The following is a 140778-nucleotide window of genomic DNA, read 5'->3' on the forward strand; positions in this document are numbered from 1 at the left end:
AGGAATGGATACATGCCCCATGGAAGAAGGCAGCACAGCGTAACCCTCGGCAGCGCTGCGCCCCCCTCGCCAGCCCAATCCCTAGCTTGCACTTTCAGCTCCAGTGGGAATGGGGTTGCGTGGAGCTGATGGGGCCCAGCGGATGGGGTGGCGAGCACTTTGAGGTGTGCAAAGTAGATGTCTGCCCGCAGTCTGCGTCCTCTTGCCCCATCCCTGCCTGGCACCACTTAATCCCAGTGTAGGTCTCGGTCCCCCTTCTCTCGTCCGCGTTCCTCCGCCCCCTCCAAGGTCTCTACCCCAGGCTTAGCCCCCACACGCCCCGGGACGCAGGCCCGAGGGCCTGGAAGAAGCCAAGTGGGGTCCGGTTTTCACACTTTTATTGTAAAGCTCGGGAATAATTACACGGGTCTTTCATTGACAGCTCAGCAAACAAACCGGAAACGAACCGAACCGGAGGGATAGGGGCGGTGCCTGCGCATGCTCGCGGCGGGGTTGGTGGTGGGGGGAGATCAGAGAAAGAGAAAGACAGAAAGAGACAGAAATCATTACAAATCAACGGGATTGTGCTCGCAGCGCCAGGGAGGGGGGGTGGAGTGGGAGCGGGACGGGGGCCCTTCCCGGAAGGAGCGAGGCGGTGGGAAGTGGCACGAACCAAGAGAAACACGACCCCAGTGTGGGCACCCGACTCGCCCAAAACCCCCCTCCCCAACCCCACCCCTCCCCAACACACGAGAGAGACACTGCCCCCCTCCCCACTAAGATAACCCGAGGAGACACAGTCTCCCCCTCCCCACGGGCAGACACACCGCCCGGGAACCTCAGGGCGAGACACAGTCCCCCCTCCCAGAGAAGTCCCGCGTGGAGACGCCCCCTAAGAGACTTTCTCTTGGCCAACACAAGCCAACCCAACACCAGGAGACAGCCCCCACCCAGGGAAGAAATGGCTCCAGGGGCCGGGGCCCTCAGGAAGGAGAGGTATCCCAGAGCCCCTAGAAGAAAAGACAACTCAGAGCTGCCTAGTCTCATCCCAAGTGCTGCAGGTCAGAGACGCGCCGGGAAGAGAGGTGCGGGGAGGACCAGAAACATCACTTCCCAGACATGCTTCAGAGATAGCCCCCCTTCCCTGGGAAGAGAGATGGCCCAAGACTGACATGCCTTAAGTACTCCCAGGAACCCTGGGAGGAAAACAGGCTCCCCAGAGAGCCTGGGTAGGGGGGAGACATGCTCCCATGGTCCCCAGAGGGAATACATGTCCCCCCAGAGACTCCCAAGGGGAGAGATAGGGCCTAGGGAACCCCCAGAGGTGAGGGATGCCCCAGAGACCCTCCCCCCGGGGATGTGAGACACGCTTCAGGGACCCTAGGAGAAAAATATGTCCCCAAATACCCTCCCCCTACCAAGAGACAGGCTCTGAAGTAGGGGGGTGGGGACAGACTACGTCCCCTCTAGGAAGACACTGACTGGGTCAGGCTGGGTTTGAGCGGGGTCTCCTCTGGCCAAATGTCGCCTATTTGTACATAAAACTGTACGCGACACAAGGCATTGGGGAAGGGCTTCACAGACCTAGGACCAAGAGGGGTGGTCCCCAGTGCTGTCACCCATCCCCTGCCCACCTTTGGTTTCACCTCTCGAGTGCCCAGGTGGTGACAGACTCAGCGCCCCAACCCCAACCAGGGGGCCAGGGGCTCTGCCTTTGCCTGTTGGAAGGGCTCCTCCTCTGTGCTTCTCAGCCCTCCCAGCCACCTGGGCCACCCCCTTCCTTCTGGCTTCTCCATTGTGCAAAATGCTCCTCTGCCCTTCCACTCAGTGCTCGGGAATTCTCCAAGACCAGGGCAGGGTGCCCAGGCCATCAGGGGCTTCCGAGGGGAGTCCACTGACTCCAGGAATGCCTCCTGTCTGGACCACCCTCTCCACCAAGCAAATGGGCCTCATACAATCTTCTTGCCAGAATTCTGACCTCCAGGACCCAGGACAGCCCTTGAGGCCACTGACCCACCCACCAGCTGGGCACCTCACATTACCAGCTCCACCACTATTGCACCTGCCCCGTTTGTGCAGGGGGAAGGGGCTATCTCTTTAACAAGCCCCAGCCCACTTCTGGGCCTCCCCCAGGGAAAGGAGCCTTTGGCCAATCCCTAGACCTGGTTTGCTGCCACCCCAGCCCACATCTACCTCCTGCGCTCCATAGAAGGGCTGTGTATGCTGGGGCCACCAGCCTAACAATGCTCTCCTTCCCAGCACTGTTACCCCAAGCCAAGTTAGGGGCAAGGAGCAGAGAATACGGTGATTCTTCAGCCCCCCGGCTTTCAAGGGTGGTGGTGGGGTCTCTGGGGTTACAGGAGTCAAGATCCCAGCAGCACAGCTCCCAAAGGCACCAGACGACCCAGCAGCCTGTACCCACCCCTCCCACCCTTGGGCCGCCCCCCCAAGCTTAGACCAAGTCAAGCAAGGGCCATACCCTGAGTCTCCAGCCTCCCAGCCTGGGCCCCTGGGGAGCTGGAGAGGTATGGGCCAAGGCAGTGGGGGTTTCTGGAAGGAAGAGGGACTGAGGCTTTGAGATGGCCACAGTGGGAGATGGGGGCTCTGAGGATGCCCCTCACACCCTGGCCCCCTGAGGTGAAGAACAGAATCCCACCTCATCATGGCTGACTGGGCTTCTCTGCCCCCCAGTCTCCCCACCCCCTCCCCCACGGGACCCCTGACCCTGGCAAAGGGAAGCCCAACTGGAAGAAGGGGGCCTGGAGCCCAGGGTGTCCTGAGGCAGCCCTTCCCACCCCCTGAGATCAAGGCAATGGTGGTTTTACAGGCTGACGGGTCAGTCATGGCAGGGGCTGGGGGGTGGGGGGCAGGGAGGGGGCAGGGTGCAGGTCCCCCTTCTTGGGGGCAGCAACCAGCCACCCCCTGAGCAAACCTTCCTGCTCCCAACTCACCCAACCAGGCCAGAGGCACAGTCATCCCACCCCTGTCCAGCTGCCCCCCCACAGCCTCAGGGCCCCTCTGTGATGCTTATCTGGATGTGGGGGGCCAGCCTGAGCGGGGACTCCCCACCAGGGCACAGCGCAACAGTTCCAAAAAAATAGAGATTTGTATTCTTAAAAAAAATTAAATAAAAGCCCAGCTCTGCTGATAGGCGAATGTTACCCACATCCCCACCCCCACCCACCATTTGTTTCCCTGGCCTGCACCCCCATCCCGCCACGGCCCCAGGGATATTTACAACATGGAACAGTAGAGGCCTGGGGTGGGGGGCACTGCGGCAGGGAGGAGGGGGCACAGGGCAGGTCCCCCCCAGAGGGGTCCCCCAAGACAACACAACATCAACAAGAAAAGTTGCAAATCAGGCAGAAATGGGGACATCATTCCAAGGTCCTTATATACAGACACTGCATGACCAGCGGGAAGGGAGGCCCAGATAGGACCGGGCGTGGGCATGTAGCAGGCAGGTGGGCCAGCCCAGGAGCAGTACAGGAAGACAAGGCCTCCACTCCACTCCCACCCCCATCCCCACCCCACCTTTGGTAACAAAAGCCCTTCAGGGAGCCCCTGGCAGTCAAGAGTTTCTTCTGGGAGTTCCCAGGGAGAGGGTCTCCTCAGTTCAGCCCTGCTTCAGGGCTGGAACAGGGGCATCCTATCCCCGCCCTGGTCGGCCATGTGGGAAACAATGAATTAAAAGTGTGCTGCCCACCCTTGACTCCACCATCTGCCCAAAGTGAGGGGGTGCTCCCTGGAAGTCGAGGGAAGGGAGCCTAGTTGTTGTAGAGGAGCCCTCTTGGGCATCGGCTGGGAGGAGCCCCATAAAGGGGAAGAAAGGGCTCCCTAGGGTCTGGGGGATGAAGTGAGGGGAGAGGACCTGGACCCTGCATGGGGGAAGGGCCAGCGTGGTCATGAGGCCAGTACCCACCCCCCACTTAGGGCCCTGGCCAGGAAGTCCACGCTGGAGGGGTCAGGAGCGGGGGCCCTGGAGTGGGCCCACCTGGGAGCTGGCCGGCGGCTGGGGAAGGGCTGGCCACCAGCCAGAAGGGAGCTCACAGGTAGATCTCGCGCTTGGCCGTCTGGGCAGATGCCGGTGTGGCTGCAGGTGGGAAGTCCGAGGTCTGGGTCAGGGGGATTTCCTCCAAGGTGGCCGAGTCCTTGCAGGAATCATGGCTACTGTGGGAGAAGGCACTGTAGGAGGGCAGGAGGCGCACGGGGGCCGTTTTGGTGTTCCGGTCTTCCGGGGGGCTGGGGCTGCCGGCGCCCGCAGGCTCCTGCCCTCCTCGGTCCTGGTAAGGCACGAAGGTGGAGAGTTTGAGGGCGCTGCTCTTGGTCCGGCGGCTGGGAGACGACTGGCCAGGCATCCAGCACGTGTCGGAGTGGCCAAACTCACTGCACTCCCGGGTACATGTGCCTGTCATGGCGACGTCGGGCAAAGGGCGCAGGTCTGCCAGAGAGAGAGGGGGAGGGCCGTCGTCAGGCAGGACAGCCTTGCCAAACTCTGCTCTGTGGCCTCCCACCGGTGCCTCCACACTGCTGCAGAACAGGGGTGCACGCCCCTTCCTGCCACCCAGCTCCGCAGGCACACACACTCTCAAATAGACACACAGCCTCCCACCATCCACCTCATGCTCCCTCTCTCTCTCACACACAATCTATCCTTAAATAGACACGTTCCTTCCACCCTCACCCACCTTCCAGACCTCCTCTCGCACACCCATCACATCTGCCCTCAGACAGGTGCACAAACAAACTCATCTACACACTCTGTCATCTAGTTCCAGACAAGCTGAAACGTGCACATCTACCTTCAGGTTGGAGTGAGGAAACCCCCACCCTCATTTAAAGACGCAATCACTTTATCTTGTGTGCACACGCACATACACATTTACACTCAGAGAGATGTGGACACACATATCTACACTGGGCATCTCCAGCCTCAGACAAAGGTGAGCACATAACTTCCTTCTGAGCCCCCTGAAGCCTCACCATGCTCCCAGGTGTCCTGGGACCCCACCCTAGCGCAGCCCAGCAAGGCCTGGCTACAAAGCCAGGGGTTCGCGTAGAAGCACACACTCACATACCCACAAGTGCGCTCATGCAGCCCCTCCCCGCCTCACTCCGGCCCCTACACCAACCACCACCCCTGGCCTTGCCCCGGCTCCCTGCCCAGAACACCCATGGGAATGGGAGTTGGCCGTCTGACATCAGCAGTAGCCGGCATGGTTGCTGGGCAGCAGGGGAGGGGGGTGTCTCCACGGAACGGCTGGGCCATGAGCACTTCCTGTCACAGTTGCCCCTGTCCCACCCTCGCTTGGGGACAGTACCAGGCGGTGACCCCTCCCCTCAGGGATGTAACTGAGCAACACCACCTGAGGTGGGGGCTCCCCTGGCACCACCCAACCTGGCTTGGCCTCCTGCCAGTGCGAAGTGAAGAGGGGACAGCTCTGTGTTAACCCTCAAAGCTCCTGGGCTCTTCAGCTCAGGGCACAGTGGGGGACCCAACATGGCACGGAGCACTGGGTGGGCGGGGCTGGGTGCTGGGCCGAGTCCCACAGACCCCAGACCCCAGAGCAGCTCCCACATACCTGGCAGTTCAACTCAGGGCCTGCTCCGGCCAGCCGGCTCTGCGCGGGCACAAAAAGGACGAGACGGGCGTGAGATCGCGCATGGAGGGGCAGGGTGGGGGCGGAGGGCACTCTGAGACCTAGGGCCTGGGAGGCTAGACAAGGGCCCTGTGCCCGATGGGTGGGGTGTGGAACTTTTCATCTTTTGGGGGAGTGGGAGAGTTTGGTCTGAGGGAGGGGGTGAGACCTGAGGACAGATCCAAGATGGAGAGTCTTTCCATCCCAAGGGGAAGCTTGTTGTCTCCCCCACCATGGATGACTTCACACACGCACACGAGCTACACACACACATCCTGACAGCATGCCCTGTTGTCCATGCCCGCGCTGACCTCTGCTCCCACCCAGACCCCTCTTCTGCCATCACCCTCCAAACCCCTCCCAGATAAGCCTTTCTCCCCACCAGGTCTCCCCACTCCCTCTCCTCAGCCAAATCCTCTCTGGCTCCTCCCCACAGGGGGTCATCATACCCTTTTCTGAGCTCCTCATAGCATCTAGAGTCCCCTCCTTTTTCTCAAGGCCTTCTGGCCCCGTTAAGGGACCCTCATTACCCCAAGGGTCCCTCAAGCTGCCCTCACCACTCTCTGAGCCCTCTGGCCCCCATTCTCGGGGTCCCTGTTCCCTGGAAGCATTGTAATGGAAGGCTGAATCCAAAGTCTCCAGAATCAGAGAAGCCTGGGTTTGAATCCCTCCCCACTCTCTCACTGACTGCGTATGGCTTTGGGTAACTGACTCAACCTCTCTGAGCCTCAGTTTCCTCCACTGTAAAGTGGGCACAAGAAAGGTCTCAGATCAGAGAGTGGTTGTGAAGATTAAATGACTATATACCTGAAAGCGCTCAGCACGGTGACGACTGAACACACAAGAGCTCAACTAAGAGAGGCCATTTCTAAGGTCTCGTCACCATTCTCAGGCTCCTACTCATTCCCGGGGTGCCCCGACCACACAGACGCCCCTCACCGTTCTCGGGGTGCTCCATCTCTCCTATGCTGCCATCGGGGGTGGTGCGCTCATAGTGATCCTCAGGCAGAGCCAGGGGACCGAGTCGGGGCCCCGAGGATGACTTGCTGGACGGCGTCTCAGACTCCTCCAGGCCACTGTCATAGTAACTGTGCTGGGACGGATCCTGCAGCTCCTGCGCCTGGCTGGTGGCGGAGAAGGTGACGCGGCGGTGAGGTAACTGCAGGGAGAAGGAGTGTCACTGCTGGCCAGCCGGCCTGCCCCACGGGACCCACCACCAGCCCAGGCTGCGGCCCCAGCCAGGCCCACCCTCACAGCTGCCAGCCCCCACCCCGGCCTCAGCGGCGACTAGGACGAGGCCCAGCCCTCTAGCACAGCATAGCCCCCCAGAAAGCCAGAAAGCAAGGACCTTAATAGAGGACTGCCCCTTAATTCTAGGACAGCTCCCAGGACAGCCAAGACCACACAGTGAAATTCCCAACACAGCACAGGCCCCAGTGTTATTATAGCCCCCAGGCCACCACAATAAGCCTAACTCATTACAACCACTTGTTACAGCAGCTTCCCAGTACTGGCACAGCCTCCTTTTAATTCCAGACAGCCAAAACCAAATAGCACAATACCAGCCAACTCCCCTAATTCCAGCATAGCCTCTGAAATCCAGCAAGCCTCCAACTTCTAGAGCAGCTCCTTTCTAAAAGCAGGACAGACTCTTAATTCCAAAACAGTTCACCGATACTAGAACAGTTCCCTATTTCCAAAGAAACCCCCGCCCCCCCCCCCCGCCCCGCCGAAAACTCCAGCTCCTCACCTGTCTCATTGCTCTGTAACTTCCCATTGCCTCCATCCAGGTGAGGTGCCAACCTCTCTTTGATCCTCCCTTCCTCAGCCCTGGTCTGCAATGCTGTAGGCTGCCTCAAGACTCCCTGCTGAGTCCCCTCCCACTCAGCCCCCATGTCCCTGCTTCTCTCCCCTCCAGAGAGATCTGGGAGTGGAAAAAGGTTGGGGGCAAGATGGAGAGGGAGCCTGGTAACAAACCAGGGCACCCTGGGGGTGGGGAAGCAGAACAATGGAAACTCCCCAGTCCTCCAGATCAGGAAACAGTATAAACTGGAGAGAGTAGGGCCCAGGAGGACCTGGGCATAGGGGGAGCAGCCCGGCATCCATCAGGGATTCGGAAGACTGGCCTTGAATGGAGACTTCTTCTAGGAAGTAGGAAGGAGCCTCTGGGAGGGGCCGCTGGCTTGTGGAGCTAGGATTTAGAGGCTTAGACTGGGGGCTGGGGGTGGGGGTGGGGGGTGGGATGGGACAGTGACAGGCTGTTCCCAGCCTGCAGCCCTGTCTGCCTGCCAGGGGTTAACGATCATCCCAGGAACCTGGCAACCTCAGCTTGGCACTTGGCACAACCAACCAGTCACCCAAACACCCACCTGGGACCGCCACTGTTTCTCCTGCCAACCAGAAATTAGGAGTTGTGGAGGGCGCAGACCCAGGGCCCCTGGAGGCCAGGGGTGGGAGAAGCCCAGGCCCAGATCCTGCTGATGAGGCTCCAGGCTCCCTCTAATCCTCTAAGACTTCGTGGTGCTTTGTCTTTACTCTAAATCTCCCAACAGGAGGTTATCGAGATAGCCAGAAGAGGATGCTGCGGGTCTGCAGACCCACCCTCCTGATACCCTTACACAACTTCCCTCTCATTCAGGGGAGGGGGATGTTGTCAGGACAGGGAGTTTCAGAGCTGCCTTCCCACCTTGGTTCCCACTCCATCTTCAGGAATGGGCAGCCCTTCTTGGGATCCATGTTGTGATCCAAAACACTGAAGGGTCTGGGTGATGACAGATAAGATCCCCTGAATTGACCTGACATTTGGGGCTGGGAGGATGCAAAGGAGCATGTCTACCCGGTGATGGAGTGAACAAGCTCCAGAAGGGTCGGGGAGGCACAGGACATGGTTTTCTTTTAAGATATTAGCCAGCAGCCCTTCCTCCCTGCAGACCTGCACCTGGTAATCCAAGGCACAGCCCTGCCTACTAGGTTTGCGTCACTTGGTCTCTTTTTCCTATGATTCTTTTCTGTAAAATGGAGGGTGGAGTCATACTCAACACTAAATGCTCCCTATAATTCTATGACTCAAATCTTAAAAAGCCTAGATTCAAAATCAGTCTCAAACCCTAGTCCAGAAGTTCTAGACATTTGCTGGATATATCCAATTGGCTGTCTCTATGGGCCCTTCAAATTCAACATACCTGAAACCAAAATCTTTTTCTTCAGTCAGCTTCTGCATGGGCAACGATCTCATCACTGTCCCATCACCCAGACTCAGAAGGTTGACGTCTCCCTGGGAATCCTGGTAGCTCTCCCCTCACACCCCATCACGACCCCATATCCAATTATCCCTTGAGTCGTGCGGGTCTTTTCACTAGAAGGTCCGCCTGATCCATCCATCCATCATCCTCCTTGCCGCCGTCTCAGTCCAGACCTGAGAGAGTCAATCCTCTACCTTCACCTCTACCCACTTTAAGGCCACCATACACGCCAGTGAACTTTCTGAAACTCAGTTCATCCAAAACTCATGAGCTTTCAGGGGGTCCCATTTCCTTTTAAGGAGCTTTTGGCAAGGCATCTGTGTCCTCTACAACATACAGTTCTTTCAGTCTCACGTCTCAGGTGGTCACACTCACTCCCGCATCTGGATTTGGCTCAGCCTCCCGCCCACCTCCTGCTCCTCACTGAAGAGCTGGCTCAGTGTCACATTCCCCTCCCAGGAGCTCACCCCCATGTCCTACGCAGCTTTTCTCATACTATGTATCTCAGGGAGGGGGCACCCTGGTCAAACACATTTGGAAAACCCAGAGTGATCCCAAGTTTATCAGGCTCCTCCTCTTTGCAGGCTTTGCCAAGCCTTTTATAGGCTAATGTGATGGTGCGTCCTCTCCTACCAAAACTTAGTCATGGAACCCCTTTTTTTATAGCAGAATGGAAAACAACACACTCTGGCAATCCAATTTCCTGATGATTTGTGCTTGAAATCTGACTCCATCGCTAACTAGTTTTCATTTTTGTAATATGAGCATTACAATGACCTGCATCACAAAAGGTTATGGGCAGCTGAATGTGCTTAGCATGATACGACGCACTTGTTGAGGACTCAGAAAAAGGAAGTGAGCAGTAGAGGTGGTTGGTAGAACAAGTTGGGAAAAGCTTTTCTCTGTGGCTCTTCCCCTCAACACCGAGATTCTCAACTGCCTCATCTTGTCAATTGTGGGTCTTGTAGGAATACCACCATTTTTAACTCAGGGTCTAGGACTGTGCTGAACACACAGCAGAGATGCAGCCCATGTGTTTTGAGGATGACAACAGTGTTGTTGTTTGGTCGTGTTCGAATGTTTAGTGTGGCTCCATGGATGGGCTGGATTGGAGCCAAGTAAAGGATGTTCTCTCAGACCCAGGAAAAGAGAGATGAAGGAGCTAAAGGAACAGAAGAAAGAAAGAGGCGGTGGCAGTAGGGAGAAGAACGAAAGAGAAAGCAGGATTGGTCAGGAGCTGCTGGGTCAGCCTAGAGATGCTTATTTGTCCAGGAGAAAGGAAATGAAACCAGATTTCACTTTTTCCTGCCCTACTCCTCCAAAGCCCCCAGGAGTTTTTACTTTGGGGGTACCCTGGGGAATTGGGGAGTTTGTGGACGGAATCAGAGTAGAGGGCTGGTGCCTGGGACCTCCTGGGAGTGTCTCAAGCCTCTTCAGTCGCCATGGAGACAGGTTGCCTCTGGCCTCAGAGGCTCCCCCAGGACTTGAGGCCCCTCACCCAGACTTTAGCCTCCTCCTCAGGCACAGCCAGAGACAGGGCAGACCCAGGAAAGCAAGAAATGAGAGACGGAGAGAGAGAGAGTGAGTGAGAGCCAGCAGCCGCTCAGGGTGGCCAGAGTGAGGGAGGGGAGGGAGGGGGCAGGATAGGCCCCTCAGCCCCAGTCAGCAGGGAGCACCCTGAGATCGGAACAGGTCAGTCCAAAGCACTGGAGAGCCCCCTCCCGTCTCCCTGGGCCCTCCTTCCCAGCAGCCCAGGCTGGTGACCAGGGTGGGGAGACACAGGGCAGAGCAGGCTAACTGCTGGGTGTGGAGTGGTGTTGAGAAGAAGAGGCTGGGAAGGGGACTTGGGAAGATATGGCCCCAAGGGAAAGTGGCTGGTGTAATTATAGAGGTTCTTTACCTTCACCTGAGGCAGCCAGGCTGCCCTCCACCCCCACCAGCTACTCCAGTTTGAGGTCTTTCGGGAGCCACTCAGTGTGGGCTGGTGGGAGAGGTCAGGCTGGTGGAGAAAGGGCAGGACTTGGGTGCATCGCCACCTGCTCTCTCTTGGTGAAGGGTGTCATTGTCAGGGAGAAGGCCCCACAAACATGCGGTGAGGGTTCACACTGCCAGACACCTCCATGTGAAGGTTGCTCAGAAGGGCAGTTTCCCCAGATACAGACATGGTCATGGAGAGGGGGAGGACAGTCAATTAAGATAGGCTTGAGGGGAGGGGCAGGTCTGGGACGGTGGGAGGGGCGAAGAGCAGGGATGGGAAAGTGGGGCAGGACCTAGGGACAGAGGGCCGTTTCCAGTCTCTCTCACTCCTTCTCTCAGTTCCCGGAAAATAAGAAACCAAAACTCCAAAAATAGAGAACTTTATTATCAGAGGTAAGTGTTTGGGACTGGGGCCTAGCCCCAGGAGTCTGGGGTGGGGAAGAGGGTGACAACGTACACAGAGAAGGCACAAATGGGGAGGCCCCCTTTCCTGTCAGGATCCCCACGCAGTCACCTACCAGGACCACAGACTCCCTGTTTCCGCTCTAGAGAAGCACCCATGGCTGGTCTCAGACAGAGACCCGGATTCGGAGAAAACTTCCCCACTTCCCTCCCCCTGCTGCCTCCAAACCCTTCTACTCATCAGCCCCCACCCGCAGGACCCAGCAGCTGGTCTAGCATCCCAGGATGTGACAAGTCACAGGCTTCTCCCAGCGGGGAGGGGGCAGGGAGGGGAGACACAGAGCATACCCTCAGGGTTCACTCCGCCCAGCTATCCAAGCCTGGTGAGGCAGTGGAGTCATTCCCGAGGTCCCAGCACCCCCCCGATCTTTAGTTCCACCTCCCACCACTGGCTTGGGCTGGTGGGCACGGCAGGCCTGAGATGCGGGCTCTGTCACTCCCACACCTCGGTCCAGATGGCCCCGTGGTATGGGTGGGGTGGGGGCCGGGGCGTGCTGAGCCACAAGGGCTGGCCTACCTGCTTGCTGGGGTATTTGGGGGGGTTGGTGCGGTAGCTGTAGTCGGAGTACTGCTCAGACCCCGTGGACGTGGTGTCCCCGGTGCCCACGAATGTGTTTGCCGGCGGCAGGTCCTGCACCACCTGGTGCTTCTTGGAGGCCGAGGGTGACTGCGGCTGCAGCTGGATGGAAGGCAGTGGGGAGTTAGAGCGATAGTGACGGCCCAGGTCAGGGCTGCCTGGTGGGTAGTTGAGGGGCAGGTGGATGCGGGGGCTGTCCCCAGGGGTGTCGCTCATCAGGTTGAACTTGAGGGACTTCTGTAGCCCGGACTCGTCCTCGTCCTCCACTGGCTTCATGGGCTTGGGAGACTTGCTCTTCTTGCCCTTGCTTTTGTTTCCCTTGGAAACTTTGCTGCTGGGTTTGGGGGCGTACAGGTCCTTGGTCTCCTTCTTGCCAGCCTGGTAGCCACTCTTGGCCTCCCGTTGCCGGCAGTAGCGCACGAGCACGGCCAGGGCGATGAGCAAGGCCACGGCCACAACACCAGCCACCACGCCAAAGAGGATGTTGCCACGCTGCTTGGAGCGCTCGTATTCTGGATCCCCGGCAATGTCGATGTCCAGTGGCGTGTCCAGGCTGTGGCCCAGCAGGGTCTCCAGCAGCGTGCGGTTGGCCAGGGTCTCGTTGACATACAGGTGGACCAAGGCTGTCCCATAGCGTGGGGGCTTGCCGCGGTCACTGACCTTCACCACCAAGCGGTGCAGCCCGTGGTGGCGCCGCTCAATCTCCTTCTCCAGGGTGATGGCGCCTGAATGTGACCCAATCTGGAAGAGTCCATAAGGGTTGCCACCGGCGATGCTGTAGGTCAGCTCAGCATTGACACCAGAGTCTATGTCCTCAGCCATCACTTGGCTGACTGTCTCACCCAGACGTGTCTGAGGGGTCAGCAGCCGGTGGGAGGTGTTGGAAGGGGCGGTGATAAAGGGTGCATTGTCATTCTCATCCAGCACGTTGATGGTGACACCAACGTAAGCTGAGCGAGGTGGAACACCACCATCCACCGCCTTTAGCTGGAAGGTATAGGTGCTTTGCTGCTCCCGATCAAAGCTTAGGCTAGAGAGGATGGTGCCCGTGCCATTCTGGATAACAAAGTCACCGTTGTCCTGCTCCACTGTGAGCTGCACTCGGGCGTTCTCCCCCTTGTCCCCATCAATGACAGTCACCATGCCCACTGGACTCAGTGCCGGCATGTTCTCCATCACTGAGAAATTGTAGCCACTCAGCATAAACTTGGGGTCATTGTCATTGCAGTCCAGCACATTGACGAGGACGGTGGCTGTGCCCTGGAGGCTGGGGCTGCCCCGGTCGGCTGCCACCACCTTCAACTCATAGCTGTCCCGCTGTTCCCGATCAAGGGATGTCTTCACCCGGATCTCTCCAGTCTCAGGGGAGATGGTGAAAAGACCCTTGGCGGCCGGCTCAGGCTCCAGAGAGTAAACCAGCTCAGCATTGGAGCCCGAGTCAGCATCACTGGCAGTGACCTCAGCCACCACTTCACCTGGCTTATTGTTTTCTGGGAAGGCGACCTCAGTAACACTCTGAGTGAAGACAGGGGCATTGTCATTGACATCCACCACCTGCACCTTGAGGGAGTTGGTGCTTGAGAGTGGGGGGTTGCCGGAGTCCACGGCCACAATCTCAATGGTGTAGTCTTTGACCTTCTCATAGTCGAGGGGGGTGGTGGTCTGCAAGAAGTACTTCTTCTTGCTGTCACTTCCAGTCTCACTGGCCTGGCGTAGCTGGAAGGGCACGTCACCTGCCACCACACAGGTGACAGCTGCATTCTCTCCCTCATCTCGGTCAGATACCTGCACCAGGGCCACAGCTGTCTCCTCTGCCACATCCTCTGAGATGTTAGCCATGCCGTCTTGGTGGGTCACCAGCCCGATGCCCCGGATCTCGATGGTGGGGGCATTGTCGTTCATGTCCTTCACAGTCACCACCACCTGGGCTCGGGCACTCTTGGGGTTGGTGCCGCGGTCCTTGGCGAGCACCGAGAAGCGCAGGGTACTTAGGTCCTCACGGTCCACGGGGCCCTGCACAGTGATAAGTCCGGTGTTCCTGTCCAGTCGCAGAAGACGCCTCACAACTTCGGGTGCCTGGTGGAACGTGTAGTCGATCTCTGCATTGGCACCTTGGTCTGAGTCATTGGCCTTCACCTATAGGGCAGGGGGTGAAAAACAAGGAAAACAGGGCTGGGTTACTTCGGGGATAACAGATGAAGGGATGCACGTGCTGCCTTCCAATGAGCGTGGCAGACACGACTAATCTAATGCAGCACCTTTTCCAAAAGCAGCACATGCATACACCACCCTTTTCCCGATCCTGACACTGTGGAAGATATTACTGATCCGTTTCCCTGAAGAATACAGATGCAGCCCACAAATCCTCAGCGGTGATACAAGCAACTACTAGAGATACGATATCATTATAACTCTCCTTATCATTCCTAGACTAGTCCACCCAAATACAGGGATGAGGATCCAGTTAGCAACTAGGGCGGCCCTTCCACCCAGTTAAACTGGCCCTCACCCTTTCTGAAGAGCTGGAAAGGTGTGAATAGTAGAGATAGAGTATGCATGACATATGTGTAAATATTCATGCATGCAAATACATGAGTTGTGATTATGTGAGAAGGTATGTGTTTATGCACGTGTGTTTGCACACAAATGGAGACCCACATGACCACCTGGAGGCCACAGGTGCGGGGATTTCTTTTTTGAGAGCGGCCAGGTAGGGATGTGGGTCAGGAGGAGCCTGCCAGGCCAGGCCAGGCCACTACTCTGTCAAACCAGGGGAAACCTGTTTCTTCTCTCTTCCCCTCCCGGGGCTGGCGCTGGCGCTGGCTGGGCACCAACTTGAGGAATCTGGCCGAGCCTGCAGCTGGGAGGGAGGGATTGGTGCAGGCTACAGAGCCTGCTGGCAGCGGGCTGGGCTCTCAGCACTAGACAATGAACTGTCTGTCCCTTTGCAGTGGGCACGCCCTCCCACGCCAACGCCACTCGGCCTGTCTGTACAAACACGGGTGGTGATGGGGCAACAGGAGCCAGGTGGGAATGGCCGTGGGGTAGCACTGGTCAGGGAGAAACAGGAGGGTTGGAGTTATGTCACAGCCAGATAGAATGTGATGGCAGCACGGGTGGGGGAATGAGGGGGAAGGACAGGATAGGCACAACTTGGCAGAGTCTCTGGGGAGCAGAACAAGAGTCCTGGGTTCAAATCTCAGCTCCACCACTTCCCAGCTTTGTAACCTCGGGCCAATTATTTAACCTCCTTAAGCCTCAGTCTACAAATGTATAAAATGGGGATAACAAAACCTATTTCACGAGGTCGTGGTGAGAATTAAATGGGATGATATGTGTAAAAATGCCTAACACTGCCTGGCACATGGCAAGTGTTCCCTAAATAGCATTTATCCCTCTTTTTGTCCATCCATCCATTCATCCATCCATCTGTCCATCCTCCAACTGTCCATCTCTGAAAATCAGTGCTGACACAGCATTGGGCTTCACACCCAGCGGGCCCTCAAGCCACTGCTGGTCTCCCCTCCTTCCCATCAGGACTTTTTCAATCGTGGAGAAACACGTGGGCAGGGTTTCCCAGCTACCTGGTCTCTGCTCACTCCTCTAATGGTTTCTCCTTGCCCTACTCCCCTAGTCTGTCACTGACTTTTTCATTATAATTCCCACTGTCTCTGTGTCTTGACATTGGTCACCCACCTCCTTATCTGCCTCTCTGACCATCTTACCTCCCTTTGTGTCTGTCTGTGACTCCTGACTTTCATCTCTGCCTCCCTCCTATCTCGCTCATTTCTCCTTTGGCCTCTTTCCCACTGCGGGTTCTCCCCTATCCTTTTTTTTCTGCTACCTGTAGCCTTGTCTCTGCCTCATGCTCCTGCTTCATCTCATTTCCCAGCTCTTACACACATGGGCTCTGAAGCCAAACTGCTGGATATGGCCAAGGTGGGATCTAAACACATCAGCTGGGTGATACCAGGCAGGTTCCCTAATCTCTACGGGCTCAGTTCCCCATCTGTAAAATGGGGATAATGCTTACCTTGTACGGTGGGAATTAAATGATATAATACACATATTGTATTCAGAACAGTGCCTGGCACCTAGGCTATTATTATTTGCCGTCCCCGACTGTCTATCTCCCTTTTCTTTCTCAGTCTCTCTTCTACAGGTTCCAGTCCACTAGCCTCTAAAAAAAACTCCTCCCTATGCCCTTCTTCAGTTCGAGGACATGGGACGAAGGGTTTCCAAGGATGGGTAATGGTGTACAGGGCAGGCCGAGCCCTTCTCAGCTCCCTTACATCAAAGATAGATAGCTGCAGCCCATGGGGAAGGAGAAAGGAGCCGGGGCTGGCAGGAGGCCAGGGCAGAGATGACAGCGGGAGATACGCCCACCTGTCTGCGAGGATGCTTTCTTTGCTCCCTCCTAGGACCTGGCCCCACCGAGCTGCCCAGTGCCTGTGGCAGTTCCCATGGAGAAGGGTGCTGAGAACTTCAGCAGAGGCCACTGACCCCCCACTGGGCCCAGCCCCCCACACCCATGGGTGCCCCGTGCCTAGGGAAGGAGGCAGGTGCACAGACATCTGAGTATGGTTTTCTAGCACTTGGAGGACTCATCTAGCTAAGATGATCTCATCTGACTGTCAGGGACGGGCAAAGTAAGGCTCTGTCCTCCAGCTTCAGGAAACTCTCATCTGGCCAAAAGGCCCGTGGTTGGGAAGATAATCTCTTCTTGGGAGAGATTCTACTTGGACGAAGGGCGATTCATTTGTTCCAACTTAGCTGGCTTGGCCTGGGAGGAGAGTATCATTTGACTTGGGAGGGGGTTTCGCTTTGCAGGTTTCTCCAACTTGAGTCTGCCCTGGGGATGGGGGATTACTGTTCACGTGCTATGCCGCTGTCACCTAAGTAGCGTGACAGAGCAAAGTGAAATCACCTGCTGGGGTGTGGTGGGCTTGTCTCACAGGCTGGGGGCTGGGGAGACGAGATCTCTCCACAGTATTTTGGTCGATTTTTTTTCCTAAGTGAAGGGAACTCTCATGAGGTTGGGGTGGGCTCCCATTTCTAAAGGTGGGTCACCCTGACAGTTAGATGGACGGGCCTCTCACCTGGATGACTGAGTGGCCTATGGGGCTGTTCTCAGACAGCTCGGCCTCGTAGGAGGGGCGCTCGAACTTGGGGGCGTTGTCATTGGTGTCGAGCACGGTGACTCGCAGCAGGGCACTGCTGGCCCGTGGGGGGTTGCCACCATCCTGCACCTTGATGGTGAGGTCATAGGAGTCCCAGCGCTCCCGGTCCAGGTTGCCCATCACTATGAGCTGCGGCTGCTTCCCCTCCTGGTCTTCCGCCACCTGCAGCCCAAATAGTTCCTGGGCCTCGGGCCCGGCCTGCAGCTCATAGGATGCCACGCCATTGGGGCCAGCGTCACGGTCCGAAGCCACTGGGATGGGGAAGAGTGAGCCGATGTTGGTGTTCTCGGGGATGGGCAGTGTGATGACTGGCGAGGCGAAGTTGGGCGTGTTGTCGTTGATGTCCTGGACCTCTATCTGGCCCTCTAGCAGCCGGGGGCTGCCATTCTGCACCAGGTCCGTGATAGACACCTCAAACTCCAGGATGCAGGGCTCACCAGGGAGCTGGTTCTGGCATTCCCGGAGCCCCTCACGGTCGATAGAGGTCTCAGTGGTGAAGATGTCGCCCGTCTTGCCATCTACCCGCAGGTACGGGGCGCCTACCTCTAGTTTGTACAGGTGGCCCACGTCTGGAAAACCATAGTCAGCTGCGAGGCTCCCAATAAGAGTGTTGGGTGGCTGTTCCTCTGGCACCTTGTACACCACCCGGGTGGCGTGGCCTGGGGATGGAGCCAGCAGGAGCAGTAGTGCCAGCAGCCTGGTGGGCAGCAGCACCCGTTGCCCCCCAGGGCCTGGGCTGCGCCTCAGGGGCCCCATCTGGGCAGGCTCCAGAGTCAGGAGAGCTGTAAGGTGGGGAGGCAGAACAGAGAGTCAGCTGGGAGGAGAGCCCTGGCCCTAAGGGCTGCCCAGATCCAGTCCCCCACTCTCCTTCCCTCACCTCCACACTACTCTCCCAAGAGAGAGCTGTGCCCCAGCACAGAACCCCGAGTCTCACCCGCGGCTGGGTGTAGCAGCGGTGTCTGCCTGAGCTTGAGAAGCCGGTAGGGGCCCTGAACAGGTCTAGAGCAGTTCCCGCCCATGGAAAGCCCTGACCCTCCTGACACTCCCTCCTTCCCTCCCTGCTCTCTACTCTCTGCTTTGCCCAACACCTCCTTCTCACCAGCATCCAGCCTTAGTCACCCATGCTAATTACCCTGATACTGAGATAGGGAGAGACAGCAAGTGGAACGGTGAGACCTGGAGCACCCCCCTCCCCCAAACACGGTAGGAGAGAGACACAGGTATGCTTATACTCCCCAGACCCCAGACCCCAGATCATTGCTGCCCACACTGAAGGCCACTTTCACTGGCTGGAGGGAGAAGGGATGATGTCTTGTTCCTCTCCCTTCTGAGATGCCAAGTCAGTGCATGCATGTGAAGTATAACATCTCAAATCCCTCTCTTTTGACGATAATCACTGCTAGTGCTCAATGTCCCCACACCCACGAAGGGCCAGCTTGAACTGGGCACCAATCAAGGTTTGAAAATGGTTAGGGTTGAGGAGTAGGTGTTAGCCCTCCCCCAGCTCCTTCCAAACACACTTGCCCCTGAGCACGCACACCTGTGTGCACACACACGGTTCCTGGGGCTCCTTCACCCTCCCTCTCCAGCTTCTGGAGGTCAGGACTAGGGTCAGGGCTGACTAGCCCTGGAATTGGCACTGGGAGCTGCCCTGGCCTGTCCTTAGCAACTGGGAGCCCAGCAGGTCTAACTGGGACAGAGCTGCCAGTGGCAGCACCAGCCCTTCCCTGACCATTCCTGCCACCCCTGCTCAGTCTCAGTGAACATCCTCTCCCCAACCACCCCCAAATCTTTCCAATTAGAGCCCTGTATGCCCCAGCCAGCCACAAGCTGCACTCCCATCACAATAGCCCACTTCTGCCCATCTCCCCCAGCTCTGAGCTATGCATCAGCAGACCCCAGGCAGACCCTCCAGCTACAGTCCCAGTTGACTCCCTCCTTTATTCAAATCCAGTCTTTGGCCCAGCATTTTCAGCAGAGCCTCAGGCTCAATCTCCTTTTCCTAGCTCCCCTCTTGCACCTGGAATACCTGCCCCACACCTGGAAATTCCACCCCAGGCCCTGTCACAGGTCACAGCCACCCCACCGAAGGCAGGCTCTGGTCCCCCATGGAGCCTTTCCAGGCCTCTTCAGCCCACGGTGACCTTTCCTTCCTCCAACTCACAGCCACTTATTGTGTGTCCCAATCCCGCAGCGATGAATCACCTTGTGGCCTGGGATACCACCGCCCATGTTGTTCAATTCCTGTATTGTGTGCCTGTTTCTGTGTTGTCTGCCTCTCCAAGGGACAGGAGAGGGACAGGGCTCCCTACACTCATCCCCCAGCCCCCACCTATGCACCGTCACAGAGCTGGGCACACTGTAGGTGCTTGTTCATGCATTCACTGAATGTTTATTAGTCACTTACAATGTGCCAGGCTCTGTCCTGGGCAGTGGGACACAGCAGTGAACAAGACTGAGGTGATCTGCCATTGTGGAGCTGACAGTGGTCCTAACTCAATGACGATTTGTCACTTTTGTTGGGTGGTACCCATTTGACACATGTAAGGCAGCAGGGTAGAAAAGAGCAGGGACTGTGACATCAGACAGTCTGAGGCAAACCCCAGCTGCTCACTTACTGGCTGCCTGAGCTGGAGCAAGTGATTTAGAGCCTCAGTTTCCTTATCTGTAAAATGGGGATAATACTACCTTTTTCCCAGGGAGCTTGACCTTATATGGGCTAAATGCCTAGCACAGTGAGTCCTCAACAAATGTTCCCTCAACACACTTATCATTGTAGTTAGGGAGCTGTCTGGGAAATAATTTGTGAATTGTCTGTCTGTCCTACGAGACTGTGGGCAGAGAGCGGGAGAACCTCTGCTTTGTTTACTCCTATATCCTCAGGGTCTCGCCCTGGACCCCGCACAAAGTAGGTGCTCAGTAATAGCTCCTGAATGACTATGATTATTTTAGCTCCCAGGCTTAGCCTCTTCTGGAACTTTCTGTGTGGCGGCTACTGGTTTCCTTGCCCAACTTCCCTACTCCACTGAGAACTCCCTGGGGTCCAATTTAATCCTTCTCTGCTTAGGTCCATAGTAGACTCTCAGCAAATGGTCACTGAATGCAGATTCCTTACACACGGCCTCGCCCTGGTCATGGGCACTCCTCACACTAATGGGCTCAATGTGTGTGAGGCTCTTATCAGATTAGAGCGCGTTTGTTCCCAGCTTCAATCTTAATCTCTTTAAAGGAAGGAGGAATTTATCTGATGCTCTGTTTGGATCCACCCTCCATCTACTTCCCCTCTGTCTGCGTGGACCTGGCACTGGGCTCATCTTACTGTCAAGCCCCAACTCAAACACACCTGTCTCCAAAGAACCTCATTCCCTTCTGGGCACCTTATCCTGCCCTCCTCGCCATAGCACACACACAATATGGGATCACTGTGAGCACCACCTCTGTGCATAATCTCGGCAGGGTGGGGGTTACTTCGGAATCGCCCTAAACCTGACAAAGAGGAGAAATAAAGCAGTGATGGTTTGCCTCCACTCACTCCCTCCGGATCAAGAATTTGTAACATTTTGCGGTCACATCCCCCCTTTAAGAATTTTATGAAACTCCGCTGCCGATTTTTCCCAGAAAAATGAATGCTTACAAATTTTTGCTACAAATTCAGAGGTCCACGGTCTGGCAGCATCAGGGTGATTTTGATTTGTAGCTGCTCTAAGAGCTACCGATTAAGTACCGACCTCGGGGCTTTCTTCCCCAGCTTGAAGCCTTCAGGCCTCCCAGGCAGCACAAACACAGCAAGAGTGTGACACGTTCTCCCCTCCCCCCACCCACTTCCCCCCCACCCCAACACACATACATCTTCTCTCACTCATCCTGTCACCCTTAGGAGTCAAGAAATGATTGCGGTATGTAACTTCTGAGCTGGAAAGAAAACCGAAGAGGAATATCCAAGGCAATAACCAACCTGGTGGTTGGTTAAGAGGGGATGGTTTCCCTGGAGGAAGGAGGAATTTGGGGGGAAATGAGGTTGGGGGAGGGTTGCCCAAAGTAAGAGCAAGAATTGAAGAGGGTTTAGCTCCTTAAGCACCTGGAGAGTTCTTTAACATGACCATTATCTGGCCCCACCCTTAGGAATTTTGATACTGGAGGAGGGACCTGGAGAAACCCCCAGGCTGAAGGGTGAAGGCAGCAATGGTCTGGGACCTTCTGGGACAAACTTTGAGATATACTAAGTCTTTGGAGTTAAGAAATAAGTACAAATTCCATTATCATCACTTTTACCATCATCATCACTGTCTTCACTATCACCATCGTCCCAGCTCACACTCCCTGGGATTTTACTACATTTACATCCATTATCCCATGGAATCCTGCTAACCCTCTGCAATGGCTACTATTTAGTATTACAGTGCATCCCATAGTACAGATGAGAAAACTGAGGCTCAAAAAGAATAACTGTCTTGGGTCAGAGAAGTAGTAAGTGGAAGGGTTGGGATTTGAGAAGAGTGCCTCTTCACATGTGTTGGGGAAAGGCTGGACGGGGGAGGGAAATCAACAGAAATCCCTGAGGCCAGATTCTGTTTGTTATATACCACCTCCCCTCCAACACACACACACACACACACACACACACACACACACACACACACACACTCTCTCTCTCTTCTCTCTCTCTCTCTCTCTCCTCTCTCCTCTCTCTCTCCTCTCTCCCTCTCTCTCTCTCCTCTCCCTCTCTCCCTCTCTCCCTCTCTCTCACTCCCCGGGCTGCCAAACCTGCCGGGCAAGGAGGGAAAGAGAAAGAGAGGGCTTAGGGTTCAAGGAACGAAGGACCCCATGCCTCCCAGGCTGCTGCTCCACATCCCCACCAACACCCCAGCCCTGAGGCCTGTAAAGATGCAGGGAGAGAGAGCAGCCAGGAGTGGCTGTGAGGCGGCCCTTCCTCTCTCTGCTCCCACCATCACCGAACTTTGTCCTGGTGGTTGGTTGTTGGGAGTCATTAGTCCCAGGCTGCAGCCTTTGAAGTGATTAGTGCCTTATCAGCCCCTCCCCCGGCACTGGCTGCCTTCCTGGCAGGGGTGTCCTAACCTCCACCTAGTGACATGGGCAACCTGGACCCTGAGAAGCCAGAGCCTGAGCAGGGACAGTGACTCATTTTTCTCAGGCCCATGGAGCACAGTGAGGTATGAGGGGGCAGAGTCCAGGCAAGGCCAAGGAAAACGCCATCTGTGTCAGTATCTGGGGAGGAAGGAGGGCAGCGGTGAGGGTTCGCCTGGAATCTTCGTTGCCAGCCCACCTCAGGGACCGGGGCCACTTCCTGCTGAATACTGTGGCCAGAGAGGAAACACATAGGGGCAGCCATCACTGTTCCAGTAGCTAAGTCAGCCCTGACACCCTCCACCCCACCATTACCCCTGCACTGTTACACAACCAACAGCCACCGCCACTATGGGCACAGAACACTGAGGGGAAAAGCAAACATCTGGGAGAGGAGGGTAAGCAAGCTGGGCTGTGTAGGGTGGGGCTGTTCAGAGGCTTCCCACAGTGACTAAGTGTGCAGTCCTCAGCTCCTCTCCCTTCTCTTTCACAACCCTTTATTAGCCTCTGCAGGGTTTCCAGGCACCTGCATTCTTCTGTCAGATTATCGTTGTGGGGGGGGGAGGGTCAAACCCTTGTTCCACCACTTCCCAGCTGTGTGACGTTGACCAGGTGACTTCACCTCTCTGAACATATTTTTCATATTGTGAAATGGAAATAATCTTGCCTCTTGAACTTATTTGTAAGGATTAAATGAGATCTGATGCATTAAGGTCTATTACGTTGTATAGGACAGATAGCTTTCCATCACTGAACAGAGCATTTTATTTCCAGTGTCAGGCACACAGTAGGTGCTCATTGGTTCAATAAATAAACAAACCAATCCCCTGCCAGTTGGGAAGACCTATGAAGGTAAAGATGGTGTGTATCTTACTACAGTACTGCATCCTCATCACCCACCATGGGCCCTGGCAGACTGTAGGTGCTCAATACATGGTTGAAAGACTCTCTCTGCAGCACCAGCTATCCTCCCTCATGGTAGGGGCAGCCCTCTGCCCGTATCAGAAGGCTTTCTCCTTCCCCCACTCTCCCATCCCCCCAGTCTTGACTTCCCCCACGCTCCCGGGCCCTCTCCTGGCCCTTCCACCCAACTCTTCACGACAGTTAGCTTACTGTCTCAATCTAGCCCAGCTCTTCTGAGCAAGTAGCCACAGCAGGAGCCCCTCTGCCAGGAAGACGCCACACCAGCAAGATGCCCCTTTCCAGCTGGAATCCCTTTTAGAATTGGGGCTGGATGGGGGGAAAGGGGAGAAACTAGATGCTGCCAGAATTGAAACCAGGCCTGCGCCCCTACCGCCCTGTCCCTGGCCATCTTTGGAGGCCCTTCTCATCCCTTTCTCCTCGATTTCACCCTACGCCCTTATCTAGTTATAATTACAGATTCCAATCCTCCCAGACCCCCAAGTCAAGAAAGCACGCGCGCGCGCACACACACACACACCCGCCCCGTGGCACACACTCAGACCTCTGGGCTGTCACAAACACCTTCCGGGCGCCCTCTTTCCTGGCAGCTACCGAGGGTTGGCCCAGAGCAGGTAATGGAAGGCTCCCTGCGTCTTCCGGCAGGACGTCCTGGACTCTGCCGGCCGGGGGCAGCCCCCTGCCTACACCGCCGTGGTCAGGGCGCTCCCCCGACACAGCCTGCGCGTGGGGCGTCTCCTCCCAGCGGACGCGGGAGTGTGAGTCGGGGGAGGGGGGACGGCGGCTGTTCCTTAGCCATCCTCCAGCTCGGCCGGCCCAACCCCCACCCCGGCGACGCCGGGCCTCCCCGAGCTCGGGGCGAGGCGGGAGCGCGGCGCGGGGAGAAAGCGCGTCGCCAGCGGGCCCCTTGCGCCTCCAGCCCCGGGGGCCGCGGCGGGGAATCCCTCCTCCTCCGCATCTCGGGCCTCAGCCTAGGGTCCCCCGCAAGCCGGCGCCGGCAGGAGCCGCGCAGCGGGCGCCGGGAGGGGGCGGGGAGGGAGCCGGCGCCGGAATCACAAAGCGGCGAGCCTGGCCGTGGGGAGAAATTCTCATAAAACGGACCCTCTCGCCGAGGGCGGATAAGAGGTCGTTGCCCCACGCTAAATCCTCAAAGCCCTCCAAGCCGCCCCGAAAATTCCCTGCTAGAAGGAATCGTCGCCGACCACTGCTGGGAAACTGAGGCCAAAAGTCTGGGCTCCCGAGGGTAGCTAGGCGGAAGGGGTGCGGGTCCTTCTGGCCGGCTAATTTTGCTTCTGTGCGTGCAGTGATCTCCCTCCTGATCTCAGGGTCTTGTGGGCGCACACGACTCTGGCCTGCAGCTGGGACCCGCGGAGGGGACGCCCAGGTGTGAGAGGGACACAGGTGCGTAGGACCCAGATGTGCTGGGGACCCAGGTGGCTTGGAGAATGCAGCTAAAAGGTCCGAAGAGGGTCGCGAACACTGCCCAAGCCTTTACCCTCTGCAAAGGGACCTAGAGCCCTAGAGCTCCGGGGAGGCGGGATGGCGCGGCCTGCCAGGTCCAGCTCGTTCCGGGAATACCCGGCCGGCCGGCCCGGCCCCGGAGTGGGGGTGGGGGAGGCGCTGGCAGGGAAGCAGATCCGGCCAGCCGGCCAGCCCCAAGGGTTACCGCTGGGCCGATATTTACACTAACAGTGTCGCGATAAGGGGAAAGGGGCGCTAGGGACTCTCTGGGCGGCCCGGCGCCTTCCCCTGATGGTATCTTGCCTCCGAGGGAGAGGCACAGAGCGTCTGTTTGTGTGTATACGCTGCAAGGTGTAATGTGACACTGTTGGTGTAAGGTGTGTGTGACAGCCAGTGTTAAGATGTGTGAAGCAGTAGATTCTGTGTTTGTGACCGTGAGGCGCTGCTGTGGGTGCCACTTGCTGTGTTAGGGTGTGTGCCGTCAAGGCGTGTGCTGAGACATAGGGTTCTGTGGTTATAGATGCAGTCAAGAAGTATAAGCGAGGCGTATGTTGTGTACCTATGTTCTGGCCAAGGAGTGTAACATAATTTATGTTAGGGTGTGTTCCTTAAAGGAATATGTGTGTGCGAGGCTGGATTTTGAGTGTTCACATGGCGAACCGTGGCCGTGACACTCGTACATGAGGGCACGAGTTTGTGTTTGTGTGTACATGTCGCGGAATGTCACACCCGGTTGTGTTCTGCTGCTCTGAATGGCCACGGGTTGTATGTCCGTGCTGCTGAGCGTTCAAATGTTGAAGCGGATTCTGAGCTAGTGACGGTGCCCCAGTGGGCGCTGGTGTGCGGGAGGTATGCCTGTGTGCACATATGTATGTATGCGTGTACATATGTCCGTGGTCTGGCCCTCCAGGTACCCGCGGGGAGCTGGAAGCACCTGAGTGATCCGAGCTGATCGCCCAACAAGTGTGTGTGTGGATGAGGGTCCTTGCTTGCTTCGTCCTCAGGGAACACCCCCCCCCCCCAACTGAAGGCTGTGCGCTTCCTCCAAACCATCTCCGTCCCTCGCGCTTCTGGAGCCCCCTTATACCGCGCGGCTCCAAGCGCGCCGGGGTGCGGGACGCCTAAACTGGGGTCCGATCCAGCACCCCTTTCCTCGTTCGAGCTTCTCGCCGCGGACCTTGGAGGCCAGAGTGCCCCAGCCGCAACCCCCATTCCGAGCCCCCAACGGTTCCCACCTCAGCCCCGGCGCGCTGAGTACCGACTGGGCCCCCGTGGCCTCGGTCGGCTGAGCGCCCCTCCCTTGGCTCCCTCCGGCCATGGCCGCTCCCCGCCGGGAGTCACCGCCGCCTCCACCGCCACCGATCCTTACCCGCCTCGGGGCAGCGCCGGCCGCGGGCCCTGCTCTCCAAGAGCCGCCACTGGCCCCGGCCCGGGCTAAGGCTCTGCACGGCTCGGGCTGGCGCTACGGTTCAGGGTCCGGCTCCGGCTGGCTCTGGGCGCAGCAGCCCCGGCGGCTTCGTGTCCTCGCCGCGCTCCCGCTCCCGGAGTGTGTGAGGCTGAGGCGGCGGCGGCGGCGGCGGCGGCGGCGGAGCCAGCAGCGAGCGGAGCGCACAGCCGGGCCCGCCCCCTCCCTCCCCCTCCCTCCTGGCCCGCCCGCCCGCCTCCCGCCCGCCTCCCTGCCCCCCCCCCAACCACTGCCGCCGCGGCCGGGAGGTGGAGCTCCGGACAGCTCTGGTCCTGCTGAGAGGGACCCCGAACACCGCTCCCCAAGGCCAGAACCCCCTTTGCTATCTCCCCACTATTGGGGACCCTGACGCAGGCCTTCACCTTCCCTGGCACTTCACCTTACACTTATCCCTTCCGAGCCCCCATCTGGGACCCCTCTCGAATTCCTTTCCTGACCTCACTCAAACACCTGTCCCCTACCTTGCCTCCTGGGAAGTCCAGGCAGGGGAAGTGTCTCCCCCAGTGCCTTCTTCTCTGGGCATCTGCTCCTTCAGATCTACCTTTTCCCTACTCAGACCCCCAGATCACCCCGAGTGGCCCTCCCTTCCCACTGCGCTCCGCTCAGGGGAAGTCCACCCCTCCCCCTCTGGCCGAAGCCGCAGAGCGGTCAGCCTCGGTGGCCGCAGCAAGCCATGGGGGTGGGGCTATGGAGGGGACCGTGGGAGGGGGAGGGTAATGGAATCCAGAGGCACCTTTAGAATAAGCAATGGGGAAGATATCAAATGTGAGGATGAGGTGACGCGCCTGAGCTTGGGCTATTAGAGGGTCCCCCAGTCACCTGCCCTCTGGGAGGCATGAATCTGTGGCCCCAACACATTTACCAGTGACATACACACATTCACACAGAGTCACACGAGTCCCTACCCTGCGAAACCGCGCAGTGTCACGGCCTGTGTCACACGCCCTCGCACTGCCACACGCTCCTTGTCACACTCACACCGAGTCACACACGGTGTCACACGCAGTGTCTCACACACTTAATACTCAGTTTCTCTCGCTCAGCTCTGGCTTTCTGGCGCCATCTAGAGGTGTCTGAGCAGCCTGGAACTCCTTTTCCTTCTTCAGGATTTGGTACCCCAGACTCTCAAATACCCCAGTCCAATAAGACCTCCAGCCTTTGGCTACTTCCGGGCAAAGCGCAGAGTGTTCTAGGCCAGAAGACTGAGAAAGGCTGTCCCCGGCAAGGCCTGGCACTGAGTGTGGAAAGGCCTATTATGAGATGACTGGTTGCTGGGCCTCTATTTACCACAGCCTTTGACTCCTCCCCCTTCTCCATCCTTATTTTCCCATCACTTCCACTTGTCTATCCATTGTCTCTTTCCTCTGCTTCCTCCCTTTCTGACGCCTCCCTTTCTGTGAACACTCTTCACAGTAAAGGCGAGATCTCTGGCGGGCTAAGGGCTTCTAAGATCTCTCCAAGAGCATCCCTTCTCAACTGGACTCTTTCTGGCCTGGGCGGCCCTGCTCTAGTCCCCAGGCCCAGCCCTCAGCCCCAGAAGGCCAGATTAAGGGCTCTGGATGGGAGATGGGGTGAGCCAGTGAAAGCAGGATCTGTCTTATGAGTGGCTTCTCTTTGTCCCTTGCAAAACTCATATGCTTCCCATCACTGAGCACAGCTCCAGCGGAGGAATCAGTGGCCCAGAGAGGAGAAATCTTCCACAGAGGAGCTGCCCCAGCATCCCTGCCCCCAGCCTGTGCCTGCTGCCCACTGCAGCAAACCCTCCCCAGTCTGCTTGCTGGGAGCCACTCAAAGGCTCCTCTGTTCTCCTCCCTTGCTCAGTGCTGAGCAATATAGGCAGCCGCAGAGCTGGGCAGGAAATGCTAATCTCCCAGATGTTCTCCTCTGTCCTCCCTGCTCCACCACCATCAAACCCAAATCCTGCACCTAGTAATAGGAGCAGAACTGGGCCAGGGCAACACCGGGGTGTGTCTACTCTTTTCCCTGTTCCCCATCCCCTCCTACCCTAGCTGCCAGGCTGGGCTCTGTGGGACACCTGACTCTGGGACAATGTAGATATGAGGATGGGACTATCATCCCTAAGAAGAAGGGCAGGCAAAGGACAGAGACTGGGAGGTAGCATTTGAGAGGACAGAAGCCAGGCTCCTGGCCCCATACCAGACTAGGAGGAGGACCTGGCTGGCAAGTAGAGAATTGAGGGACTTCTAAACTGATGGTACCTGAGATTCCAGCTGAGACTGCGGCCAGGGATTGGCCCCTGGGGGATGCTTTTTTGGGAGTAGTTGGGATGCTTGTGGCTTAAGTCTCTTGCTGTGATATTTATATACCTGGGATGGGCTGTGCCTAAGAGAGTTAGGATGCTGTAGAGCCTGGCACTGTAACAGAAAAATTGTTGCCTCTGATTGCAGCTGGGACACTGTTATGATGCTATGATGCTGGTGTGCCTAGGCTATAGCCAGAACAGATTATTGAAGAGGCTGTTGCCAAGCCGTGTGTGTGTGTGTGTTCATGTTGAGAGGAGGGCTGTAACTGAAATGCTGTTAGACTTGAAGCTATAGGTGTAGCCTGGCATACCTGAGACTGGCTATATAGCTGAGAAACTGTTCTCTGTTACTATGACGTAAGTAGAACTGTAGCTGGATCTATTGCTTAGGTCCTAGGAGATGAGAGGCTGTTGCTAGGAGCCTGTACCTGGGAGGAAGGCTGTTACCTGGGATAAGAGCAGAGCTACTGTTGTGTATAGGACTGTAGCTCGGATGCTATTGGTCCTGAAACTATAGCTGTGATGACAGCATTCTGGGGATTGGCTATAGCTAAGATGCTGTTGCCCAGGCTTGTGGCTGGGCTGTTATCATGTGCAGAACTCTAGCTGGGATGCTGTTATGCCTGCAGCCATAGCTCTGAAGCTCAAGTGTAGCTGGGAGGCCATTTCCTGGTGATATAGCTGGACCACTGTTGTGTGGGGGCCCGTAGCCCAGACTCCGTTGTCTAGGCGATGAGAAGCTATTCCCTGGGAAGCAGTTCTAGGAGGCATGCTACCTGAGATGGGAGCTGATCTGCTGTAGGAGCTGATCTACTGTTGTACTTGGGACGGTTCCCGAGTGGCTGCTGCTGCGTCTGGCTGGCTGGGTGGGGGAAGGCAAGTGAGTTCTGCCTTGAGGTCTGGGAGATGCCAGGAACCTGAGGCTGGGCGGGGGTTGCTGCTCTGGGGAGGCTTCAGCAGCTGCTTTGCTGTGGAGCTGGGAAGCCTGTTTTCATTACTGTTTTAACTCTTTTTTTAACCTTGTTTTTCTCTCGGCTGCACTTTCGCTCACTCATTAATTTTGGTATTTTTCTCACGGTGCCTCAGCCCCTGTCACGGCTGCCATGGCAACAGGAGGCAGTGTGCACAGCGCCAAAATATCTGATCAAAAAATAACCAAAATAAGCAAACACCAAAACGGCTGTACTGGGGGCTCTGGCCAAAGGAGAGTGATGGCTCAGGTCCAGGAATGTCTAGGCTCCCAAGGGACCCTTTTTACTCCCCTATCTTCCCCAGGGAAGCTTTGCTGAACCTTCTAATAACCTGAGAGGCCCCTTCCTAAGGGAACCCCCACCCAATACATTCTCCTAGGACTCTGAGGTTTCCAATGGTCACTGCTCAAGAAGCAACTTTGTTTGAGGTGGGACCATTGGGATGTTGTGAAGGCTGGGCTCACTCCCAGGACCTGACAGTCCAGCCTCTCAGAAGCTCCCTACCTGACCTCACCATGAACATCTGCACCACCCCACCTACCCCTCTCCTGACCCCTCTTTCCATAGTCTTCTTTTACTTTCCCTCCTCCCAACCCCTACTTGGCCACCTCCAATCTCTTCTTTTCATACCCCAACATACTGACAGAGTGGATAGAGGGGAGGAAGCTGAAGCCTCCAGACCCACCCCACTACCGGAGGTGGGTGCTAGGAGAGATGCTACAGAAGCACCTGACACTGCTAGGCCTCTGGCCACCTCTAGCTCCAGCTGCCTATGGGAAATTCCTGCACAGCCCTGAACACCTACACCCACCCCAATTTCCCCTCCAGTAGCCTTCTAGTGCCTCCTTCTCTCAAATGGGCATGTCCCCAGGAGGGGTAAAACTATAGAGCCTCGGGGGGAGGGTATAACTCAAGGGCTAGAGCACATGCTTAGCATGCATGAGGTCCTGGGTTCAATCCCCATTACCTCCTCTAAAAATAAATAAGCCTAATTACCTACCCACCCTGCTCACCCCCCCCAAAAAAAACACAACAATAGAGCCTTATGTGAAAAGGTACTGCCTGTCTCCCTTCCTTCTTCACCCACTGATTTCCCTTCTGTGGGGGCTTGTCTAGATTTCTGAAGCGCTAAGAACTGGAGGAACAAGAAGGAGCTCTTCAACTCTGCCTCGAATACATCATGAAAATATATCCCTGGCTCCTCTTCTTGATGCCTCCCCAACAGTGAAAATCTCACTCCCAACAGTCCCTAGAAGTAGCTAGAACTCACCTTTGGCTCCTTACTTTCAATTCCTCCACCCTTCTCCTCCCCAAGAGCAGTAGTGGCCTTGGCCTCCTGGCAGAGCCTTCCTGGACCTGTTTCCATAGAAACCGGGTAGTCTGTGCAGTGCAAGAAGGGGAGGGGAGACAGGAGGAGTAGGGAGGAGGGACCAGACCTCAGAGGTAGCCCCAGAAGAAGGGACCTGGGCGCTGAGAGAAGAAGGAAGCTGCCCCATCCAAAGGGAGTATGGGACCTTGATTTGGAGAGGGGAGAGAAGACGTAACAAAAGCTTGATAGGTTCTGACCCCACACAGCTTACTCTGCTAACTCCTGAGGAGAGGGCACAAGACTGTCCCCTCCCCTGGCACGGAGAGAAGGGTTCCTCCCTCCCCACCCAGGCCCCTAAAATCCTTCTTTACTGCTTAATCTTGGATGAATCTCTTTCCCAGGAGCCACCGGTCTTAGTCTAAGACAAGGACCATGGAATACCTCCCCTCCCCCAAGAGCTACGCACTCGCCCCAGACCAGTGGCTCCGTGCTCTGGAGGCTGGGCAGCCCCGGGACCCGGTGGCCGCTGCTGACCCCGTGGCGTGCGGCTCTCAAAGGCCCCATTCATCTCTGGGGGCTGAAGGCACCATTGTCCCTGGTGGAGGGTGGTGGGGGCACTGGGGGGTCTCGACTCAGAAGGAAGGAATGCGTCTGGAGAAGTTGCCCCCAGGGCTCCAGTCTCCAGGTCCCCACCAGATCTCCATCTGGACCCCTTCACGACCCTGAGCCCTTTCCCCCGCTAGCTCCCGGCAGCCTTCGCGCTTCTCCTGAGGGTGGGGACTGTCGCGGTGCAGGGGAAGCCTCGCCTCACCCATCCGGCTCACTACGGAGAAACTTTTCTGGGGCTGGGAGCTGTCCAGCACCTCGGGTCCTGACGGACCAGTGATTCACCTAGGTGCCATCAGACAAGAGGGTGCTGAGGGCCAGCCTAAGCTGGCGAGGGGCTCGGGAGCTCTCCTCCACCCAGGAGGAAACATTGCAAACCATACCTGGCTGTGTGGGCATGGTGCAGCTCTGGACATGAGGATCCATGGATGCTGAGAACTGACCCAAGGAGCAACTTGACCCCTGCCCTATCTGAGCAGAATTGAAGGGTCAGGTGCCACCAGGCCACTCCCCGGGAATTCTGTCTCTGACCAGAGTCAAGGAAAAAACTGGGAGAGGTCAAGCCCTGCCTCTCCCTGCCCCCACCTCTTCCCTTCCTGTACCTCTGTTTCTGTTTTCCTCACTCTCTTCTCCCTCCTCCTTTCTTTCTCTCCCTGCTGGGTTGGGGGCTGCTGAATTATTATTTCCCAGCTCTGCTAATGTGCTCCCTGCTGTGGGGAGGGATCATAATTCTGGGAGATGATTAAGTTTCAAATTGTTTTTCTGCACGTTGTTGAAGATGAGGCTTTAATATGGTCCCTCCCCAGATAGGGAGCCTAGCCTGGCCCCAGCTGCTTGCCCCATCCCTCCTCTGCTAGCCCTCTCCTATCTGATAGGCCAGGCCTGGGAACATGTCCCTGAGGGTCCCCCCTAAACTTATGGGAAGGGGGCATGGACTTACCCTCGACACAAAGAAAAATACATACAGTGTGGTGGTGAGAAACACTGGTTTTGAAATTAGATAATTCAATTCAAATCCTAACTCTGCCACTTAACTATCTGTGTGATCTTGGATGAGTTACATAAACTGAGCTTTAGTTTCTTCATCTATTCAATGGGGATAATTTAGCAATTGTCTCATAGAGAGCTTGTGTGGATTTAAAATGATAATGCATATAAAGTGTTTAGCAGAGTACCTAGCTCATGGTAAAATTTGGTAAATGTTAGTGGTCATTAGGACATACAAACCCCATCCTGTGTGATCCTGCCTCCCTGTCCTTCCTAAATTTGTTCTTTAGTTCAGTGAATGTATCTCTAATGCCTACTATTTTCCAGGCACTGTGCAATAGAATTTAAGTTATTCAGGAGTGAGGAGGTTGGTTTTCTTGCTTATCTACCTTCAAACATCCCTTCACTCGCCTCCTTTCAATTTAAATTCACTCCCATTATACCCTCCCACATACTTTCAGCTCTTCCTTCATTATTCCTACTTCATTTTTACTTCTTTCTCTGCAGTCTTATCACTTCACCTTGATTCTTATCCTCCTAACAGACACACATCTTTTACCTTCTATATCATTCTTCATCCCATTTGGGGCCATTATAGTGAATAAAGGGGTTGAGTTCTCCAACCAGGAGAGAAAATCCTGAGTCATACCATGGGTGTGTGTATGTATATATGTGTCTATGGGTCACACACATTAATCTGTATTTAATGGTGGATCTGTAGCAGACTTCTGACTGCCACATTTGAACTGTATACTTATTTGACTGTCTATCCCCTGTGCATTAGCTTTGCAATCCTTGAAATATGTCTCTTTCTTTGCCTACTTACCTACCTGCTCTGCCCCTGCCTCTGTGTCTGTTTTACTCCAAATGAGAAAGCCTACTGATTGTCAGTAAGAGAAGCTGATTTATGATAATATATATTTGTCTCTGCTTAACTGGCTTCCTACCTTTTACTATACTGACTCCCCACCTCCCCTCGTTTCTCCAAGAAGTCATTTCACAGCTGTTTGAGGTCTTAGTTCAGTGAGGAAACAGAAACTACTCTAGGTATTTTAAACTGAAGGGCATTTAACACAGGGAATTGAGAGCTTACAAAAATATTAAAAAGACTTGTGGAATGGACTCCTAAAACAGCTAATACCTGGAGAGGTATGTATGCCGTGATCAGAAAGATGCGACCTGAAGCCACCATTGGAACTACTGAATTAAAGAACACACTGCCAAAGCTTTGCCATCTAGGAATTAGGAAAAAGAGACCAGGAAGCTGGAATGACTGTTACAGGAGAACTCCATGTCTCCAGGATACTGCTTGCCAGCAGAAAACCAAAAAGAGCAGAAAGAAGTCCTCTTTCACTTTTCTGCCTTCCAGTCACACAAGTGCACTTAATTGTAAGGGAGTCGGGGAAATGTATTCTAGCTTTCTAGGCTCTGTAACACAGGAGAAGAAAGTCAGATTAGAGGACGCATGCCAACTGACCATATTCAACACTAATTTGGACCCTGCCCTTTAGGAGTTCACAGACCAGAGGAGCAGAATACCAGGATCAATGAGGGTTGAAAGGATGAGCCAGAAAGTGTCTGCGACAGCCCAAATTTCAGCCACGTGAGGTCTGGGACATTAGCGGTCTTAAACTGACTCCAGACCTAATTTGTAGCTATGGAGCTCAGACCCTGCTAATCACTGGAGGAATAAAGCTGAAGTCCATGTACTAGGGAGAGGTGGGGAAAGAAGAGACCATGACCCAATGTCCACGATAGTTCTCACTTCCTGGAATGGGCTGTACACAATAATCCAGGGCCCTAGGTCCGGCCCCAAAAGAACAGGGTCCATGCCCAGTGGCAGATCCTCCCCCTCACTAACTGGTTTTAGTTTATGTGGCCCTCTGTGGCTCACCTGTCAGCTGCCTCAGACCATCATTCTAAAATGAGCTCTCGGGATCACCACTGGGAGAAGAGAGGTCCAGAGGGGAGGCTAAAATGGGCCTCTCTTCTCAAGCAGGAGGGCCTGAGCCCAGGAGTGTTTTGCTGAGGAACATCCAGAAACTGACACCTTCCAGCGGTCTGTTTTGGCTTCCTCCTGCAATTCCAGATGTTTTGGCATCTCTTCTCTTCTCTGATTCTAGGAATCAGGAGCCAGGTCTAGGTGCTTCTAGGACAAGGAAATCATGGCAGTTTCTGAGATCCCCAATAAATCCCGTGTTCATAAATGGAATCAGTTTATATCTGCGGAGTGAATATGAAAGTCTAGGGATAAAAGGTGGGCTGGCATCTCCTCATGGGCTTAAAATAGAAGGTAGTATATCCCAGTGGGTCAAAGCTTGGCCTCCAGAATCCTGTCCTGATTCAACTGCTGCCTAGTTAGGTGCTAGTGTGACCTTGGTCCAATGACTTAATTTATCTGATCTTGTTCCCCATCTGTAAAATGGGAATAATATCTACTTACCTCATAAGACAGTTGGAGAATTAATTGAAATAATTATGTATAACCACATATAAAGTGCTTGGTTCCATTCTTGGAATATAGTGAGCTTTCAGTAAATGTTCGCTGTTAGTTTCTTATTACTATCAATACCGTATGTTCTCAGCAACAAACATTTTCCATCTTAATTACAGGGAAACATCTAGAAGAGGGGGTTCCTCACACAAGACTTGCACTATGAGCAAGGAGTATGAGCTCTTAGTCACATTTTGGAAAAGTGGGGAGCCAGGCCAGGCCAGGATGCCCCTCAAGCCTGTTTCTTCCAGCTGAGAGGTCTCTGTCCCTTTGAATCATAGTGTTGTCCCTGTGTGGTTCTATTAGGCATCTTAACATACCCCAGGGAAGGAGACATGATGTCCCTCTGGCAGGTGAGGAAAGGTGAGATTAGGGATTTTCAGAGGTCCAAGATCAAAAAAGTTTGGAACCATCTGCTCTGACATTTTGTGCCCCCTTTTCTCCTTCTTTGCTCTCCTTTCCTCAAACTCTCCAACTTCATTTAAATTTTATTGACCATCTACTATGTACCAGGCACTATGTTAGCACTGGGGCTACAGTGAGGAACAGAGGGAAGGGCAGCCCTTAACCAAGTGGAGCTCTCAGTCTACTGCAGCCACAAACTATACAAATATAATGACACCAAGAATCATTTAGTTACAGTTCTAATAGATGCATCTAAGGAAAATGACAGAGAGTAATAAGAGTGGATAATGGCAGAACTTAACCTCCCTTGTTAGTCTAGGGGAAGAGGCTATGGGCAGGAAAGGCCAGATTAGACCTGAAGAATGAGGAAGAGTCAGCCAGCCAAGGACGGGAAGTGCCCTGGGTAGAGTGAGTTCCTGGCAAAGTGTTAGATGATAACTTTATGGGGTGTTGCCTTGACCAGAGGTATTTGATTCTTAACTGGGGACTCCCAAAGGGGTAAATATCTAATGGTGGGATTTTTGAGAGGCATGTGACCAGTTGTGACCCATTGATAGGGTCAGGAGGCCTTCTCACTAGCATTCAAACCAAACCATGTGATCAGGAGGACTATCTCTGGGTATGTGGTGTGTGTGGGTGTGTAGGAATGTAAATGTGTGTTTGTGACTGTGAACACCAGCACAAGTATGTATAGATAAATGCAGAGCTATAACTAATAATTTTGACACTGGGGCCAAGCAGCAGAAACATATCTTTAAATCCAGTGTATGCCAGTTCATGGGGGAGCTACAGGAGAACAGAGAAGGAAAACTGCTCCCCCACATGCACATAGGAGCCCACAGCAGTTGGATTCCCCTATCCTTGACCTTGGACATCCCAGATCATCCCTCTCTGCCAAATGTCAGGGGCGAACTAGGCGGCCATGCTAGTGACGCATTGGTGTTGAAGGTGGGGGAGGAGGAGAGGCTTTAAAATTTGCACAGTCTTTTAGGAAATCCTTATTTGAAACATCAGCATCCTCCATTATTTTGTTCGGGGGCCCTCGGTGAGTGAGTATGCCTTTACAGAAGCTTTGAATATATGTACGCATCTATGTGTGTAGGAATGTTGACTGTAAGTGCTTATGTGTATGTGAATAGGTGTTTGGGGACACAAAAGTGTCAAATGTGATAGCTAAGAGCCCCTGTGAGTTTGGGGCCAGTGGACATGTTTGTGTGTGCCTCCCCTCCCACTATGCCTGTCTTCGCTATCTCGTGAGATGCAGAGACTGGGATTATCTGCTGGTCAGGGCTGAGTCCCTGCATATTAACAACAGACTGAAAATGTACTGACCACAACAAGGCAAACAGAACTAATAGGCTCACATTTACCTCCATTCCATAAAGCAAGTGGAACCTGGGCCCACTGCAGTGAATGAGCTTCAATAATTCAGCCCAGCTGCGGGTGTGGTATTGACATAAAGCTAATTTAACACTGGGAGAGCCAGGGGAGGTGAGGAGCAAATATGCCTTCACTTGCAGCGTGGTCCCTCTGCCACTCTCTGGTGCCATGCTGGAAAGCAGAATCCCACAGTGGGAAAAGGGCCGGAGAGGTCACTTGCCCTCTTCCCTCCGTGCAGACAGTTGACTTTCTGAGGCTGTTAAGACGATGTTCAATTTTCCTCTTGATGATATTCTTGAATAGAGACTCCCCACCCCCATCTTAGGACTTGAACTTCCCAACAGTGAAGGAGATGTTTCTTAGGTCAGACCAAGGTCTCTTCTGTATCTCTTTGAAAAATCAAAACTGCTGGCACTAAAGGGTGTGATGGTTGGAGGAGTGAGGTTGAGGCTTTTGCTGGAGAGAAATGGAACCTGTGGTTAGTATCTTACATGACATCCGACAACCCGTTTGATTTTCTTCTTTCTCAAAAATAAGAATCACTCATTCAACATGCCAACAATGTTTACTGAGTTCCTATTTTCCTTTATTTATTCAATAAATGCTTAGTAAGCACCTACTGGTACTAGGTGAACCAAACAGTCTGGATCCTTGCCTTCACAGGTTGATAGTATAGCAGGAGAGAGAAGCATTAAACAGATAAGCACATGAGTAAGTATCTAAGTGCACCTTGTTGCTAATGCTACTTATTTCTATTCATTCATTCATTCAACCATTAGTTCAACGACAGAATAACAGTGAGGAACAGCTGTGGAATGGAAAGGCCACTCGGAGCCCTGAAGGATGAGTAGCCTGGGGAAGAGAGTGGGAAGAGTAAACCAGGGGGAGGGAAAGGCACATGTTCAATGCCTTCTTGCTGCAAGCCGATGATTAAGCTTTACTGGGGCCTAGTGGGAGAGAAGGAATTGGAAAAGAAAGATCTGAGTTCAGATTCTGCTTTTGCCACTTTACAGCTGGGTGGCCTTGGGCAAGCTGCTTCTTCCCTTCAAGTCTCAGTTGTCTCATCTATAAAATGGAGATGATAACATTTCCCTCTTTATAGGATTGTTGTGAAAAATTAAGTAAAATAATGTTCTAAAGTGCTTACCAGTGCTTGGGATATGGTAAGAGTCAATAAATTACTATTATTGCTGTTATGATTATCCTCAAATGCTCCAAGTTCTTTATTACCCGCAGGCTTTGGCATAATTTGTTCCCTCTGCCTGGATCACACCCCATTCCCTTTACTCACTTATATTCATCTGTCAAGTAACAGCTGAGATGTATTTCCCTGAAAGGACATTCCTGACCCCTAGATCTATGGCTCTTAAACTTTACTGCATGTAAGAGTCACCGTGTATGTCAGTGTGTTCTTATTGCAAAGCAGGTTCCCAGTTTTGACAAAGTACCATGGTAATGTAAGATGAAACGTTATGGGAAACTGAAACTGAATGAGAGATAAAGAGGAACTCTGTACTATCTTTGCAACTTTTCTATAAATCTAAGATTATTCCAAAATATAAAGTTTACTTAAAAAGCAGATTCCTATGCAACTTAAAACCACGAGGCATCACCTGATACTATCCAAAAGCAAAAAACAAAATAGAAAATAACAAGTGTTAGTTAAGACGTGGAGAAATTGGCACGCTTGTGCACTGTTGGTAGGAATGTAAAATGATGTAGACATTTTGGAAAATAGTATGGCAGTTCCTCAAAAAATTGAAAATAGAATTACCATATTCCACCGATTCCATTTCTGGGTGTAATCCCAAAAGAATCAAAAACAGGGTCTCAAAGAGATATTTGTACACCCATGTTCATAGCAGCACTATTCACAATAGACAAAAGGTGGAAGCAACCCAAATGTTCATTGATGGATGAATGACTAAACAAAATGTATTATACGTACAATGGAATATTATTCAGCCTTAAACAGGAAGGAAATTTTGACGCATGCTACAACATGGATGAAACTCAAGGACATTATGCTAAGTGAAATAAGTCAGAGACAAAACAATGCATACTGCGTGATTCCACTTATATGAGGTATTTAGGGTAGGCAGATTTATACAGACAGAAAATAGAATGGGGTTTCTAGGGGCTGGGAGGAGAGGAAACCTGGGAGTTGTGTTTTAATGCGTATAGTTTGTTTTGCAAGATGAAAAAATTCTGGAGATTGATTGCTCAACAATGTGAATATACTAACACTATTGAACTGTACATTTAAGATGGTTAAGACGGTAAAGTTTATGTTATATATACTTTACCACAATTAAAAACATTTTTAAATAGCAGATTCCTGGACCCCACCTTCTGAGTTTTTGACTCAGTAAAGAAATAGAAAAGCTGATCCTAAACTTCATATGGAATTATAAGGGACCCTGAATGGCCAAAACAGTCTTGAAAAAGAAGAACAAAGTTGGAGGATTCACATTTCAAAGCTTACCACAAAGCTATAGTAATCAAAATAGTGTGATACTGATGTAAGTGTAGACATACAGATCAGTGGAGTGGAATTGGGAGTTCAGAAATAAACTCATACATCTGTGGTCAATTGATTTTCAATGAGGGTGCCAAAACTATTCAGTGGCGAAAGATTAATATCTTCAACAATTAGTACAGGGACAACTGGAATCCAGTGCAAGTAGAAGAAGGAAGAGGAGGAGGAAGAGGAAGAGAAGTTGGATTCCTACCTTACACTGTACACAAAAATTAACTCAATATGGATAAAAGGCCTAAATATAAGAGCTAAAACTATCACATTCTTAGCAGAAAACATAACTTCATGACCTGAATTTGGCAATGGTTTCTTAAATGTGACAACAAAAGCACAAGTAACAAAAGAAAAAAATTGATATATTGGGCATCATTAAAATTAAAAAATTTGGTATATCAAAGGACACCAACAAGAAAGTGAAAAGACACCTTGCAAGTTATATATGCAGTAAGGTTCTAGTATCCAGAATATATAAAGAATTCTTACAGCTTAATGACAAAAAGACAAATAACCCAATTTAAAAATGGGCAAAGGACTTGAATAGACATTTCTCTAAAAAAGATTATACAAGAGGCCAATAAGTACATGAAAAGATGCTCAACATCATTAGCATTAGGGAAATGGAATCAAAACCACAATGAGATTTCACTTTAAACCCACTAAGATGACTATAGTCAAACAAACAAAAATTACACAACAAGTGTTGGCAAGGATGTGATGACCTTGGAGCCCTTGCACATTTCCAGTGGGCATGTAAAATGATGGAGCACTGTGGTAAACAGTTTGGTGGTTTCTTAAAAAGCTAAACATAGAATTAGCATACGACCCAGCGATTTCACTCCTAGGTATACACACAAGAGAATTGCAGACAGGTACTCAAACAAATACTTGGACATGAATGTTCATGGCAGCAATATTCACAATAGCCGAAAGGTGGAAACAACCCAAATGTCCATCAATGGATGAATGGATAAACAAAATATGGTATATCCATATAATGGAATATTTTTATTCAGCAGTAAGAAGAGAGGAAGTACTGACATATGCTACAACATAGATGAACCTCAGAAACATAAGCCAAAGAAAGCAGAAACAAAATGTCATACAATGTATCATTTCATTTGTATGAAATATCCAAGACAGGTAAATCCATGGAGACAGAAAGTAGGTTAGTGTTTGCCAAAAGATGAGGGAGGGGAGCACGGGGATTAACTGCTTGATGGGTATGGTTTTTTGGGGGGATGATGAAAATGTTTTAGAACTAGGTAGAGGTTATGATTATACAACTTTGTTAATGTACTAAATGCCACTGGAATATATACTTCTAAATGACTCATTGTATGTTATGTAAATTTTACTCCGATTAAAAAAAAAACAGGGAGGGTATAGCTCGAATGGCAGTGTGTACTTAGCATGCACAAGGTCCTGAGTTCAGTCCCCAGTACCAGGCACAGCAGCTTTGATTCCAAGACCCTTAGACGTGGCATCCAGAGGTACATACCTCTGTTGGCATCTCCTGGCTGGAAGATGCTGCCAGGTTTTCCTGGCCTCCTGGCCGATCCCAGCGCCTTTTGGCTGGGCGACTGCTCTTGCTCTTGGCCGCTTCCACGGTGCCTGAGAACACACAGTCAGCAGGATGGCTTCCCTTCTTGTCACTGAGCTGGGCCTGGGCCATCCTACTGTCGCCTGTGCTGACTTCTGAGGCCTCAACCACACTGCAGGAAGCATGATGCAGCCAAGAGGGTGTAGGTGAGACATCCCGGGAACTGGCTGGAGCCTCACGGCTGGACCTCTCATATAAAGCCGGCAAAATGCAATTTTCTCCTCACTGTTCTTATCCCTCCCATCCAGGCTTCCCTCTGTGTCTTCTCTGAGGGGGAGGGTGAAGTTTTCCAGCTCTGTCGTGCGTCACCCTATTCAGTTCTCACACAACCCTACCGGTATGTGATGCCTTAATTGTGAAATATAACAGATAAACAGAAGATGTCTGAAACATGTAAGCGAACTGTTTAACACGTACTCGTCCCCTATAATGTATTAATATAATTATAATTTACATTATAGTATTAATGTACTATCTACTATTATTACATACATCTGTGATAAACATTTCCTTGCTCTTCTTTTATTACCCATGTATGCATTCCTAAATCATATCATTAGTTTTGTCTATTTTTACACTATAAATGAATGGAATAATACAATGTATATTCTTTTGAGGTTTTTTAAAAATAATGAATTTATGTGGAGTTCACTTACGTTGTTTAGTGTATCTGAAATTACTTGATATTCATTGCTATATATTCCACTGTATGAAATACCACAATTTATATTTCCATTCATTATAGTTGGTCATTGGGTTGTTTTCCCTTTTCGGACATCACAAATATTCTTGTACATGAGTTCTGTTGTCCATGGGTCCATCATTCTCTAGGGTATATAATTAATAATGGAATTTCTGCATCATAGACTATGAATAGCTTCAGTTTTAATGGACAAGCCCAAAGATTGTTTTTCTTTTTTTTTTTTAAAGCTCAAACTTTATTCTTTAATTTTTTTTTCAGTGGAGGGGAGGTAATTAGGTTTATTTATTTATTTGTTCTTTAGAGGAGGTACTGGGGATTGAACCCAGGACCTCATGCATGCTAAGCATGTGCTTTACTACTTGAGCTATATCCTCCCCCACCAAAGACTGTTTTTCAAAGTGGTTGTGTTAAGAATTATATTTACCCCTCTCTTTTTATTGTTGAGGGAACTGAGGCTTGGGGATGTTCATCAGTAGCTCAGGATCACCAGCTCCAAGGGGCTGTAGCTATGATTAATACCAAGTCAATCTGACTTTGCAGCCCAGGCTTTCAACCAACTCACTACCCACCCTCTACTTTAATTAAGGTATGCTCAACTTCTGAAACTAGGAAGCTTAAAAATATAAATGTGTATTTCTCTCTTGTATCACGATCTGAACGGACTGTTTCAGATCAGGAGACGCTTCTGTTCCACACAGCCATTAAGAAATCAAAGTTACTCTGGGACCTTGTCATGGGGTGCGTGGTTGAGGCCAGATTGGTGCCATGTTTGAGTTCCAGCTGGTGAGAGAGTGAAATTATGTGCAAGGTTTTACGTATGTGTAAGTTTTTATGAACTTGGCCTGGAAGTGGTCCATATCCCTTCTTAGTCACCTGGCCATGCCTAGCTGTGATGGACGGTGGAAAATGTAGACCCTGACTGGACAGTCACATCCCAGCTCAATTCTATGATTGTGGACGATGGGGAAGATGGATTTTGGTAGACAATTGGCCATCTCACTGCAGTGTATTGCTTCCCCCCTCTCATTTCTGGAATTGTTTCTTCCCTGCTTACTTTGTTTAGTAACTTTCCCCTTCTTTTCTATCTCATGGCAACCTCAAGGACACATTATGTAATCAATGAGTAGGTTTTAGCTCAGGAAGAAGGCAATAGTTTTGTTCTAGGTAGTTGTTGGGCAAAGGGGATAGAAGTGCCCTCCTATACCATCTGACTCTTTATAATAATCATATTTTGAGGGCTTACTTCCTGTAAGGCATGGAGCACATGCAGAGACATCATGTCTGCTTACCATACATAGGAGTTCCGGAAAACAGCCTGTGTGGATGAAGAGTTAAGGGCACGTGCACCTACGGAGTGAGATTAGAACCAAATCATAAGAGTCCAGATATGTAGCCATGTCCTACCCTGCAGGGAGAGTCCTACGTAGCACATGCAGAGAAGCTTGGACTGGATGGGAAGGAATGTGCGTTCAGTGTGTGCTTCACAAAGGACGTGCTATGGAAGAACCTCACACTTTGAGTAACCCCTCCCTTCCATCTCAGGACTGGACATACAGCCTTGAGCCTTAGCAACGATGGGTCTTAAGGGGCTTGCTCTGTGGAAATCATGGTTTCTTCTATTCAAATGGTCCCCTTCAGTGTTCTGTGGGTCTCCTGATACCTAGGGGCATCCTCAAATAGAGGCGACTGGACTGTCAGGAGGAGCGTTTTCTGTATCTGTTGGGGAAGTCTGCCTGGATTATGTAGGAGACCAGATGAGATGACCTCTAGTTCCTTTCCAAATCTGGGCCTGTGTTCTAAGGTTAAATGGATATTGTTCTAAGGTGTCAGACATCCTGAACCACTAACATCTGGTCTTTTCTTCCGCCTCATGGAAAAGAGGGTGCCGCTTTCTGCCACAGATGGCCTATCCTGGGAAAACTGGAGGAGCTGCTGGACAAGAGTTGGGGGTGAAAAGGGTGAGGATCAGAAAGATGTCACAGTGTGTCCTGGCTCTGCCCTAGCTGGGCAAATCTAACTACCCTCAGCCTCAGTTTCTCATCTGTAAAATGTACTTGTATCTGAGAAGGAAATAATAATTATCCCCATTTTACAGAGGAGGAATCTGGGGCTCAGCGAAGTTACTACTCAAAGTAGAGTCAGGATTCAAACCCAGGCAGTCTGACTCAGAGCTGAAGCTCGAAATTATTAAGAATCACTCCTGGGGTGGGGTGTGCAGGAGGCGTCGGGGGAGGAAGAAGTAATCTAACATGTTTAATGCGGATCTCCACTGTTAGAGCTAGAGTAAGTGTTCCAGCGGGAAGGGAGAGAGCTGTCGTGAGTGGGCAGGAAGGAGAAGGAACACAGACTCACTGTGAGTCTCTCTTGCCGTTTTTCTCGGCTTTACAGCCTCAGGCTGGCACCATGCGGTGGAACAGCCACGTTAACATCGGTCTAGGGCGTCTGCCCCCCCAAAAGAGGCCATGCAGCACCCTCTCTGCAGGGTGCCACTCCGTCCCTGCCCCCAGCAGCCAGGGTTTGGAGGAGGGGGGAGGGGTGCAGCGGTTGCCACAGTTCATGCTCGTCTGGATCTCGGGGGCAAGATTTTCTCAAAAAGCCATATTAAATAAATAAAAGGAAATTCAGCAGATGGAAACATGAATCAATGAAAACTCCCAAATGAGTGCAAAGATTTATGTCAAAAAACAAAACATCAACATCTGGGAGCTGCCGCGGCTCCTCTTGGCTGCTCGTTTGGAATGGATTCTCTGTGTCGCTTTCCGTCTCTTTCTGGCCCTGAGAGAGGACAGAGAGAAAGAATGAAGCCCTTTTAAAAAACAGTCATTTTTAGTCAGAAGTGAACGCTGTTTTCCCCCTCAAGGATGTAGGAACCGTGATCCGGGCTGCGGGGGCCCCGGGATCGCGGGGAGAGGGAGCCCCCTGCCGGACGCAGAGAGGCGCCCCTCCTTCCCCACCCCGCGGCTCTCTGGGGTCCGGAAAGTCAGTATCTCACAGCTGCCGCCGCAGCGCGAGCGGGCACAGCAGCGCCCACCGCACTGCGTCCGCGCTCGGCCGCTCCCCGGCCCGTCACGTGGGTGGAGGCCCGCCCGGGGGCGGTTGGGTGGCCGCCACCGTCCGCAGTCCCGCCAGCCGCCAGGGAGCTCGTCTCGCCAGAGCGAACCTCTGCGTGGGTTCTCCCAATTCCGTGGAGGAGGACTGGGGACGTGCGGCGAAACTGGAACCTAAGACTCGAGGAACACGCAGCACGGATCGAAGACTGCATTTAACTCTTAGGCTGGGCCACGCAGGGATTAAGAGGGTAGGCATTCGGATCCTGATGTCTGAGTTCAAATCCCAGCTCTGCCACAGCCAACTGAGTTCAAATCCCAGCTCGAGCCACAGTGACCTCGAGCAAGTTAACCCCCCTGAGCCGGGGTTTCCTCATCTGTAAAATGGGATTAATAGCACCCGCCTTCTGGGGGATTGTGGGAAGTAAATGAGAAAACAAAGTACTCAGCCCAGTGCAACTCTACATAAAATTGAATAAATGTTAGCTATTATCAGGATAAAGGCTCAAATTCTCATCATAGTCTATAAGGCTCTGCATAACCCATGCTCTGAGTTCTGTGGCCTTGGAGAAGCCACTGACCTCCTCTATCAGTGGGCTTTAGCCTCATTCACCTTGTCTTCCACCAAGCAGCTTAGCTCCCTTCCACCTCAGGTTCCTCACCTGGAAGTATATTTTCCACCTTCCACTTTAACCCAGGCTGCCCTTTCTCCAGGACTCAGTCTACCTGTCACATCATCCAGTAGTCTATCCTTGATTCTCCCCTCACCCAAATGTAGTCTCTGCTCTATGCTCTCATAGCAACCTTGGCTTCTTACTAGCAATGCTCCCAGTTGTATTATCAGATTTGTTATATGTTTAATGTCCACCACTTCTTGGACAGTTCACTCCATGAGGCCAGGAGCCCATCCTGTTGCATTCACTGTGATATCCCCAGTCCCCAGGACAGTGACTGGCCTAGGCCCTCTATTTGTGGTGAAATGGTGGGACTCTGAGACCAGAGAGAATCTTGAATTTTCTATATTGTTTTACCAGTTCCTTCCAACAATAAACATCTTTATTAATCTAATCTATGTGCCAGGTCCCATGTTGGGGACCAAGGACACAGATCAGGGTGAAGACAGCAGACAGGGTATGTGTGGGGAATGGGGATGGCTGTTCCTACAAGGGCAGAGCCCTTGGTTCCAGATGGTATAGGTGGATTAAGTTTCATGCTTTCCCTGCATTATCTTACTAAAACTCACAACTATTTGGTAGACCTGTTATCATCCTTATTGCACAGATGAGCATAAAGAGGTTAAACAACCTGCCTAGGGTCTCAGAGATAGCCATGGCACAAGTGGCATTCAAACAGGGGCACATTCTGCTTCAGAGCCAGTGCTCTTAACTACTTGGGCCCCTCTGCCTCGGAACAAATGACTGTGAGGTTACCCCCCACCCCCACCCTGCCCGCCCACGACCCCCATTCTGCTCTGGGTGAGAAGGGGCCACTGCCCCTCACCACGTTCCTGCCAGTAGGGAGGCCGCCACCCGGCTGAAGAGAGGGAGGTGGGAATGCAGGGCCAAGGGGCAGGCGAAAGCCGTGCACCATGCTCCACACATGAGCTTAGTGAAGAATGTTCACAGGGTGGCAAAGGGGACCTGCATCAGCACAGCTAAAAACAGGAGCACCTCTGGCTTTGTGCTGTCAAACCCTGGCACTGGAGGGAGGCCCCAGCCTAAGCTGGCTCAGCACCCCGAGGGTGCTGCTCTCACCTTTCACACCCATCTCCAAGCTCCACTGATCCTGCTACATCTCCTCTCACCTCCCCCAGGGCTTTTTTTTTTTTTTTTAAAGGTTGGATTCACATCCTTCATTAGCTCTCTTAAGGGCCGCCCGGCTCGCTCTCCCGGATTCTAAGAGTCAGCCAGCAAAGCATTTGGAGGCTGACAGGGGAACTGTTCTTCAGTCTTCCCTGATGAGACCTGACTGAGGTTAGGTCGGGGTTCCTGAAAGGATTTGATGAGACCACCCCTCTTTTTCAGGTCCCCCGACCCTCCAGCTCTCAGAAAGCTGCGTCTTCCAGCAGTATCTGGAACATTCTGACAGGTGGATCTGAGCTCACAGCAGGACATCTAATGGAAAAGAGTAGCAGGTGATGTGAGACTGGAACTCAGGAAAGACAACAAGGGTAAGGCTAATAATTGCTACCGTTTATCAAGTCCTTTCTGTGTGCTGGGAGCTGTGCTAACTCAGCACTTTGTGTGTAGTTGCTCAGTGAATCTTCACATCAGCCCTGTCAGGAAGGGAACAGGATTATCCCCATTTCGCAGATGAGGAATTGAGGCTCAAAAAAATTCAAGTAACTTTCCCAAGTTCACTCAACTAGAAGGTGGTGGGGGATTGAAGCCTGGGCTGTTGGGATCCCAGAATCCAAGCTCTTAACCACTCTACTCCCGTTTAGGGGCCAGCAACCCAGAAGAGAGGTCAAGAGAAGAGCGACAGACAGAGCACTGGGACGCAGGAAAGCTGTACTCAGCGTCAGGAGGAATAAGCATTGGCAGAGACAGAGTGATCAGGAGGTAAACAAACTCGGGAGATGCAATATAAGGGAAACTGGAGAGGAGACAGATTCAAGGGCCTGACGCAAAAGATGGCCATTTTTACAGGACCTGGTGACTAGCTGGCTGTGGGAGTGTCTGACACCTTTGGGGTGCAGATCACGAGAAATCCAGGAAGAAAGCTAGAGAGTGAAGACTCACTTCATTGGCTCCTGAGTCTACAGTCTGTGTCTTTCCTGGGTTTCAGCTACCTCCTGCCTTTCGGGTCTATTAGCTGCCCCCCCCCCCCCGATGCAGGAAAAAGAATATGGGGCGAGAGGATGGCCGTGTCCCAGGTCTCAGTTGAGTCCCTGGGACATGTCCCGCCAAGCATGGGTCCTTGCCTTCTTACAGGAAAGAATTCAAGAGTAAGCCACAGTTGAGTAAAGGTAGATTTATTCAGAGAGATAAATACCCCATAGACAGAGAGCAGGCTACTTCAGAAAGCAAGAGAAAGGCCAAGAGGTGTGGGTGTTAGGTGCTCAGTTTCAAGTAAAAGTAGGTAGACACTCCATAGACAGAGTATGGTCTGTCTCACTCAGAAGGGAGAGCAGTGGTCAAGAGGTGCGGTGTTCCTAGTTTTTATGGGCTTGGTAGCTTCATATGCTAACAAGTGGGAGGATTATTCCAACTACTTTGGGGAAAGGGGTGGGATTCCCAGACATTGGGCCATCACCCACCCTTTGACCTTAAAACTGTCCTGGCACCTGTGGGAGTACCATTTAGCATGCTAGTGTATTTCAGTGAGTGTATATTGAGGCTCAAGTTTTACCGGGAGTTGGATGTACGACCATCTTGGTGCTCACTGCTGTGTCATTCTTTTAATGGCTGTGTCCCCCCTTCCCTCCTGTCTCACCCTGACTCGTCTGTATCCTGATAAAACTTTTCTCAAAAGCTAGCTTCCATGAGTTTCTAATCTTTGCAATAAGAGTCAAAAGTAATATGCTGGTAGGTAGAGAAAGGCAGAGTTGAGCCAACCCGGAGTTCAAGGTTTATTCCTGGACGGCTTGGGGAAATGATACAATTGACAGAAATAAGGAAGGGGAATGATGAGGCAGTTATGTGAAAGTTAAGAAGTGGATGTCCCACTGAGTCAAGAGCTCTGGATCAAGGAGACTGACTGAGCCAAGGCCCACTGGCGGTTAATGAGGTGGTCTTTGTGTCAGAAGAACAGCGATGGAAACTGGGAGACGGCTGAAAAGTGAGGGAGTCGTAAAGGAATGGGAGGCAGAATGTGTTACCTAGAAATCTGGCAGCAGAGAGAACGAAACAGAATGGTTGCTGAAAAGGGCAGGAGGATCAAATAAAGAATTTTTCCCCCAAGATAGGAAAGACCTGTGTATATTTCATGGGAAAAAAAAAAAAAAAACTAGTAGAGAGATATTTGCTCGTCATGAGGGTCAGGATAACTATAGAGACAAGGGTCTAGAAGAGACAGGAAGGGAATGGGACTAAGAGCAAACACACAGCGTTTGGCCTTAGAACAAAGGAAAGAGACAGACCTCTTCAAATGAGTCTGTGTTCTTGTCATTTCCTCTAACTCACATTGATGCCTTGCATTTATTTGTACAGTGTGCAACTAAACATCCACAGCGGGGCTCCCAGCTGCTCACAAGTGCCATCCCTCTTCACATCACTCTTTGCTGACCATGTGCCAGGCAATTTATGTTTTGTCATGGGAAGGGTACAATGCTCATGCCCATCTTATAGATGAGGAAACTAAGGTAAAAGATTAGAATTCCCTTAACCAAGGTCACCCAGCTGGTAAGTGGGAGACCTGGTTGGATGCCACAGTCTCCCTTCCAGAACTTGTACTCTTCTTTGCTGCTTCCTGAAATTTCAAGAGTTGAAAATGGTTGCCTATAGGGAGTAGGACTAGAAGGGAGAGAGCTGTGTGTGGCCAGCACCTCCTGGGTTTTGTTATAAGCCTTTTAGTATTGTTTGACTTTTTACTAGAGTAGAATCTCCTTTCACTGACCCTTTCTTAAGTGGGAGGTCGAATCCACTGAGCCTAGCATGGTCCCTGCTCTTTGCAGGCAGGCTCTTCCTTAACATGGTTCACACATAGGGAAAAACGGTTTGACCACCTGGCCAACCTCAGGTCCAGATCCTACAGGGTATAAAAGGCTTTCTATGACATGCTTTAAAAAAAAATTTTTTTTTTTGCTTTTTTTAAAACTAAAACAAAAACTTGTAAAAAGGAGTTTGCATTTTTAATAATACAAATTCCTACTAACAAAAAGCAAAAAGAACTGATATTGGTGCTGAGGTGATGACTCAGCCTTCTCAGTGACAAGGTGAGGTCACTGGCTAGAAGAGACAGGATGAAAATGGGGGCCTGACCCTCTCCAAACTGTCCCCCACACAGTAGCCAAGAGCCTTTTTAGGATCCCCCTGGCCTGATGATGCCCCTCCTTCCTTCTTTGATGTTTCATGCCCTCAGGACAGAGTCCAGACATGGGGTGTGGTCGCTATGTAAGATTTTATGATCTTGCCCCATTTACCTCTCCACGCCCTCCACTATCACCCGCCCTAGCTACAGCCACACTGATCTTAAATTGTGCTCTCTTTGCCTCCCTGAGTCTTTGCACCAGCCGTTTCCCTGGCCTGAATTGTGTTTTCCCTTCCCTTCTTCATCTGGCAAGTTCCTTGACCTCATCATTCGGGTTCATCAGCTTAGATGTCACTGCCTCCAGAAAGTCTTCCTGACTTCCCTACCTAGGTTTTGGGCCTCCCCTAGGTGTTCCCGTAGCATCCCATACTTCCCCCACATAAAACCACGCTTCCCAGTATTCGGGCCCGTGTGTCCTCCCCTCTCACCCTGATTCTGGACTGACTCTGTGAATGGCTTTAGCCAGGAGTGTAGGAGAAGTGACACTGTGAGGGGCCAGGCCGAAGCCTGAGGAAGCCTGGCGGTTTCCACTTTCATACTTTGAGAAGCTCTGAGCCACTATTTAAGAAATCCAGCTCCCCAGCTGGAGAGGCCCTGGGATTACATGGAGAAAGAAAGAGGCCTAGCTGAGCCTTCACAGGGCCCCAGCCCCAGCTGCCATCTGACTGCCACCTCATGACAGACCCCAAGTGAGACCGGCAGAATTGCCCAGCTGAGCCCAGTCAATTCACAGAACTACGAGAGATAATAAAATGATTGTTTTAAGCCACTAAATTTTAGAGTGTTTGCTATGCTGCAATACATAACTAAAGGACCATTCTGGATTTTAATTGTCTGCTGAGTTTGTTTGCCCTGCTAGACTATTTTCTCTGTGAAGGCAGGAACCATATCCATTTAAATAAAAATTATTATATACTCAGGACATTCTCCAGCGCAGAATAAGATCTTCTACACTTGATTAGTGCAAATTAAGAATGTCTACAAAAACGAAGGCAACAACAAATGTCTGGAATACTCACTGTGTTGAGTTCACACTGTTACCAAGGGAAGGTGATTAACTGGACATCAGGGCAATAAGTTCCCAGTATAAGTTAGTCAGCATACCCTTATAGAGAGATTGAGTCAGACTGACTTTGGGCCACAAGCCAGCAACACAGAACAACCTTGGGAGCAGAAGAGAATGGCTAATGGTTTGGGCCTGGAAGTTCAGGCAAAGCTAAAGTCAAGGAAACAAAGCTGTCATCCCCGATGGTATTCCTCTGGGCAACACTGACCAGGTGACGTGGTGCGTCAGTGGGAACTCCAGCTGCCCTCGCCAAGCACCCCTCACTCAAATGGTTTGTTAGTGTTCCCAGGCTTCCAGGGACAAGAGACATCAGAATGCCATTTGACATATCAGAACAGACAGCTTATCTTCTTCAAAAATTTTCAACTTGCTTTCAACACGGAGGGCACTCAATGTATGTGAAAGGAATATATTTCCACTCACATCAATAAATCTCGTGACTGGGGTCTGTTGGCTGTAATCATTATCAGCACAAGATGTCCAGTCAAGTCAACGGGCATTGTTTGAACATCTTCTGTGGGCTGACAGTTTGTGTCAAGCCTTATGTGGGATGCAGAATGGGAAAATGCCATCCCTGCCCTGAGGGAGAGAGCTGGGGAGACTAGACTTACACAAATGAGATAATTAAATAATGGGACAACATATATAATTACTGCAAAATTGTGTAAGGAATTAAATGCTACAGGAATTGGGAAAAGTGGAGAGCAGCGAGGGCTCCAGCTGTTGGGGAGTTGTCACTGAAGAGCTGGATGTGGCCGAGCCTTGAGGAATGAAACCAAGTGCAGACTAGCTGCAAGGAAGAAGGATGCAAAGTGCCAGGAACGAGAAGGGAGCCACACCAGCATGGTTGTTATTTTATATTGAGGTGATAACACAAGGAATGTGAGAAGTGGCTGCCCCAAATCCCAAAGCAAGGGTACTTCTCACGTTTCCCAATACTCACACTTGTGGGCTTTTATTCAGTTTCTTCCACATGCAATGCCTTTCTCCCTTCTCCACCTGGTGAACTTTTGCTCGTATTTCAAGGTCCAGCTCAAAGGCAACTGCTTTTCTGAATCCTTCCATGGTATTCTACAACCCAGTGCTCACGCTTCTCCTGGAATGTGTCTATGTCTTCTGCCTACTCACCTCTACCACTGTAATTCATAAAAACTTACATTTATTTGGCTTTTATTATGTGCCAGGGACTATGCTAAACATTTTAAATGTGTTATTTAAGCCTCACAACAATTGTATGGGGTATTATTTTTCCTATTTTATAGATAAAGAACCTAAGGCTTAAAGTGGTTAAGTAAACTGCCCGAGAACACACAGCTAGGAAGTAAGACAGCTGGGATTCAAATCATCTTTGAAACTCCAGAGACAACTCTCATCTCTGGACCAGGTCTTCCTGGAGGCTCTAAGTGCTCCTAATTCATTGGTCTTTTCAGATTCTAGGATGGTGGCTGACATATGGCTCAAAAATTGTTGAAAAATTACTTCAGTAGTCATATAGCATACCTGGGTCTAAAAGTTGGTACCTGAAGTACTCTTTTACCCCAGGTAGAGACTTCTACCAACCTAGAAATCATATACCTGGGGGGAAGAAGGAGGGAGTATAAGCAACTTACACTTGAATTTGAGGTCCTTTATTTCATGGATGTAAGTGTGGTGAAAGAGGAGATTCTTTGCCACAAAAGAACACACGGACAACACTGGCTGGGTCTGAAGATAGGAGATCTGATTAACATACGGGAGACCTGGAGGCCAGTCTCCTCTTAGGTATTTTGAAAGCAGCCCTTCAAGTTGTCCTTGTCAAACCAGGAAGGACCAGTCGAGATCACTCCATCTGACTCTATCGTGGCGCAGACTGAGACCCAGACAGGGGAATGGCTCGGCCAGAGGCTAGTACAGTGAGACAGGGGTAGATCCCGGGAATCGGAACCCCGCCCGCAGAGTTTTTCATCGCCTACGCAGTCGGGCCTGGGCCTGCATCTCCAAGCAGAGGGCCTTGGGCAGAAAGCTCGGACTACTGGCTTCCTCTGTCAGACCCTAAGGCTCCTCTCCTCCACGCTCTGGGCCTGATGTCTCCCAACACCTCTAGCCTTGGGGCCTGGGGAAGATTGTCCCTTCGCGTCTCCACGGTGTTGGCAAGGTCGTCTCGCACCACCGAGGCCGCCCTCCCGCGCTTCTCAATGGTCCTACTTCTGAGGAGGTTCAGCTCCGCCACCTACGACCCCCGCCTTTGCGCGATCCCCCCATTCTTGTGCGGGCCAATGACACTTCCTCCACCGGAGCCCGGGCCCACATCCCAGCGCCCTTGTCTCAGTTCACCACCCCGCGGCCCCAAATACGCCTCACCCCCACTTCCTTTCTCTGGGTCCGTCCTTCCGGCTGGGCTCCCTTCTAATTGGCTGGCGGAGAGCTTCCTGGGGGACTCGGCCGCTCGCAAGGCGCCACCGCGGCCACTCTAGCCGCCGTCCCGCGCTTTGGCCTCGCTCTTTCGGCTGCTATCTCCCTATGGTGTTGGCGACGACATGTGGCGGCTCCCGGGTCTCCTGGGCCGGGGTAAGGGCTGCTGGAACCGCGGGTCTGTGGCTGCTGAGACTTGGAACCGACGAGGGGGCGAGCTGGAGGACGGAGACAAAGCACTGATGGGCGGGGTTGGAGCAGAGGAGAGGCGCGGCTCTAAGGGGCGGGGGTAGATGCGGAGTTCTGAGCCGAGGGAATTTGGGGTGTGGGCGTGACCAGTGGGAAAGGGTGGGGCTTAGATCCAAAGAGATGGGTGGGGCTACTGGAAGGGGAGGAGTCAAGTAGAGACGGCGGGCAGAGACAATAACGGGGTTAGTGGAGGCCAATCGAGTATGCAGGGCCAATGAAGAGAGGCAGGATTTAGAGACAAAGAGCTCCAAACCTAGAACGAGTGTTTGTGTATGAATGACTAGTCATTTTAGAACAGTGGTTGTCAGCCCTGGGAGGGCATCGGAATCACCCAGGGGACTTTTTCAAAATATAGATACTCAAATCTGAATAATCCTGGTTTATTGGTTGTGGGGTGGCATGCTGGAATCTGTCCTAGGCCTAAGATTCCCACCTGTAAACTTGTTTAAGAATCTCTGCAGAAGCAGGTACCAGTGATTCCTGGGTTCCTGGCGTGGGGCTCTGTCAGTGGTCATAGGGAGGATTGGTGGGGCCACCACTGCCTCAATCCTGTTCATGTCGAAGTGACTGATCCTTGTTCTGCACAGCTCTTCCCCATCTGTCCAGATCTGGCCTCCGTGGGGTAACCCCTAAGTCCACCAGCCCAGATGGGCCTCAGGCTACGTCCTCCAACCTCCTCGTCCCTGTGCCCAGCGTTGACAGGTGAGATACTGCCATTCCATCACCCATGTTCTCCCCTGGCCTCCCTCTCCCCAACTTGGGACAGAACTCGATAGCCTCTGTTGCATTATCTAGGTCCAGTCCCCATGGCCCAGGCCCAGGCCCAGGCCCAGGCACAAGCAGGGGCCCAAGGTCCCATGGATGGAAAGATGCCTTCCAGTGGACGTCTCCCCGTGTCTCCCAGAACACATTTTGGGATGCCATATCGTGGGTAAGTTTTCCCCAGTCCTGTCCTTGACCTTCAGTGTGAATGACGATGCTCCTGTGTTGAAGTATAGCCTAGAAACAAGAGCTTGGTCATCATTGTGCCCGCACTCAAGATTTGAGTAACCCATGGTGCTGGAGCATATTTGGGGAGATATCACATTCCCCTTCTCCCTGCTCCCCATGTATTTATTCCTCTCATTCAGTAAACATTTATTTAGTATCTTCTCTGAACCAGGCATTTTTGCTAGGCACTTAGGGACATAGCAGAGAACAAGGTCGATATGATTCTTGCCTTCATGAAGCTTACAACTAAATAATAGTAACTAGCTAATATTTTATTTATTAATGTAAAGAATTATATATGCATTGTCTTCTTTAATCTTTACAAAATCTTGCAAAGGAAATACAATCTCCATTTTATAGATAAGGAAACTCTGGCTCTGAAGCTTTAGGTAACACACTTAAGGTCACACAGCTGTTAAGCAGAGGAACCAGATTTAACTCTGGAGCTCCTGCTCTTAGCTCCAATGCTGTACAGCTTGGTTGCTGCACCTCATATGGCTCGTTAAAGTACGTGGTACAAATCCTGGCCCCATAATAGTTGCTCAATAAATATTTGTTCAATCTGATCTATAAAGTCAGATGCTCAGTAGCTAATACTGTGTCTCAACAGGGCAGCATCTTTGCCTTCCAGGTTCTGCTTATAAGGTATTCCAAATGAAGTTGCCACTCACATCACTCTTGTGTCTGTCACATCTCATCCCTCTTACTTTCATGCTGTGTACTTTGGGCAAGTGATCTGACCTTTCTAAGCATCAGTTGTCTTATCTCTGACTTGGTGTCATCAGCAGAGCTGAGCCTGGAATGTCTCCATGCCATAAGCACGTCTTCCTGGGGAGCTGTGGACTAAGGGCATAACACACCTTGGAGAGGGGAGTGTTTTCCCATTTTGTCAAAGATCTGAGCCTATATCCCAGGGGTCCTGATGCCTTCCCTCAGCTCTGTCACTACTGCCCAGGTGAAGGGTCCTGAGCACAAGCTATCTCCAGTGCCACGGATACATGTCCCCGCTGTTGACATTGCTGGAACCTTCTCTTCCTTCTGGCCTCAGCATACACATCACTTCTACAGAGAGACTTTCTCTGACTCGCTGTCCTGTCAGGGCTCCCTCTCATGCTCTGTGTGAACTCCTGATTTGTTTCCTTAGTGGCATTTAGCATAATTTGTAGTTATTTATTTCTCTGTGTACTTGGATTTTGTCTTTTTCCCTCAATGAAGATATAAACTCCATGAGGGCAGAGACTGGGTCTGTCTTGTTTCCCACTGTACACAGTGCCCGTGGCAACAAATAAGTATTTGGGTGTCCCTTCCCGTGCACAACACAGGAAGGGACAGGGAAAACCAGGCAGTCACTGGACTAGGAGCTAGCTCGGGTCTTCTGCAGACCTGTCAGAGAAGAGACACCTACAACAAGCCTGTATCTGTGAATGTGTGTGTGGTGGGCTGGCTGGGTTGGCAGGGAGGGGGGTTGTGCCAGGCTAGAGTAAGAGTGAACCTTATAGGAAATGCTGACCTGTCTGCATCTGGCTGCAGCTGTGGCCAAGCCCAAACTTACCACATCATCTTTTTGCCTACTTCAACTCTGTTTATTCAGTCACTCACTCACGCATTTATTCATTAATACTATATCTTAGTGCTCTGCCAGGCACCGGGGATACCTTGGTGAACAAAACAGACAGGGTTCCTGACCTCATGGTGCTTAGAGACTAACAGGAGAGACAGACCTTGATAACTCACTGTAGAAATGACTATTTAAGTAGCAGCGCACTCAGGGCTCAAGAGGGGAGGTTTGGGTGCTCTGAGAGTGTGTAGTAGGGGAGCAGCCGCAGCCAGGAGTCAGGCAAGGCTTCTCGAGGAAGTGGTGTTGGAGCTGAAGGCTGAGACTGAGGGAGTTGCCTGGCGGAGGGCTGTGTCCCCTGATGTGCTGTCTTCCGCAGGGCACTCTGGCCGTGCTGGCCCTGCAACTGGCAAGGCAGATCCACTTCCAGGCGTCCCTGCCAGCAGGACCTCGGCGAGCGGAGCGCTGCTCTTGGCGCAGCCCCCTGGACCGTTTCCTCTCATCTCCCTTGTGGCCCCTGCACTCCTGTGAGCTCTCAATCCCGGGGACAGGAGGGTTGGGCTGGGAGTTTCCAGGAAGCATCTCTGGACACACCTCAGGAAAAGAGCCATCAGCAGCTCCTCGCCTTTCCTATCTGTAGTCAGAGGAAGGGGAATGTGAGGAAGTTCTGTCTGCCCAGGGTGCAAACCACACCTGCCCTCCAGTGTCCTCCCATGTCGTCCCCTCACCATCTGTGGAGGGAGCCCCAAAGGAGTCCAGGCTGTTTTACATCCTAGGTGTGGCTTCCTGCCTACTCCCCAGCCAGGTTAGGTTAGGTCATTCTCTGGTCAATCATTCATTAATAAGTGAATCTTTACTAAATAGCTGTTATGTGCCATGGTACAGAGTCAAAGGAGCATGATGGTTAAGGCTCTGGAGTTCCACTGTCAGGGTTCAAGCCCAGAACTGCCGGTACTAGTTTTGTTTCCATAGATAAGTCACTTTTAACTTCCCTGTGTCTCAGTTTCTTCATCTATAAAAGGGGGTAATAATAAAACCCACGCCATAGGTTTCTTGCAAGGACTAAATTGAGTTAATACAAGTCAAGGACCTAGGACAGTGCCTGGCACGTAGTAAGTGCTCCGCAGGTATTAGTTTAAGTTCTTGCCCTTATTATGATGATTATAATCATTATCAATATTACCGTCAAAGTGCTAGGTGCTGGCACTAGAACAGAGAATAAGGTAGATGTCTCCCTGCCCCTGGAAGAATTCAAGCAGAGGAGTGACTTACGCTTAAGATGGGGGACCAGCATAAAGGTGGGGCCGTCTCCACCCTTGCAGAGGAAAGCCAACTGAGGAAATGGAGAAGGGGGCACGTGAAGGATGCGTCACAGGAGTTCCCAGATTCTTCCTTTGGCCCCTCCAGACCTCAGGGAGGGCTCAGTCACCCCGAGCAGGCTGAACTGATCCTCTTTGACGTGAGCGCTCTCACTGGCTCTTTCCAGCACTGAGGAGGTACATTCTGCCCAGCCCTGACCACCCGGCTCCTAGGCACTCTGGCCTCAGGAAACTCAGGCTGGGCCACGAAGAACCCGCCACTCAGCCCGAGAGCCTCTCTTCACACAGCTCCTTGGGAGCAGCTGGTCTTCAGGGTCCCTCTGAGGAAGGTACGGTCCCCCCCACCCCAAATCAGCAGCAGGCCAGTGGGGTGGGCGTGGGGAGCTGGGCAGATGGACATTTGTTGCTGCATATGGCAGATAAGGGAACTGTCATTCCTGGAAGCCCCCAGGCTTTCTGGGGCAGTTTGGAATTATTTGGGTTCCTGGCAGTAGTGCTGGATGGAGGGGCTGGGTGGACTGGGAGAGTGGGAAAAAAGGAGAAATAGCACCTTCCCCCTTTGCCCTGGTGGGTGTCAGGCCCTCTCCCTTGCAGACCCCAGTGACACCGGCTTCCTGGAGGCCAGCAATAGCTTCAAGTCAGAGGCAAAGCCAGCCCAGCCTCAGCCCCCTGGCAAAAAGCAGGTATTGTCCCCATTTGGCCACCCAGATCCCCGTAACATTCCCCTGGGCGGGTGAACTGTCCTATGATGAGTCTTTACATTTTTTCCACAGGAACAAGAGAAATCAAAAACTCTTTCCCTCGAGGAGGCCGTGACTTCCATTCAGCAGCTCTTCCAGCTCAGTGTTTCCATCGCTTTCAACCTCCTGGGTAAGGGGGTAGACTCTGCCTCAAGACAGGATGGGAAAATGGAAAGGGTGTGGGGTAGATCAAACAGAGTCGGGGTAGGGAGTGGCTTACACAAGAGAGAGTTTATTTTCTCCCAGATGGGTAGACCATGGTGGCACAGTGGTGTCAGCGACCTATTTTCAGTCAGATGGTTCTGCCATTCTTAAAATGGGTTTCCATCTCAAGGTCCGGTTTGCCTCCTATTGAAATTCTAGCCAGCTAGAAGGGGAGGCGTGGGAAAGCTAAAGGACCCTTCCTTCCCAGCTGAGAAGTTGCACAGATCATTGTCCCGAATGAAGACTTACGGCCATCCTAATCACAGGGAACCTGGGAAGTGTAGTCTTTAGCTGATTGATTACAGTTCCCTGAAAATTCGGTTACTGTGTAAGGAGGAGAAGATAAATCTTGGAGGACACCTTGCATTATCTGCCACACTTAGGCAGGAACAGACTCCTGAGGTGTGAAGCAGGCCATCAAGTACAGGAATAGGAGCACTTCCTTGCCCACATCTGGAGACTCTAGATGCCCCTGCACTATTTGTCCTGTTCTCTGCAGTGACTTGGCTTGTTTCAGGCCTTCTCATATGGAGATCCAGACTCCCAGCAGCATCTGTTGAAGTCTAGTGGGCAGGTGGATAAGAGGCTGGGGTTCATTCAGTACAAATGTATTAAGCATTCACCTTCTGCTAGGCCCAGTTTAGGTATTGAGGATACAGTGATTCATAAGACAAAGTCCTTACTCTCATGCAGCTGACATATATTGAGGGAGAGGAAAACAAAAAATTGGCAAACAAATGAAAAATGAAATTTCAAATGCTGTTAAATGTTATGAGGAAAATTAAACAAGGAGATGTGTTAGTGACTTGCACAAGGAGCAGCTGTGATTTGGAAGGACCTCAAGGTTTGGAAGATCCTTGAGCTGACTGACAAAAACAAGCCAGTCTTGTTTCCATCTGGAGAAAGAGCTTTCCGAGCAGGGGGAACAGCAAGTGCAAACGTCCTGAGGCAGGCAGTTTTGTTTGTTAAAGGAACAAAAGAAAAGTGAATGTGGCTGAAGCTTAGTGATTACCAGAAGAATAGAGAGATGAAGTCAGAGAAGCAAGTGGGGGCCAGATCGGATCAGGCCTCCTGAGCTGCGGTGATGTGTGGATCTTTAAAGTGAGTCAGGAAGCCATTGGAGGGTTTTATGCTGGAGCAGGAAGCAAGTTAGTCACATAATCTGATTTACTTTTTCAAAGATCTCTCTGGCTGTTGTGTAGACAGACGTGGATTGTAGGGAAGCCAGAGGGGAAACAGACTGGATTGGAGCTGGTACTGATAGGTAAGCAAAATGCGATGGTGACTTGGTGTAGGTTAGAGGCAGAGGGGCTGGATCGGGGACCCAGCGTGGGGAATGGGGACAGGGTATCCTTTGTCCTCTCAAGTCTTCTCCTCAAGGACGGAGGGCTCTGTGAACCCTCCACAGCGAGTTTCCAGGCAGCCAGGAGGTGACTAATTCATTGCTAGCTGAATGGTACCCGGCTTCTACCTCGTTAGCTTTTTGTGATTTTGATGGGCAGACAGTCTCTTCTGAGAATTTTCTTGCCCATTCCTTCCTTCATAGACATATTCATTTATTCAGTAAGTGCTAAGCACTGTGGCAGAACACAAAGGGAGCATAAGCCATAATCATATTTTGCATTTGTATAGAGCTTTCACCCTATGCAGAGTTATTTCTTCTACACTCTTTTTCTGCTTCTGCCTCCAGGATTTTACAGTATAATTGAGGGGACAGGGCTTGTACTCCTGAAACAGTTTAGCTCCTAGAAAAATCCTTGTATATTAAGTCAGTGCCAAAAGAGTGTTTAAAGCCTGAGTGTGGTCTGAAGGTTCTAGAACAGAATAGGATGGGAAGGCCTGATGATGGAGGCAGAAAAATATCACGGGCAGGAGAAATAGTCTGAGCAAAGGCTTAGAGATGAGAGTTGGCTATGCCCAGCCCCTTCTCTGTTTTCCTTTTTGTTTGGCTGATAAAAAAGAACATAGGCTTGATTGCTGGACATCCCTGAGTTCAGGTCGAGGCTTTTTTAATCTCTCAGCTTCCTCATAAAACAAGATGAACAACATCAGCTGTATCACTTACATTATGTTGGTTATAAGCAGCCTAAACCCACTCTGGCTCACCTAAGTACAAAAAGAATCTGTTGGAATCTATTAACCAGCAAAGCCTCAGAAAGAACAGGAATCAGGGAAGCTGCAGGGATCCAGGGGGCGGTAACTGAGAGACAGCATCTTCCGAGTGCTGCTGTCACAGTAAACCTGCAGAAGCTGTTTTCTCTCCTGTCCAAACCAGATCAAGATTCAGATTCCTGAAAGAGGGTCTCATTGGTTGGGAAGAGCGCAGGTCGCATTGATTGACAGCACTGGGGGGAGGGCTGTTTCCAAAGGGAAATTGGGACGCTGTCACCTAGAGAAGGATGGTGTACAGGAGGGCAGAACCCACCGTGTCTCTGGCAAACCAGTGAAATACTCAGAGGATAGGAATACAAAATGTCTAGCACAAAAAAGAAAGGAAGGAGCTTTTGGATATCTGGCCGAGGATGTAGGGAAGTTCACAGAGGAAGCTGTGTTTATGTCCTGTGCTTTCTTACAGGGACAGAGAACATGAGGGATGGGGACCACGTGGCTGCCTTTTCTCACTTCCAGAAAGCAGCAGATCGCGGCTACAGCAAAGCTCAGTACAACGTGGGCTTGTGTCACGAGCATGGCAGAGGCACCCCCAGGGACCTTGACAAGGTACTGCACCTCCTCCCTGCCCCAAAGCCCGTCCCCTGTGCTGTGCTACCCAGAGTGACCTCCAGAGATGAGCAGTGGGCAGGGCTTGGGAAAGTCCAGCTTCTCTCTCCCAATTGGGAGGGGAAAATAAGAAAGAAGCTCCCAGCTTCTAGGAATTTAGATTCAAAATTCCGGGAGACCAGGGACCTTGCCTTTCTTCTTTGCAGCTATATCTTCACAACCAAAACATTACCTTGATGAATAGATTAATTAATCCCAAAATGTAGGATGAGTACACAAAGATGTTATATTTGAGAATGTATTTCTTAGAATTGTATATGATGGCCAAAGAAAAAAGAAAGCAACTTGAAGTTCCTTCAGTAGAGGATTGGTTAGTAACATCTATGTGAGCCTTAAAAATGATGGGCTAGATCTATATTTATTTGCAGGGAAAGATATTCATGGTGTATCATTAAGTGAAAAAATTGGTTCTAAAATAGTGAGTGTGGTTCTCTCTCTCCACACACACACACACACACACACATATAATGTATATGTATATATATGTAAATACATATAGTATATATGGGAAGAAATTTGCAAGGCTATACACTAAAACGTGAACAGAGAATGATCTTTAAGAGGCAAGATTTCTTGGAATTTTATGTTTTTCTTTTCGACTTATCTGTATTTTCTGACTTATCTGTAATGATTATGTAGTACTTAATTAAAATAAGTTTCTAACATTTCATTCCCCCAAAAAGTTACCAGTAGACTGGCTGTTTCTCCCTTTGCCCAGGCAGCCCTTTATTACCAGTTGGCTGCCGGCCAGGGCCACAGCCTGGCTCAGTACCGCTATGCCAGGTGCCTGCTGCAAGACCCAGCCTCCTCGTGGGACCCCGAGCGGCAGAGGGCAGTGTCCATGCTGAAGCAGGCTGCAGACTCAGGCTTGAGAGAGGTAACTGCCATTGGTGCAGTGGGTCCTGGGCACCTGGGACGTGGGGCCTCCCAGGGACCATGTGAGGCCTAGCAGTGACCAAGGTACCTTTTTCCTTCCTCCTTGACCACAGGCCCAAGCTTTCCTCGGGGTGCTTTTCACCAAGGAACCGTACCTGGACGAGCAGAGAGCCGTGAAATATCTTTGGCTTGCAGCCAACAATGGGGTATGAGATCTCCAGGCTCCAGGCATGTGGGGGATCAAGTCTGATAAAGGAAGGGGATTTTGGAACTGGTACTGAGTTCTGCTGTGCTTAGGAGACAGTTAATAGGAGCACTGGGCCGGCTTCAAACCTTAGTAACTCTCCCTGACTTACGTGTGCCCCCTGGGTGGCTCTCGTGGTGTGCAGGGGCTGGCTCGCACCAGCCTGCGAGTATTGTCGGTAGCTTGGTATCAGCTATAAGAGGAGCATTTGCACCACAGAGATCGCCAAATGCTACAAAGCAGGGCTTTTTCCCGTGAAGAGCGGGTTGTTAACCATTTACTAGCATACTACTGGGCTGGTCACTTCTTATTTTCCTTGTCTCTAAAATCAGGATAATAATGCCTGCCTTACCTGGCTACTACTTCACAAGGTTGTTGTGAGGATCAAAATCTAACTGAGATAATAAGTGTGAAAGCACTTTGTATACTGTACACCTGAAAGGTACACCCATCACAAGTGACCTTGTCCGGGGAAGTCAAGACGTGAGGTGAAGACAGTGAGCAGTTCGGTGGGGGGAGGATGTCTGCGTGTCCATGAACGGGGGGGGGTTGGCCTCTTCCAGGCAGTGTGACCCAGAGTTTGTTACACAGAACATTAGTTCCATGGGCTGTTTATAAGTAATACAAGGAAAATGGTCAGATGGGCTCAGGAAATAATGAGTTAAAGAGGGACCTTTAATGTAGGGAATCTCAGACCTTTATGTCAGTGAGAATCACTGAAAAGACATCTGTGAGTCTGTTGTATCCTCAAGTGTCTCTGAGCAGTATATGTATCCTTATATTTTTTATTGAAGTGTAGTTGACTTACAATGTTGAATTAGTTTCTGGTGTGACCAGTATATATATATATATATATATATACATTTTTTTTTTTTAGTGAAGTATAATCAGTTTACAATGGGGCAGTTACATGAACACCAGTATATTTTTTGAGTTGTATCTTGAAGGACCAGGAGCCCTGGATTAAAGCCAGCAATGTGCATGTTCTAGACTGTCCCTGCAGTGGGGCTGCAACTTCTCCTTGTTTTCTGGCCAACACAGTGATAGCTTCGTTGAACCCTTGGACATCAGAATACTTCTCCTTTTTCACTCAGTGTTGCCCAAAGTATCTGCAGTAGCCGTCAAAAGGGCTACCAGCCTCTTTGCCTGCCTTTCCTTGAAAGAGCCCCACAGCTTTCCTTGGGCTGAATGGGCCTTGTGACCGTGTCCGGGACAAGCCTGGGGCACCCTGGCCTGCTTTAGTCACCCAGCCTGCCAGGAGGAAACGTGCGCAAAGGGATGTTGTGTAACAGCACCCAGCAGGGTGGGTGTTTGGCCTTACAAATGTCCAGTGCTAGGTTCTAAGCCGGCCTGTAGCCAAGGAGTCCACCATATTTATCATATAGGCTTTGGCCTATATGTTACAGAAACTCTTTCCAGAAATTTGACTATAGAATGTCGAAGAGAAACAGAAGCATGGTTAGAAGATTGAATATAATGAAAATATTTATCACAGAGAGGGAGAGATCAGTGATATGGGCGACTAAAGGTATGAAAATAATAACTAATCTAAGCACTTTCCACATATTGACACACTTAATCCTCACAATGATGTAATAAAGTAGGTGCTATTATTATACCCACTTTACAGGTGAGGAAACTGAGGCACAGAGACATAGAGTAACATGACTGAGGGTACACAGCTGGTAAGTGGTGGAGCCAAGCTTGGAACCCAGGCGGTCTGGCTGTAGAGGTGGGGCTCCTAATCCCTGCCGGATACCGCATCTCCGAGGAGCCCAGTTCTCAGTGAGAGGGGAGAGAGGGTCCAGGGCACTGGACAAAGGGATTAGCCTTTTAACCTTTCAAAGGAGGAGAGCGAGTTCTCTGTAATGTATGTTCTGTAGCCCTCTCGGTAGAGATTCAGGAAGGCATATAAGGTCTTCAGAGGCCGAGCCTCCACCCTTGCTCCTGACTCTTTCAGGATAACGCAGGAGCCTGGCTCCCTGGGCTCCCATAGCAAGGCTGAGTGCTTCCTGCAGCCTTCACCCCTTCAGTGCCATCCTCAGGAAGAGAAGCTCCCTCACTGCTCTGGCCAGAATCTCCCTGGGTGGAAAGATCCCTGTCTCCTTTGCTGGGCAAGCTCTGGGCCTCCGGCTCTTCATAGCTAAGATCCCTTGGTCCAGGGAGGGTCAGGGCTGGGCCTGACCCTGCAGGGATGAAGTGCAGGCATGCCTGACTTCTGCGCCTTTCTCCTGCCTCAGTGGTTCAGTTCTCCAGTCCTGCATGAGTGTGCATCTATGTGTCTGTCCATCTTCTCTTTTAGGACTCACAGAGCAGGTACCACTTGGGAATTTGTTATGAGAAGGGCCTTGGTGTGCAGAGGAATCTGGGAGAGGCCATGAGATGTTACCAGCAGTCAGCAGCTCTGGGGAACGTGCCCGCCCAGGAGAGGCTGCAGACCCTCTTTTCCATGGAGGCAGCAGGTACAGATGAGAGTCAAAGCCAGCAGGTCCCTCCTCGGAGCTCAGCACCCTGTGACACAGAAGGGGGTGGCAGGAGCCCTCGGTCTCCTTGTCATTTCCTGCCCCAGACCAACCCAACCTGAGTTTTCACCCCTGCTCGGTCACTGAACTTGGGCTTCATCTTTGCATCTGCAAAGGCTCTGGTTTGCACCTCTGTTTCTTCACGTCTGAAAATTCATTCATTTGTAGGATTCACTGGGATGACAGCAAAGGGCTTAGCACAGCCTGGCGCACAGTCAGCGTTGAAAAAATGGTAGCTGCTCTGATGATTTGTCAGGAGAGACACTATCCTGAGGCTGCCTCAGTGCCCTGACTTCCCCGTCTAGGGCTCTGGGAGCCCTGCTCACTCCTCAGTCACTCGGGCTGGCCTGGGTTAACAATGCCAGGGAACCAAGTCCTTTAAGGAGGCCCTTCTCCGAAGTCAGAGTCCAGGAACGCAGTGTGAGTAAGAGTTGCTCTCACCTCTCCTCGCAGCCCCGGGGCCCGGCGAGCTGGCAGTTAGAGGATTGAAGTCATTTTCCAGCCCATCCCTCTGCAGCCTGAACACCCTGCTGGCAGGAGCCTCGTGCCTGCCACACGCCTTGAGCACAGGGAACCTTGGCCTCCTCTATAGAAGCGGGCATCTCAGAGCCAGCCCCGGAGCCCCCAGCAGGGCTGTCCCCCACCATGCGTACCCCTTGGAAAGGAGTCTCGTCAGACTGGGTTTTGGCTAAGGTGAGATAAAACACAGTCACTGGTACCTCTCACTGGTGCTGGGGGGCGAGGCGGGCATGGAGGGGGTGGGATGGCAACAAAAATCGGGTGTCGGCGTCCCTTTCCAGGGTGGAAATTCCAATAGGAGATCAGGTTCTCAAGCAATTTCAAGTGCATAGCTAATAAGTGACTTTGACGGTTTCCCCCAGTTGTAGCCTCACAAATGAGCGGTGAATGCATTCAAGGTCATTTCTGGTCTACGTAAAAAGGATTTGTCCCGTGACCTGTGAAGACCTTTACTTAAGGATCCAGAGACCCTGGTCCTTGCCTTCACCTTTGTCTTTGAGCAAATCACTTCCCTTTTACCCTGGCCATGCCTCAGTTTCCTTGGGCTTAGACCACATCATTTTTTGCCAGTATCTGATGTGTGTGCCTCCTGTGGTTCACAAGAGGATTTGGGGTGATACTCGGGGTTTTTATTATTTTCTTTTCTTTTCTCCTTTTTCAGTTTAAAGGTTTTTTATTTTACTAGTTGTATACTTAATATATATCATTAAAAAACATGATTAGCATATTATAGTTTCACAGATATGAAAAATAGTGTATCAAGTTAGAGAAAAACCTTGTGACATTGTGTAAAAGGGGAGCACAGATCCAGAGAGGTGGCAGAAGTCGTCAGGTGGTTCCATGAAGGGCTAAAACCCGGGAAATACAGAATCAGGTGGCTTTTGTTCATCCCCAGTGGATTCGTGATTGTCTCCACTTCCCCTCTGATTTGGAAGGAAGGGGTTTAGGGTGTACATGCCTGATGTAACTGCTTGACTTTTTCAGACCTCCACCCTTCACTCAGCCCTGAAGATGGAGCCTGTGGAGCCTCAGAGAAATACCTCGACTTGAGTTCCAAAGAGGCCAGGTATCCACCCACCTTCCCAAAGAACCTTAAGTCCCTGCCCAGCACTGTAAAGAAGAGGAAAGTATGTGAACGCCCAGGTTCTGGCCACGTCACTTTGAAGCAGTGGCCTGATTCGCTGTGTTGCTTCCTCAGTTGTAGACCAAGGGCAGCAGCCTGCCCCCCCCCCCCCCTGCGGGCAGATGTGGGGCATTTCATTGCAGAAAGGACCTTGGTGCTCACTTAGGCCTGAGGAGGCGGAGTGATGCCCATGGTTACGTGGCTTTATGAGTCACCAGGCCAGGACAAGGACCCCAGCCTCCTGACGCCTGGCCCAGGGCTCTTTTGCAACAGTTCTCACCGTCATTTTATGTGAAGGTGTTATTATTGTCCCGCTGATAGGAGGGGGTAAATGGAGATTGAGCCTCCAGAGTCTTGGAGCAGGAGTATGTAGATTTTGAGACCCTCGTTTGTGAAAGGTGTGCCAGAAATAGATGTGAGCTTAATAAAACAGATCCTGGATTATCTCATCTCTCTTGCCCTTGAGTGTGTTGGGGAAAGCCAGGGAGACAGGCCGCGGAAGCTGAAAGCTGAGGCTCCATCTTCATCTTTAAACTCTCCATTAACCAATTTAAAGGGTCTTAAAAGCTTCTCCAAGAAAGAGACATAGAAAAAAATGATTTCTGAGTCAACGCTAATGACTCCAATTACTGAATTTGTGCAGAGCTGTTCCCTGGCTTCTGGATGTTAGCCCAAGTTCAATAGCAGAGATGTGGTGGAGGTAGCGGGTGGGAGGGACTGAGGACCAACCCCACTGGGGACTGTTCAAATGGGAAAGACCAGTTAGCATGCCCAGCCCAAAGAGGGGAGGATTTGCAGAGGGGAGTTGTCTGCATTTCCTTCTCTGCTGCCCCCAGCCTCTGGTGGTCTCACCCCACTTTTCCCAGCACCTTCCTGTCACTGCTACAGCCCTAAGCTTCCTCTAGCTCCAGGACACCCCCTCCTCCATTTCCAGGGCTGCCCCGCACACTGGCCTCACCCCCACAGACGGCTCCTGAGAAGTATGGACGTTGGACTTCGGTATCCTCAGCGCTTAGCACGATGCCCAGTCGTGCAGGTAGCGGCTCAATACACATTGGTTAAAGCTCAGGTTGTTTTTTTTTTAAGCTAAGCAGTGCACTAATCTCTCTGGGGTTAAAAAAAAGGTTTCTGTGGTCGAATAAGTTTGGGAAACGTTGCACTAGACAACCCCCTTTTATAGATTCACAATGCACATCAACATATTCAAGGTTCCAAGAAGTCCGGCCGTAAAGAACTCGGTTAACCCAGTGCTTCCCTTGAAGAGTCGGGCACAGAGCCCGGCTCCCCGCAGATTGTCGATGAAACTTCCTGGGGCACCCTCTGTGTAAAATGTCACTTCTTGCCCTCCCCACTCGTCAGCTCTTCCCCTCCTGTTGTCACTTGAGGTCCTCCGATGAGCACTTCCTCCTGGCTGTGCCTGGGGCCGAGGGGCAGTTCAGACAGTCCAGGGACACTGGGCCTCCAGTGTTGATGGTCAGATAAGGCTCTCCCTCCCCCTTAGTCGTTAGAAGTGAAGTGCTGAGCCAATTTAGGGTGCCACATGTGGAGGTCGGATATTTTTAAGCTTTCCTTGTGGAGCAGGAAGGATGCAAGAGTTGTGAGAGAGATGCTGTTGAGGGACCAAAACTCCCCGGCTGTTCAGTCCCTGCAGTCTCCATTCAGCCCCAGGGGACAGGCCTCCTCGGCAGACCCTGGAACTGCTGTGCTTGTGCCATTAAAATCCCATCATTAATGACACATTGTCCGTGCCCTTAAAGGAAATGTGAGGGGAGGCCAGGGAGGTGGCCCCATTCAGCAGGGCCAGCCTGGGTCAGGATGACCCCAGGTTCGAGCCCTGGTGTCCTCAACAGTGAGATCTTTGTGTGAGGCTCTGCCACCTCGGTTTCCTCGTTTGGAGATGCTGTTTTCAGGGAGCGCTGACACGATGGTGGGAATGAGGTTCATTATATCTTCAGTGCTGATACAGGGCGGGGTACCTAGTAAATGTTCAGTCAGTATTTATTCAGTGAATGAGTGATTCTCCGCTTTGTCCTCTCTCCACCCAGCCCCCAGCCTACCCAGCACCTTAGAGGTGCTTTAAATATTTGTTGAATGAATGGTTGTGTATGCCCCAATCACCACTGCTATTCCTAGTGCCTCTCCTGCCCTGTAGGAACTGCTCAATAAATACAAAATGTTTGTTGAATGAGCATTGCTGATCAGGCCTCCCCTCCCCCCACCCATTACACTGCGCCCAGTACTCAGTTGGGACTGGAAAACGCTGACCTATTTTCTAGGTACACACCGTGTGCCAGGCTGAGCCTGTGCTAGAACTCCTCCCTCCCCACTCCTGTCTTCTCATTTTGGGGATTTGGTTCCCTCCAGGATCCCAAGGATAGTGGTTGCCATCTCACTCTTGTTTCAGTCAGAGGAGAGGTAGGGTCAGTGAGCCACCAAGCTGAAGCTGGATGACAAACTCAGAGGCTGCCTGTCAATCTCGGAACTGCCCCCGGGCTCCGAGTAAGCACTGCATTGCACTCCTGGTGCTGGAGAACTGCTGACTATTGATTAAAACAAAAAAAAAATGTCCCTCTGCGTTTTCCAAATTAAGACGACATTTAACTGAGTGCTCGCTGGCTCGCCTGCTCCTTCAGTCTCCCAGGGGACAGGGCCCATCTTGGTGGAAACTGTTTTGAACATGTCCAAAGTCTCAGCTCTGACATCTTGGCTGAAGTCAAGAAGTTTCTGTAAGCTTCCTGTTCAGCACACTCAGTTCTGTCACCATATGCACTGTCTCACTCTCAGCTGGTTATTGGGGGAAGGGCTGATATCAGCCAGCTAGGAGGGTTTGCAAGGCGCGGGCCGGAGCACCAACTCTCCCGTCCATACACCCCCGCCCTGATCAAAGGTCGGTTTTCTCAGAACAGGGACAGCTCTATCCATGAGTTCTCTGGGTTCTGCAGGGAATAGAGGATCACAGTGGTCCTTAATCTTATTTAGGTCACAGACCCCTTTGAGAATCAGATGAAAGCACTGACTCCCTCCCAGAGAAAAATGTGCATCCTCCCAATTTTGCATGCAATTCAGCAGGATCCTAAAGCCCAAACAAGGACCCTGGGCTAAGAATCCTTGATACATTAGAAAGAACATCATACTGAATCTCAGATGCAGATCCCAGCCCTGTCACCAGCCTGCCATGTGGCTCTGAGCCAGTCAGCCCTTGTTGTTTTGCCATTTCCTTGGTTATAAAATGTTCAGGCTCCTTGTGACTAAAATTGCCCGTGTCTGTGGAGGTTTAGATAGTGACTTAGAGCAGTGCTGCTTAACTTTTTATAGGTCACATGTTCCTTGGAAAAATCTGATGACTCTGGATCTTCTACCTGGAAGAATGCCTGGACACAAAGTTTTGCCTGGTATTCAGGGGGTCCAAAGACTACAGATTTAGGACTTTTGAACTAGGGTCAGGCAGTGACCTGGTTGCCAGCCCTGATTCAGTTTCCTGCGATTGCGTCCTCTCCCCATCTCTTCCCTCACCTCCCAGCATCAGCTCTGCACTGGAAAGCCACCAGTAATTGGTGAGGGGAGGGTGGTCGGCACTCTCTACTCTAGTGCTATGGTTTTCAGACTTTGCTTTTACAAAATGGAATCTTTTTTTCTTTTTTTTTCTACTGAAGTCTTACCTGGAGCTCCAATATAGAGAAAATTTATTTACCCATTTACTCTGTAAAATTTATTTTACCCATTTATTCATTTGTTCCTCCATTGAACAAGTATTCATCAAGTGTTGCCTTGTGCCAGGTACCTGGCTCGTCAGGCTGGAGACCCCACCTGCTTAGTCTCCCCTGGCCTGTTTCATTGACTTGGGGAACCCAACAGCTTGAAAATCACAGATCTTGTAAAGAGATTCCTCTGACCTGGAGTGACATGATCAGACACCTGGAGACCTCGCTCCTGAAGCACTTAACTTTTGGAGGCCTCATTTTCCTCATCTGTAAAATGGGAAAACAATACTGATGACTCACTGCCTTTCAGGTGTGGAAGGTTTTCATTATCCCTAGTTGGGAGTATGATTGGCCCATTTCTGTGGACAATGAACATGAGTACTGAGCTCCAAAAAAAAGACAAAAGGAGAGGCACAGAAAGGAATTTTTGCCTTCATTGTCCAGGAGAGCCCCCATGCTATAGAGAAGCTGAATTACTGCTTGGAAATTTCCAGGAAAACGATAAGGCCGAGCCTTGGGAAAATACATACTGTTTTTTTTTTTTTTTTTAATCCTTCCCCTGGACAGTTTCCTGCTGTCAGTGTCAATTTCATAGATCCAATTCACACACTGTCCTCTAGGGCCTGAATTCAGTGCTGTGACAGAGGAAAATTTACCCACAAATGGTGGGTCTGGAAAGATGACTTCTGTACCTGAAGGGCTGCTTGCTGGGAAAGGATAGGAGTCTGCAGAGGCTCAGCCTGCATCCGGTCAGATCCAAGCCCTCTCACTCTGAGCTTGGAAGAGCAGAGATGCCGAAGCCTGAACGGCTTTGGAAATGTTCTTTCTACCAGTGTTTCTTGAGGGGATCTCAGGCAAGTACACTCCTGGCAAAAGCTCACCAATGGGGGCTTTTCCTTTCCTTTCATTGGCTGGCAGTCTAGTGTCAAGTCAAGGTCATGGGTTTGGTATTAGATAAGCCTGGTTCCAATTCGTGACTCTCCCTCTACTCTCTGCTTGATCTTGAGCAAGACACTTACCCTCTCCAAGCCTCATGGCCTTGTCTGTGAAATGGGGATAATACACCTCCCCACCAGGGTTGTGGGGAAATTAAATTGAATCCTATTGTAAAGACAGGTGCCTGGCTGCATTAAAGCTCTATAAATACTCATGCTTTTCTTAGCCCCAATTTTCCAGCTGAGAAGCAGATCATTTGATAATGTAGCACTAGAGGAGGGGGATCAAGAGTACACATGTCCATCATTGCCTCCCTAACTGTGCACCCTCCTGTCCAGGCCCAGCATGACCCTGGCCAGGGGCTGGATGACAGAGCCCTCACTCTTGTTCTTCCCTCCTCCCTCTTGACAGGTCCAAATAGGATGTTTTTCTTTTATTAGTAGGTCCGAGAGCTCTGCCTGGTGCCGCAGGATCCAGCCCCCAACTCCAGTGCGCATCAAGGCCATCCTTTCCTGCTTGTGACATTCCTTGGCATCTGTTCTGCAGGAGGACAAACCCTCTGTGCTACATGTGTTTTGCCAGCAAACACTTAATCTCGGCAAACTGTTTCCCTCCTCCAAAAAATTCACAGGCAAAGGCAGCCCCTAATAAGGGGCTGCTTTGGTCATCCAGCTGTTTGTCCTTGGGCCCCTGCCTCCTCTATGGGGCAGCCTCAGCCACCTCTGGTCAGTGAGTTCAAAGATTAGAGAAACCAGCTCATGTCCCAGGATCCTCAGGGCCTGGGCTTCCTAACATCTCCCGGGGCCCCTGGTTCCTGGATCCACAGGCCCCTGCTGCTGCTGCTGGTGCTGCTGCTGCCACCGCTGCTGGTCCTGCCCTCGGCCCCCTTCTTTCCACCTGGGCCCCCGGGCACTTCAGAGCCAGAGGCCCCGCTGGTGGCCAGGTCTAGACTGAGGGTCCTTCCGCAGACGGAGAGCCGCCGCAGCGCCTCGGAGGCGGCCTCCACCGGCACCGCTGAGCGCTGCTCCAGCAGCATCTCCAACAGCGAGCTCATCTCCGACAGGAAGGTGCTGGCCAGCCGCGTGCCCGTCGGGCTCAGCTCGGGCCCCGGAGCCTTGCCGAACGTCTGGAAGGTCCTGGGCTCCTCCGAGGCCGCAGCGTCCGGGGAGGACACGTTGTCACGGTAGTTGGTGGCGAGGGGCAAAGAGAGCCTGGCCATCCAGGCCGGGTCGGGGACGCTCAGCCGGTCCAGGGCCAGGCCTGCAGGGGGAGGAGGGGACACGGTGAGGGCGGGGCCCAGGGCGGGCGAGGGTGGGGCCGTGGGCGGCGCGGGGGCAGCGGACAAAGGAGGGAAGGGAAGTAGGGGGGACAGACGGCGAAGGGAGAGGGGCGGGAAGGAAGGGGCCCTGACAGGGAAGCGCGCTGGGCAGGAAGGCAGCAACTGAAGTCTGCTCATGAGCTGAGTGAGGACTCGGCAGGGGGAGGAGGCAGGCCGGGAATTAGTAATTGGCCTGTTTCTTAAGAATCTCGCGATCCGCTGTGCGTTTCAGGTCTAGGCGTACTTCATCCATTCCTGTGCAGCCTTTTCAGTCCCTCGGGGTACCACTAGCTGAGGATGGGGCTTAAGGAAGGAAATCTCTCTCTCTCTCTCTCTTTTTTTTTTTTTTTTTTTTTTTTGCCAGTTCTGGAGTTCTTGGCTTGGTGCTGCCTTCCTATTCATAGTAATGATGACCACTTATTAAGTACTGCTGTGCCAAGCAATTTACATAGTTACCTCATTTAAGTTCCACATAAACCTTTGAAGTCAACAGTATTTTATGGATGAGGAAACTGAAGTTCCAAGAAGTTAAGTCAGACACCTACTAGGCAGCCAAACCCATATTTGATTCCCAGGTCTGATGACTTCAAAGCCCTCTTTGATTGCATCACCCCACCCACTCTCTGAACAGGTGGCCCTTCTCCCTGGATGCTCCAGATGCCCACCTGTGGTTCTGGAATTTCCCATAAGGCCCCATAAGGTCTGTACTGCCACCACCTGGCCCCATGCTTTCAACTCCTCAGCCTGCACCTCTCAAGCTGCAGGAAACCCTGTGAAGGGGTTGGCTGCCTAAGGGCTGTCCTAGGAAAGGGACAGGAGCAGTGAAAAAATGTCTCCCAGATCCCAGATGCCATCATTACACTTCTCCTTTTCCCATCTCTTCAACAGAAAACTAGTCCCAGGCCCGATGATAGAGGCATACCCAGAGGAAAGAAAGTATAGGCCTTGTGGTTCGGAAACTGTCTTTAAAAAAAAAAAGGTACAACATCTACTTTACCATGTATGTAATGTTTGCTTAAGGTGAGCTGCTCTAAAATCTGTGCATAGAATGAAGGACTGGAAGGGAATACATCAAAGTATTAACTGAAATTACCCCTGGGCGGAATGATTTATTCTCTTTTTGTTTATCTACATTTGTCTACATTAACCAAATATTACTTTTGTAATTTTGAAAAGTTATTCCAAAATACAGCTAAATGCTGTTTCTGCTGATAAATGAGTCTTGGTCTTGCCTTGTCAGGCAGGACTGTGCAGCCTGTGAGGCAGGGTCAGGCCCCTCCTGGGCTGGTCCAGCCCACGCCTGGGACTTAGTGAATGTTTACTGAATGGTTGAATGAACATAAATATTAACCCTGGACATTTGGGAAATGTAAACCTTAGTTCCCTGAGACTCTGGGGTAATAAGGTTGGAACTCTTTTGGTGTTACAGAATCAGGCCTTTCCTTGTACAAGGGTCAGAGAGCTTTGGAAGGAATGAAGCTTGGAATGAGAAAATCAGCGGGTTGTAGAATGGCTGAAAAGCAATGATGGATTCACTTTGCGGTGGGTGGGCACCCGGCAGACCTGGGTTTGATTTCCCAGCTTTGCAGCTTATGAGCAGTGCGACCTTGGAAAACTTGCTCAACCTCTCTGAGCCTCCTTTTTCCTCTCATAAAGTGGTGAAATAGGAGTACTCTTGTCGGGTTGCTGTGAGCATTCATTGAGCTCACGCAACTGGTAAAATATGGTCATCCGCACACACTCAGGTGGGGCTTTTATCTGATGCAGCCAAGACCCCAGTGTCAGGCACCCTCACTAGCAGCCCCATCACTGTCCAGCTGTCTGTGCTGTGCGAAAGCAGGGCTGTGTGGGAACTGAGCCCACAGGATCCAGCACAGAGCTGGCTAATACAGATATAACATGAGCCATTGAAGTCATCTGAAATTTTCTGGTAGCCACATTAAAAAAGGAAAAGGAAAAGAAAAGGTAAAGTGAATTTGTATTTTTTTATACTTAATAGCATCATTTTATCAAGTAATCAATATATTTTTAAAAGTATTAATGATATAGTTTCCATTCTTTTTTCATACTAAGTCTTCAAAATCTGGAGTATATTTTATACTTATAGCACATCTCAATTTGGACTCGTCATTTTCACATGTGGCTAGTGGCTACTGTATTGGACCTTAGAGCTCTACACTCTAGACAATGCTGTCCTATAAAACTTTCTATGTAAGTGTTCTCCAAAGCAATATCCATTAGCCACATGTAGCTATTGAGCACTTGAACTGTGGCTGGTATGACCGAGGAACTGAATTTTTCATTTTACTTAATTTTAATTAGATTTCATTTTACTTAATTTTAATTTAGAGCCACACTGCCAGGGTTAATAACCACTGGCTGCACAACCTTGGGAAAAATATTAAACACCCTGGCCCCTCAGTTTTTTTCCTTTATGAAATGGGGATAATGAATAGTCCCTATCTCATAAGATTTTCTCATGAGGTACTTAGAACAGGATGAGCACATAGAAAGCCTTCAATAAACATTAACTATATTTTTTTAACCAAGGAAAGGGAAGTCCCTGCCATGCCTTCAGCTCACAGGATATGTCCAGATGAGAAACAGATTATTAACTACAGAAACAGAAAACCACATGGGTTGGATGGACCAAGTGTTACCTGAAGGAGGCTGACTGGTATGTGTGTGGGGCGGGGAGCTAGCAGATTCTTGAATTCTCAGGGTAAAAGGATATTTAAACACCCCAACGACATGCAGATGAGTGGTTTAGGAGGTAAAGGGAGGTCCCTTAATGGCAGGTTGGCCCTGGCTGGCTTCCCTTCAGTTACTGATGAGCTAGGTGACTCTGAGTGGACTGTGTTACCTCGCTGAGCCTCAGTTTGCTTATCTCTAAATTGGAGCTCATAATCTCTACCTCAGATAACTGTCTGGAAGCTTAACTGAGATAATGTGTATAAGGTGCTTCCTTGGTACCTGGCACTCACCAAGAGCTCAGTAGTTGTTCACTCTTCTTATGATGATTTTTCAGATGAATAATCAAAGGAAGACCTTCTGAAGCTTCAGGGCAAATAAAATATTACTGATATTCCTCTCTAGAAATAGAATGGCTATGTTTCCCTGTAGTGGATTGGAGCAGAACTCTGAAGCCTGGGCACATGAGGGGACAGTAGGAGCAGAAGCAGGGTCACCTGGTGAGCCCCTACCTGTGTTGGGGTCCAGCAGGCTCGACAGCTCTTCTTCTAGCAGCTGCTTCACAGAGAGGTCCTCTTCGGGGTCCGAGGGCCCTTCCTCCTGATCCAGTTCTGTCTGACCACCAACTCTGGCACCTGGGCTATCTGTGTCTGGGGTGGTGCTCCTGCAGAGGAAGTCCGTGAGTGAGGAAATTGACACATAGATTCGTTCATTCCTTCTCATGAATATTCACACCAGCTTTCTTTCATTCATCCCCATAGGGAACTGGGTCCATAGCCCAACCTTCAGAGTCAGACCAGCCTGGGAGACTTGATCCCAGCCCTCCTGCCTACTCTACTCTGAGTCTGTTTCCTCATCTGTAAAATGGGAGCAATAAATAACACCCACCTCATGGGGCGTTGTGGGGGTAAACTGAGGTGTTGCATGTAAAGAACTTAGCACAGTGTTGTAAGCACCCAGCAGAGGACTGTGAATACATTGACATTTCTCCCCATTGTCTCTGCATTCCTTCTCATTACCTGGCACAGGGAAGGAGTTTAGTAAACTTCGGTTGATCCAATGCAGTCATCCTTCCATCTTCCATCCCTTCATCCCTCTATCCGAGTTTGAGCTCCAGTGAGGGCAGAGATTTGTCTGCTTCAGTCTCTGCTCTCTCACCAGTGCTCAGAACAAGGGTTGGTACACAGGCAGGTGCCTAAGAAATACTTTGTGGACTGAGTGACTGCATGCTCCCTCCTCCCTACTGGAGGCTAAACCCCAGAAGAGCAGGTCAACAGAGGATGCAGCTGAGCTGAGGCATCCAAAAGCTACTCAGAATCTACTATGTGTCTCTTGCTGTCTCCACCCTGGCCTCTCCCTCCCATGGACCCTGCCTATCAGCTAGGGGTGGTCAGTTCCTGGGACTGCCTCAGAATGGTGGGGACAGGCCTGTCCCCTCATCCCAGCAGGTGGGAAGGCTCCCTGAGGGTCTTTGAGGCCTGGGAGTCCTTGCTGTTTTTCTTTTGTGGCCATTTTTGCTCCTATGAAGGGATCAACAGGGAGGTGGCAAGTTTGCAAGCAATGATAGCAACTAATGTTTAATGAGTGATCACGCTGAGTCAGGCCTATGCTTTGCAAGTTATATACACCTTCTCATCAAACCTTTCACATCCGTAAGGGGTTCTCTGATTATCATCCTCATTTTACAAACAAGACCAAGACTTGTAAAGATTATGCAGTTTGCCCAAGGTTTGCACAGACTAAGTGATAAAGCAAAAATTCAAATCCAGGCTGATGTGACCCTAGCGTGTGTGTACTCACACCTACCCTACACTACCTCTCACTATCTTTGCAATAAAAAAAAAAAAGCTTTTTTTTTAAGTTGTCACGGCAAGAGTACCAAACCAGAAGTCAGTGTCCTGAGAGCTGGTCCCTGCTTTGCCACTCACTGGCTATTTGACCTCGAGCAAAGTCACTTTAAGGGGAAAGGACTTAGCATTGCTTGTGTATCTCCTTTGTGCCAGGCACTGGGTCACGGGCTTAGAATACATGTGATCATCAAATCCTTACCCCCTCACTACAAGGAAGTGTGGGGAGCTCTGTTTCATAGATGAGACACTACAGCCCTGAGGCTTGATGTGACTTGCTCAAGTTTAGATAACTGGGCTGGATCAAACCACTTAGAGCCTCACTTTCTCCATCTGTAAAAAGAGGGAGTTAAATTAGATGTCCTCTTGAGGTCTCCTAGGACAGCTCAAAGGAACACACCCACACACCCGCATCCTTAGCTAGGAGACTTCATATTATGTTTAAGGGTCAAGAGAAAGAAGGCTGAATGTTACAGATTTAAAGTCCATAGCCCGGCACGTCTGCAGTGAGGGGACAGATAGTCAGAACCTCAGGGATGAAGTCATTTCCTTAGTGACTCTGGGTCCTGTAAATACTATAAATACAGTTGCTCCAGGACCAAGCTGCCTGGGTTGGGGGATGGAAGCTCGTGGCTGCAGTCTCCCAGGGAAGTAGCCTCTGGGATGGGCTCACGCTTCCCCATGTCACAGAGGCTGCAGGGGTGAGGGCAGGCCGGTGCAGGGGCTTGAGAAGTCAGCGGGGGCTACTGTGCCGCTTACCTGCCGCTGCCAGGCTTGGCCAAGTACTTATTTCCCCGGTGGTTTGGTTTGGGCTGGAATTGGCCCTGATGCAGCAAGGACAGCAGCTGGGAGATTTGCTACAAGACAGGAAAAATCTGTTGACTCCACACAATTCCGACCCAGCACACTTCCTCACCGGATGTTTCCCTCAATGCCGGCGCTTTCTTTTTATAGTCTTTCCTCCAGCTTCAGATGTTTGTGGATCAGATGGGGGATGGTGAGCGGTGCCAGTGACGGAGGCAGGGACGTGTGCAGGCAGCTTCCCTGCTCGGCCGGCCGTAACACCCTGGGACCTGGGTGTCTGAGAGAGAGAATGAGGATCCTCGGGGCCCAGCCTCTCACTCTCATTCCCCCAAGAAACCTGCTTCCTTGTGGAAGCAGTGGAGTGGAGGTGAAAAAGGAATTTCCTGACTGCAAATGTATCATTACTTCGATAAGGATTATCTGAAAGTGTTATTTCCCCGGCTTCAGCAGTATTCAAACACTCAGCCAGTGTTAGTGGGCCAGATGTAAGACTGTGCTGTAGAGAAGGCAAAGGGGTGTCTTTGAATCATTCATTTATGCATCCTTTCATTCACTCGACAAGTATTTAATAAGGGCTGTTTGTGCCCGGCCCTTGCTTGCTACGGGAATAAGAATGAGAACGAGAACCAGTCACTGCCAGCACGGAGCTTGCAGTCCGCCAGGGTGGACAGTCTGGGAGGTCGGGCCAGGGCAGTTACTACAGGGGGTCATGCTGAGGTTGGGAAAGGACGGGGGTCTGTGGACACAGACGAGGGCCCCTCACCCAACTGGAAATGAGGAAGAAGTTGAGAGTGGAGTACAGAGGGAAGCAACTCACTTATGTTCTCAAATGTTTTCTGAGTCCATACTACATGTCAGGCACCTCTGCCAAAACCCAAAAGTTCCATAGGAGTTTGGCAAGTGGAGAGAAAGTGAGGATCTGGGTAAGGGGTGAAGGGAGTTGCTGACAGAAGGCACTGCAAGCTGAAAGGCCAGAGGAGACTGGAGTTTCAGAAGTGAATGGGGCAGGGGGCTGATGAGATGTCAGGGCCAGACCTTGCAGGCCCTTGTGAGAAAAAAGGCAAAAGACCAGGTCTTGGGAGGCTGAAGTTCGAGTTCAAGGTCATTCCAACTTGTGTGATGTCCGCCAGGTTTTTATACATACTCAGACCTCAGTTTCCTCGTCTCTAAGGTCGATCTAAAAATAGCCGCCCAGCCTTCTTCACAGGGTTGTCAGGATTAGTTAGGTGGTATGAAAGTTAAAAATGCCCTGCAAATTTGAGGGTTTGGGGTTGTTACTCCTAGAAATGCTGCCTCTGCCTCCGGGGCCCAGCCCCCATCCTCCCTGAGGAGGCCCACTCTGCCCTCGGGGAAGCTCAAGACAGAAAGTGCCAACCTCAGAGGAGAGTTGAAAGGGGTGCTGGCCAGGACTGGGGTTTCTCTGTGATTTGGGAGGGTCAGGGTCCCATTGCCTGCCTCAGGGCAGATCCTACCTCTTGGCCCAGGCCCAGAAGCCCTCCTAAGGCACCTGCTCTGAGTGACAGCTGATACTTCAGGGACACTCCCTGAGTGCCAGTCCCTAAGCTGTGAGCTGTCATTCAGGGTCATTTCACAGTTAGAGCCAGATTGGGGTTCACATCCTAAATCTGCCCCTGTCCCACTTCCCATCCGTGTGGCCTTGAGGAATTACTTATGCATTCTGAGCCTCAGTTTCCTCAGCAGTAAAAAATAATAATGAGACCCAGGTCATGAGTTGGTTGTGGTTGTGGTTATGAGGATTAAATGAGTGAAAGTATATAGACTGCTTAGTAATAGACCTTATGATAAACATTTAATAACTGTCCAATGGTATATATCTCGTGTCATTCTTCAGGAACCCAAGGAAAGAGATTACCATTACACCCACTTTGCAGATGTGGCCCCTGAGGCTCACAGGCGCTACACGGCAATTAGTGGCAGGCCTGGAATTTGAAGCAGGATCTGACTCCATTGTGGCCCTAAGATGCTGGAAAGACATAAGCATTAGGCAAGTTGCTTCTTACCCTCCAGTTGATCCCACTTGGGCAGCCCTTCTTTCTTTCACCCCAGTGGGGTCACCCATAAGGCCTGCTCTGCTTTCTGTTCACCAACAGCCAGCACAGTGTTTAGTACGAAGAACTCTTTCAGTAAGCATTTGATAAATGAATGAGTGAATGAGTGAATGAATGGCTGTGGGCAATTTCTGGGGCTGCATAGAGGCCCAGGGCAGGACTCCTAAGAGAGCAGCTGGGCCCTCTCCAGGTGGCTTCCTGGGGAGGGGGTGGGGGAAGGAAGCCTGTGTCCTTGCTCCACAGGAAGCGCAAGCTGATGGTCTGGCCAAACAGAAGTGTGCCTTGGGCGGGCAGCCTGGCACAGGGTAAATGATCTGGGCTTCAGAGTAGATATGGTGAGATCAGGCACCATCCCAGATCAGGTTTCCCCTTTGGGTCCAGTAAGTCCTAGGTCACTAGATGACACGGCCATTCATCATCCCATTTAATCCTCAGCCCCCTGGGAGGTAGACACAGGGTAAGTTTGGCATCACAAACCCCATTTTATAGATGAAGAAAATGAGGCTCAGATGTTAATGTTGCTCCTAAGTGGCTGTGCTGAAATTTGAACCTGGATCTGCCTAACTTCCAAATTCCAAGGTTGTTTCCACTTGCCCCGTTTTGAAGGCACAGCCGGTGGGCAAACTCTGGGGTCTCAGGCAAGGTAAATGCATCCCCTGAGCCCAGGGGCCAGGATGCCTATGCCGGCCTGCTTCCCAGAGAGGTTGCCCGGATGAGAGGAGGGCAGGTGAAATGGAGAAGAGCTTTGCAAAAATCATCCTAATCATTTTCTGAGTACTGACTACATGCCATACACTGTTCTGGAGGCTTTAAGTACATTCATTTTATTTTCAAGCAAACTTGGGAGATGGGTGCTATTAACTTGGACACCTTCAACAGAGCAGCTGAGTAACTTCCCTGTGGTTCACAGCTTGGAAGAAGTGAAGCCAGGATTTGAACCCAGGCAGCCTTGTTCCAAAGCTTGGACTCTTAATCACTACCTTTGCTGTGTGTCTCCTTGTGCCAGGCGCTTTGAGTAAGTACTCATATAGGAATTAGCTGATCAAAAACTTAGGACAAGTCTGTGAGGCAGACGCTCTTACTGTCATTCCTATTTTATAGATAAGAGAAGTAAGGCTCAGAGACAGTAAGTCATTTCCCCAGGATCACACAGCTCAGTTCTGTTGACCTCAGAGCTGTGTTCTGAACCACTGCATCCAGTGCATCCTAAAGTGCTCAGTGTGCCCACAGGATGAATGTGAGGAATGTGATGGTGATGGGGTCTGATGCTATTGGTGGTGGTCCAGGGGTGACCAGAGAGAAAGCCGCCCACAGCAAGTTACCTGAACAGGAGGTGAATCCACAGTGAGCTCCTCTACCGGGTTCCGCTCCGCAAAGGCAGCGACAGACAGCCGGACCAGGCTTCGCAGGATCTGATGGGGCCCTGACTCTTTCTCTGGGGCCACTTTGCTGTTGAGATTCCTCTGCCGTCTCAGGGTTGCAGACGAGGCCGACAGGCTCAGGGGGACCTCCTCACTGCCCTGGTCTCCGGGCATCCTCCCTGTGGGGCTGCCTGTAACCTTCAGGGGCCTTGAGCGGGGCTGGCCCGTGGCAGGCTGGGGCTCAGGAAGGTTCAGGTTCTCGCGGGAGGCGTTCCTCTGCCTGGGATGGTTAAAAAGGAGGTTGACAGTGTCCTGTAGCACCTCTCGGCTCTCGGCCAGCGTTCCCTGGTTGCCTTGGTTACGCAGGGTCCTGTACAGAGTCGGCGTGAGGTGATAGGGGGCCTGTAGGCAGGCGTCCCAGCCTGCTTCCATCATTGTTTCCTTGTCCACATGCTTGGGGGACTGCCCGGCTTCACCAGGCTCATCCATCTGGCCCCTGAGCATAGGCACGAGGTGGATGTCCGCCTTCTGAATGTGTTTCTGGGGCCTCTTGGGCTGATGGCGGTAGGTGGACTCAGCCTCCCGACAGTTGTAGGCCCTGTTGTCCTTCTTCTCTGTCCGGCAGATGGACATGATCAGAGCCAGGATTAACCCGAAGATGGCCAGCAGTACGACCAGGCAAATCACTGTGAGCATGGATGCACTCAGGGCCCTGGGCTCACGGGCTGAGTTCCTCAAGTGGTCCACACTGGTGACAAACAAGACCCTTAGCAGGGCTCGGGTCTGCAAGGAGGGGCTGCCACAGTCTTCCACCACGATCTCCAGTTCCCACTCACTCCCAATGAGGCTGCTGGCATTGGTGATGTTGATGAAAAGCTGCCCCAGGTGGGAGCTGAGGACAAAGAGGTGGGCTTCGTTCCCACTCTCAATACTGTAGAGGAGCTCTCCATTTGCCCCTGAGTCTGCATCTCTCGCTACAATGGTTGTCAAAAGGAATGGCCAGGAGCTAGGGGTGGCCTGTGGTGATGTGTCGGGGCCTGCTGGACCCAAGCCATTGGGAGTCTCAATGGGCACCAGCAGGTGACCTGTGGAGGCATTTACAAGCACCGAGAGGCTAGCTTTTCCATCACTCAGTATGGGGTGAATCACCTCTGGGGCATTATCATTGGCATCCAGAAGGCTGACCCACACAGAGACACTGGATGCAAGCTGAGGCTGCCCCCTGTCCTCTGCAATCACCAGGAACTCAAAGCTGGCCATCTGTTCATAGTCCAGTGACCTCTGAGCAGTGACCTCTCCAGTGTCTGAGTCAATAGCTACCAAGTGAGAAACCGGGGAATCCTGGATGCGGTACGAGATTTTCCCATTAAAGCCCAAGTCTGCATCATGGGCCTTGACTGTAATGAGGTGAAGAGAGGGTAGGTTGTTTTCCCGAGTGGAGACCTGGTACCTGCTCTTCTCAAACACAGGTGCATTGTCATTGGCATCACTGATCTGAATGCTGAGCTGCTGCTTGGCTGATAAGGGCTGGGGTCCTTGGTCTTGGGCCAATAGAGTGAGGGTATATTTGGGCCACTGCTCTCTGTCCAGCGTGGCATTGGTTAGCAGCATGTATGTGTTGCCATTGGTCCTTTTCAGCCTGAAGTGGCCCAGCTCTTGGCTCAGCCAACAGTAGACCAGGCCATTGTTTCCCGAGTCCAGGTCGTTTGCCATGATGAGAGCAATGAAACTGTCCTTGGGAAGAGCTTCTGACACCAGTGATGGCTGGGAGGCCCACGTGATGTGGATGCTTGGGACGTTGTCATTGACATCCAGAACCTTGATGAGAATTTTGCAATGGGCTGGGATGGGATTGGGACCCAGGTCCCTTGCCTGGACATCCACCTCATAGGCAGGATTCTTCTCATAGTCTAGGGGCTGGCGCAGAATCACCTGGCCTGTCTTGGCATCAACACTGAAGGTGTCCAGCACCTCTGGAGGCACGTGCTTACTGAGGAAGAATTCCACCTCCCCATTGGGGCCTTGGTCAGGGTCTGTGGCGGTCAAGTTTATGAGGAGAGTACCAGGGGCGGCATCTTCTTGGATTTCTAGTGCCAGGGAGCTCTCAGCAAACACGGGGCTATTGTCATTGGAGTCCAGGACGTTGACCTTGACTAAGCTGGTGCCCGACTTAGGGGGTTTCCCATTGTCATAGGCAGTTAACACCAGGTCAAAAAATGAATGGATTTCCCGGTCCAACTCCTTCACCACCACGAGTTCCGCGTGTTTGGTTTCATCGGGTCCCACAATGACATCCAGGGCAAAGTGCTCACTGGGAGACAGGGTGTAGGAGTGCAGGGTATTGGGGCCAGTGTCTGGGTCCAGAGCTCTGTCCAAGGGGATCCGGGTGCGCAGGGAGGCACTCTCAGAGATTTCTAGCTCCTGCTCGCCTTTGGGAAACTGTGGCTGGTGGTCATTGATGTCCAGCACCTGGATCTCCACGTGGATTAGAGCCAAATCCCCTGTGGCAAGCACATCAAAGGAAACCAGGCAGGGATCCTGCTGCCGGCAAAGCTGTTCTCGGTCCAGCCGCCTCCCTGTACTCAGCAAGCCGTCCTCAGGGTTCACCTGGATGGGGAGCTCCTGAGGCAGCTGCAGGATCTGGAAGGTAGCCCCCACTCGCCTGGGCCTCTCCTCCCGGCCCAGTTCCCGAGACAGCTTTCCTATCACCGTGCCAGGTGGTACTTCCTCTGACACTTGGTATTTCACAGTAAGAGTGGCCACCTCCTGACCATCCCCTGAAAGGAACAAGTAGCCACCTGGCCCCAAAAGTCCCAGCAGAAGTGGCAGAAGTCGCATCATGCTTACCGCCAGAGTGGGCTAGATCCAGAAACCGCTAGAGTTCTTCAAAGGCTGGGCAAGTCCTCCAGTGTTTCCTGGGGGGCTTGATTAGCCCCGTTCTCCTGCCCCCAGACCTGCTGGCACAGCCTCGTCCCATAATTAGATGATGGAACTAGCAGAGTTCCCAGGCAAGGCCATCTTCATCAGAAGAGATCAGAGAGGTCCAAGGACCGACGAAGTGAAATTGCCAGGGAAGGCCTCGCACAGGGGCACCCGTTGGTCCCCGTCAGCAAATGATAGGTAAGAGCCGGTCCAAGAGGGACTTGATCCAGGAGAGCAGGATGTGGGGATCTGACTTCCAAACAGTTGCTAGGCTGGGGAAACAGAGAAGCAGCTTTTTCCTATGGAAACCCCACCTACAGGAAAAGGGAGGGCTGTGAGTGTCGATGCCAATTAGAGAAAGAGAGTTTCCGTGAAGCTGAGTGGCTTGCCGCTGAGGAGGATGCGGCTGGGGACAGGCCGGATGGGAAGGTGCCGTCCATGCAGCAAGGCGCCCCATGAGGGGAAGGGAGCCCCTGCTGTGGCCAAGTGGGCTGAGAGCCTGAGCTCCTCCTGGGCAAGTCACGCCCCCTGTCTCCCTTCCCTTCCTTGTGTCTCCTTGTTTCCGTCATCTCCCCGTCATTCCTCTCCCTTTCCGCTTTTTCCCACACTCATCTACCTCTCAGTCTTGACTCTGCCCTATCATTCATTGTTGTCTCATGGGAAGCAGCGCTGATTAAGAGAGCAGCCATCAGAGCCATACTGCCTGGGTTCAAATCCTGACTCCGCAATTTCCCAGCTGGGTCTCTTGGAACAAGTCACTCAGTCTCTCTGGGCCTCCACCCCCTCATCTTTACAGTGTGGGTGAGAATAAGAACAGTAGCCCTCTCAGCAGGAAATGGTGAGGACGGGGTGAAACACGCGTGAAGGGCCTGGCCCAGAGTCATAGGCGATGATGCTGTTACCAGCGGTGAGTGTTCCGATCTGCCCACCTTGTGGCTGCCTCTGGCTCTTACACTGGCCCTTGGGCAGTCCCAGCCCATACGGACCCATTAGGGTGCTCTTGGCCTTGGCTCCTGAAGCACAAAGACCTCTCTGACCTGACTGAGTGGCCTCCCTCCCCTCTCCCTTCCGGCTCCCAAGTCTCGCAGCCATTGTTCTCTGCATCTGGTCCAGCCCGAGCCCCTGTCCAGGGGAATCCCCCAGCCTTCTGCTCCTCAGTCTCGGGGGTTTTTATGCTTTTCCCTCTCCCACACCTTCCTCTCCCTTGCCCTCCCTTCCTCCAATTCTTCCCTCCCCACTGCTGTTCATGACTGAGAGTCCTATCGCAGTGATGAGGCCCAGGAAGGGGTGAGTGGGCGGTTGGCTTGGGTGGCCTTGATGTGGCTGGCCACTTTTCATTCTCCTGCTCCACCTGCTGTCCCCACCATTCTCCCAGACTTGCATTTTACCTCGAGGTTGAGTCCAGAGGGTTGTAAAAGCATTTGAAGTGATGGGAATGAAGGGCCAGCTTCCCCTAGATGGGTGTTTGCAGCTCAGTCCTTGGGGCTGGATGTGCCTGTTGGGACACAAGTGACTCCAATAAGGCCCATTGGCCTGGAGGCCTGTGGCCATTAGGATGGGGCAACTGAGGACCTCCCTGGCCTAAGCACCACCTGCACTCCCTCCCTTCCCCCCTGTGTTTTCTTTTCCACGACCTATCCTTTCATATTCTACTCATGAAGGTTTCCCAACCATCTAGCTAAAGCCTGTCGAAACACAGCAAGGGTCCTGAATCCACAGGGCAGTTCCTACAATATAGCGCTGGAGACATACAGACAGAACACTCACTAGCTCGGAGACATCGCACAAGTCACCTGACTTCTCTGTGCCTCAGTTTCCTTCTCTGTAGAATGTGGCTGACCCCCGTCTCAGAGTTTACGGTAAGGATTTGATGAGATGGTACTCGAGGGCTCAGCACAGTACCTGGTACAGAGAAAGCGCTCATTATGTGCAACTAGCTTTTACCTTGGATTATTTTCCAGGTTTTATACCTTGAATGAAAACGGTAAAACGGTCTTGCATTGATCCCTTCACTTTTTTCTCTGCCTTCTTGGCCAGCAAGGCTCATTTCCAGGGCTCCCTAAGCTGGGGTGTGGGTCTGGTGCTGCCTGTGCTTCGAGGGGAGCCAGAGCAGGCCCCAGGCTCCCAGCTGCCAAATAGCCCCTCGGAGCTCAGAGACGTGCGGGAAGCTCATTGCCCTCTGGTCAGCCACATAGGGGTCTCACGGTCTGGCCCTCACTCATCCTACTACGTGCATGGCGGTGAGCAGGACAAAGTGACCCCAAGGGGCTTGCAGTCTCCGGTGGAAGGGGGATGAAAGAGGTGGGTCCAGTGGAGTGGCTGTGGTCCAGGCCGGGGCAGGGGCCTGGGGGGCTCCTGCTTGAGGATAAACCTGAAGGACATGGAGGAGTGAGCCACAGGAGGGTGGGTGTGTGGGGGGAGGGGGTGGCAAAGCATGCGGAGGGAGCAGAATGGACAGAGGCTGGAGGTGGGTGAGCTGGCTCCTTATATTCCTATAGGAGGGTCTGTGGAGCGGGGGTTGGAAGGTGCGCTGGGGATGTCAGCAGGGGCTGCCAGATAATGAAGGCCTGGGGCCCCATGCTAAGGATTTGGACCTTGTCCTGAAGGCCATGGGGAGCTCTGGAAGGGCTCTGAGCAGGATGAGGAGAACAGCAGCTGAGTGCTTTACTTCATCGTCCCAGGCCACCCTCACAACCATGCCAGGGGGGTGAAGAAGCCTAGCACAGAGGGCTGGGTAACTTGGCTAAGATCACACAGATTTACCCTCCAGAAAGCCCCTGCAGCTGCATTCTGGGAAATGGATTGTAAGGGAACAGAGAAGAGGGAGGGAAGAGGGCCAGTTGCGAGTAATGCAGGGGAGCTTTGGTGCAGGAAACCAGGGTGCTGAGAATGCTTTCAGAATGCCATCTGGTGGCCAAAGGCGGAGAGACAGGCACTGAGGCAGGGAGGTGGGTGGCTGCCGTTCACAAATGTCTACAGCACCAGGCCTGTGTTCCTGAGCCATGGGGAACACAACGGGAAGAGCTGGACCCAGATGACAATCATTTCTCTTAATGGGAAACCTAGTGTGACCCAGTGCCCACAGGAGGAATTACGGAATTCTTGATTCTACATGTGTTAACATTTATATTCTTGAAAGGGCATTGATGCGTGTGTGTGTGTGTGTGTGTGTGGCCTTGACTGGGAACCAGGGATGCCAAAAATGGATTCACAGATCTGAAAAAGTTTGAATTTGGCTTTTGTAGATGGTTTTATTATTGTTGTTTGCTTTACTCACACCAGGGGCATGAAGCTAAAACAATCCTTTACGAGTCCAAAGCCAGCAAACAAGGCATCAGACTCTTTGAAGGCTGTTACCTCTGGGAGTGAGGTCCCCATTTAGTCATATTTTTCCCCCTTTCTGGCTGCAGGGTCTGTTGATCTTTTGCAGCCATATGTCAGAGGGTGAAACTGGAGTTTGTCTGGAAAGACTTCATCACCCTGAATTTTGAAAATAGCTTTGAAGGAGCAGAGGTCCTCTGAAATAGATTAGAAATAGCTGAGACTGAAACATTTTTTAAAAGAGGGCAGACTTGGGGTTGGTGCTTGCAGACCTTGCTCACCACCTGCCTTGGGGTTGCTCACACTTGGGTCTGTTGCTATAGGGAGGGGATGGGAGATGAAGTGGGAAGGCGGAGGGTAGTCAGAGGATCTGTTTAAAACCCTGGGGTCCTGAGGAACCTTGAGGAGTCATACCAGCTGGGGTGGGAGGGACTCTGACCCTTGGCGGATTCACAGACACGTTGGATGAAGGCTAAGGTTACGCCCCATACTGTGAATATCCTGCAGGACGGCTGCCCACCCCAGGGTTCCTCTGTGAATCTGCCCAGCAGCTGCCACAGTCACAACCAGCAAGGCAGCTTTGGTAGAGCAGGGAAGCTTCATCCTCCAGATCATTTTGGTTGGGGAGGTGACTAAGTTCTGCCTCTTTTTAATTTTTTTTTTTTTTTTAGCAAAACCTTGTTGAAGTTAGAGCCAGTCTAGCCAGGAACCTTGACTGGGAGACTCAAGTAGATGTTCCGGGTCACCTTCTCCTGGCACAGCCCTTTGTGGTCTTTGTTGGGACAGACAACAGATGTTCACTCCCACACAATGGCACCTCTTTCTGAGCCCCATGCAGAAAGAAGACGTACTTTGAAGGGAGAGATTTGCCAAGAAACAGAACTTTTCAAAAAATGAAAAAAGGTTTATATCTTGATTAAGAGTGGTATCTCTCAAAAGGGCCCAGATAGCACAATCACTTGAAAGGCTTTTCAAAATACCAGGGACAGGGCCAGAAAATTCATACTTTTCTCTCTCCCAGCCTGCCAAGGAGAATTTTCTAATTGCCAGCTCTGTTTCCCTCTCTTTGAAAAGGCTTCATCTTTCAGGTCATTTGAGACCAGGTTGGGAAAGTTGATTGGGCCTCTTCGCTTGAAAAAGAGGCCTAATTGATCTACATAACAAAAGGAAAAATAGATGGGGGGACAAGGTTGAGGGAATTATCAGGGGAGGGTACCCTAGAGCACAGCAGAGAATATGAAAGAAGTAGATTGAAGATAGGGACTTTCCAATGGATTGTTGTAACCTATGGAGATCCTTTACGATCTTCAGGAAAAATGCAAGAAAAGACTTATAGTTTATCTTATGTTTTAGTAAGCACAACATGGCTCCCAAAACTGGACCAGATAAATTCTGAGTTGATAAGAGTTTCACATGTATTGTGTCTCTCCCCCTGGTCTGCTGTGGGCGACTTCCAACATGTAGATTTCAGTTCTGATGCACTACAGGTCGTTCTGCCATCTACCCCTTCCCACCCCAACCTCACTGAGATCCACTGACACAGAACTTCTCAGAAGCACCAACAACCTTGTAAGGACCAAACTCTACAGCCATCAGGCCTTTCTTACTGAGCATCCTCCTGGTCCCCACCACTCCTCCGTGCCTGTATCACCGCTCCCCAGAAGCTCTGTGCACACCCGGTTCTTCCTCCATTTTTCTGCAGACTCTTCTGTCTCCTTCTTTCCTTCCTCCTTTGGTTTTCCTTCCTTTAAAAAAACTCCCAGTTGTGGGCATATTCCCCAGTACTATCTTCAGCACTCTCTTCTACGTGGGGTTATGAGTACAGAAGTAGGTTGCCAGATTTAACAAATAAAAACAATGCCCAGTTAAATTTGACTTTCAGGTAAACAATGCAAAAATTTTAGAATAAGTATTTTTATCTGGAATTCTACCCAGAAGTAATGTATGATCTCAGCACACATTTCTTTTCTGTTTTCTCTTCTCCTCTTCTTTTTTATTTTTAGAATTTTGGTTTACACAGTGAATTGGAAAATCTATCAGTAAACACAAAAATCAAACACATTGACTTTGAGCATCATCTGTGCATGAATATTCAGAGGCTGACTCTGTTGATTGGCCTTGTTACGTATTCAGCATTTCTGGGTAACTCCAGGATCGAACTGTTCTCACACTGAAAGAACCACCCCAGAGGAAGCTGGGATCACACTCATTCACTAATTTATTCAGTCATCCACTTACTCATTTATTGGGTGGAATTCAGCATATTCTTCTCCATTTACAAGGTCTTTTTTTTTTTTTTGGCAAGGGAAGTAACTGAAGTTGACCCACATTTTCCCTTCCTCTAAACCATTGGTTTGGTTTTCTTTCTTCACATAGAATCTAATCAGCCTAATTCTCACCTTGCTTCAGAAAGGTTCTTGCAGGAAGAAAAATGAGTCTTCCCATCATTACATAAATTCTCATGGGGCTTCCCTTTATAAGTTTATGACAGCCAGGAGTTGAGCCTGGAGCTCCGAGCTCCGAGAGAAACAACCACACACTGATTTATGATGGCAGCTGCTGCTAAATCTCACCCCTCTTTCCTTCTTACAGAGCCATGTTACCTTGGGGTTACAAAACTCTGTTCACTGTTATTCAGGGGAATAATAATAAAGTGCCAGGTTGCAAGTATAAACATGATCATTCTGTGCCTATTATTGTAAATCAAATTTTACCTTGCATCAGAAGCACAGAAAACATTTTATACTGTCAGCCACCACAAGCCTTTTTAGGAGTGTCTTTTTTATATAACCCTGGGATGACCAGAGGTGGTGTTTAAGCTGCACTGACCAGGGAAGCTGGCCACATGGGTGGTCTGGCTATTTCTCCTTACAGACCTAACTGAGTACTTTCCTTGAGTGAAGTGTTAACTTGATCTAAGCTGAGCATTAGGGTAAATGATGTGGGCTCAGGACTCCAATTTCCTGGATTCAAAGACTGGCTTTGTAATTTACCATCTATGTGACAGTGGCAAGCCACTTAAGTTCTCTGTGATCAGTCTCTTTAACTTTAAAATAAGGATGATGTAATATGTTATAGGGTTGCTATCAGGTTTAGCTTAGTAGCGGGGCATGGGATATGAGTAGTGTTCTAATCGTTAATTGCTTATAATCACACCTTTAGTGTAGTAGCTCTCAGGTTTTTTTTTTGAGGACGAAGCCCCAATTTTAAAGAAACACCAATTTTTCAGATTCCTCAGTGATAGCAGTAAAATTTTTGAGTTCTACAGAGTGTGAGCCAATACAACAGGAGACCAGCAGGAATTCAGTAATACTTCTGTACTGGGGTGGGACTCACCACTGTCCAGTCCTGTCCCAGAGTTGGGGGAGGGCTTTCCGTTCCACACTGCTGCCCCTCTATATGTCAAGGCTTGTTTCAGGGGTGCTCGTGAGTGGCCTTTGAAAAGGAGGCTGCCCCTCCCGCCCTGGGGCTGGTGGGATGAGCTCAGCAAAGTCTCTGGACACCATTGGATGCCAGTGCTGGATGGAAACAAGTGCAGGTCCTGATGGAAAGCCTGCTGGTCCCTACAGGACCAGACGTATTATATGATTCACTGCTGCATCTCTACCCAATGGCTTGGGTCTTGACCTCTGGTGTAGGTTACGCACCCCATCCTCTCCTAGCCCTAGACTCCATCATCTGGAGTCCCTGGGGTGGGGTATGGAGTTAGGTCTCTCTCTCTCTCTCTGCATTCTCACTCTCACCTATCATTATGTCATAAATCATAATCCTGACTTCCCTAGGGCCTTCTCTTTTCACTTATTTAAATTGAAATACAGTCAGTTTATAATGTTGTGTCAATTTCTGGTGTACAGCATAATGTTTCAGTCATACATATATGTATATATATATATATATTCCTTTTCATATTCTTTTTCAAGTTTCTACAAGATATTGAATATAGTTCCCTGTGCTATACAGAAGAAATTTGTTGTTTATCTATTTTCTATATAGTAGTTAATATCTGTCCCTTTTCATTCTTTTTTTTTCTTTTTAATAGACTTTATTCTTTTAGAGCAATTTTGGGTTCACAACAGAATTGAGCAGAAAATACAGAGTTTGCACACAGCCCTCCCCACCCACACATACATACTCCCCTACCTTCCACATCCCTCATCAGGGTGGCATATTTGGTACAATCAATGAACCAACCTGGGCACATTATTATCAACCAAAGTCCATAGTTTATATTCGGGTTCACTCTTGATGTTGTACATTCTGTGGGTTTTGACAAATGCATAATGACACGTAGCCACCACTATAATATCATACAGAATAATTTCATTGTCCTAAAAATCCTTGTGCTCCATCTATTCATCCCCCCCCCCCGCTCCCCAAACCCCTGGAAACCATGATCTTTTTATTGTTTCTGTAGCTGTGCCTTTTGCAGAATGTCATTTGGATGGAATCATACAGTTTGTAGCCTTTTCAGACTGGCTTCCTTCATTTCATAATATGTCTTTTAAGTTTCTTCTATGTCTTTCATGGCTTGATAGATCATTTTATTTTACTGCACAGATATTTTTTAATTTACATATATGTACTGTTCATTGTTTCCAAGAACGTTTAGAGCTTTAGCTTTTTAAACTTACATAGTTACCAAAGGAATAGAGCCAACCACAAAATAAGAATTAATTCAAAAAGATACATACACCCTGCTATTAACAGCAACATTATTTACAATTGCCAAGATATGGAAGCATCCTAAATGCACATCAGTAGTTGAATAGAGAATGGAGGTCCAGCATATATACATGTAGTGGAATACAACTCACCCATAAGAAAGAAGGATATTTTGCCATTTGTGGCCCTTCATTCACTTTTTTTTTTTTTCACTTCAAAAACCAGAATTTTATAACTGGCACAAACATTTCCATTACATCAAAAACAACCAAATCCCTACAAATAAACCCAACCAAGGAGGTTCCCTATACTCTGTGTCCCTTTTCATTTTTAAAGCCAGAATAATTTTATTCTGTCTGTATATTGGTTTCAACAAACCCTAATTTTTTGCAGACTATAAGAGAGGGTCAGGCTGATGAGGAATTTGTCCTAATACTATATGTCACCACTGAACAACACTGGTAAAAATCACTTCACCTCTTAGCGCCTCAATTCCCTCATTTGTGAAATGGGGAGATAAAATTGCCTCAGTCATGGGGTCCTGGGTGTTTAAAAGAGATAAATCATGTAAAGTGCTTAGCACGGTGGAGGGCTGTGCACGTGGTGAAAGCTCAATGTAAAAGACTAACCAGGCACGTAAAACCAACAAAAATCTGTTATTTTTATGGAGTCTTAAAAACAAAGTTTAGTAGAAAACTCCCTTTATCCAATCCTGACCTCCAAACTGGACTCTGAATGCTTAGTCCTCTTTAAACCTTCATCCAAATTATTGACAATGCTTTGAAATTCTCTCTTCTATTCCCTCCATCCTGTGACCTCTGACGTGAGGTCACAATGTGATGTCACAATTCACCTCCCACTCCGCCTTTGTGAGAAGTTCCCTAGCTGTTTCTTTGGCTCCCTTCCTTTCTGCACCTGGGAGGTCTCTGGTCGCGTTCATGGTCTCGGCTCGGAGCACTCTGCAGTAGAGTTGCCATGCATTTTGCTCTTGGTTTTATTTCCTTGGACTAAACATAAATCATGATATTAGTGAATGGCTTCAGAGATTCTTCTTCCTTCCTTTGCATTTTTAAGGAGTACGGTTCTGGTTTTGGTATCCATTACAGGGGTAGGTAGGTTTCTGTTCCATAGCAGTCAAGATTTACAGTACAGAAAATTAGGACTGATTATCTGCATTTCAAAAATGTACCTTCTGTGGCAGTCAGGTAAGCCCTTCCAGTGCCACAGTTTTCCCACTTGGCTTTTCTTCTCTGCCAGGTACAGGACCAGCAACGTAATTTACAAAGCCCAGTGCAAAATAAAAATGCAAAGCCTCTGAAAATTATTTCAAGAATAATTTTTTTCTAAAAGAATTTCAAGATTCTATGTCTTCTTAGCCTGAGGCCCTCCAGAGCACAGGGTCCAGTGTGACTGCATAGCTAGCTGGCCCATGAAGCCAATCATGTTTGGGAGACAGCAGTGGTTAAGACCTTAAGAATGTCATAGGTTTTAGTTACAGGCCTAGTTCTGCAAATTGTTTTTTGGGGGGAAGAGGTATACGATGAAGACACAGGAGCTTATTAGATTGTTAGGGTCATATTAGTTTGATGGTTCCTAGGAGTAGGAACCAACATTTCAGCATCCCACTGAAGTCCTGAGAATAGTACTTTGTATCTAAATTTTTTTTCTTGAGATATAATTCACATAAGATAAAATTCACCCTTTAAAAGTGTACAATCCAATGGTGTCTGATATACTCACAAAGTTGAACAACCATCACCACCATCTGGTTCCACAATATTCTTATCCTCCCAAAGAACCTCCATACCCATTAGCAATCACTTCCCATTCCCTCTTGCCCGAGCGCCTGGCAGCCACTAATCTACTTTCTGTCCCTAGGGATTTGCTTGTTCAGGACATTTCATAGATATGGAATCATGTAGTATGTGGCCTTTTGTGTCTGACTCCTTTCACTCAGCATAATGTTTTCAAGGGTCATCCATGTTGTAGCATGTTATTAGTACTTCATTCCTTTTTATAGCTGAGTAATATTTCATTGTATGGACATATCACATTTTGTTTATCCATTCATCCATTGGTGGACATTTAGGTTGTTTGTACCTTTTGGCTATTGTGAATACTGCTGCTGTAGTGTACATCTGTGTACACTGCATACCAATAAGTATATACAAATGTAACTGTATTTGTGTACAAGTTTTTGTGCAAACAAGTGTTGTCAACTCTCTCGGATAGACACCTGGGAGTAGAATTTCTGAGTCTTCTTGTAAGATACTTTTTCAGGAACTGTCAAGGTGTTTTCCAAAGTGGCTATACCATTTTACATTTCCACAAGCAATATATGAGGGTTCCAATTTCTCCAAATCTTCACCAACACTTACTATCTGTTTTTTTAAAACATTTTATTGAGGTATAATTGACATACAACATTATATTAGTTTCATGTATACAACATAATGATTTGATACTTGTATGTATTGAGGAATGATTTCCACAATAAGTCTAGTTAACATCTGTCACCATACATAGATTTTTTTTTCTTGTGATGAAAAATTTTAAGATTTATTCTCTTAGCAACTTTCAATATACAATAGAGTATTATTAACTATAGTCACCATGGTGCACATAACATTCCCTTGACCTATTTATTTTATAACTGAAAGTTTGTATCTCCACCCATTTTGCTTCCCCTCCCCCCAACCTCTGGCAACCACCAAACTGTTCACTGTATCTATGAGCTTATTTTTTTCTCTTTAATTTTTCTTTTTATTATAGCAGTCCTAGTGAGTGTGAAGTGACTCTTCTTAGAGCAGTTTCAGGTTCACAACAGAATTGAGCAGAAAATACCGAGAATTTGCACAAAGCCCTCCCCTCCCCTCCACATCCCTCATCAGTGTGGCTTATTTGGTAGAATCGATGAACCAACATGGGCACATTATTATCAACCAAAGTCCATAGTTTACATTAGGGTTCACTCGTGATGTTATATATTCTATGGGTTTTGACAAAGGCATAATGACATGTAGCCACTATAGTATCATACAGAATAATTTCATTGCCCTAAAAAATCCCTTGTGCTTCATCTGTTCATCCCTCCCTCCCTCCCTCCCTCTCCTCAAACCCCTGGAAACCATGATCTTTTTATTGTGTCTGTAGCTGTGCCTTTTGCAGAATGTCATTTGGTTGGAATCATACAGTTTGTAGCCTTTTCAGACTGGCTTCTTTCACTTAGTAATATGTCTTTTAAGTTTCTTCCATGTCTTTCATAGCTTGATCATTTTTTTTACTGCACATACATTTTTTAATTTACATATATGTACTGTTCATTGTTTCTGAGAACCCTTTAGAGCTTTAGCTTTTTAAACTTACATAGTTATCAAAGGAATAGAGCCAACCACCAAACAAGAATTAATTCAAAAAGATATATACACCCTACTATTAACAGCAACATTATTTATAATTGCCAAGATATGGAAGCATCCTAAGTGTGCATCAATAATTGAATAGATAATGAAGATGCAGCATATATATATATATACATATATATATATAATGGAATACAACTCACCCATGATTTGCATTTCCCTAATGACAATAATGATGTTGAGCATTTTTTCACATGCTTACTGACCATTTGTATATCTCTTTTTTGAGAAATGTCTATTCAGATCCTTTGCTTATTTTAAAACTGAGGTATTATTGGTCTTTCTGTTGTTGAGTTGTAGGAGTTCTTTAAATATTCTGGATATTAAACCTTTATCAGATATGTGATTTGCAAATATGTTCTCCTATTCTGTGAATTGTCTTTTTACTTTGTTGACAGTGTCCTTTGAAGCACAAAGGTTTTTAATATTGATGAATCCAATTTATCTACTTTTTCTTTTGTTCTTGTGCTTTTGGTCATATCTAAGAACTTTTCCTTAATCCAAGCTCATGAAGATTTACTCCAATTCTAAGAGTTTTTTAGTTTTAACTCTTACTTTTAGGTCTTTGATCCATTTTGAGTTAAATTTTGCATAAGGCATGAGGTTGGGGCATGTAATTTTAATTTCTATTCAGCCTCTTAATAATCATGTACCCTTTGGTAAGTTCTCGAACCTAAGTTTCAATTTTCTCATTTATGAAGTGGGAATAACAAACAGTACCTAAATAATAAGGTTATAGTGAAGATAAAGAGAAATTTTACATAAAGCACTTAGCACAGGGTTTGAAGCATCCTAATTGCTCAATAAACCTGGTAGTCATTACTGTTATAATGCAAACAATGAGTAAATGCCTTCATAGTGGAGGTGTCAGAAAGATGGACAGCTTTTCTGAGACGGTCGTTGGGATCCCGGGAGGGAGAAGAGGCTTAGCCTACGGGGGAAGCAGGTCTGGGACTGTTACAGGAGTGTCTGCCCCAGGTAGACCGCTGTCTCATGACCACCTCTAGGGATTAGTAAAAAATTCTAATTCCCGGGCCCTATCCCAGAGCTACAGAAAGGCGCCCCCTAGGCACGGGGCCCTCAGAAACTGCATTTGTATCACCTTCTCCAGAAACTTAAGTGTAGCAGGGCCGCGGTAGGGGTGACGGTGGTCGCACCTGCAGCGCCGCCTTTGACCTGCGGGGGGCGGCCAAGGGGCAGGGGCGGTCACGGCGGCTGCGCAGAGCCTTTCTCACGCCGGGGGCTGCACCAGCCAGATCCGCCGGGCTCAGCTGACAGCTTCGAAGACGGAAGAGGCGGTGCGCAGGTTGAGCCGGGCGTTTCCAGGCAGGGCCGGCGAGTGGAGGTGAGGGGACCCAGAGCTAGGGTGCAGGGCGGAACTTTCGGGCCCGGCACGGCGGGGCGGTCGGAAGGTACGGTGGGGACAGCGCTCCGGGAGCGCGAGGCGGAGAAGGGCGGCCGGGCCGGGACAGCTCAGCTGGCCTCAGCTCCCCAGACCCGGGACGGGGCGCCTCCAGCCCGGCCCGGCTAAGACCTCCGGGCATTCAGAGGAGGAAAGGGAAGGTCCGGGCCCTGCTCGTTCGGGACGCCCGGGGTCGGCCCACACCTCGCACAGCCGCACAGCGCCCTCTGTGTCCAGCCGCCGGGGTAGGTAGCAGGGCTTGGGCCTGCCCGCAGTTGTAGGTGAGTCGTGCAAACAACGACTCAGCAGGCCCGGCGGTGAGCGGTGGAGACACCGGCAGCGGCGTGCTGACCCCAGGGCCGGAGCCCGCACGGTGTGGCCTGGGAGAATGAGTAGGGTTTTCCCAGGCCCGAGGGGAACCCGGCAGAGGAGGGGCTTCCCCCGCTGGTGTAGCGGTTTCCGGTTTGCACCAAACTAATGTTAAAGTTGAATTCTCTCTCGTCTTCTGGCCCCGGGTTTATTCTCGTTCCTGTGTTCCAGGTGAAGAAACTGGGTGGTCTGCATCAAGGTTTAGTTCTATGTTAGCTGTGTGACCTTAGGTAAGCAAGATGCCATTTTTCTGTGTGTCGTGGAAATAGTAATAGGACTTGCTTCATGGGGTTGTGGAAAACGAACAGGAGTTAATGCATCTGAAGGGCTTAGTGCAATGCCTAACACACGGTAAGAGCTCACTAAGTTACTTTCCTTGCTGTGATTGTGACGACCTACCCAACCTACTGCTTCTGGTGGGATGTGGCAGCGTAGGCACTGAGCCTTATGATTAGTCCCCCATTTCAGCACGCTGCATCTCACCCCAGTTTAGTTCTAGTTTTTTCCAGTGTCTAACGCAAGGTACTGCTAGATTCTGAGAACAAAATACACAGATGCAAAAGACTTGATCCTCACCTTAAGTCACTAATGCAGTCTGGTAGGAGAGGAAGTGCAAGTTCAGAGGAAGAACTGTAATGCAAGGTGGGAGGTGACAGTGTCATAGGAAAGTTACAGAAAAAAAGTTTGCTGGAGTTTTAAAGAAAGTCATGACGTCTAGTTGGAATAGGAGCTTTGGAGGCGGATCTTAAAGGCTAAATGGATAGAATCAGAAGGAAATTTAGGTCAGCAACCTGAATTAAGGGACTGGGACCTGGTGGCAGCTTCAGAAGCTGGAGTCTGGTGGGGTAGATTATGAGGAGCTGCTGATGGCACACACTGCTTGGGGTAGAGCTTCTCAATCCTGGCTATGCATTAGAATCAGGTGGAGAGCTTGCATAACTGCTGATGCCTAATTTAATTGCTCTGGGGTATGGCTTGGCTATTAAGATTTTAAAAAGCAGCTCCTTGGGTGATTCTAACATGCGTACTAGATGGGAAACACTAACCTAACACTAGAAACTAGAAACTCATCTCACCCCGTTTGTAGTGTTTAAACAGGAAGAAACACAAAGCTTAATTAAATTATCACCATATACTGCACGTGGTTAAATTGTTTAAGTAAGGTAATGTGAAAAGACAATACAGTACATAGTAGTAGGGGCTCAATAAAAGTATTTCATTCTTAGCTTACTTGGGAGTCACACATCTGAGAATCTGGTTTAAAAGTTATGGTTTTATATCATATTTTTGCCTATAATTTAAGGATGTTGATAGGATTCTCCAAAACCTATCTATGAACTACCCTCCCCTTCTTCATTCCCAGTTAGGAAGCCTGATTCTAAAGCGTGTAGACCATGACTTAAAAATGCATGTGTGTGTGTGACTGCTTTTGTTGTTTTGTTTTTAAATATCCTGCTACTGGGGAGAGGAAAGGGGGGAGGGGCAATGGGGATTAAGAAATACAAACTATTTTGTATAAAATCAGCTACAGGGATATATTGTACAACATGGAGAATATAGCCTATATTTTATAATAACTATAAGTAGAATATAACCTTTAAAAATTGTGAATCACTATATTGTACACCTGTAATTTATATAATACTATATATCAACTACAAAAAAAAAATCTTGCTATCATGCTTAAATTAGCCTAATGTTGAGTGTCCCTGGCAGGATTAATTCATTAGCAGGCGAGAGGAAAAACTGGAGGAAGATAGGAAATGAAGGAGTAGAGGAAGCAGAACAGGAAAGGAAAAACAAAAACAAAAACAACACCAGGAAGTTGTTTGTTAGGGGCACAGTGTGCTGTCCTTTCATATGTCCTTGGTGTTTCTCCTTAGCTCCTCCCAGGGCTGAAGGCACTCTCACTGCTGGGAACACGCAATTGTCCCTTCAACCACATGGCTCAGGCTGTGCTAGGAGAGTAACATGCAGCTGTAGATTAGGATTGACTGTGTTAGGATGTGTTTGATTTAAGTGGTGGTAATGAAAATTCAGAATTTCAATCTGGAGCGTGTCTTAACACCATCTTTTGTATTTTTTTCTGCAGATGGCAGGATTTCTATAGTATATCTAGTATGAGTTCCACATCTTGGCCTCTTATCCAGCTTCAGCAGTCTCACCTCCATCAGCTGGAGAATAAATGAGATTTGCATGAATTCCAAACTCTGAGCTGAAATACGGATTGCGGTGCTAATATCCTTTTCTTCTGGTTATTATTAACAGGTACTAACTGACCTAAAATAGAATATATCACTGTGTCTTAGATAACAGCACAGCTTAAGCAGAACCATTATTTGCTGGGAAAAAAATTACTTTTTGAAAATGGAATCATTTTAAATGAATTTGTCAAAGTTTTGTCATGTCACCTTTTATAATGTGACAAACCATGTCCTTATGTTTCAGTTTTGTGCATTTCAATTTAAAAAAAGATTTCTCTGGAGAGGGAACATATTTGCAAATGCAGTTATAGTCCAACATTTTAATTGACAAAATGGTAATATTTGGTTTTTGTTTTATTAAAGTATTATTTCATAGATCTGCATTACATATTTTTTCACATTTAGATTATCTGATATTGTGGTGCATCCTTCAGTTGCTGCAGTTAAAGAGCATTGATTCATACTTTAAATGCAGCATATTTTCGTTGTTGGTGTTACCTAAATAATGGTAAATCTTAAAATTGATTTGACAGAATTTGTCATTATTTCAAAAATTTAATGTTATTTTGCTGCTTCCCCAGTTATCTGTCTGATATCATACCTGTCCCTGTAACATTCTCTAGGGTAGGGTGTTCCCGACTGGGAGCAGTTTTCTTCCCCCTCCACAGCAGGGGATAGTTGGCTAAATATCTGGAGATATTTTTGATTGTCACAACTCTTGAGGGAAAGGGACACTGTTGGCATGTAGTAGGTTGAACCCAGGGATGCTGTTACACATCCTGTAATGCACAGGACTGCCTTCCACAACAAAGAATTGTTTGTTTCAAAATGTCAGTAGCTGAAGTTGAGAAAACCTGCCCTGGAGATTCCCGTGGATTTAAAAAATTCATTTATTTTTAAGTAGTATATCAAATATACTTTGACAACTTTTGGTAGCAAGGCACTTTGCTAGGTTTAGTAGGCAAGTCAAAGTAATTTGTGATTTGTCCTTTTAAAAAATGTTTTTGATTATGCATTTATTCCTAAATCATCCGTGACTAATGAAGTTGGCAATTAGAAGCACCACAGCCATCCTTTTTGAAAAAGGCTGTTACTCTTGCAGAGCTACGGAATACTAGATATCTTTTTTTAGTTTCTTAGTTTTTAGTTTGACGGAAAAGTGAGAATACTGATTAGTTCTTTACAGTTGTAGGTGAGGAACTTTCTTTTTGGGGGGGAATTGGGGGGAGGAGAGTGCCACTAGTCTTTTCCAAACTCTGCCTTTTCTGTTCTTAACTGTTTTTAATGATTATCTTCAACTCCCAGAAAATTAAATGTCGTCAGAGGACCGAGAAGCTCAGGAGGATGAATTGCTGGCCCTGGCAAGTATTTATGATGGAGACGAATTTAGAAAAGCAGAGTCTGTCCAAGGTGGAGAAACCAGAATCTATTTGGACTTACCACAAAATTTCAAGATATTTGTGAGCGGTTAGTTAATATTCTCTTAAACGTGTTTTTCTAAATAAAGGTTATTCTCAATTTCTTAGCATACCCTAAATTATTTATCATCTTGTGTTTACAGGCAGTAGTGATAGATGGTAGTATTACAGATTTAATGCATATTTCTGTTGTAGTTGAAAATTGGACTGGGGGTAAACAGTTTTCAATTTGATTCCGCCTTTTTGACCACTGAATTGGGATATTATCCTGCATATTTCATGCATCCTAATCGTCTAACAAGCAGTTCATCAGCCATGAGTCATTGGCTGTTAAATAGGGATAATAAAAGAGAAAATGAAATAATACATGTGAAAACCCTTGGGAAGATTTAAAGTACCATAGTGGTTGTTAATACTATTCGGTTTCCAGAATCATTTCAACCACCATAAACACATGACACATGCTGCTATTCTATGACCTTTTGCTTCAGAAAAAAAATTAAAAACTGTTACTTTTGATACAAACATTCAGATCGATGCATTCTTTCTCAGAATGTTTCTACTATAAAAGCTTTGAGTAAAGAAAGTAAGTGTGATAATTTAAAATGAAACTTTGATTGTGAGAGTGTTATGTGTTGTATCTTGCCCTTAAGCCTGAGATCACTGGATTGGCACAAATTCTCTATGATTCATGGGTAGTTGGCACATGCCAGTCTAAGTAGGTCATGGCTCTTTGATAGAAATAAATGTCCTTTTCTCTAGATTGTGTCTTTAATTATCTACTGTAAAACAACAACAAAAGAAAACATTGTGTATTACTTGCTCATTCGTGTTAGGAATTATACTCAAAAGTGTATCCAAGAATAAGTTGTGTATCTTTGTTTTAAATTTCATAGTGCGTAGTAGAGTTTTTAAGGGCTTACGGATTTTTTTTTTTTAAGGTGGCGGCTATGAAGTAAAATTAGGGAACAGAAAGTGCTTTGGAGGAGGGATTTTATCCCCTCAGCTAAAGCGTTAAGTTTTTCTTGAGCACTGCTCAACAGTAATGGACACTCAAGTGCTGACCAGCTGATCCTTTCTAACCTTTGTTTTTGGTTCAGGCAATTCAAATGAGTGTCTCCAGAATAGTGGCTTTGAATACACCATTTGCTTTCTGCCTCCACTTGTGCTGAACTTTGAACTGCCACCAGATTATCCATCCTCCTCCCCACCTTCATTCACACTTAGTGGCAAATGGCTGTCACCAACTCAGGTTAGACCCGAAACTTAATTTCTCCTATCCATTTTTAGAAACTTAAAAAATCATCTTTAATTGATGACTACCTCAGTGATCTTGAATTCAGTGCATGAAAAACAAACGGCTTTGATTTTGTAATTTTTTTTTTCCGTTGCCTACAGAATCCTAATGTTAATGAGTTGAAAATGTTTGGTGTTTCAGAAAGAAATGACAATAATTAGAATGATTAATCATTATGAATTACGTAGGAGTAATTTTTAATCAAGCATATTGTTTCTTTTCTGGTCTTGCTATTTTCCCATTTAGTCTGGATTGTAATGGAGACTTTAAGGTCCTCGTCCTCCTCATTTTCTCTTTTTCCTTAGATGTTGCTATTGCTTTTTATTTATTCTTTTTTTTTTTTTTTAGTTTCTTATCCATTCCTGAAAATAAAGATTTAATTATAATTAGCAGGACTAAAATTGAGCTAATGTAGTTATAATAAACAAATTTCCTCAGAAAACATAAAAATGCTTTTATTTTTAAAGGCCTGTATATTAATAACAAAGAGTTGTTGACTGGCCTCACTGATGTAAACGCACACAAGTAGAAATGCATATGGTTACTGTAGCTGTCTCATGAAGGACTGAGACCTTATATTATGAGCCTTCATTTCCTCTGGGTTAGAGATCCTTTCTAGTAACAACCTCAGCTCTTGATTGAGACATGAAGATGACTTGAAGCTAATATGAAGCATTCTGGGATAGATAATGGATCAATAGCAGCGGCTTTTTAGAAGTCAGGATGAAGATTGATAGGCTGATGTATTAAGACAAAAGCTGTCAGAGCTACTTGACCTCATGGAACAGCTTGTCAGTTTTTCCTTTTTGATCTTGTAATTTTCATTCTCCACCCTACTCATCTTTAGATGAGAGTCTAATCTTTAGATGAGAGTACTTTTGTAAAATTGAACTTACGGTTTTAAAACAAAATTAAACTTTAAAAAGGATAATACATGTAGAATAAAAGGGAATTTTACCTTATGTTTTAGTATCTGTGCCAGAGACAATACATACAAGACAGTGGATTATGTGCCCAAGAATATAAAGGATGTTTGATGTTTAGATCACCGAGAGTTGACTGAATTATTTAGATGTTTATAGTCCCATTTCTCCAGAGAGCTCCTGATACTTCATGTCCACACGTGTACCCATACACACACGTGCTTGCACAAAACAAGGACAGATTAACTGGGTGTGTGGTTGTAATTACAGATTCTAGCCAAATAGCATACACCTGCTGCTGGCTTTGGGGGTGTGGAGAGACGAGGGTTGTTCATTATTTTATGTTACACAGCTAAAATTACCGTAGGACTGTCTGCAGATACATTTTTGCCCATCTGGTTGACATTTTTAATTAGTCTCTTATGTTCCTTGGTTCAGTTCTTGTTTGTTGCTGGGCCTTGAGTCCTTGGCATTGTCAATTTTACCTGTTGATAGTGAAGTTGCCGTATTGACTGAGCTGAGTTGGTGGATAGAAGTGGGTTTAGTTTTCTAGTATTTTACACTATTTCTCTTATAATATTTTTATAGTCTTTTTGATGTACGTTTATGTACATCCCAGATGCCTCTTTTGAGAAGGGGCTGGATAAGAAAAGGATGGAGGAGAATGGCTTCTTCGTTGGACTTGTTGGCTCAAGAAACCCTTGGAGCTGCCTTCCCTTTTAGTATCTATTACATTTTACAGATTTCAGCATGTTTCTGGTGGATCATATAAGCATATTCATGCAAATGTAGAAAAACATCAGTTGTCTAATCTTGAACTGGTCAATAAGTGTTTAAGTTTGTGTACGTAGAGGATTTAGTGAGCAGCAGTTTGCGGTGTAAGGAAGAGAGAATGTGGTCCTTTTTCACTCGATACTTAAATTTACAAAATTTATTTGCATCTAGAAGGCTCATTTTTTGGTGTTTACCTAAAAAGAAAAGCTGCTTATGATTCCTGAGCTCTACTTACAAGTATTTCACATTTCTAATGGCAAATCTTCTTATATTTGCCTTTCAAATTGAGCAGACCGGTTTTAAGGAGGAAAAGTTGAAATACTTTGGTTCCTTAGCTTAGGAAATGTAAGCCTTCCCTATGGCAGCCAAACCATTGTTGAGGGCTTGTAATCTTGTCCAGGTTCAGGCTCGGTCTGCCTTCCTCTGTTAGTCAGGATCTGGCGTAAGCCCGGATTGCTTAGTTAAAATCAGCTTGTAAATCTGAATAACAAGGACCCTGAGGTTAGATTCTGTTTGTGATTCTTTCACACAAGTTGGCTTCTTGCTAGGACTGAAAGAATTAACTTTAAAACTTGGAGGGTATTTTTAAAGTATTATTTTCCTAGTCATTATTGCAGAGTACCTACAGGGCTAGGACTCCAAAGGAATAGAAATGGTTCATTTCAGAACTAGATCTCTTCTCCTACATGAGATAGATAGCAACTGCTGAAACGGAGAAAAATAAAGAATAGAAAAGTCCTTCATTTCAGTGGCTCATATGTAAAGCTAATTCTGCATCTGGCGGAGTCTTGCCATTTCTGTTGTTTTCATGGTACTTTTATCTTCTGACTTTGTGCTTTACTGTGGCTCATGTTGCTGAGTATTTTAAGAAGTGCTCAGATTAGAGCACTGGTGCTGTTTTGCAGCACAGTTTAACACAGCAGTAAAAAAAATCATGTTAGGAAGTGTAAAAGCCTAATTTAAAAGTTAAAAAGATTTCAAGGGAAATCAGGAGTTGACAGCATCATCATCTTTCCAAACTCATCAGCATCCTCATGTGTTTTTTCCTAGCTGTCTGCTCTCTGCAAGCACTTAGACAACCTGTGGGAAGAACACCGTGGCAGCGTGGTACTATTTGCCTGGATGCAGTTTCTTAAGGAAGAGACCTTAGCGTACTTGAATATTGTCTCTCCTTTGGAACTCAAGATGGGTTCTCAGAAAAAAGTGCAGAGAAGGATGGCTCAGGCCTCTCCCAACACAGAACTAGATTTTGGAGGAGCTGCCGGATCTGATGAAGACCAAGAGGAAGTTGTGGACGAGAGAGCTGTGCAGGATGTGGAGTCGTTGTCGAGTCTGATCCAGGAGATCTTGGACTTTGATCAAGCTCAGCAGATAAAATGCTTTAATAGTAAATTGTTCCTGTGCAATATCTGTTTCTGTGAGAAGCTAGGTAGTGAATGCATGTACTTCTTGGAGTGCAGGCACGTGTACTGCAAAGCCTGTCTCAAGGACTACTTTGAAATCCAGATCAGAGATGGCCAAGTTCAATGCCTCAACTGCCCAGAACCCAAGTGCCCTTCAGTGGCCACTCCTGGTCAGGTAACTTTTTATTGTGCTGCCCCCTAATTCTCTTTCACAAAAGGAGACACCTCAGGAACTTCCTTGATAAGGCTCATCAGGGCGGTCTGAAGCCTTGGAGCCAGCCCACAAGGTGTTTCATTGTATCCATCAAGAATGCCATGGTCTTAACTTTCCCTGTTAAGCAAATGTAAATGATTCCTTTGCTGGCTTTGAAATGGGCGGTCCTTGGCCAGGATGAGTGTTAAAAAAATTAAGTAGTTCTGGTGATTTACTCTGTATATCTGCTAGATGGGGGAGTTACTACCTTATCTTTGTGTGAGGTTGAATCTGAAGGGTTTATCCCTTGGAATGGTTAACCAAATGTTTACAGACTTTAAAGACAGCCTGCTTGGTTTCTTTTTTTTTTTTTTTTAATCAGCTTTATTAAAGCATAAATGTACTCATTTAAAGTGTACAGTTTGCTTTGTTTTGATAAATGGTAGGCTCATGTGATCATGTCATCTCAGGGAAGATACAGACTTCCCCTCCTGGGTTTGATTTTGAAGTAAGGTAGAGTGTTTTAATTTATGTGCATCTGGTTTACACCAGCATCCTAAGGATCTCCTCAGGGTTAGGACTCGTTGGGAAATCATCAAACCTGTGGTATCTTATATTTTTAACTTCAGGTCAAAGAGCTAGTGGAAGCAGAGTTATTTGCCCGTTACGACCGCCTTCTCCTCCAGTCCACCTTGGACCTGATGGCAGATGTGGTTTACTGCCCGCGCCCATGCTGCCAGTTGCCTGTGATGCAGGAGCCTGGCTGCACAATGGGCATCTGCTCCAGCTGCAATTTTGCCTTCTGTACTTTGTGCAGACTGACCTACCATGGGGTGTCTCCATGTAAGGTGACTGCAGGTAAGTTGTAACCGTGTGACCTCAGTCTCCCAGTGCCCCCCCACCCCCCTAAAAAAGCCTATAATTTCAGTCCTTCAACTTGGAAGTGTTTGTTCAACAGATATTTTTGTCAGTTACTGTCCTAGGTTCTGGAGACATAGCAGGGACTAAACAGCCTCATGGGACTTATATTCTAATTGGAGAGATAGGCAAACAAAATAAGTAAGAATATTAGATGATGGTAAATGCTGTAGAGAAAAAAAATATAACAAGGACAGGATATAAAATGTTCTGAAAGGGTAGAGGCTTGGGATTTTATTTAGAAAAACCAGGGGGAGACCTCGCTGGCAAAGTGGTTTGAGTAAAGACTTGAAGGAAGGCAGGAAACAAGCCATGCACATATCAAGGGGGTGCATTCCAGGGAAGGGATGACAAGGTAATTTCCATCTATGAATAAGGAATAAGGTAGATCGTGGTTGGCAAATCATAGCGTCTAAGCTGTCACTCGTTTCCATGGTACACATGTCTGATCAATCATCAGGTGCTTTCTCCTTGAGCCCAGGGAGGCCTCAGAATCTTCCTCAACAGAGCACTTCAGAAAGCCATCCTCTGTGGGGATTAATAGACACACATTGTATATGAAATAAACAAGAACCTACACAGGTCCTTGTATAGTACACGAAACTATATTCAATTTCTTGTAATCACATATAATGGAAAAGAATCTGAAAAGAAAAAAAATATATATATATAACTGAATCACTTTGCTGTACAACTGAAACTAACATTGTAAATCAACTACACTTCAATAAAAAAATTTTTTTAATTAAAAAAGAGTGAAAGCCACCCTCTCTTAAGGTAGGCACAGGAGGTGAAACCTGTTAGCCATTTCTGACCTAGATAAGGATTGAGAAATCAGGCCCTCTTCATCAATATAACTAAACTTTGGTGACGTAGTCTTTCTCACACTAACAAGGATGATAACAATAGCTACTTTTTAAGGTTGTTGTAAGGTTCAGATGACCTGTTGGAGTGCTATTTAAAGTTGTTATACTTGTTATAGTGGTCTGTGACAAGATAAATACAGGAACTGAGAGTCAGTGTTTGAAACTTTAATAATGATTTCAGAGAGTAATTTTATATCAGATCTAATAAAAATTTAAGCTTACTTTCATTTTTCTTTTTTCTTTTTTTTAACATTTTTTATTGATTTATAATCATTTTACAATGTTGTGTCAAATTCCAGTGTAGAGCACAATTTTTCAATTATACATGAACATATATATATATATTCATTGTCGCATTACTTTCATTTTTCTAATAATTCATTTGATTATATTTCCAAAAGTATTGGTCCTTGACAGGGTGGGGGAAAAAAATTGGTCCTTCACCGTAGATGGTTTGAGAATGGATGTAAAATGCATGTAAAATGCAAAATGGTAAGTGTTAATACCAGTATTACTATAGTTACTAATGGTTAGCAGAGTGTCATTATCTCCAAGAAAGTACCCTGAGAGGAGAATGAGTAAATACAGTACTTCCAGTTGCCTAGAGCAGGTCTTATAGTCCATAGGCAGCTGGGATGGGGAACTCACCAGAGTATAAGCTTTTACTTTAGACCTCTGTATCCTTATCATTGAGAGGCTGAAGTACATTTCAGATGTTTCACAATATTTGAGGAAGAAATTGAAGATAGGCTTGGGAGCTTCAGCAAAATTAGCAGTCTCTGTCTATATCTCTGTATTGGATATGACCATATGAAATATATGATATACTAATAGTTTTATTGTTTGGAGAGCATAAAAGCAGTAACCTTTGTCCTTAAGATGTCTAGGAACACAAAAAATGCTTTAAATTAGCAGAGGGGACAAAAGTGACAGGATAAACAGAATACATGTCTACTACATCTAAGTAGAAGTGATGAAGCCATGGGAATGAACAAAACAGAGAAAGGATTCACAGGTGAAGGAAAAGTGCAGATAGAGTTCTGCCTCAGAAGATGTCCACTGCATCAAAAGGGAAACAAAACTCTAAATAATATGAGGAGAGTAAATTAATAAAATAACTAGAACATTGTTGAGGGAGGTCTTTAATTAGTTGTGTTGAAAAATTAAGGTAATTTTGTGAGCAAAAGCCTTTGTCTATAAATAAAGCCTTTGAGAATGGCTGCCCATTCCATTTGAGTTAAGTGATAAAGCAGTAGAAACCAGATTGAAGAGTGTCAAGGGGAAAAGTTGACAGGAGGAGTTTTTCAGTACATGCAGGTGGTCAGTTTTATTCACTGGCTTTTTTTAGCATGGAGTATTGAACAATTGGTCTTTGCCCTTAAGCCGAAGGTGCTGTTGTTTAATTTGGTAGGTCTTGTTATCAAATGGTGAATGATGCTGACTTCATGGAAAATCAGCTCTGTTCCACCCTTTGTATCATTTAGAGAAGTTAATCTTTCACTGTATACTACTAGTTGCACAAACATACCAACATTCATAAGTGAAGATCAAAGGAAAAATATAAGCTATTATTCTGTCACCTGTAACAAGTCCAGCTTTTGATTCCTTTTCATTCTCTGTCATTTGTGCATGTGTAATTTTTACCTACTTACAACCTAAATGTGCAAAATTTTTCTGGATTCTGTAATGAGTATTTTAATTGAGTTATAACCATCCTAATAACTAAATATTAATGTCATTAAGTGGCTCTTTCACACATAATTATTCCCTTGGACATTTAATTTGTTTGCCATTGTTACATGCATCTCTGTGCATATAAACTTTTCTCTGGGTTAATTTCTTATGATGGAGTCCCAGAAATAACATTATTGAGTAGTCAAAGGTTATGGCCATTTTTAATGGTTTTAATCAGCATTACAAAGTTGTATAAAAGTTAATTTTCCGTTTCACTTTCTAGAGAAATTAATAGACTTACGAAATGAGTACCTGCAAGCAGATGAGGCCAATAAAAGATTTTTGGAACAGAGATATGGTAAGAGGGTGATTCAGAAGGCACTGGAAGAGATGGAAAGTAAGGAGTGGCTAGAAAAGAACTCAAAGAGCTGCCCGTGCTGTGGGACTCCTATCGAGGTAAAGGTTTGGGGACAGACTTGGAGGCAAACCTACTTGCAAGCAGTGTTATAATTTCCTCAAGAAACCTTTTGATTTTGTGACTAATGAAGAAAACACACTTTGGTATTTATTAAACCTTCTTACTTGGAAGTTGCAAGTTTACTGGAAATACTGGTATTGACCTTAAATGTATGTAGACCTCCCTTTTCAAAGTGCTTTCGTACAGTGACAATTGTTCTCACATTATAGCCATCTCAAAATTGAATGGGTTATGAGGAGGCCATACTAGAGCTACAATCAACTCTTAACTCATCTGTGTGAGTTAAAAAAAAAAAACAAAACCCAAAAAACCTCAAGCCTGACTTCTCAGAACTGTTTATCCTAGAATTTAGCACACTTATTTAACAAGTACCTACTTAAGAAATAGAGAATTTTCCCATCAATCTGAGTCAAGATAGATAAATCTATTGCTTCTTGACAAAAATCTTAATATATTTTAAAATCAAAATGTATCTTTGCGTTTAATTTATTGTTCCAACCCGTTATGTCTGAATTGGCCCTGGTAGTGATGCCTGTTACTCCGTTAAGGACATGGGCATTCTGTTTAACCACTTCTGACATGCCTCAGCTCTGTGATAGAGTGGGGGACTTGGTACTGTTTAGTTAGATTTATGTAGAGAATATAAAATCCCATGTATTAAACCCAAACGTTTTAATATTAATCTAATTACATGTTTCACTTACAGTGTACGTGTTTGTCTTGGGTCTACTGTTCATCAGAAGGGATTTTGCTAAGTATCTAGTTGTAGGAACACCTGCTAAGTATTTTCTGTGTTTTACTTGTAATGAAAAAGAATTAGATTTCAACAGTTATCAGTGTGTCATCTGTACATCTCAACCCTGCACTGGAAAGCGGGGAAGACTAGGAGAATGTTGTACCGTAGCATTTTGGCATGTGCATTTCTCTTTCTATCTCTCCCACCAGAAATTAGACGGATGTAACAAGATGACATGTACTGGCTGTATGCAGTATTTCTGCTGGATTTGTATGGGTTCGCTCTCTAGAGCAAACCCTTATAAACATTTCACTGATCCTGCTTCCCCATGTTTTAACCGGTATGTACACACAAAACCCCTAGTCTCGGTAGCAATTTTTGGTACTTGATTTGCAGACCATGAGTCCAGTTAATTTTACTTAAGTACTCTGACTATTTAGAGAATTCTCTTATGTATTTTCCCCTATATATGAGACTTTCTTGAAAATGAGTTTTATGATGAAAATATACTATCTGGGAATTTTATTTCTTATCCTCCTCAACTTTTTATAGTGAAAATTTCCAAACGTAGAGAAGAGTTGAAAGGATAGGACTATGATTAGTAGGATACCTTCCACCCAAATGAACAATCGGTAATATTTTGCCGTATTTGTTTACTAAATTATTGCTGAACTATTTGACCCTAAGCTGGAGATAAGATGCTTCTTCTCTGTATATTTCCACAGGTCTTTCCTAAGATAAGAAAATTCTTCTACATAACAAAATGCTTTAAAAAGTTTGACAGTGATGGCATACTATCATCTAATAAAATACTTAAAGCTTCTCCATTATCCCTAAAAATATCTTTTAAACCTGTTTTATTGAACCAGAATCTAATTGAGTTCAACCATTTTCTTTGATTCCGTCTCTTTAGTTTAATAGAGAAAAGTTTTGTCCACTTTTTCTTTGTATGTGTTAGGGGGGAACATTGACTTTGAAGAGTCCAGGCTGTTACCCTCTATAACCTCTTACCTTCTGGATTTTGGTTCTCCATGGAGTCTTTTAGTTTTCTTCTGTATCCTTTCTGTTTCCTGTCAGTGGAAGTTAAATCTGGACTGAAGTTTGACTAGATTTAGAGTAGCATTTTTGGCATGAATACTTAATGAAGGGTGATGTACTTCATATAGTATCACATCAGATCCATAGTGTCAGGCTTTCTGCTGTTGGTATGATGCTCAGTTCTATCATTTGCTCCATTGTAAAAGTAAGTTTTCTTTTTGTCATTAGTAAGTGGTCTGTAGGGTGATGCCTTGACACAGTATGAATAGCCTATTCTCCAGCAGCTCCAATTTCAGCAGCAGTTGATAATCTTTGCTAACAGGCCTCTGTGGAGTACCTACAATCATTGGTGTTATCAAACTGTAAGATAAATTGAAGAAGCAAGCTCTGCCCATGAACCGTTGGGAATATAGTGTTGAAAATTGCATAAATGTTAAGTAACATAAGGGAAGGAAAAAAGACATTGGCAACTGTAAAACATTCTACAGATGGAGAGTGCAAGTGAAGATGGAGAGAGCGGAGTGGTTAGCATGTAACAGAGTTACAGTGTTTTGAAGGAGTTCAGGTTCTAGGTTGCCTGACTATCCTAGTTGTGGCTTATTCCAGATATTGTACCACACTGAGTATCAGTTTTGTGATACCTATCTCCTATTATAGTTTATCTTTGGCCCTGGAGAGTTGTCTGAATCCTAAAAGGGCTATTCTTATAAACTTTAAGGCAGCTTATTCAGAGGGACCCATATTTCAGCCCTCCCCAGTGGAATGTTTAAAGAGGGAAAGATATGCAAAGATGTTATCAGAAGAGTACAGAAAGTATTTTTGAAAACAGGAAAGAAATTTTATTCCATTTCTATCAGGTGTATTAAAGTGTACCTTATTTTCTGCTTCGAGGTTGTTCCATGCTGTGGATGTTAATGGAGATATTTGGGAAGATGAGGTTGAAGACTAGTTAACTCCTGCTGCTCAAGATACGGACGTGGAATGGTTTGCCCTAATCTTTTGTCAAGTACACAAAGTAACTTTGCAGGATATTTAGGGTACCATTCATTCACTCTTCCTAGGCAGAAGATATGGAAGAACAAAGTTTATATTTTCATGTGGTACTACTGATTAAGGCACATTCGTACATTTTTCATTGTAACATAATTGAGGAAATATTAAGCCAAAGGTTCAGAAAATGGAAACTAGAAAATATTAAATATTATAATGTGCTGAAGCTTTGAATAGTTAAAAAGTAAATATTTATTTTCTTCCCCAAGCTTTAGGTAAGGAGAAGAGGGGTCAAGAGTTAAACTTACAGACCTTTTTATTCTAAGAAGCATCCCGCTAAGACATCTAAGGGAGCTCCCTCAGTATACTCCTGATAGCTGGGGTGGGTAGGCGCCTTATTAAACTGTCCTGAGAGCCTGATCCCATTTACTCCATGTTACATTCCTTCCAACCTGAATTTCTGCTACGTTAGTTTTCTTTGGAGGAAGCTCTTTGCTCTATCACTGATTGGATGACCCACTGTCATTTTGATCTACTGCTTTTCAGAATAGAAATTTATAGATAATTATTAAAATATTTTTAATACCATAAGCAGTATGGGTCACCAGATATATTTCTTCGTGGCATATAGTCCACTGGTTTTGAGCCAAGTCTATAGTTTATTGGTACTGGCTCAGAGGAATTTCAGCCGTATGCAGCTTTCCTCTGTCTTCTAGGCAGTAGAGCCTAGATTCAAAACAACTTGTCTTTGCTACCTTTTGTTCTCCTTTCTCTCCGTTGACGCTCACCCTACCGTTCATTGGTAGGGACAGTTTTACTATTAGCTCCAGCAGCTAATATTTTATTTCCTCTGCTGAGATAGGAGAAAGCCTAATATATTCCCAAGCTAAACCAGCTGAACTTTCATTATCTTTGCTTTTTGAACACTACACCACCATAGTTCCCGTCCTAACTTTCTGAATTCTTTTTAAAGCTCTTCTCTAATGAGCTATGGAAATTTGTCTTCCTATCCATTTTTTTTTTTTTTTTTGCAACAGCACTGTTTGGGGGGATAATTTTGGCTTGATACCTAGATCCCTGTTTCTGGGTTTTGTTGGCTTTTAAAAAAATTGTCTTTCCTTATGGTTTGGTGAGTGGCTTGGTAGCAAAATAAGATTTTGGGGGAAAAAGGACAGAGGACTTCAGTTGCAGGTGTGAACATGTTCTTTTTTCCTACCTTGTCATTGAAAATTGAGGAATCACTTATAACCGTTTTATGTGTGTGTATCCGAAGAGCACGGACTGTTTCTGGATTGTTGATGAGGATGCTTAATCTTAAAAATAAAAATTATTTAAAAATTGTCTTATAATGAGAGCAGAGTTGCTGCTGTGTGTTCTGTCACCAAGGCAACTGATCACATTTAAAAACTATGCAGTGTATAACACATATTCTTAAAGTGAGCAGAAAGAAGCATGGAATGGTGCCTCCTCCTCTGCCTGGGCTTGTGACTGAACTTAGATTTTAGGGCCTATGTTTTGTTTAAACCACATAGTTTTATGGACTTCGATTCAGCACACTTTATGTAAGAACTAAAGTTAACCTAAAGAATAAGTTGAAGATTAGAAATGGAAATTAAGACAATTATTCAGTACTGCTTGAGAAGAGTGGCTCTTCTCAGTGGCTGAATAGGAGTTCAGCTCATATCTTTCTCTAGTGGCCACTCAGAAGCTGTTTGGCTCAGGGCTAGTTGATATTTGCTAGAGATTATTTTATTTTAGGCTGTTGCACATTTTGTTGATGAGGTAGTGGAAGGAGGAGAGAAGCCTTAATTTTGTGTTTCATCTTCCCATACAAAATCTTCACCCCTCAATTTTCACAAAAATAATAGGGCTTGTCAAGTTTTATTTTTGAGGCATGAGTTATGAACTAATTTTAAGATAGTATAGTTTTGGGTAGAGTACTTCTGTCTCTGAGTAAAATATAAGATTGGGATAACCCCCCATAAGACCTGTGAAATAAATGAGTTTGTGGAATATTGGTTTATCAACTAGATATATGAGTGAACAAAGAATTTTATGTATCTAGCTTAAGTTCATGAAGGCTTTTTTCACAAATAGTCTGAGATTTGTCATAAATTGACATGAACCTTATGGGTCCTTTTGGTGGAAGTGAAGGAGCAGAGGGTCCCTTTGCAATTTGCCAAAACCTGCTTGAAGAGGGTGCATGTCTTGATTTTATATGAAAGGTTTGGACCAAGAACTGATAAATGAAAATAACCTGCTGAATAACTTTTGAAGTCAATATAGAAGTTTTGTGACTTTTTAAGCTTGGGATTGAACTAACTTCAGGGCCTGCCTTCACCAATTGGGATGAATCTTGTCCCATTCATTTTTTTAAGTAAACTTTTTGTTTTACAATAGTTTTAGATTTACAGGAAAATTGCAAAGATAGTACAGCAAGTTCCCATATACACCCTAAACCCATCTCCTTATTATTAACATGTTAGTATGATACATTTGTCATAGTTAATGAACAAATATTGATACATTGATACATTATTAACTAGAGTCTATACTTTATTCATATTTCCTTAGTTTTTCCCTAATTACCTTTATCTGTTCCAGGATCCCATCCAGGACACCACATATTACTTGCAGTCATCATGTCTCCTTGGGCTCCCCTTGGCCATCATATTTTTATTAGTAGTAGTGCATAAACATTATATCTTGATGCATTTGTATTGGTCAGGAGCCAAAAACCATTTCTTGGAGACTGATTACCTAATCCTAGCAGGCTCAGCAAATCAGTGAAATTCTTTTCTGATTGGTCTTTTGGTTGCTTTAAATCAGTTATTTCTAAAGACACTGGGTGTACATGGAGTTGTAGGCTCTGTGTCTGTTATGGTCATTTTTCTACTCAGCTTCACGAGGAAATCATTAAGCACTGGACAAGTTGATCAGACTTATGGGTCATCTGGACTCACAAGGCTCTGCACTAGTGTGAGAGGATTAGCCTGCCACCTCAGCTCAGTGCTGAACCCAGCGAGTGAGCATCTCGTGTCTACATCCCTTCCTGTTGAGATGGATAAGGGAGAAAACCCTTGGCAGCCATATTCCCAGACATATAACACTGGCAGCAAGGTCATTTTTCTGTAGTAGAGAGTTCTAGTTTACATTAGAAATCCATTAATATACTTATTTTTTGTTGTTGTTAAGAGAAAATTAGAGTTAATCAGATATATGCTAATCATAAAGCCATTCATGTGGTTTCCTGAGTTAGAAGGAAAATTTAAAATTTGGACTATTATTTTGGGAAGTCCAAGTATTAACTTTGTCATAAGCACTACCAGCAGGTGGCAGCAATTCCCACGTTACAAATGCAAAAACTGGTTATGACAGGAGTAGTATTTTGTTACAGAGCAGGTGCATTTCTGGAATTTTAATTTTCCTCATTGTGTTTCATTATAGTCTGTTATACACTTTGATAGGCAGAATAGCATTTAATGATACCAAGGCGAGAACAGCAGTATTATCAAAAACTGTAAGGCCACTTAAAACTGTTCTTGAACCATAGTTGACGTCCAATTATGAAGTGACATTAAAGTGTCACTCCTGAGAGTAGCACTTGCCTGCAACCAGTGAAATAAAGAAAAGAAGTTATAGCTGAAACCACTAAGACAGACCAAGGAATTGTAACACTGGGGTGCCCTCTAATACTGATAAGAGTAGCCAGACCGTCTGTTCTCTGAACTTTGGCTCAATTAAAAAAAAAATCGGCCACCCGACCAAGTTGAGGGTTTGTGGTCAGAAAGCTGTTTATGATAATTATCAACTTTCAGCACCATAGTCTAGACTTTGCAGTTATTCAGGTAGCATGAATGTTTACCACTCCAAGTAGTCCCATGTGTCTCTGAGCCAGAGGATGCTTTGGAGAAGATTGTGCACATTGAAAATTTAGTGAGATTCTGATGCCAAGTTGATAAGTAGAAAGTCAGCACAGTTACTTCTTTTCCTTACTTTGCTCTTTTTTTCCCCATTGAGTTGACAAACTAAACTAATATTAATACAACACAAATGCATATCAATTTAAAAAGTGATTGTCTTATTCTCAATCCCATTCCATTTCTTGCAACCTACTGTATTTCCTAGTATTCATTCACTCATTTAACAAATATTTATTGAATACCTCACTATGAGCCTTACTATTTTTCGAAGTGCTGAGAGTGTAACAGTGATTAAAACATATAAATCTCGCTGTCCTTTTGGAACTTAAATTCTGGTGGAAGGAGACAGACACTGAGCAAATTGTATGGTTTATCAGAAGATAAGTGCTTTGGAGAGAAGTTGAGAGAGGGAATAGGGAGCTAGAGGAGGCAGAGTGGTGCTGGAATATTAAAGAGTGGAAGGGACTTCATCAAGATGGCACCTGAACAAAGGCTTGGCAGCCCGGGAGTGAAGACCTGTGGACACCTGTGAGAAGGGAGTCCAGGCAGAGGGAATAGCAGGGGTAAAGGCTCTTGGGGTTGGAGCATGTTAGAAGGCTCCCTGGTAGCCCGTAAGGACTTAGGCAAACTGAGGAAGGGAAAATTTTGAAAGGTGGGGTGGGAGTGGGGAGTGCTGCAGACTGCACTGGGCCTTGGGTGAACTTTGGCTTTTACCCTGAGATGGCAGCCTTTGGAGGGCTTTGAGCAGGAGTGTGATAGGGTCTGACTTATGATTTAGGTGAGCAGGGGAAGCCAGGGCAGAAACAGATCAGTTAGGAGACTGCTGCAGTAACTCAGGTGAGAAGTGCAGGTGGCGTGGACCAGTGGGCCAGCACTTGGAATCTTGAGAAATGGTCAGATTCTGCACTTTCCTTGAAGGTAAAACTAATAGGATTTGCTGACAGATTGGATGTATAATGTGAGAAAGTGAGGCATCAGAGTTGATTTCTAGGTCTTCTTGAGTAGTTGAGATGGAGAAACCAATAGGTAGCACTGACTGGCCAACGAAGAGCAGGACTTTAGTTGTAGATCGGTGACTTTGAGACGTCTGATAGTTGTCTCAATGCAGATGTTGTAGGCAGTTGGATATTCTAGTCGAGTTCAAGGGACAGATTTGGGCTGGAGATTCACATATGGGAGTCAATGAATAGATGGTATGTAAAGCCATCAGACTGGATGAAATTACGAAGAGAGTCAGTTTTATGAGAGGAGGTCCAAAGACTGAATTTTGGGACACTTTTAAATGTTAAGAACTCAGGGGATGAGAAGGAACTAGCAAAGGAGACTGAGTGTGGCCAGTAAGGTAAGAAAACCAGCAAAGTGTGATATCATGGAAGCCACTTCAGATTTGAAAGAAGGAGTGGTCAGCTGTGTCAGATACTGCAAATAAGTCAAGTAATATGAGCTCTAAGAAGTGACTTGGCAATCACTGTAGAGGTCGTTGGTGACTTTGACAAGTGCTGTTTCAGTGGAGGGGAGGTGAAAGTCTGGAGTGTTTGAGAACGAATGGGGCATCCTTACGACAAGAAAAAAGTGAACAAACTGAAAATCAACTTTCTTAGATCCAACAGATTATTGAGGTCACAGGGCAAACGTCCACAAAAACTAGAAAGGCAGGAGAATGCAGAAAATACAAATTAGTTCACCCAAGGTAGAAGCTGCTGGAGGCAATAATCAGGATTTAAATGAATTGCTAGGGGGCTGAATGTGGACTCACTTGAGAGTTTAAAACTCCAGAGAGCAATCTGCAACAAGTATCCAATGTTATTACAACTTAAAAAAAAAAAATTCCTGGGAGCTAGTCTGAGGGGTTTTACTTTCAGGAGCTCTGTCAGGTTCTCACTGGGAAGATGGCAGAGAAACCGCCTTGTGCAGAGGGGAGCCGGGAAGTGGCCATCCTGAAATACACCCAGAGCTTTCTGTTTCCATGGCAGAAGCCTGCCCTCAGGGAAAACTACTTTGCTGGAGTCCTCTGTGACCTCAAGGAAGGACAGCTGAATGGCTGGAGCCCCCTTTAGCCTTCCTGTCTCACATAAGAGGGGGGAAAAAGAAAGGCTAAGAAACTTCTGTAGGTCTCAGCCCAGAGATTCTAGCCCAGTAAAGTAAAACAGATTTAATGACAAGATTATAGAATGCCTCTCCCTAATACCTTAACATCTATAGGGTTCCAGTATCATAGCAATGGATTACAGCTTTTGAAAAAGTTGCAAGTCACAGCCTCTATTTTAAGAAGGAGTTTCTAGGGAAATCCAGAGACAACAGGGGAGACAAAAATAAATGACACTGAAGGAAATTGAAGCCTCTGACACCTCCAGCAAACATTAAAACACAGCCTAGCTGCTAGCCACATAAACATAAAGCCTCACATTAACAACCTGTTTATCTCAGTTCCTATTACCCAGTACCTCATATCCAACTTTCAGTAAAAAAAAAAATCACAGGGATGCTAAGAGGCAGGGGAAAACAGTCTGAAGACATAAAGCAAGCACCAGAATCAGACTCAGATAGGGCAGAGATTTTAGAATTATCACACTGGGAATTTAAAATAACTATGATTAACATGCTAAGATCTCTGACGGAAAAAGTGGACAACGTGCAAGAACAGAAGGGTAGTATAAGCAAAAGATGGAAACTCAAAGAATCAAAAAGAAATGCCAGAAATAAAAACAGAAATGAATGCCTTTGATGGGCTCATCAGTAGGGAAAGCACGGCTGAGAAAAGAATTGTTGAACTTGAAGATCTGTCAGTGGAAACGTCCCAAACTGAAAGGTAAAGAGAAAAAGAAATAAAAGAAAAAGGGTACAGGGTATCTAAGAACTGTGAGACAGTTGCAAAAGGTGTGTTAACATGTGCACAAGGGGAATACCAGAAGAAAGAGAGAATGGAGGGAGAGAGATTAGAGCCAGAGTATAGGTAACTCCAGAAATTTTGCTTATTGCAAAGGGGATCAGAGAATGAGGCTATTATAGAAGGGGACAAACAGGGTAAAGAGTTGTGGTTTTAAAGCTTGTTTTGTATTCTGACGGGGGTGATCTGGGAAAGGACAGTTTGATGCTGCAGTTGAGAGAGGGTCTTGCTGGAGCATTGCCCTCAAGGAGGCAGGAAGAGATGGGATCTGGTGCACAAGTAGAGGGAGTGACCAAGGAGCAAGTGACAGGAAGAAGGCAAACAGCGAGGGCAGGGCTGGCAGGCAGGTGTATGTGAGGGAGGGAACTTGTGGAAGTTCTTTCCTGATTGCTTCTGTTTTCAAGGTTATCAGCTGAGAGAAAAGCTGGAGAAAAAGGGATTGGAGGCTTGAGATCTTATGCATTAGTTTTTTTTTTTTTTTTTTTGATTTAATGAAGTATAGTTGGTTTACAATGTGGTATTAGTTTCTGGTATACAATGGAGTGGTTCATTTATACACACACATACACATATGTATATATATATTAAAAAAATTTTTTTCACTATAGGTTATTACAATCTGTTGAATATAGTTCCCTGTGCTATATAGTAGGATCTTGTTGTTTATCTAATTTGTGTATAGTAGTTTGTATCTGCTAATCCCAAACTCCTAATTTATCCCTCCCCACTTTCCCCTTTGGTAACCATAGGTTTTTTATGTCTGTGAGTCTGTTTCTGTTTTGTAAATAAGTTCATTTGTGTCATTTTTGTGGATGTCACATGTAAGTGATACCATATTTGTCTTTCTCTGCCTTCACTTCATATGATAGTCTCTAGGTCCATCCATGTTGCTGCAAATGGCATTATTTCATTCTTTTTCATGGCTGAGTAGTTTTCTGTTGTATATGTATACCACAACTTCTTTATCCAGTCATCTGTTGATGGACACTTATGTTGCTTCCATGTCTTGACTATTGTAAATAGTTCTGCTGTGGAACACTGGGATAAATTAGTCTTTAAGGAGATTGAATGGACTAGGGGAAAATAGTTGGTGTTAAGGGCACCCTTGAGGTCCAAATTACTGTTTTGTTTTGGGGAGGAGGGTATAGCTCAGTGGTAGAGTACGTGCTTATCATTCACGAGGTCCTGGGTTCAATCCCCAGTACCTCCATTAAAAAATAAATAAGTAAACGTAATTACCTCTCCCCCAACAAATTACTGTTTTGTTTTATTTACCTATTATTTCGTAACTCAGGATTCTGTCACAGTATGTCTTACTGAAAATTTAAGCATGCTTTACTAGCATGTCATCACAGTTCTGGTTTCCAGAAGAGGCATCAGAAAATATCCCAAAGAGGGATGGGAAATCAGGATGGCTGCTTTATGTTGGAGGGTCAGGAATGAGCTCAGATAAATGACATTTGAGCAGAGAGCTGAGGAAGTAAGGGAGTAAGGCATAGATTTATCTGGGGTGGGGCTAGGAGGCCAGGCTTTTGTATCCATGTCTACTTTATAAATAGACGTATTGAATGGGAGAGGTGATGTCCATTTTTATGTCAACATGCTGCTACTTTTTACTAAATGATGAAACTTGAAGTACATCCCATCCACTCTTCCTGAAATACAACTCCATATATACTTAATATTACCTTTTTGAGTATCACACTTGAGGTTTTATGGATAGATTGAACCTGTTCCACCTAGCTATACTTAGTGCTTCTTTATTGATGAAATTGTCACAGCCTGGCCAATGGGAGCCTCATTAAACTGGATGCTTTGCCCTCTCAGTACTGGCTTGGACATTTTCTTAAAGCATCTTTGTTTTCTGGCAACAAAATATTCTAGGCCCACTCTTATCTCTGCCCCTAAACATATAATTGCTCCTCTCCAAGAAGCCCTGAGTAGTATCAGAGGCCCAGTCTGGCTCAGGAGTGTACAGCCCACTTGATCCACATTAAGAACTAGTCGTGGCAGGATGACACTGCTCTTGGGCCACGAGGGAAACACAGGCCTAAGAGACAAATCTCTTTAAGGTCTCTCCTTTAACAGACATCTCCAGTTTAGCTGTCATCACTAAGTCCTTTCTCACTTCATTCTAAAACGATTTTTGTCTTAAAACACACCTACTTAAAATTTAATTCCTTCGTTACTGGATAAACAAAATGAGGTACATCCACACAATGGAATACTCTGCAGCAATAAAAAAGAATGGGCTGCTCGCTACATGTTCTGTGGATAAACCTCAAAAACATTATGCTTAGTGAAAGAAGCCAGACCCAAAAGATGTAATGCTGTATGGTTCCATTTATATATGAACTGTCCACCAAAGATAAATCTTTAGAGACAAAGCAGATCAGTGGTCACCCGGGCTGGGATCGGAGTAGGGGATGAGAGGGATTGTGGTGAGGAATTGTACAACTCCATAAACTTAGTCAAAATCATAAACTTACATTTAAAACAGGTCAATTTTATGGGCATGTAAATTATCTTAATACGATTGTTAAAAAATTAAACCCTTCTTCCAACTTCTACTTGAACCTCAGATGGTTATACTGATCCAAGATGTTCCACTATATTGACTTTATTAACTAAAAAAAAACCCCTTATTTTCCATAACTTGCAGTTTATAGACCCCTCCTGGTCACGAATCTGCCTTATTCTTTTTAATAGCTGTATCCTTGTTTGGATACCAAGCAGACCCAGAACATGACGATTTACTGCTCATCTCCTCATTCCTACCATTTCTTCACACAGGCGCTTCCTTTCTATGAAATATTTTGATTATTTCCCCCTCTGGTGACTGAAGAAGAGACCAGCAGTTGCTGTGACTGTGACTGCTGCCGCGCCACTTTGAGGAGTGAGTGTGAAGCTTTGCTCACTAGCTTTTCCCAAAATCCGTAAACATCAACCTAAACCAGCTTCTGACCTTTGGGGGTAGAAGTCCATAAATGACACATTTTACTTGAAAATACTGGATTTAATAGAAAATATCACATTGTAAACAAGTCCACTGATCCATTAGCTTAGAACAGAATGACAGCACAATCACGTATAAAAGCTAAAGATGAAACGCTGGTACCAGACACAGCACTTACGGAGAGGCCTGAGCCAGGCTCTGAAAGGTCTTCCCTAGAAATAGAAGCAGCAGCAGCTTCGAACAGGCACAAAAAATAGGGAGGAGGAGGAGGCAGCATCCACACCATCCAGGCGTAAGAGTAAAAGGAAGGCAGAGCAATAAACTCATCTGGTGAACAAAGGGTGAGGGGCCAATAAAGGGGCAAAAGCAGTGTATTTCCTGATGTCTAGGGAACATCAGACCTCGCCACGTGAACCCGGGAGGGTTAGGAGGGCAGGGTATTTTAAGTGGGGAACGGATAGTAAGCGGCCTCAGAAGCAGTTGTTATGTTTTTGGCACTCAACTCTCAGGGACACAGGAGAACTGGTGATTTGTGTGTTGTTTCTAAACTAATCATCGAGCTGCTTGCCCTGGCCCCATAACCTTGTTGAACACAACAGTGAATCCTGGCGGTGTCTGTTGCCCCAGTGGACTGCCTGCGTATGAGTGAGTATGTAAGAGGCGCCACACTGAGACCTTGGAACAAAACACAGGGCTCTGGTGGGAAAAAGGTTTCCGCCTCCCTCCCGGTGCTGGAGGGCCCCTGAGGGAGGGGAGTTTGACCTGGCTGGGCCCTTTGAGGCTCTGAGTTTTATCAGCAAAAGCCTTCTCTTCAGCTCCACCCACCCAAGGAGTCCTCTGAGTTCATGGAAAGGCCAACTGAGACAGCAGGAAAAAACAACTGGGGAAAGAAAGTAAGGGACAGTTTCCTTCCCACGGTGCTTGTTACTGACCAGAGGGACGGCTTCCCTACACTGATGTTAGACATTGGGAGTGTTTGTTCCTCAATCGGGAACAGTTGATTTTCAAATAAGGGACAGGCCTGCTTTAGAGGGGCTCTTAAGATTCTCCAAAGAGGTTTTGTCCAATGTACATAAGCTCCTAACTCCCTCCCAGCTGACAATCAGTGCCCAGAATGATAGAAAGTCCTAACAGGAGAGTACTGTACATGTGAACAGTGTCAGAGGCAGGACAAAAAGCTGAAAACCCCTAGTCAGTGGGGCAGACATCAAAATTATGGAGTGATTTTTTTCTTTTTTTCTGATTAAGAGTAAGTTACAAAGAAGTAGCTAAACTCCAGGAATGGACTCCACATTGCAGAGCTAAGAACAGTAAGTTCACCCACTTATCCGGACTAACCATACTAGATTAAAGAAAAATAATTCTGTCCTCCCAAAGACAATTTCCAGAAAGACCCGCCTGTCCCAGTGAGGTAACTGACACTAGGATTAGCACAGGCTAATCACTGTATGGTTTCTTAGAAGACTGGCTTTTCTCTGTTTCTTTCTCTTTGATACTGTACAAGGGGTCCACCAACTTGTTATGAACAAGCATTAAACCTACAAAAAATTAAAAACAAAAAGTCATTAATGCAGGTAGAGGCAGAGTATCGGCACTAACATCCAGGAGCTCTCAAATTTTGTCCCAGAACTGACTCCATCTTTCCTCTGTGGCCCCAAATGATAAACACTCTAAGAACAGGAAAAGTTGTTACTGCTAATGAATGCTAGAATCCATGTGGCCTTTATTAATTCAGCCTCTAGAAGAGTTGGCCATTAAAAGGTTAATCTTTTCACCAAAGAACAAATCCCTAATTTGCCTGCTCACTAAATGTGAGTGTCCTTTTAAAGTGAAGGAAAAAAATCTTCCTGACAGTTCAGTGCCTTGCCTAGAAGGAAAAGGCCCGTACGAGACCTAGAAAGACTGAAAAACCTGAAGCTCAGTATCGCTGCAAGGAGATTACCAAATAGCTCTTGAAACTATGACTTTTCATTTCACTTTCTTTCCTTCTCTTCAGAGCAAACAGGCCTCCAGAAATGGACCCTTGCAGTCATAGGTGGAAGAGAAAGCTGTGTTCTGAGAGTAGGGTTTGACTTTTATTAAAATCAGAGCTGTCTAGTTAAAGTGGCCACAGCATGCAAGCTAGACCCATGCCTCACTCCTGGCACACCTGAACTTGGCCACCAGCCCAGCCCACTCCTCTGTCACCTTTGAAATACTTGACGGTCTTCACTTTCAGCTCCAGGGTGGCATCCTCGTCGCACACAAACACCGTGCGGGGATGCTGCTGGAAGGCAGACACGGTCCACATGTGGTTCACTCCCTCCTCAATGGCCTTGTACAGAGCAAAGGCCTTGTGAGCACCCGTGATGAGGATCATCACCTGGGGATTGGAAAACAAGCCTGATGCAGGAGAAAGAGCAGCGGAGCTGGGCATCCAGACACCCGCGTTCTAGTCTGGCCACCCAAAACGATCGTAAGGGCTGTTGTTTTTATATACCACTGTAAGTAGTTAGCATGCGGCACGCTGTGCTCCATGCTCTGTGTGCTTTACCACACAAGTAGCCTGAGGTGGGGAGCACCCTTATCCCCACGTCCTAGGATAAGGAAGTAGGCTCTGTGACAGGGGGTTAAGTAATTTGCCCCAAGTTGTTTCCGACTCAGACTCCATGTTCTTGACTGCCACGTTATTACTGCCTCCTGGCACCTTTGATGATGACTGTGAAAGTGCCCCAGAACAGATGTGCCATACAAAGGCCCACTCCTTATCCCAGCAGTTCTGATCCTGGGCCCAGGGGCTCCTAGGCTGGGTGAGTTTTCACAGTCATAAATGATAAAAGAGGGGACCCAATCTGCACCACCTACAAGGAGGCCTTGGAAGTTACCTGTGTGGCTACTAAGGTCAGACCTCAACAAGGCTGCCCCTTTAACTGGTCATTTTCAGTTCAGAGTATCAGACCTACTCATGTGACTTAGAGTAATGCTTTTTGTCTAAACAAAACAGGCACAAACTCGTCTCAGCAGTTAAAGTATCAGGACATGTAAGTGCTGGAAAGTGATTAGAAAGAACTCAGCTCTGCAGACACCCTTTCACTGTAATTCACTTGTACTGGGGACTTGTGAGCAGGATTTGCTGTTCCTTTCTTGAAAGATGAGAAAACAGAGTCATAGAGAAAATGTGACTCTGCTCAGGACCCCAGAACTCATTTTAGAAAAGAGAATTTCATAATTCCCAACCCCAGGTCCTTTCCCAGATCAAGATACACCACACAGAACAGGAAAAGCCTTTAGATGTAGTGTTTACAGGCTGCAAGGCCAAAAACAGTGACCTCCCTAGGTACTGACTCAAAATCACCCAACAGAAATCTGGTGCTATTGCTCATTTCACAAAAGTCACTTTAGACTGGGAATCATTTTCACTGATTTACATGTTTGTTTACAGACTTGGGCAAAGAAACCTGAATCTAAAATGTCTGTAGCTGCTTTCTACTGAATATATCCCAGAAATAAAGAGAAAATCCTTCTAATGCAAGTAAGGAAATTGGAACCACAAAAAATTCAAATAATACCCAACTTTCTATGGAAAGACTCACTAAATTCAACTCAAGACACTTACATATCTATCACACTTGTCCACATTTATGAATCTGAGCACAGAGCTACAACCACAAGCATCCTGCAGTTGCAAGGGGAGCTCCCTTCAGTGACCACCAACTACAGAGAACCAGAGGGCTCCTCTCAGTATCTGAGCAGGTACAAGTCATATTCTGACATTAGTGGAGTGGGGCTCCTATTGCCTGTGACAACTGGAAGGGGGTAGGTAAGTAAGTAGAGACCAGGACCTGGGGCCTCCTGGGCAGTCAGTGCTGAAAGGCTTCAACTTACACTGGGAACCATGGTTACCTCCACAGAGGAAGGAGATCAGTGACAGGGTCACTTGGAATTTTAGCCTTATTTTAGAATGTCTTTATTTTTAACAAACATGGATGCAGGTGGTAGCTGTATAGTTTAATAGCAAAAAGGTAAGTCCAGCCCCCCAGTAAAGACCTGTGGATCCCCTGATCCTTACCTCTCTAGCATCCATGACAGTGCCCACGCCTACTGTCAGGGCCATGGTGGGCACCTTGGCGAGATCTCCATCAAAGAACCTAGCGTTGGCCAGGATGGTGTCCATAGCCAGCGTCTTCACGCGGGTCCTGGACACCAGACTCGAGCCCGGTTCATTGAAGGCAATGTGTCCATCAGGGCCGATGCCTGCCCAGGAGAGACAGTCAATGCAGCCCTGTCAGTCCCAGGGATCCAAGATTTCAAGAATGAATAATCTCTTCTTCCCGACTTGGGGTCTGAAAAAAACTGTCTCTCTCGCCTCATTCACCCCATGGGCAGGTAGACTTTAAGCATATGATCTTCTCTCATTTCCATCTGAGGCACACGTAGACATTGTTAACTTGCTACCACCCTTAGAAAGCTAAGCAGGGAGCAATCCAGAAAGCTTCTGCCTCCCCACATCATCCAAGTGTAACTTCTCTCTCTCCTGCCAGTAGTCAGGGGTCCCACCCCTGGGATAAAGTTGCAGCGAATAAAACACAGGGCCTGGAAAGGGACTGCCAAGTTTATAAAATCTCAGAACATGAGCACTCCTAGCCTCTTCCTCCCCACCTTGAAGTAAAGAAGGGTTAAATTTGGAGCAGCAGTAAGACTGTTCAACTTCATACCCTTGTGGGTAACTCCAGAGGCAGTGACAGATGGAAATGTAAGAGAGCAGCTCAGGGTAGGAACAAGCACAGACCTGACGGGGGCACCAGAGGTCCCACCCTCTCTCCACTGCTCCAATCGGCTGACCCCGGACAAGTCACAAAATGTCTCTGGGGTTCAATGCTATCTAGAGCATGCAGAGGCTGATGGTAGAATCTTCTGAAACTATACGAGGCTGTGATTTTGAATGTTTAACTAAGCCCCAGGACTGATCATAAAACCTTGACTGGGGAATAGAATCTTGAGTCCAAATCCAAACACCTCAATTTACAGACAAGACAGACAAATGCAGAAAGAGGAGATGCCCAAAATCAGGGCTCCTATTCTGTGCCTGCCCTGCTGCCTCAGGCTAAGAAATGACCCGCACCGTCAGCCGTACAGAGAGAGGAAGCTGTGTGGAGACAGGTGTGGGTCTTGTCCTCCTTCCCCTATGTCCCAGCCGCGCTGGGCCCGCGCTGGGCACTGCAGTGTTGAGCTCACCTCCAACAAACAGCTCAATCCCGCCCGCAGCCTTGATCTTCTCTTCAAAGGCGTCACACTCGGCCTGCAGGTCAGCTGCATTCCCGTCTAGAATGTGGGTGTTTTCTGGGTGGATGTCAATGTGCTTGAAGAAGTTGTTCCACATGAAGGAGTGGTAGCTCTCCGGGTGGTCTCGAGGAAGGCCTGTGGAGCCGAGGCCGCACTGTCAGGCCAGGCCGAGGCACAGCTGGGATACCCCCAGACCCTGGGAGGCACTTCCAGGGAAGTGCTCATCAGGGAGCCAGCCCTCGCACCCTCAGTCGCACGGGAGAGGCTGGGCTGCTGTCCCTGTCTACCCACCACCATGGCCCGCGGCCGTGGAACTGAGCCACAGGAGCTACACACCGGGGACCTGAGGAATCCCCTCATTCTGATTCCTTTTCACAGGGAATGACTGGAGGCCAGGGCCACTCTGGCCCTCCGGAGGTGGGCTAGCCTCCTGCAGTTAGGCTGGGCCCATCTGGGCAAAGAAGCAAGCACTCCCCTTACCCTGTGCCTCTCACCCCATCACTCACCCCTAGTTACACCCTGCTTAGCCTGAACCCCAACTTGAACACCAGGTGGTTGGAGAGAATTATTTCAGGGCTTCCCCAAAAGGGGTTTTTTCAGTCAAGAAGAAAAAGAATGTTTAAAATGCATGTTCCAGGGGCTGGGGGAGTGGGGAAATGGGCAGTCAGTATTTAACGGGTAGAGAGTTTCAATTTTGCAAGATGAAAAGAGTTCTGGAGATTTGCTGCACAACACTGTGAACTTGCTTAATGCTGCTGAACAGTACTCGTAAAAATGGTTAAGATGGTAAACTTTATGTGTATTTTACCACAATTAAAAAAAAAAAGAATGTTTAAAGTGAAACCATGTGGGTAGCGGTTATAGCTCAGTGGTAGACCATGTGCTTGGCATGCACAAGGTCCTGGGTTCAATCCCCAGTGCCTCTGTAAAACGGGGAAAAAAAAACCAAGAATAAAGTGAAGCCATTTCAAAATGATGGTGGTAGGTGGGGAGGGTAACAGAAGCCCAAGGTGCCACTTTTCAGCAATAGAAAAGGACACCAGTCTCAGCTCCCCTCCCAGGGCACTTGGCAGGAAGGGGAGCTGGAAGGTGAACAGTGGAGAGACAGTCCAGCACAGACATTGGGGGGGACACATCCCAGCCATGGGACTCCAGATCCCATTTGTAATCATTTGTTCCAGAAAGAAACGGCATGGAGTTGGGGAGGAGGCAGAGGAGGAGATACACTAATATTTATTAAGCACTTGCTCTGTATAAGAAGCTTCCACTTCTGTTATATCACTTAATGCTTGCAGCCTGTGAGGTCAGCTTTATTACCCTCACATCATAGCTGGGTAAACCAAGGCCTGGAAGATACGGGTATCATCAACTGAGCCTACCGCCAACGTCACTGGTTTCCTGAGACATCCTGGATCCTCTTCTGAGCTGATCCTGTGAGAGGAGGAGTCAACTCTTCTGGAACCAGGTAAGACCTCAAAAGACAAAGACTCACCCACATACTCATCCATGTTGAAAGTCTTCACATATTTGAAGGACAGGTCTCCATTCTTATAGTACTCAATCAGCTTCTTGTAGCAGCCAAGCGGGGTGCTCCCTGCCAAGAGAGGCCACAGCTATGAACCCCCTTCAGCCCCCAGTTCCTGGAAGCCCAGAAGGGTACTCAGGAATGAGTCAGGGCTGCTCCACCAGGAGAAACTGTCAGATCTGAGAGAAACAAGTCAGATCTGAGAGAAACAAGTCAGATCTTGAGTCCTACCCAGTGCTCCAATCCCAACTGCCACCCATTGCTTGTTTAATGCCTCTTCCCCTCCTAGACTATAAGCTCCAGGAGGGTGGGGCTGTGTCTGTCTTGTTCACTGCCCAATCTCTAGCACTCAGCACACTGATGATCGAAATGACTACGTTTAGCATGCAACTGAACATCAGACTTAACTACTGACATGATATTCCCTGAGCAACCAGTATGTGAGAGGCACAAGGCCACCCAGAGAAGTGAGGGACACAGCAGCCACCTTGGGAGAGCTCACTGTCTAGGAGTGGGGACGTGAAGCATAATGTCAGCTGTGCACAGGTCCTCCTCTGGGCCGGGGAAGACTTCCCTGTGGAGCAGCAAACTCCTCAGTCTCATTAAAAAGTCAGTTATAAAATCCATATAAAAGGCAGGAGGATGGCTGCAGATTTTAAAAAGCCTGACTAGACATTGGATTAATTTAAAAAACTATAAAAGATAAATATGGACAATTAGGGGAAAAATTTAATGTAATTTATATTAGATGATGTGGAATTATTTTTAATTTTCTTAATGATAATAGTACTGTGATTATGTAAGAGAATGTGTCTATTCTGAGAAGATATGTGCTCAAGGATTTAGAGGTAAAGTGTTAGGATGTCTGGAACTTACTTTCAAGTGGCTCATAAAAAAATGTGTGTGTATGTGTGTACAGACAGGATATGAGCACAAGAGATGAAAGCAAACGTGGCAGAATGTTAACAATTGGTGAATCTAGGTAAATGGTACTGTACTCTTCTTTCTGCTTTTCTGAATATTTGAAATATTTAAGAATAAAAAGATGGAAATAAAAGAGCCCCACCCAAATCAGATCATTCTTCTCATAACACACTAATGGCCTCTCATTTCACTCTGAGTAATGGCCAGTCTTAACAAAGGCCCTACATAATCTGGCCCCTGGCTACCTCTCTCCTCCTTAGGAATCCTGCTCCAAGCAGTTCTACCTCAGGGTCTTTGCACATGGTGTTTGTTGCCTTTGCCAGCAATGCTCTCCTTCAGGAACTGCACAGCTAACTCACCTCTTTAGGCCTTTCAAATGTCACTTTCTCAGAGAGACCATCCCTGCCCCCACATCCAACACTAATCCCCTCCTCCCCGCCTGAACACTCCCCTCTTTCCCTGCTTCATTTTTCTGCTTCCCTCCTATCATCACCTAGCATACTCTATATTTTGCTAATTCACTTGTTTATTCTGTCTTGCCCACTACAATTTAAGCTTTAGGAATGCAGGGGGGTGTGTTCTTTTTACTCACTGCTATATCCCTGGCACCTAGAGCAGGTTGGCATACTGTAGGTGTTCAGTGAGTATCTGCTGAATGAATGACAGTGGCAGCCCCATCCACACAAAATTATCAGCCTGTCCCTGTAATACAGCCTTAGCCATGCCTGAGCCACACAGCTTTCCTGTTCTTCCCCTGAGCTTCATCATGTCCATTTTCCAACCTTCCAGCCTTCCCATCAATTCTGCAAGCCCCCGAGAATCTAGCCAATAAACCCTTTTTCTGCTTAAGTTAGCCAGAGTCAGTTTCAGTGGCTTCCACCCAGAACCCTGACTGGCGCTTCATTTAACAGAAGTCATGGGCCAAGCAACCCACATGCAAATGCTGTGTTGGTTCAAGCATGACAGTCAAGAAGAGGCCAGGTATTCTTGGAGGGCCCTGAATACCGCTTTGAGGGTCTTGGATCTAATTCTGCAGATGATGGGGAACTAGGGAGGGGTTTCAGCAGACACCCAGACTGTGACCCAAGGTCACGCCACAGTTAGAAAACAGAGTGTTAGACATAACCTGAGACGGTGGTTTCACAGGCAAGTGCAGATACTGCTCCCACAAACCTCCAGAGCAGAAGTCAGGAACCTTCAGCCCACAGGCCAGACCTAGCCTGCTGCCTGTCTTTGTACAGCTCATGAATTAAGTATAGTTTTTACATTTTGAAAGTTTTTAAAACTCAAAATATTATTTTATGATGTGTGAAAATTATGTGTACTCAAATTTCAGTGTCAAGTTTCACAGGCAGACAGCCACGCCCATTGTGTATTGTGTATGGCTGCTTTCGAGCTACAAGGGCAGAGCTTAGTAGTAGCATCGGAAGCTGTCTGGCCAGTAAAGCATAAAATATTTACTGTTTGGCCATAAACAGAAAGTCTGAAGACTCCCGCTGTAGTGGATGGGCCACTGAGGCAAGTCTGCCCCACTTCGGAAAGAAGTAATCAGAACATTAGCCTTGACAAGCTGGGGTCAAAGTATCTTCCCATGAAGGCAACATTTTGATATTTTCCCAGAGAAACTGGGAGTGTTTTTCACTTAGGTCCTGTGTTTAATTAAGCCTTAGAGGAAATGCTTTGAGTGACTATCTTCTCAATTCTCTCAAGGATGTTGCTTAGCTAGAAGCACTCTATATGCAGAGAAGAGAAGTTAGTTCATTACACAAAATGCATGCCTTCAGGTATTTCGACTTAATTGTTAAGGAAACCTGGTTGATAGGGCTGACTTAGGATATAGCTTTAAACTCAGAAAGTCTTTCCTGCCTAACCAAGATCCCTTCTACTCCAGGACTCTTTAGGAGCACGCAGCAATGCAACCAACCCACGGAGGAAACTGCGTCCTTGGAGTTCTATGTCCAGGGGGCAGGGGAGTTGTTCACTCATTGGGCCAGTACCTCAGAGCCCTCCTTGAAGTCCCCAGGCTGAAGGAGCCTACCAACCTGGCCCCTTAAAAGCTCCTAATGCCCATGCCCACCCTCCCCATCCCACAACGCACCGGTGGGGAGCCCCAGGGTGAAGTACTTGTCTGGCCCTGGGTTAAACTGGATGATGCGGTTCCTGATGTACTTGGCTGCCCACTCACTGGCCTGAGAATAGTGGTCCAGGATGATGAGCTTCATCTTGGCCTGCAGGGGCAGGTGACAAAAGGAATGGGTGGTAAGGGATAGGGAGAAAAGGGTGGAGGTGGTTGGGGTGGAGGGGAGAGGACTCTTGCTGTCAGAGCCAAGAGAAAAGAAAGCCCCCTTCAGTTCACAGAGCATTAACACACTGGGCCAAGCGTCTCCACCACCCATCGGGAGGTGCCGCTGTAGGACGGACCTGGGTTCTAATTCTGGTTCCTTCATTTATCAACTGCAGGACCTTGATTAAAGGACCCAAGGTCTCTGAGTCTGTTTTCTCTTAGGTAAAAATGGGGACAGCAGCACCTACCTGACACATTTCATGACGGTGAATGTTAATGGAGAAAATGCATGTAAACCACATGTAGTATTCATTCGATATGTTGGGCCCCTTCCCCACCCTTCTACCCCAACCTGGCTGGATACTCTACCCACGACTTGTCCTCACAGAGGGCTCATGGGATCATCTTGGATCCCTAGAGCAGCAGGGGGCCTGGAGACGTGTGCTCTCTTTCAGTACCAGATAGGTGCTCCCACTTGCCGGCCTTGCTTTGTGGATCTTCAGTTTCCCCCGAAGAACACGGGGTAAAGGTAACTGCCCCGGAAGGTGGGCGTTTGCTGCCCCCGGCCCCCTCCCCCGCACTGCGGTCAAATCAGAGTGGGAAGGCCCGAGGCGGAGATGACCGGTTTCGCGGTCCGGGGGGCAAAGGAGTGTTCTCCCCACCCGGATGGCTGCCCACCGCCCCTCCCTCCCGGGATCCGAGCGGATCGCTGAGGTTCCGGCCCCGGGGTGCCAGAGGCTGGAGCAGCACCGGACCCCCGCCCGCGAGGAGGGTCCCCGAGGACCCCACTCCCCACTTACACGTACACCTCCCGCGGCTGCTGTAGCGACTACGCCGGCGACCCCGCCCCGCGCGGGTCACGTGGCTGCGGGTCACGCGGCGCCGCGCTCCACCCGCGGGGCAGACTCCGAGGGGCTGCGGCTGCGGGGAGGACTCTGCCCGGCGGGCCAGGGGCCACCCACCCTCTCATCTCGGCTCGGGGGCCGCGCAGGCCCGGGAGAAGCCGTGGGGGGGCGGGGCCGGGAGACTGGTTTGGCCCGAGGAGAGTGACTTGAGGGGTCCCAGGAATGCAGTTCTCGGGGCCGCCGGCTGGGGCCGGTTTTTCAGTGTTTGGGGTGGGGCGGGGGAGGAAGAGCAGAATCTCTTCCTTTAGGGTTGGGCTTGGCTCTGCCTTCAGTTTATTATTATTATTATTACTATTATTATTATTATTATTATTATTATTATTATTATTATTATTATTATTATTATTATTATTATTATTATCGTGTCATTTACCGAGATATTACTCCTTTTTTTCTTTTAAATAAAATGGATTATTTTTTTCCTGACCTTTTTTTTTTAAAAAGGTCAATCTTTGCAGCAGTATCAACTAGAGAAAAAGCTAGGTCCCTGGTCTCTACTTACTCCCTACCCCAAGATATAACCACTGCCAACAGTTTAGATTAAAGTAGTTTTTTGTGACTATCCTTACATCGTATTTTACAGAAAGGAGAACACACTACAGTCAGCTGGGCGGTCACACCGTGCGGTTCCCTTGATTCGGCGGGCCCCGCCCCTTGGGCCGCGCTGCGGACCACCGTGAGAGCCTGGGCTTCGTCTGGTGAGACCCAGCAGTGGAGCTAATACCTGTACACTTCCAGGGGCTTGTTCTTGGGCTTCAATGTTGGTGTAGGTTTGGGGGTTTTGTTTTCTTGTTTTTTAAATTCAGGCAGAAATCTCATCTCAGCCTGAGGATTGCAGATGTTTCTCAGTGAGGTTCCCACCCCAGCCTCCAGATACATGAGACAACACGGGCCTGGCCCACAGCAGTTGCCTTCAGATCTTCCCAGAAGTGACTTCATGTGACCTTAATTGGGCCTGTTTCCCCTGAGTTACCCTTTCTGTAGGGAATCAGTGCAGGTGTCTGTTAAGCCTGAAGTCTCTGGAGTCAGCTTGGGGACTAATCAGAAAGATCTGGGTTTGAATTCTGGTTTGGCCGCTATCCACTTCTTGAGTGAGTGACTCAAGCAAATTACTCAGCTTCTCCAGCTCTTAACTTCCTTGTCTGGAACACGGGCATTGAGTAGAAATCAAGTAATACTGACCTCATGTGGCTGTTGTGAGCAGTAAGTGAAATACAGTGGGCCCTCCGTATCCTTGGTTCTGAATGTACAGAGGAACCAACCTCAGATGGAAAATAGTCGAAAAAACATTCCTGAAAGTTCCAAAAGACCTAAACTTGAATTTGCTATGCTCCTGCAACTATTCACATAGCATTTACGTTTTATTAGGTATTATTAGTAATCTAGTGATGATTTAAAGTGTACGAGAGGATGCGTGTAGATGATACGAATACTGTGGTACTTTATGTAAAAGACTTGAGCATACGTGGATTTTGGTATCTGCAGGGGTCCTGGAACGAATCCCCGGGCGATACCGAGGGCTGACTGTATTAGCACAGCTTGGCAATCATGGCTAGCCTTGGTTACCTCTGATTTCCTCCTACCCGCCTCACAGGCCTCTCTCTAACTCTGAAATGCTGTCTTCCCTAACCTTCTGCCCTCCTCATGCTCCTCACACTCCATCCCTGGGTTTCAACTGTTACCCACACTCATCCGCCCATCCTCTTGCTTTGGAACTAAAGTTGATTAATTAAAAGAATTCTGAGTCCCCCTCAAAATTTTTTGTATGTCAGTTACCTATATAGTCTCTGTGTATTCTCTTTCCTTCCTGTCTTGAAGGCAGATGTGATGCCTGGAGCTGGGGAAGCTATATTATAACTATGGGGCAACAAGCATGAAGATAGAGTGGAGGATAGAAAGAACTTAAGTCCTTGATGTTTGACCAGTGCGAGTCCTCCTACTTCTGGACTTCCTCTAAGGGAAATAATGAATAGCCACTGTTGGTAGAGTTCTGTGACTTGAGACTAAAAACATGACTCACTGTTACAGCAGATGACTCAGGTCTTCCTTGGGGTTTTGTTGGTATTTTGGAGAGATATCTTTCTTCTACAAGAATCTTGAGCTATAAAATCTAGGAAAGCTTAGAGCTGCCAGTAAGGAAAATAGAACTAATAGAAAAGAGGTACAGAGCTCTGTGGTGTCATTTGAGCTGCCTAGATCTAGCCATGTCCAAAGCCAAATATCCTCTGTTGGGTTTAACAGTTGGGTGAATAAACGAGTGAATACAAAAATAAATATCTTTTTTCCCCTGAGGCTAGTTAGAAGAAACTCTGGAAGGATACTGAGTTATCTCTTGTGGCATAGCAGATCACCCCAAAACTTAATGGCTGACAACAATAATTGCAATAAGGGCTAAAAAGAAAGGTGCTATCAAGCCGTGCAAAGACATGGAGAAAACTTACATGTGTATTACTGAGTGAGAGAAGCCAACCTGAAAAGGCTATATATTGTAATATTCCAACCATATGACATTCCAGAAAAGGCGTAACTGTAGAGACAGTACCACGATGGTTGCTAGGAGTTATGGGAGAGGGTGGGATGAACAGGTAGAGCACGAGGTTTTCGGATAGCGAAACTATTGTGTATGATACTATAGTGGTGGATACATGTCGCTATACATTTATCTAAAAGTGTGGCGTGTCCCAGAGTGAACTCTGATGTAAACTGTGAACTTTGGGTGATTATAACGTGTAGGTTCATCAGTAGTAACAAGTATACCACTCTGGTCAGTATATTGAGTGAAATCTCTTGAGAGACCCTGAACCAGAATCACTCAGCTAAGTCAGTCCTGAATTCCTGACCCACAGAAGCTGTGAGATAATAAACATTTGTGGTTTTAAGCTGCTAAATTATGAAGTAATTTGTTAATGCAGCAATAGATACCTAACACAGTCAGAAAAATTCCATAGGTGGGGAAGGTTCTGAGCAGGGGATTCAAGCCCTGTTTCTCTCCCCTGTGCTTGGAGATGCATCATCTGACCCACTGGAGTCTCCATCCTCACGCACACATTCCCACACTGTGCGGCCCTCTGCCGTGTTGGGGGACTCCCCTGCCCAGGCTTCTGCTGAGGCTTTCTTCCTGTTATTTGCTGTCTTCTGCCTTCTCATTATCTGAGGACATGTCTTACCTCTATGACCAACAGCTGTATCTCACTGATCTTTGCATTTCCCGTACCACCTCGCTCAGGACCTTGCGCATAAGAGCCAAAGCCCTGCATGTGTCAGAGCATTGGCTCTGGAGCTCCGTGGTTCCGATTCTAGATCACTGATGTATTAGCTGGAGGACTTTCCTAACCTCTCTGCGCCTCAGTTTCCTTAAATGTAAAGTAGGGGAAATAATAGTAACTATTTCATAGGGTTGTAGTGAGGATTAAAATATGTTGACACAAGTAAAGCATTTGGAACCATGCCTGATGCATGGCAGCTGCTCCATAAATATCAGTTATTAGATTGAATTGTACAAAGTTGTCATTTTTCTGGGTCAAAAAACTAAATATTGGCAATGTCACATATTTTAACCTAGTAATAGTATCTTTGACCAGAGTTATATTTGAAGAAACAGTCCAGTAACCAACCAAAATTGTTATTAATGGCTCTAGAATAATGTCAAAGAGAATCCAAATGAGAACTCAGAGCACATCTTAAAATTCTTCCCTCATTCCTTTTACTGCTACCAGGAAACCTTTCTCTACCACTCATTCTAACCTCCCAACAACAACAAAAAAATCTCTGCCCCAACAGCCCACCTCTCATAGCCAGTCAAAGTGGGTGACTGCCTGCCCTTCCTTCAGCTTGCCTTCGTTCACCTCTTCCTCTTAGTAAATTTCTCCCAGTCCTTTTTGATCCTGGGTTTGTTGTCCCGGTTGTCTCTCTTTTCCTCTCTCTCATTCCAAAAACCCAGACGTGGTAGTACCGAAAACTGGCTTCTTAGGGAGCAGAAGGGAGGGGAGAGGCAAAATTCCTTTTTTCTTTTTAAGAAATTTTCATGGTGGCAAAGACACATAACATGAAGTTTACCATCTTAACCATTTCTAAGTGTACCGTTCAGTAGAGTACACTCACATTGTTGTGCAACCCATCTCCACAATTTTTTCATCTTGCAAAACTGCAACTCTCTACCCGTTAAACAACCACCCCATCTCCTCGTGCCCCCAGCCCCTGCTACTGCTGTTCTACTCTCTGACTCTATGAATTTAATTACTCTAGGTGCCTCATATACGTGGAATCATACGGTATCTGTGTTTTTGCAACTTCACTTAGCATAATGTCCTCAAGTTCCATTCATATTATAGCATGTATTGGAATTTTCCTTAAATTTGCGTTAAAGGTTGAAAATTATTCCGTTGTGTCTTTATACTATAATGGTATTATATATATAACAGTATAATATATATAAACCATATTTTTAAAATCCATTCATCTGTCCATGGACACTGGGTTGCTTCCACCTCTTGGCTATAGCATATCCCCGTTTAAAGGGGAAATATGAACAAATTTGGGGATCTCAGGCTCCTTCACAAGGGAAAGACAGTAAACTGTGTAATTGCATGGTTCAAATAGTAAATGGGAAAGCAGGTCAGAGCCCTAGGAGAGCCACACAGATCAGAGCTTGGGTGGCATATCCAGGAACGGATGCCAGAGCCACTCTGTCTGTTTGGCTTTGATTCCCAGCTTTACCACTTACTGATTGGGTAACTTCTGGGAAGTCACTTAATTTCTTTATGCCCTGATTGCTTCATCCATGAAATAGGAAAAATAACACCTTCTTTATAGTATGTACTGTTCCTGCCAAGAGTAATTACCTCAGGGAGGAATAAATGATTTAATATATGTAAGGCACTTAGAACAACCTGGCACTGAGTTAGTTGTCACTGAAGGAACGTTATAATTCTTACTAGGGTTTTGAGATGGTCCTTGAGTTAGGATTTGGTCATTGAAGAGTAGGAGGGAGGCATTACACACAGGGATGATCAAAGGCATGGAGGCACAGAGGCTGGGGTCATCATTTCCAGATCTAAGAAATAAAAACACAGGACACCCAGTTAAATCTGAATTATTTCTAATTTCCTATGCATAGGTACTTTGAGAGGAAAGAAAAATATTGCATGAGACATACTCTAAAAGGATATTTTTGTTTACCTGAAATAAATTGTAAGTGTCTAACTTCTCTCTTTATATTTCCCTGGTGATTTGGCTCCTCTTAATAGTTCCATGTTTTACAGAATTTGCTTATAAAATTCCTTAAAGTTAAGTCTATGTTGAATTTACATTTTAATATGATTTCTTTAGTGGTCACATCCAAGTTATTTTATTCTTGGCCATTGAGCATTCACTAATGAGAAATGGTGCTCAGCGTTAGCACTGGGCGCCAGCATATACTGGCATAAAGTTAACTGCTCCGAGAATTGCTGTTCAGACTTCATTGGCTGAAGCCCACAATCCCATCTTTCCTAGCATAGCTTGCTTTTCCCACTCTTCAGGGTTACACTGCATCTCTTGATCAGTAACTCTTTTAAATGTCCACAGACAAAAAGGAACATTGTTATCGATTTTTATTCCTTTTTTCCTTCATTGTTACGCATGATGATTCCACCCGTTTCCACGCCGAAAGAGTATTTAGTAACATCCATGTAAAAGGATTGAATTTTTCAGTGGGTGAAATTCATTTTAAAAGACAGTCTTAGCAAGTTCTGCAATAATTATCCACTTTGGGCTAAAATTAATTTTCCTGTTCATACATAATATTGTCCCTTTTAAGAATAGCTTTGATAGTAAAAGGGGTACATTTTCCATTGATTCTTTAATGCATTCAACACATTCCTTTAAGGAACGAAGCACTACAGAAACATGGTTCACTCCTCTTTCCATTGCATAATCATATCGCTAAATTAATATTGAAAAGGAGGAAGAAGAAATACATAGACTTCATTCAACGCATTATTTTAAGAGTCAGCGAGAATTTGGGGGTCCCTTTCCTGAGAATTGAAGCATAATGTCAGTGCTTCAAATTAGTGGAGGATTCTCTCAGCTATGGTGCTTAGAGAGCTAGTGGTTTTTGAATGTGGGAGAAATAAAAAGTAATGGAAGGCCAACAGAATCACAAAAAATCCTCAGTCTAACAGTATAAATGCTGAAGTAGGAGAACACTTCATGACAGTGACTTCAGTCCCGACAGAAAAGACATCAGATACTCTTGAGGGGTGTCAAGCAGAACATGAGCAGGACCACCAGCACCTTCCATACAATTATTCACACTTTCTTCCAACTTGAAATAAACATTGTTTGTACCTTTATGCAGACATCCACCAAAAGGTATATTTGTATTGCCTCCAACAGAAGTAGTAAAAATTTCTCATTAACTGTTTTTTAAAAAAAAATAAAACTTTGGCTCTATTCTGATATCCAAGAAGTTCACTTGGTAATGATAATACTCCATTTTGACCTTGACTTTGGTCAAATTCTGATATAAGCATTCAGTTACTCAACCAAAATGTGTGCACTTATATGGGAAAAATTTTTTTCTTTCCAGTTTTATGAAGATACAATTGATTTTAAAAAGGCAGGGAGGGAAATAGCTCAGTGGTAGTGCACATGCTTAGCATGCACAAGGTCCTGGGTTCTATCTCCAGTATCTCCATTAAAAAAAAATCTATCTATCTATCTATCTATCTATCTATCTATCTATCTATCTGTCTGTCTGTCTGTCTGTCTGTCTGTCTACCTACCTACCTACCTACCTATAATACAGCTAAGTTTAACGTGTACAGTGTAATGATTTGACTTACATACATCATGAAATGATTACCACAATAAGTTCGTGAACATCCATCATCTCATAGATACAAAATAAAAGAAAAAAATGTTTTTCCTTATGATAGGAACTCTCAGGATTTACTCTCTTAACAACTTCCATTTATAACATGCAGCAATGTGAATTATATTTACCACGTTATACGTTACATCTCTAGTACTTATTTATCTTATAACTGGAAGTTTGTATCTTTTGACCACCTTCATCCAACTCCCTCCCCCTGCTACCCCTTGCCTCTGGTAAGCACAAATCAGAAACTGATTTCTTTTCCTATGAGTTTGTTTTTGAAGTATAATTGACCTACAACACTATGTTAGTTCCTGGTACACAGCATAGTGATTTGGTATTCCTGTACATTTCAAAATGATCACCATGATAACTCTAGTTACCATCTGTCATCATAGAAAGATATTACAGTGTTATTGACCATATTCCTCACATTATACATCTCATACCCTGTGACTCATTTACTTTGTAACTGGAAATTTGTACCTCTCAATCTCCCTCAGCTGTTTCTCTCATCCTCCCACCGCTCTCCCCTCTGGAAACCACCTGTTTGTTCTCTGTATCTATGACTCTGTTTCTGTTTTGTTATGTTTGTTCATTTGTTTTTTTAGATTCCACATAAAAGTGAAATCATATGGTATTTGCCTTTCTCTGTCTGACTTATTTCACTCAGCATAATACCCTCCAGGTCCATCCATGTTGTCACCAGTGATAAGATTTCATTCTTTTTTATGGCTAATTCCACATGTTCTTTATCCATTCATCTATCAGTGGGCACCTGGGTTGCTTTCTTATCTTGGATATTGCAAATAATGCTGCAGTGAACAAGGGGGTGTATAGATCTTTTCAAATTAGTGTTTTTGTTTTCTTCAGATAAATACCTAAGAGTGGAATTCCTGGATTGTATGATAGTTCTCTTTTTAATTTTGTGAGGAATTTTCATAGTGGCTTCACCAACTTACATTCCTACCAACTGTGCGCAAGTGTTCCCTTTTCTCCACATCCTTGCCAACACTTGTTATTTGTTGTCTTTTTAGTGATAGCCATTTTGATAAGTGTGAGATGATAACTCATTGTGGTTTTGTTTTGCATTATTAAGTCTTGTTTATATATACAAAAACTACATAATTTCATGTGTATAATTGGATAAATATGGACGTATGCATACCTTGGTAAACAATCGCCACAATCAAGGTAATAGATATATTTACCTCCAAAAGTTTCCTGTGTGCCTTTGCTTTTGTTTTTGGGGTTGTGTGTGTGTTTACGATTAAATCTTAAGTCAATGTACAAATTTGCTACTGTTCCTGAACTCTCATCTGGAAGGGATTCTACTTCCAATAGCATTATATGCAAGCCTTTTTCAGAAGAAAAGTACTGCACAAGGGAAAAATGGTTTCTGCATTGTGGCTTTGCCATAAAAAGCTGAGACATTTAGATGTTCGATAATTTCTCTAGTAACAAATGGAGCTATTATATTATTATTATGGCAGCAGATTTCATCCTAGCATTTGAAAATGTGCTTGCAGTTTTGGAACTGTAGTAGTATATCCAAAGACCTACTTGAGCTTAAATAGTGATGATGGTATACAATTGTGGAAGACCCTCACATTTCCCTTGCGATTATTTTATCTTCTTAATCTGAATTTTTCTTAATCAAAAAATGGTTAGCTTATCCCT

At 47.7% G+C, this 140778-nt stretch overlaps 5 protein-coding genes, 2 long non-coding RNA genes and 1 other non-coding gene across 23 annotated transcripts; 4 read left to right on the forward strand and 4 right to left on the reverse strand.

The window, feature by feature from the left end:
• Positions 1-360: 360 nt before the first annotated feature.
• Positions 361-26111, reverse strand: PCDH1 (protocadherin 1). Of its 3 annotated transcripts, XM_032476991.1 has the most exons (6): positions 25893-26110; positions 16976-17838; positions 11817-14012; positions 6558-6777; positions 5562-5600; positions 4289-4420 (listed from the first exon to the last, which is right to left on the reverse strand). In XM_032476991.1, exons 2-5 carry the CDS (start codon positions 17810-17812, stop codon positions 5575-5577), a joined length of 3279 nt encoding a protein of 1092 aa, XP_032332882.1. In that variant the 5' UTR covers positions 17813-17838; positions 25893-26110; the 3' UTR covers positions 4289-4420; positions 5562-5574. The 3 variants fall into 3 exon arrangements, with proteins under 3 accessions (XP_032332880.1, XP_032332881.1, XP_032332882.1); XM_032476989.1 differs by lacking the exon at positions 5562-5600 and having other exon boundaries at positions 361-4420; positions 25893-26111; XM_032476990.1 differs by lacking the exons at positions 5562-5600; positions 25893-26110 and adding an exon at positions 17991-18008 and having other exon boundaries at positions 361-4420.
• On the forward strand, positions 23643-48237 carry LOC106729570. Of its 3 annotated transcripts, XR_001365988.2 has the most exons (4): positions 43085-43203; positions 46317-46462; positions 46736-46853; positions 46941-48237. It is a non-coding gene; the product is annotated as an uncharacterized LOC106729570 (long non-coding RNA). The 3 variants fall into 3 exon arrangements; XR_004318761.1 differs by lacking the exon at positions 43085-43203 and adding an exon at positions 23643-23676 and having other exon boundaries at positions 46736-48237; XR_004318760.1 differs by having other exon boundaries at positions 46736-48237.
• On the reverse strand, positions 43908-52733 carry LOC116662744. The gene is made up of 2 exons (XR_004318758.1): positions 51940-52733; positions 43908-44020 (listed from the first exon to the last, which is right to left on the reverse strand). It is a non-coding gene; the product is annotated as an uncharacterized LOC116662744 (long non-coding RNA).
• Positions 52450-66288, forward strand: DELE1 (DAP3 binding cell death enhancer 1). Its single transcript, XM_032477000.1, has 13 exons — positions 52450-52876; positions 53557-53671; positions 53765-53900; positions 55894-56041; positions 57001-57162; positions 57428-57516; positions 57607-57703; positions 60353-60495; positions 61274-61432; positions 61545-61637; positions 63978-64137; positions 64651-64890; positions 65701-66288. The coding sequence occupies exons 1-12, from the start codon at positions 52846-52848 to the stop codon at positions 64887-64889; spliced, it is 1572 nt and encodes a 523-aa protein (XP_032332891.1). The 5' UTR covers positions 52450-52845; the 3' UTR covers position 64890; positions 65701-66288.
• Positions 66289-69542: 3254 nt separating this feature from the next.
• PCDH12 (protocadherin 12) lies at positions 69543-83770 on the reverse strand. 2 transcript variants are annotated; one of them, XM_032476992.1, is made up of 4 exons: positions 80528-83769; positions 77092-77189; positions 74998-75149; positions 69543-71736 (listed from the first exon to the last, which is right to left on the reverse strand). In XM_032476992.1, the coding sequence occupies exons 1-4, from the start codon at positions 83405-83407 to the stop codon at positions 71249-71251; spliced, it is 3618 nt and encodes a 1205-aa protein (XP_032332883.1). In that variant the 5' UTR covers positions 83408-83769; the 3' UTR covers positions 69543-71248. The 2 variants fall into 2 exon arrangements, with proteins under 2 accessions (XP_032332883.1, XP_032332884.1); XM_032476993.1 differs by lacking the exons at positions 69543-71736; positions 74998-75149; positions 77092-77189 and adding an exon at positions 77221-77413 and having other exon boundaries at positions 80528-83770.
• A 12343-nt stretch (positions 83771-96113) lies between these two features.
• On the forward strand, positions 96114-112930 carry RNF14 (ring finger protein 14). 11 transcript variants are annotated; one of them, XM_032477007.1, is made up of 10 exons: positions 96117-96238; positions 96836-96894; positions 98757-98902; positions 100155-100335; positions 101387-101538; positions 104331-104858; positions 105506-105734; positions 108618-108790; positions 109758-109888; positions 111478-112930. In XM_032477007.1, exons 4-10 carry the CDS (start codon positions 100182-100184, stop codon positions 111533-111535), a joined length of 1425 nt encoding a protein of 474 aa, XP_032332898.1. In that variant the 5' UTR covers positions 96117-96238; positions 96836-96894; positions 98757-98902; positions 100155-100181; the 3' UTR covers positions 111536-112930. The 11 variants fall into 11 exon arrangements, with proteins under 11 accessions (XP_032332900.1, XP_032332899.1, XP_032332898.1 ...); XM_032477001.1 differs by having other exon boundaries at positions 96118-96238; positions 98757-98932; positions 100174-100335; XM_032477002.1 differs by having other exon boundaries at positions 96224-96305; positions 98757-98932; positions 100174-100335.
• Positions 112931-119524: 6594 nt separating this feature from the next.
• On the forward strand, positions 119525-119596 carry TRNAD-AUC. The gene has a single exon. It is a non-coding gene; the product is annotated as a tRNA-Asp (tRNA).
• Positions 119597-121381: 1785 nt separating this feature from the next.
• GNPDA1 (glucosamine-6-phosphate deaminase 1) lies at positions 121382-132392 on the reverse strand. Its single transcript, XM_032477016.1, has 7 exons — positions 132138-132392; positions 131152-131281; positions 128097-128198; positions 126557-126739; positions 125391-125575; positions 123530-123704; positions 121382-122880 (listed from the first exon to the last, which is right to left on the reverse strand). The coding sequence occupies exons 2-7, from the start codon at positions 131273-131275 to the stop codon at positions 122780-122782; spliced, it is 870 nt and encodes a 289-aa protein (XP_032332907.1). The 5' UTR covers positions 131276-131281; positions 132138-132392; the 3' UTR covers positions 121382-122779.
• Between the last annotated feature and the right edge of the window lie 8386 nt (positions 132393-140778).

The sequence above is a fragment of the Camelus ferus genome, chromosome 3 (genome assembly GCF_009834535.1).
Source record: "Camelus ferus isolate YT-003-E chromosome 3, BCGSAC_Cfer_1.0, whole genome shotgun sequence".
NCBI lineage: Eukaryota > Metazoa > Chordata > Mammalia > Artiodactyla > Camelidae > Camelus > Camelus ferus.

Coding starts and splice junctions, on each gene's coding strand:
- PCDH12 (XM_032476992.1), bottom strand. CDS start 83,407: ATGATGCGACTTCTGCCACTTCTGCTGGGACTTTTGGGGCCAGGTGGC. Junction 77,190..80,527: donor TGGATTCACCTCCTGTTCAG/GTAACTTGCTGT, acceptor CCTGTCTTGTAG/CAAATCTCCCAGCTGCTGTC. Junction 71,737..74,997: donor CCTGCTGGACCCCAACACAG/GTAGGGGCTCAC, acceptor CTCCCCCTGCAG/GCCTGGCCCTGGACCGGCTG.
- RNF14 (XM_032477007.1), top strand. CDS start 100,182: ATGTCGTCAGAGGACCGAGAAGCTCAGGAGGATGAATTGCTGGCCCTG. Junction 100,336..101,386: donor TTTCAAGATATTTGTGAGCG/GTTAGTTAATAT, acceptor TTTTTGGTTCAG/GCAATTCAAATGAGTGTCTC. Junction 109,889..111,477: donor GCTTCCCCATGTTTTAACCG/GTATGTACACAC, acceptor TTCTGCTTCGAG/GTTGTTCCATGCTGTGGATG.
- GNPDA1 (XM_032477016.1), bottom strand. CDS start 131,275: ATGAAGCTCATCATCCTGGACCACTATTCTCAGGCCAGTGAGTGGGCA. Junction 123,705..125,390: donor CTGTCATGGATGCTAGAGAG/GTAAGGATCAGG, acceptor TCCAATCCCCAG/GTGATGATCCTCATCACGGG. Junction 122,881..123,529: donor GACCGTCAAGTATTTCAAAG/GTGACAGAGGAG, acceptor AATTTTTTGTAG/GTTTAATGCTTGTTCATAAC.
- PCDH1 (XM_032476989.1), bottom strand. CDS start 17,812: ATGGGGCCCCTGAGGCGCAGCCCAGGCCCTGGGGGGCAACGGGTGCTG. Junction 14,013..16,975: donor TAGGCCACTCAGTCATCCAG/GTGAGAGGCCCG, acceptor CCTGCCCTATAG/GTGAAGGCCAATGACTCAGA. Junction 6,778..11,816: donor CCAAATACCCCAGCAAGCAG/GTAGGCCAGCCC, acceptor TTCTCCCTGCAG/TTACCTCACCGCCGCGTCAC.
- DELE1 (XM_032477000.1), top strand. CDS start 52,846: ATGTGGCGGCTCCCGGGTCTCCTGGGCCGGG. Junction 57,517..57,606: donor AGCCCCCTGGCAAAAAGCAG/GTATTGTCCCCA, acceptor TTTTTTCCACAG/GAACAAGAGAAATCAAAAAC. Junction 60,496..61,273: donor CCCCCAGGGACCTTGACAAG/GTACTGCACCTC, acceptor CCCTTTGCCCAG/GCAGCCCTTTATTACCAGTT.